This window comes from Hylobates moloch, unplaced genomic scaffold, assembly GCF_009828535.3.
Source record: "Hylobates moloch isolate HMO894 unplaced genomic scaffold, HMol_V3 SCAFFOLD_9, whole genome shotgun sequence".
NCBI classification, from domain to species: Eukaryota; Metazoa; Chordata; class Mammalia; order Primates; family Hylobatidae; genus Hylobates; species Hylobates moloch.
In genome coordinates this window covers 59,036,624-59,180,802 of record NW_026652284.1, presented here as the reverse complement: position 1 = coordinate 59,180,802, position 144,179 = coordinate 59,036,624, and the positions used below count along the sequence as shown (strand labels likewise).

Here is a 144,179-nt window from a genome sequence, read left to right as displayed (position 1 = left end):
TTACTTTACTTCAAATTATACTACAGAGATATAGTAATCAAAACAGCACAATATGGCATAAAAACAGACACATAGATCAATGGAACAGGATAGAGAACCCAGAAATAAAGCCGGCAACCACAGTGAACCCATTTTCAACAAAAGTGCCAAGAGCATACACTGGGGAAAAGATAGCCTCTTCAATAAATAGCGATAAGAAAACTGAATATCCATGTGCAGAACAATGAAAATAGACCCCGATCTCTCATCATCATTTTGATTTATACAAAAGTCAAATAAAAATGGATTAAAGACTTAAATCTGAGACATCAAACTATGAAGCCACTATAAGAAAACATTGGGGAAATTCTCCAGGACATGATCTGGGCAAAAATTTCTTGAGTAATACCCCACAAGCAAAGGCAGCCAAAGCAAAAATGGACAAATGGCATCACAACAAATTAAAAAGCTTCTGCATAGCAAAGGAAAGAGCCAAGAAAGTGAAAAGACAACCTACAGAATGGGAAAAAAAATGTTTGCAAACTACCCATCTGACAAGGGATTAATAACCACAATGTATAAAGGAGCTCAAACAACTCTATAGGAAAAAAATCTAATAATCCAACCAAAAAATGGGCAAAAGATTTGAATAGACATTTCTTGAAAGAAGACATATAAATGACAAACAGGCATATGAAAAGCTTCTCCACATCATTGACCATCAAAGAAATGAAAATCAAAACTACAATGAGATATCTTCTCACCCCAGTTAAAATGGCTTTTATCCAAAAGACAGGCAATTACAAATGCTGGCAAGGAAGTGGGGAAAAAGCAACCCTTGTATGTCGTTGGTGGGAAGGTAAATTAGTACAACCACTGTGGATAACAATTTGGAGGTGCCTCAAAAAACTAAAAATAGAGCTTTCAACAGCAATCCGACTGCTGAGTATAAACCCAAAAGAAAGGAAGTCAGTATATCAAGGTGATATCTGCACTCCCACGTTTGCTACAGCAGTATTCATAGTTGCCAATATTTGGAAGCAACCTAAGTGTCCATCAACAGAAGAATGGATAAAGAAAATGTGGTACATATACACAATGGAGTACTATTCATCCATAAAAAATAATGAGATCCAGTTTTTTTTTTTTTTGCAACAACATGAATGGAACTGGAGGTGATTATATTAAGTAAAAAAATCCAGGCATAGAAAGACAAACCTCGCATGTTCTCACTATTTGTGGGATCTAAAAATCAAAACAACTGTACTCATGGAGATACAGAGTAAAAGAATGGTTACCAGAGGCTGGGAAAGATAGTAGAGCGATGGGTGGGAAGAGGTAGAGATGGTTAAGGGGTACAAAAAAAATAGAAAGAGTGAATAAGACCTACTAATTGATAGCACAACAGTGGGGCTGTAGTCAATAATAATTTAATTGCCATTTTAAAATAACTAAAAAAGTATAATTGGATTGTTTATATGACAAAGAATAAATGATTGAGTTGATGGATATTCAAGTTTCCATGATACAATTATCACCTGTACCCAAACATCTCACATACTCCATAAACATATAAACCTATTATGTGCATATAAAAATTAAAAATTAAAAAAATACATTTAGGAGAAAATATTTATGTGATAATCATTTTACATAAGTTATAGCTTGTCTGTTTTCAACCTTTCTTTTAATGTTGCTCATTAATATTTTATAGATTGCTTTCTATTATTATTCACAAGTATTTTACATTTTTGCTGCAATTTATTATGAATAAAATTTAAATTTTCCGTCACATTTTCTAACAGGCCATTGCTTATGTCTTAGGCTCTTTCCCCCAAAGCAGATGCTGAGCAGGGATTTCTATGCAAGTAATTTATTAAGGAATCGTTCCCGGTTAAAACCAGTAAAGGAGTGGGGAAAAGGAAGAAAGGGGAAAAGGAAGAAAAGGGGAAAAGGAAGAAAGGGGAAAAGGAAGAAAGGGGAAAAGGAAGAAAAGGTCAAAGCCAAGAAAGGGTAGAATCTTAGGCCTGCAAAAGATAACTTCCACTTGATCCTGCAGGGAACTGTGGAGTGTTAGCTGAGAGTCATGGCAAGGAAGCTAGAACTGTCCTACTTCAATATGTGTCAATCAGTGATAAATGGATGCACCCACAAAGTACACATTCCCAGTCACTTCCAGATGTCCATTCAAGCAAAGTAGGCATCAGTAACCTGAAGGCTGTTACACAAAAATAAGTGCTATAAATGCTAGCTTGTAGAGGCAAAAGCATACTAAAGCCATGGCACATAAAAATAGTAAATAAAAAATATTAAGAGGGTCTTTGCAGAATACCCAAATTGTCCACTTCAGTCCAAGCCTTGAACTTCTTAGATCCACTCCCATCGTATATTAAGTCCACTCCATCCAAAACAGATTCTTCAAAATTGTGGCTGATCAGAATTTCTAAGGAAAAGCTTAGAAAAAAAATCTGCATTTGGAAAAGGAGTGCAATTGTGATTATCACCTGATGTGGTTTAAAATAATGCAGTCCTTTTCAAAGAACCATCACATTTTATATGGGCCAACAGGAAGATATCAATGAAGATGTGAACAGCATCACTGCCCTTCATCTTTGAGGTCTTTCATGGGCTACAATTATTTCTGCAATTTCCAAAAGAGTACAGTGTTGTTTTGGGTTCAATATTCTACCTGTGAGAGCTGGCAGGGACAGGAAGTTCTGGCAGCTTTCACTTATCTTTTCTGTACTAATAACCCTCACTCCCTGGCTTAGAGAGCCAGTCTGAGGATACTGCCAATGCCAGTGCCAAGTATGTCCATTTTAATTATACATTTAGGGTAGAGAGACCCACACAGAGAGGGTCCATGGACTTACTGGACACTGGGTGATTCATACTTGGTACACACCTCCATTTCTTAACTATTATAATTGCACATTGGTATTGTGAGTACCCCAAAACTTGTGTTGGTCCCCAGAAGTTTGGATATGCCATTTTCTCCAGTGCACAGTCACCCTAATAATTGTCCTCAGGTCACTTTTGATAAGGTCAGAGGAAGAGAAATGGCAGATTCCTATGGCAGTAGAGCAAAACTCTCCTTCAATCAAGAGGCTTGGTTCTGTAAACTGACTTAAGTCTAGAATTAGGGGAAAGGATGTGGTTCTTCATTGTGGTGACTCAAATCGTGGATTTGGCCTTTAACCTGAAAGTTTTCTTATTATGTATATCAAATAATGCTTTACTGGGTTGAACATTTACTTTGTTTTAGGCACATGTGATTGACCCCCGATAGAGGCCAATCCCACAGAGACCTCTATGGGTAAAAACTTCAACCCCAGTGCACATTATACTTAATGTGCCCACGTAGCCTCTGGCAGTGAAATGGTTCATTATCTTTATGGAAAGCCCAGCTCAATGATGGCATCTCCCAGCATTATACCTGGCCTATAGAGGGCATCCGCATATTTCAAGAAGATGGACATTTCCCTAACTAATGAAATTTCTCAATAACTTAATGAAGGGAACGCCCTTTGGGCCCCTTCAGGAAAAAGCAAACTGTGGGAAGAACTAGTTGCATTGTGATAAAGCCATTTCAGTTTGCCTATTTCTCTAAACCTTTGGATTCATTCCTCTATATTACATGAAGGAAGTTCTTGTGTCTCAACATCATTGAGTTACCACTGAGTCTAAGTCACTCAACTACTCAGGTAAAATGTTAGAGCCTCTTCCACCTGCCAAACTAGCACATGAAATTCAGACTCTCTGTTAGACATACCTGCGTCAATATATTTGGCCTTATCCATTTGTATGCATTTTGCAATTCATTTTGGAGTACAAGCTACTTCCTTCCAAGTCACTTTGTAAATATCCTCCTTGCGCATGCTGAAAATTGACACTAATCATAAGATGCTAAACACAGGAAGAAGGGCTGCTTCCACTAGCAAAGAAAATTCAGAATGATCCAATTCAATGCTCAATATCATCCAAGTCTTCCCAAATATCTTTATTCCAAGTCTCAGGGTTCCACTCATTCTCAATCAATGCCCTACTTCACGAGTCACTTAATGAAGGTGCAAACTCACCCTCTGCAATCCATACAATTAACTTTAGTTTTTTCAGAGATATTATCATAGTACGTGAAGAAACAAGAGATAAATTTAGATTTTCCATAGGAATTATCTGTTTCTACCTACGGGACCTGTCTGAGAGTCCCATCACCTGAAAGTTTAAGGATGTGAGATATTTTCTTTCTAAAAGTGCTTCCTTGCACTGAGGAGCAACCATCTCATGTCACAGTGTTTTTAGTAATTATTGCAGTCATAAGAGGTAAACAGAGCAGGCATCAAGTGCTCCACACACTTGCTTCACTGAGCACTTCACCACCATCAACCGTATATGATAAGTTTGCCAATAATATGTCCTGCATATCATGACTTATTTGAATACCATTTCCTTTCGGTAACAATCTGAGCACTGCATTCAAGCGTAGTTGAAAAGAAAACTGAACCAATCCACAAACACAATACAAATGTTTGAAAAGACAAACACATACTGGGAGAAAACATTTTCAATGCATTTAACTATAAATGGTTAATATCTAGAATAGAAAAATGAATTTCAACTATTTATAAAAGAAGCACAAACAACACAAGAGAAAATAAGCAAGGCATATTAACTGCCAGTTGTACACAGGGAACTGGCCAAAAATATATGGTAACTTGATTTATTCAGCATTTAATATTTAAGTAGTAGTTCTCTTTATTTCTGTTTTTTGACTTAAATGTAATTTATTGATATTAATATGTCAATATTAAGTTCTTTTGGTTAATCTCTTCTGGGTACTTTTTCCTTTTGTCATCTTTTTTGGAACCTGAAGTTATTGGGTTTAACTTGCATATAGTCGATAATTTTTAACATAATCTGTAAATCTTTTTTCAGTGGTGAGAATCATCCATTTATATTTATTGTGATTACTGATATATTTGGAATCTTTCTACCATTTTATTTTGTGTTTGCTGTTTGTCCTGCTTTTATAGCATATTTTATTTCCTTTTATACCTTTGTCTAAGGTTAATTTCTCTTATTTATTTTCTCTCTTCTTTCATAATGTATGCACCCTATTTCTATTTTTCTAATGGTTTTCCTGAAAATTTTAATACGAAAATGAAGTTAGTATTTTGTTTTTCTAGTCTTTCAAACAACAAGAGACCTTACAACACTTTAACTCTGATCAACTCCAACTCATCTTTCATGATACTGTTGTGTAGCATTTTATATCTGACTTATTTAACACAAAATTAGACATTATTGTTTTATATATTCAATATGTGTTCTATATGTTTATTTATACTTGTTATATTTTATATTCTTTGGCATGTGAGGTTCTTTCTTCTCCATTTGATATTGCATCTCATAGTCTTCCTAGGATAATATTCTTTCCTTTTGAAGTACATCCTTTTCAAGATGCTTTAGTGAGTGTCTATTAGAGATAAATTCAGTTTTTATTTGCTCTGTTTTTCACCATCATTCTTGAAAAAATACAAAAATGCCAGATGATTTCTCTCAACACTTTGAAAGATTCCTCTACTGTCTTCTGGCTTCTATTATTAAGAAATTTGCTGTCAATTTTATACATGTGTAGGCTCATTTTTCTGTGGCTTTTTAGAGATCTCTCTACCTTTGGTGATCTGTTAGAAAACACGATGAATTTCAGTATGGATTTCATCTTTGTTATATCTGCTTAAGACTTATTTAGGTTTTGTCTATGGATGGAACTAGGGGCCATTATCCTTAGCAAACTAACACAGGAACAGAAAATCAAATACTGCATGTTCTCACTTACAAGTGGGAACTAAATGATTAGAGCACATGTACACATAGCAGACAGCAACACACACTGGGGTTCTTCAGAGAGATGAGGGTAGGAGAAGGGAGAGTACCAGGAAAAATAGCTAATGGGTACTAGGCTTAATATCTGGGTCATGAAATAATCTGTACTAAAAAACCCCCATAACACAAGTTTACTTATGTAACAAACCTGTACTTGTACCTCTGAACTTAAAAGTTAAAAAAGAGTCATTTATGCTTCTTTAATACAAAGATTCATGCCTTTGATTGATTAGGAAATATCTTAGGCTTTACCTGTTTAAATAGATCCTCTCTCTCCTTGTCTCTATTTTTTTCTAAAAGTCCTGTTAGATATATGTTCAATTATATTTTTCATTACAAGTTCTTTTTGGTTTCTTTATAAAATATTTTTATTGCATATCCTTATTTTTCATATTTTCTGTTGCAGTTGTTCTCATTCAGTGTGGCTAATTTTGTATATGTGTTTTAATTTTGATTGTGAATTTATATCCAGTATAACTTTTTGGTGGAATGTCCACCAGGCCTGGATAAGGTTACATCCCTTTCCAGAAGATTTACACTTTCCTTCTAACATAACTCAACATCTTATTTCATGATGTTTATTTTGTTCTTTCTTTCTGTTTGTTTACTTGTCTTTTGCTATGCATGCTATAATTTTGTTTGCTTTTGAAGGAACTTAAGTTCATTTCTCAGCTTGCGTTTCCCTAATCCACGGAAATAGTGTAAATTTGAACACCAAACCAATGTGGTTACACACTCCCAGAAGCTTTTTATTGTTTGCACACTGAAAGTAGCAACCAAAACAAATAAGTATTTTTGTATTCTACCTTTCTTCCTAAGAAGTTTTTCTTTGGTTGTTTTTGTTTGTTTTGCTTGGCTTTTTTCCATCTACTCTTTTATTAATATTTTAGCCCTTTTAATTTTCAACTTTCTTCAAGTTTATTTTCAACCTCTCTCTCTTTGCCTAGGTCCAAGGCCTGGTCTTCTGGGAAAGCTTCCTGTTTTTCTGAAACTATTCTGCTGGGTAGTTAGAGATTTCAGTTCTATTTCCCAATCAGTTTGCCAACTCTCGTTTTTTTAACTCACAAGGATCCCCTTACATTATAGTCAACACATTTAAAAAAACAATGGTTTTACTTTATCCACATAGAAATGTGCATTGTGGGGAGGCTTTTCCAGACATGTATTCTGCATTATTGCCAGAAATAGCAACCCTGCAATTTTAATTTTAAATTAATCTTTGATTCAAGAGTTCCTTAGAGGATAACTTTTAATTTCTAAGAAGTTGTGAGTATTATTGTCTGATTTTGAGTTTTATTCAAGCGTTATTCTAAAATATGACCTGTACGTTTCCCAAATTGGGGAATTTATTGGGATTTCTTGTACGGCCTACTGACAGAGGAGTGCTGGGAAGGGAAGAGGGTGGTGCGTTTAAATGATACAGAAAGGGAGAAGGGAAGTGCTGGCTAGAGGAGGGCGTGGTCTCTAACTAGGGGTTCACCCTTGGACCTGTGCCCACAGACCTAGGTGAGGACAGGCGCTCCTGCCTTCACGCCCAATGTTGAATTTTCCAAGATCACCCTGGCCCGCCACACCCCATCCTGGGCCTATAAATATAACCCGAGACCCCGTTGGGCAGACACACAAGCGGCGGGGGTCGTGAGGAACACATCAGCAGAAGAAGACACAGGAGGCTAGACGTTGGAGGGGCGCACACCAGCATAAGAGCACACGACAGACACTGGCAGGCGGGCAGGGCATCAACAGGGGGAACTACGCAGAGTTTGGCTGGTGTAGTCAAAGGAGAGCCCAGCCCGCAGAGAGGCCTCCAGGGGAAAACCATCTCCCTCTGGCTCCCCCATCTGCTGAGAGCTACTTCCACTCACTAAAACCTTACACATATTCTCCAAGCCCAGGTGTGATCCGATTCTTCCAGCACACCAAGGCAAGAACCCAGCATATAGAAAGCCCTCTGTCCTTGCGACGAGGTAGAGGGTCTAATTGAGCTGGTTAACACAAGCCTATAGACGACAAAACTAAAAGAGCACCCTGTAACACACGCCCACTGGGGCTTGAGGAGCTGTAAACATTCACCCTTACACACTGCCATGAGGTCGGAGCCCCACAGCCTGTCCGTCTATACACTCCCTGCCCATCTGTACACTCCCCTAGAGTGTACAGTGGGGCATTGAAGAAGCGAGCCAGTCCCCCTGTCACACACCCTGAGAAGGGGACAAGGGAACTTTTTCCGTTTCATTACTGTATCATCAATTGGATAAACATTTTAAGAAAAAATGAAAAAGATGAAACATTTTTAAAGAGAGAAATGTCAATTGTCATTCTAATAATTAAATCTATTATATTATGTATGCCTATATTATATTATGTATGCTTACTTATTTTATGTCCAATCACCTGTCAAAAATTGAAAGTGGTGATAACATGTCCTGAAATGATTGCATTGTTTTACTTTTTTTCCTTCTTCTCTAGCAGTTTCTGTTCTGTATATGTCAAAACCATGTTATTTGCTCCTTGGAGTTTGATTCTGTGATATCTTCAGTGTGGATGGTAACTTTTATGTTTCTTCCCTTTGCTGGTTTTGTTTTGGAATTATGTTTTAATTAATATTAATAGTCTCACTCTTTTATTTAGTTCTTGTTTGCTGAATACACCTTTGTCCATCCTTTTATTGTTTACTTTTTTGTTATTTTTGTTTTGGAGTAACTCTTGTGCATAGTGCATATTTAGATACATTGGAGTTGCCACATTTTAATCTTTGTGATTTAATATTGAGTTTAATCTTTTTAAATTTATGGTTGTATCTGAAATATTTAATCATATGAACATCACTGTATTTCATGCACGGTTTATTTTGTGGTTTCTGTTTCCTTTGACTTGTTTTTCCCTATATAGATATTTTGTTTGCTTAATTTCTATAGCAGTCTAGAAGCTACCCTGTTTTATGTTTCTACTGATTACTTAAACATTTAATATTTACAATGTATACTGTAATATATACATTTAAAATTGTCTACATCAGTACAGAAGTGTTATCTATTGACTTCCTCCTATGATAGATGAGAAATGAAGCATGCTTTACTTCCTCTACCCAAGCCACCAACCCAAACCCACTTGTTAGTTTTAATAAACAATATTCTGGATTATTAGGTTCAATTTAATATTAATGTATACAATGTATCTTTTTGTTTATAATTGTTTTATATTTACATGAATTTTTATAGCTGTTGATTAAATACAACAACGTTCAAATAGTTCAATGCTTACCAGCTGTATACTATAACTTCCTCATTTTTGTGATATCTATTTTAATCTCGTTTGCTGAAATTTTTTTTCAAAAGTGAATGTGGACAGTGTATTTTCTGAGAATCATCATGTGATAAAAGAACTTTCTATTGCCAAAGCACAAGACCAATAATTTGGCTGGGTATAGGGATTTTCAGTGGTAACGTTTTCTCTCAAAAAACACTATTCTATTTTTTTCCGCCATGCATTTAGTAATGAAAGGACAATTCTGATGTCAGCATTTAAATAATTTTGTATTTTAATGTGATTTTAAAATTATCAGATCAGAGATCCAGTTGTTTTGAAGGAAACAGTGAGGGTATCAGAACCCTGCATAATAATTCAGGTACCAGCCTTTGCCTCTCTTCCATTTCTTCTGTGTTGTCTTCTCTTGCAAAACAAACAAGCCTTCGCAGGATGAGGCTTTCACTATACGCATAGCTGCCCACACCTGAGAGAAGGCGTGGTGCCACCAGGGTCCGCCTATGTCATCATTTATGCTGTCAACTCTGTGCTTAATTTGAACTGTCTATGCTAGAAAGAATTTCAGCAGCCTTCCAATTCTACTGGTGGCACCCAGAATAATACGTTCAACAAAGAGAAAAGCAATCCAAGTTGTCTGCCTCCTGAAGACTACAAGTCCACTTTGCCTCCATCATTCACTCTCTGGTTTAGGTAATGAAAACTATTTTATTCCCAATCCCCAGTCTTCCATATTCATGTATACTTATGAATCCAACTTTTACTCTTCATAAAAGGAGATGTGTGGCCCAGGCTCTAGTCTTGCACTACCAGCACAAAGCAAAAGCTCCTTAGCATAAAAGCAGATCACAGAGATCCATGGAATACCTTCTTAATGGGTCTATTTTGACTTTTACTGAACTACACTTTGGTTTTCTATACCACCTGCCTTTCCCAAGGACATTAAAGGAAACCATTCTATGAAACTCACACATTTAGTTGTGGTAAGATATTGGTGATGGTAGCTTTAATTATGCTGCACAGTAAGGCTGTCACCTTCAGGTCCAGCCTTAAGCTAGATTTTAAAACCTATCTTTTCCTTAAGCAGATAAATTTTAAATCCTGTTCTTGTGCTATGCCTTAACCTTCAATTTTACACTATTGTTTCGTAACTCAATTTTAGTAACTGAATCATGCTCTAGTAAGGCTATATCTTTCCCAGCAGGCCTTTGTTCTGTCTTGTCCTTACCAGTCTTCCTGGGTATTAGGGTGCTTTCCATAAACTCAAAATTATATGAGAGAATGGTTTCTATCTGGTGCTAGAGGGATTGCCCCGAGATTAGCCCTTCCTGGCCAGTACTTCTCAGCTTCCTGTTCTCCATGCATTTCTTGCTCATTGGCTGCAGCTTTCATCAGAGCCTGCTCATTTCCTACCAAGTGCCCACTTCAGGGGATTTCCCAGATACTTTGCCGTAACTCAGTGGTCTTAATGTGTTCCTAAGAACTTACATTCCTAAGTTCAACCTGTTTCGCCATCCACCAAGCTCTCAATTCTGATATCATACTTATTTTTTACCAGAACTAAGGCAATTTTCAATTATCTGCATTTGCCTATGGGTGTCTAAAGTTTTATGCAGCAGCAATAAGTATTTGCAAAGGCATTAACTGAATATGCTATAATGTACGAGGGGAGGTTTTTCAGGCTCATTTCCAGTCATCTGATACTAAAATCCAGTTTGTTAAAATTGAGATGGTGCCTACTCCATACTACATGATTTTACCTGCTATTAGCAATTGGACTGTGCTTAGACAAATGTTTTTCATTTTCCTTAATCATTCTTACAAAGGAAATGATAAGTGGCTATTCTTCACCACTGAGTAACACAAATAAGCAAGAAACACAAAAGTAACTCAATCTCTTGTTAACCTCTGAGTAAACCTTAACAATATTTCTACAAGGCTTTCCCAGTAAGTAGAAATTTATTGTTATTTTTATTGTATTTAAGTCAAGAAATGTCTATAAAACCCTGGAGGGATGAAATTTTTCAGAAATTCTCTCTGAATAGTCCCTTTAGAAAGTATGAATTGAATATATCTAATTTCAATCTGATAATAAAAGGATAAAACAATCTGACCCTTTCAATAAACAACTGTTTTGTTTCCATGTTAGTCATTTTACCTTCCTGAATCTTGAGCTTCTATGATGACTTTGCACATAGTTACTTCTATTTATCAGTGAGCATTTATTGAGTGCCTTCTACCAGTAAGATCCTTTGCTAAGCACTTCATTTATGCAACCTCACTGCATTTCACTTTAGACCTCCAAGACAAGATCATCATCACCATTTTGTAGATGAGAAAATTGACCCAGATAGCTTCCTAATGCCTCTCACTGTCAAATGGAACTCTAACACAAGTATTCTGGATAGGTAAGGAAAAGAGACCTGATCACTAACATGGAAATATTGACCTGGAGCATAGTGATGCTGTAAAAAATACATGTGTTTTATTTTATTTAAAAATAAAACCATCAGGCACTGTTCTATTTTTTTACTTAGTGGGCATAATTTATAAATAGTAACTCATTTGGTCTTCATAACAACAGAAGCAATATTATTATCTCCATTTTAGACATGAGAAAACTGAGGTACAGAAAAATTGAGTAACATGCTCAAGATAGGAAGCGGTGAAGCAAAATTTCAGATCCCAGCAGGTAGGCTTCATGGTTTATCCTTGTCTTCACCATGCTAAAAACAATGTTAGGATAACATAGGCAAGTCTGTGCAAATTGATAACCAGTAGCAATATTTCTTCATAATCTTTCCCACAGATTTGAGAATTTTGAATTTTGCATGTAGCTCCACTGATAAAGAATAACAATATTTTATGAACCTTTGTCAGGTCTTTTAAAATGTATAGTGAAGGATAAAAATCACTGACTGGTAAAGGAAGTTCAAATGAATGTTCATAGTGCTTTCTCCTTTGGAAAAGATACTTTCTAAGAAATGCATTATTCATTTGGGGTATTACAACAAAGCTGGGATATTTGAATGAAACATATTCATAGAATTATTGAATTTGAAATACAAAATGTACAAAAGAGAACACTACCCAGAAGTCGTTTTCTGCAGAAAAATTTTAAATCACTCTAGCTTTAAATCTTATATTCATACATCTTCAGCAATAATGAAGAGTTGTTTATTTGTAAATAAGGGAAATAAATTCCATCTCATGAAATGTACTATTAAAGGCGGCACTAGAATACATGTTTTAAAATTTATTTTATTCATTTATATTTTGCATTTTTGTATCTCCCTGCTTTCCCTTAGGAATTTATTTCTTGGACCTCTATTCAGTCAATGTCTGCCCCTCGTGGTAAGCTGAGGAGGCAGCAGTCAAATGCCTACGTTCGTGCAGGTTACAGTGTGTGTGAGGGCCCCTGCAGTTCAGCACAGAGCCAACCCTCTGGTTTTCTTAGAAGGTGTGGCAGGTTCAGTGGAGGACTAGGGGAAGGGAAAATAGCAGTTGAGATGCCCCCTGAAGGGAGCTACAGCCCGGCAGGGCCTGACACTGGCATCGTTTTGGGACATCTGTGATTGCAGCTGGGAAACACGCTTTCCCGGGAAACACGCTTGCCCAGGAAACAATCACGATGGAGTAGAGAGGCTTGCTGTTTCCTCTTTGTGTCTGGGAGACCACATTATTGCTTAGGCTTTTAAGGTTTGAAGGGAAGTGAGCTCATTTGACCCGGCAGAGACCATAATTGATCAATCTGTCAGATACATATTTGTTAGAGAGTGGTTGTGCTTTGTAGAAAAACATAAATCAAAATGGTGACTTCATATATTTAATATTTCACTTTATTTACAAATAGCATGTTAATTATCCACAGAGAGATATACACCTAGTTAAAATGCACAGTTATGCTAACACCAAATAGAAAGTATTTTTCTTTGTTCCCAATGCTGATATTCTGGCAATGTCTTTATTAAATTTTTTTGTTAACACATTGAATACATTTGTAAGCAGCCTGGAGAAAATGAGAGGTTAAAGGAAGTGAAGAAAGATGGAATGTATTCACACTGACTCTGAATGAATATATTTCACCTCTATTCATTGCTTATAATTCATTTTTTTCTGTAGTGACAAGATCCTAGTTATGGGAATACTGTTGACTTCAGCTTAGAAATGGAAATTTAAATACCTGACTTTAGTCAAGTGTGTTGGGAAGAAGCAGGACAGCTCGCAGCCTTGTGAAGCAATGGAAGGCAGTATATCAACTGAGCAGTTATGAATTCTGGATCCACTCCCAGGTCTCACTCATCTGCTCCATGGCCTTGGCTAATTTGCTTAACCTTTGCGCCTGACAATTTCCACAGCCACAAAATGGGGTTTATTACATTACTGTGTGAGAAAACTTTCAGACACTTTAAAGTGCGGTACAGAGACAACAGATAAACACAGTGATCCCAGGGACTGCTCCTCCCCAGATCGTCCTGCTAAGTGCTTTTACCACACAAAAAACTATGGGGTTGAGGAGACACAGGGAAACTTTTGGAGATGATGGATATGTTTATTATCTTAATTGTGGTGATAGTATTGCCAATGTATACACAGATCCAAACACATCAAACTGCACATATCAAACGTGCAGTTTTTTATTTATCAATTATATCTCAATAAAGCCATTTAGCAGAGAAAGAGAGACAGAACTCAGTAAGCTATGAATAAACATGATTGGGAAGGATACTTACAAGATGCTAGACATTTAAGAGGTGGGATGTTGGCCGGGCGCGGTGGCTCACGCTTGTAATCCCAGCACTTTGGGGGGCCGAGGCGGGCGGATCACGAGGTCAGGAGATTGAGACCATAGTGAAACCCCGTCTCTACTAAAAATACAAAAAATTAGCCGGGCGCGGTGGCGGGCGCCTGTAGTCCCAGCTACTCGGAGAGGCTGAGGCAGGAGAATGGCGTGAACCTGGGAGGCGGAGCTTGCAGTGAGCCGAGACTGCGCCGCTGCACTCCAGCCTGGGCGACCGAGTCGCACTCCTCCCCCAAAAAAAAAAAAAAAAAAAAAAAAAAGAGGTGGGATGTTCTGGGAGATCCAAAAATCATCATCCCTGAGGGCAGCCTGCCCTGTAAGGACTTGCTCTGCCTGCAGGAAACAGTTGGATAATTTCCTTCCTTCCCCTTCCACACCCACATAATATTAGTGAAAAAAAAAATGGAAGACTTGATCTTCCTAGGGGGAATATTAAATCATAGATGAGAGAAAGAAAATATGACCTCACAATATTATACCCACTCTATATGTCATATATGTGTAAAGCAACAAGCAGTCATTCTCAAACATGAAAGATATCAAGGATTCTAGAACCCAAAGACCCTTTCCAAATAAACTATTTGACAATAAAATTTAGCAAGTTAAGCAATACATCAAAACAAAGAAATATGAAAAGAAGATGTGTCAGCATTGAATTTATGGTTGCAAAATAGAATATAAGTTTCATAAATTGGACAATATAAAAACACAACTTAAGAAAAACTGGGACCTAAGAGAGGAGGTCTGGAAGTATAATTATATTTGCAAAGCATGGCATCAATCAATATTGTCCAAAATTAAAATATAAAGTTAAAACAACACAATTACTCAAACTTCAAAAAAACATAAAAACAAGATTATTATTTCATAGCTGTTAATTAAAATGATGTGGCATCTATAGTAAGATAAGATTTTAAGCACTTGATGTACGAAGACACAACTTGTGATCCCACAAAAACCATGACACACAGCTGATTAAATCTTTGATTTTCAACTATAAAACATACAAAGCTGCCTATTTAATTACTTTACTCCTTCCCTTTTAGAATCCATATATTTGGGAGCTCCCTCTGGTGGTTGAATAAAATATAATTTTCGTATTAGTAATGCTAAGAGTTTTTAAATAAAATATAAAGCTATGATCTACATTGAAATTACTTCCTGTAGGCTATGAAAGCCTTCTTATTTTTAAGATATGAGACACATCGTGGTATGGTGATGACAGTGATTGATGATGATAATGATGATGATAAAAAGAATTCTTTTTATTCAACTCTTTGACTCGTGTTTATTGCCACAATAGTAGATAATGTGGTTGGAAACAACCTGGCAAAAACAAGCATAGAAGGCAAATTCGTTAGCAACAAATTATATGTTTTTAAATCATGCAAAATTTTAAAATTAAATTCTAGAAAGTAAAATGGAAATTGAGAAAACATTCTGAGACTCACAAACAGTACAAAGTATAACATATATTCCAAAGTATAACAAACAACAAACAGGGCATCAAGAACAATGAAGATACTACATAATAACATTTTCATTATTACAACAAATGTGTCTTAACAACTTTTTGTTTTACCTAATTCTTCTGTCAATTCTTCTGCAGAGTAGCAAGCAGAATGAAGTATTTCAGTGATACACTTCTTCACCCAAAAATCTCCTGGGGGAATCCTAATGTGCAGCCTCTGCCCTTTAACTGGATCAGGACTTGTCATTGTCTGTAGCCCTCTACCATTACTACCTAGGACTGAGTACTCACACAATGATGCCAGGAAGTACTTTGCCATCGCCAAGCCCTGATGATTGACCCTCTAAGCACAGGACCTGATTTTCTCCTGAAATGCTGACTCCCACTCCATAGTCTGCCCTGTCCCTTTGCCTAACACTTTGTTTCCTGCTAGGATTTGAAGGCCTTTCTGAACTCTGGGTCATGTGCCTGAGTCCAGAGACCATATATAGGTCAGTCCTTTTCTTTTTGAGTCAGTACCATAGGATGAGGGTCCTGCTATCAAGGCTTAGCTCTCTAGGAAAGACTGACAGCCTGGCACCACCTTTCCAACCATGCTGTGAATCACACTTTTTGTGCCCCCACTTGTAGGATGGTATCACTTGGTGTGCACACCTCCAGAGTTAGGAACGAGAGGGATTCAGTATTCCAGTTACTCCGGTCACAACTCCTTCTGGTCATACCCTCCAATGGGGAAGTTTTGACAGTGAGGTCAGTGTTCTCAGCCCGACTCTGGTTGAATCCCCAGATTCCAACAAGACCTCAGCCAGCCTAATGCCAAAGATTCAGTTGGGATACCTGCATCCAAGCATATAACTCCAAATTATTTCTACCACAACAACACTGAGAGTTAGTATGAGAAAAACATTCTACAAACTGTAAATCTCATGTACATTACATATTAACAGCAATTAGCTTTGCATTTCCATTAATACAGTAGTCCTATCAGATATACTCTGTGTTAAATAGAATCTGTGGGTCTTCCTGAGATTCTGACTATCATGACTAAATGTTTTTCAAACAAAATATGCTAAATCCTGAAGCAGCCATTGGCAGGGCTCACTCCCAAATAGCTAGTCAAACTAACTATCAAAGCAATAGCACTTGGTAGATGTAGGTAAAAGGTGCTTTGTTGCAGCATGTTTTCCAAAGAGAAAGTGTGAAACAATAGGATTCTGTCATCATTTTGATATTTTTAGTGTATCTAAAAGAATATCTGCCAATCAAAATAAATAAGGGACAATGGAGAATTAGCATACAATGGAGAATTAGCATAAAAAGTTCTACTTGGCTTTGTATTTCTGATGTCAGCAAGAAAGTATGCCCTAATGAAATCTGTCCAAAGGGGTTGTGCCATGTCACAGTTTAATGTAATGGGCTGCTAATATGTAGGCACAATGCCCTTCTTTTTCTGGCTAGATGCACTTAGGTTAGTCAAAGTGTAGAGAAAGTCTGCCCTTAATCACAAAGTTTGCTAAAACACAGCTAAGTAGAAAAGTCAGTGTGCCTTTACGTCTTTAAATACTGAGATTGGCATCTCCGCAGTAGATGTGTGCATATGTGTGTTCACATCTATTTTTCAGTATTGTCTGATTTCATCCTCACAGGCCTTCGTTTCAGCTACCTTATAACTTTTCCCATATACAAAATTCTTTAGCCCCTAAAAAAAAAAAAAAAAAAAAAAAAATGTGTGGAAAATGTGGCCTAATGGTTTCTGTTAACATGAACTTATGCAAACAAAAATTGTCTTCTAAAAATTTTCACATTCTATTCACAGAAAAATATAGTAGCCAAATGAGCGCCTTCATCTGGACTACTAGTATAAGCTTCAGACTTTCTCCTAAATCATATTATCTGCCAAGAGCCAAGTGACACATCCTACTATGCAGCCTCACAACACATGTGACTCAAAGCCATGTGTCAGCAATATTACTAGTCACCACATTGGGCAATTAGGGGGTTGCTCTTGATTTATCAGAACTGTGAATGTTTGCTGCTTCAAGGTGGAGGGTTCTGCTGCTTTAATTCACAACCTTTATGGGCTACAGCTCATATGCTGTCTTAGTTCATTCTGTGCTTCTATAACAGAATATCTGAGACTGAATAATTTGTAATAAACAGAAATATATTTTCTTAAAGTTCTGGAGGTTGAGAAATCCAAGATGAAGAAGCTGGCACCTGGTGAGAGCCCTCTTGCTGCATCATCCCACAGCAGGAGAGCAAAAGAGCACTCAGGTGAGAGACAGGAAAGGAGGCCAACCACATCCTTTGATCAGGAATACACTCCTGCAATAATGGTATTAAGCCACACATGAAGGCAGATCCCTCATGGCCTAGTTTTATCTTAAAGGTCCCACCTCTCAAGACCATTGCATCGGGATTGTTTCTAACAAGTGAACTTTGGGGGACACATTCAAATCACAGCGTATGCTAAATAGCAACAACAGAGACATTTCATTCCCAGGTCAATTTCCAACAGAGTAGATAAAACTTTTTCCCTTTCCTCCCACTTGAGAGATGATGTCAGAAATCAGTGACAATGACATCATAATAAGCATAACCTAGAACACATTACATTTTGTATTTTTTAAAACCATATAATATCACAAACTTAGAAATATTAGTAACTTGCAACATATTCTCACAATGACTCACAATACATCCTATGTTACAAGAGCATGTTTTAAAAGTGTTGGTCTATAGGTTTCATTGCAAAGCAATGGGATTTTTATAGCACTTCACACGCATTTTTCATTCAATTCTCACAATATCCTTATAAAGTAGCAGGTGAACATATCATTTCCCTCGTATTAAAATTTCCTTTCACATATTTATGGGATCATGAATTAAGCATGGGCCAAATATTTGCTGCACGGATACATGAGAAGGGAGGGAGGGATTACTTTTATAATTAAATTTGCAAGGCTAACATTTAGAAGACTTTTTATTTCTTCTTAACTGCTTCACCTATAATTGGGAAATGATGCTGTTATACCAGTAGTTTTTGGTGTTTGTTATACTAATTTATTTTTCCTTTCTGATAATTTATAGAAAAAATAAAGGCACTAAATTAAATAAGTTCTAGGAAATACTGTATATTATGTCTGTCTTGTAAGTTCACAACGTTCTTTTGCATATTCATGGTGCTGAAAAGTCTTTCAGTAAGAAACAACAGACACTGGGGTCTATTTGAGGGTGGAGGGTGGGAAGAGGGAGAGGAGCAGAAAAGAAAACTACTGGGTCCTGGGCTTAATACCTGGATGACGAAATAATATGTCAAACAAACCCCCCTGACACCTGTTTACCTATGTAACAAATCTTCATATGTAACTCCAAACCTAAAATAAAGGTTAAAAAACAAACAAAAAAATTAACAACCAAGCTCCCCATCTGAAAAAAAAGTCCTTCAGTAAAGAATCATGTTTAATTTTGTTTCACTTCCGTTATTAACATTTTTATGGAAACTTTTGCTCCTATAAATGCTGTTAACATGATTTGGAACTGACTTCTGTAGAACATACTTTGAGAACTGCTACATGAAATGTTAACTGTCTCAGGGTTCAAATAATCAAGCGCCCTATAGATGTTTTTATATAAAAGAAAAAAAGGTTACTTCTTATGAGAATTTCTTATAAAGGATTCCTCTGAGAAACTGAGAGAGATAACCAAAAATAAATGCAAATGAGAAACAAAAAAATCAATTCTTAAACCAATAAATACTGCCAATGATACACAGGTTGAGCATCCCTAATCCAAAAATTCAAAATCCATAATGCTCCAAAATCTGAAAATTTTGAGCAGTGACATGACACCACGAGTGGAAAATTTCACACCTGACCTCATGTGATGGATCGCAAAGCACAGATGCACAGCACACAGTTTACCAAGCATCCCCAAGAGAAAAAAGACCCCCCCGCCACCCGCTTCTGCTGCAATGTATCTTTTCTGAGCACATCATGACAGTTATACCAAACAACCACAGATTGTCCACATGAGTGGCTGAGATAGTGACACCTTTGCTTGCTGATGATTTAATGTACACAAATTTGTTTCATGTACAAAATTATTAAGAATAATGTATAAAATTATCTTCAGACCAGGGTCATGGGGTGCATATGAAACATCAGTGAATTTGGTGTTTAGACTCAGGTCCCATACCCAATATATCTCATTATGTATATTCGAATATTTCAAAATCCAAAAGAAAACCTGAACTCTGAAACCCTGAGGTCCCAAGCATTTCAGATAAGGCACACTTACCATGTATGTGTATCACAACTTTCTGGCAGGAATCTCTGCTAGATACAGTAAATTTGAATCAGCGTGAAGAAAAACATCAAAGACTGATATGCAACTTCCCTTTCTGAAAATGTGCAGTTTTCAGGGAAGTAATTAGAGCAAATTCTGACACTTCTCACTAACAGTAAGTAATTGGAGAACTGGCTGGAAGCACAGACAGCTTTGGGGGAAATGGGTCTCTGCCATAGACTGTCGCTGCCCCAAGCTAATCAAACTCAGAAAAATGAACAACCACTCCTCAGTATATTGTTATTGTTTGTTTCTTCATTGATTCCACTCTTCTTAAAAGTAATTATTTTCTCCAACATGGCAATGGGAAAGGGATCCTCAGAATCTAGAGACTTCTGAAGCAAGATTGAGCAATTTTCACAGATGTAAAAGTTATTATTCAAGAAATGGGAGAAAAAATGTAGCTTCAGCACACTGAAAGCCCATAGGCCCCAGGGCTTTTAACCAACCTGATTTATAATCTATCTAGTTAACATACCTGAATAATCCAAAATCAAAGGCATACTCCCTAGTACCTTCAATGCAGGCCACACACAACCCACTCTCCTCTTCTCCTCCTAGCTCCCTCCACCAATCCACACACACTAGACCTCACACAACACACTAGAACTGAAATTTGGTGCATTCTTTCCCAGCAAATATATAGAGAAAAAATGCAGAAATAAAGCTTTGCATGGCCGTAGCTCTTTTCCCACCTGCCAAGGTGCAGCATGACTGAATTTATATTTAAATTTGAAGGATGAATTAAAATGGCAGCCAGGTAAACAGGAGAAACTATGAATGATCTATCCATGTTATTTTAGGAACAAAAGCTGTCTTGTACAGTCTTTATTCAAAGATGAGTACAAGCAAAAAAAAGTTTTAAAAATATGTCAGAAAGCACAGCATGTGAAACATAGATTAGGCATATTCTTTGCAAATAGATTTATTTTAGGAAAGAGGATAAAATTTTAAGGAGAAACTGTAGTGTCAAGGTAATTATAAAGCTATACAATAATATAAACTATCATATACAGATAATTCCCCATTTTTCAAGTTCCCAGGAAAGTTATTAACTCTGTGTAAAGTATTCAACCCCATGTATAAAAGTTTAAAAATCTGTTTGAAAGACATTTTTTGTGGAAAAATATAAGTGGACCAAAATAAATCAATAATAAAAGAAAGCTGACAAAGCTATTATAGAACAACAAAATGTTATAGAAGAATTCTTTCAGATTTCAAGGAAGAGTTTACTTCTATGAGTTCAGAGGAAGAAGGAAGGCTTCACATATTTTATACAAAATTCTTGTAACCCCGAAGCAAAACTCAACCAAAACAACCTACAAATAATAAAACCCCAGACCCATTTCAACATAAATTTAATAGCAAAAATGAGGAATAAGATGTTAATATTTGTAATCCATTGCTGTATTGAAATTCTATTAATGACCAACTGAGGTTCATTGCAGAATATAAAAATGGTTTAATGTTAGAAGATTTGTTAATATAATTTCTCCCACAAATAGAGTGAGGAAAAGAATCTGTAGTCACCATATGTTCTAAAAGTCATCAAATGCCTATTCAACTTTTTTTAAAACTTCTTAATAAAGACGTTTAGCATATTTTTTAAAGAAAAAAAAAAGCTTAAACTAACAGCCAGAAATTTTCTCTCTCACCATTACTATTAATATTCTTCTAGGAAAGCTAGCCAAAGGAATCACTGAAAAATGTTTTCTAAGAATATTAAGTATAAACAATCAAAAGGAGGCATTATATAATAAAGACTCAAAATTTGTTAAATTTTATTTGTAGACCAAATAGTTTGCTACATAAAGAAGACGAGAATATTGACTAAAAGTAACTTAAGATAGAGAGTTCAGCAAACACAATCAGTTGAGAAATTAGTATTTTTAAATGTAGCTTTTCTATAATAAGGAAACAACTAGTTAAAATAAAGATATTTCATTCACAATAGCAACTGTTATATGGTAGCCTTACAAACATCAAATGTTACTAAGGAGAGATAGGACTGGATGTGCTTTCTTCCTTCACTTTCTTATTGTTTAGATTTCTATATTTTTTTAAAGTGTTAATTTTATTAACAAAAACAAAATATTATCAAAAATTAAAGACCTATTTTCTTTAAAAACTAAAAAACTAAATACATTAAGATAAACTTCAAGATATTTTATCATTATATTTTAATAGATAAGACAATTTAGTAAAGATTAACTTCATAGAATTACTTTTTAGTGATGAAAGAGTCTTTAGAAGACATCTAACTCAAGCCTGCATTTTCAAATAAGAAGTTCAGGGCTTTACTGGTTACAGGATTTGTTTAAGGTTTCTAGTCAATGGCAAAACCATGTTTAAAACTCAGGACTTCTGACTTTGAGTCCACAGTTTCTTTATTTTTTCCTGACTTCTCTTACCCGTTCTACTCCTCATTATACTTACAAGAGTAATTCTTAGCTATTCATGATCTTTGTTCAATTTGACTTAGATTTTAGAGTATTCATGAAACACTCATTCAACTCACACTAATATGTTGAACTTGGAATCAAGATTGGTCAGTGGCTATTTACGGATTCGGTGGAGCTTGGCACTGCAAATTCTTGCATTTAGCTTTGCTCATCTGGTACTGACTATTCCGCTACAGTCATAAGGCATTTATTTTCTGCTAAGTTGATAAAAGTAAAAATGGGAAAATGCTCCACTTTCCAGGGGCTCCTCTAGCCCTCACTTTCTTTCCTGTTCACCAAAGTACAGAAATATGTAAAGGAGACATTTCCTACACATTCACAAAAGTACTTATCCTTCTTGCCCATTCATTACATATCCAGAATAAAAGGTCTTTATGGCCAGATGCTGTCTATTGCTTATTTTAAAATGGTTACATTAACTTATAATCATGTTTCCATAATTCCAATCCACAAACCTGATTCAGAGATAACAGTTCCTTCTTTTAAATCTAGTTATATATCCAAGCTTAGCCAATCATAACCTCCATGGACAACATTAATTTTTAATATAATAACAAATAACAGTAAGTTACAAAGTGTGAACAACTGGAGACAAGGATGGTATATAAATCACAGGAGTACAAGCAGCTCAGTTTAGGCAGGGAAAGAGACAGAGGTTCTGGCTGGACTCCTTGGGACACAGAAGCAGAAGAGGAGAGAGACTAAGAGTAGAACTCTACTAATTTTTGACCAGCCTAGAAGTACTGAACTACCCTGAGAAACAATGGTCAGAAGGACACCCCTCATGCAGCCCCACCTCTACATTACTTGTACATGCTGATTATCTAATCCATTCTCTGGATGACTATTTTCATAAATGTCTTTCTCCCTTCTCATGCTCAACACCTCTCCTATTGTCACTCTCACCCAATGGCTCTGCTTTCTACTTTGTTCAAAAAAACTATATACATAAACTGAAGCAATCAGAAGACACTCTAACAAGCTCTCATCATTATATTTGCACCAATAACTGCCTTCACTCTGTTTTCCTTTGTTGTAGATAAACTGCCTGCATTCTTACCCAAGGGCAACTCCTCAATTATTCACTATGTTGCCTTAGGTTACGGTTAACCTATTCAAGGAACCAGCTCCCCAAATCTCTCTTCTTTCTCCTGCAACATCAATTTCCCCACCTCTGTATTTTATCATTTCCATCAGCATACAAGTGTACTGTTACTTCTACCATACGAAACTCTTTTCTTTCTTTCTTTTTTTTTTTTTTTTTGAGGTGGAGTTTCACTCTTTTTGCCCAGGCTGTAGTGCAATGACACGAACTCGGCTCACTGCAACCTCCATCTCCCAGGTTCAAGTGATTCTCTTGCCTCAGGCTCCCGAGTAGCTGGGATTACAGGTGCACACCACCAGGCCCAGCTAATTTTGTATTTTTAGTAGAGATGGGGTTTCTTCCATGTTGGCCAGGCTCGTCTCAAACTCCTGACCTCTGGTGATCCGCCCTCCTTGGCCTCCCAAAGCGCTAGGATCACAGGCGTGAGTCACCTTGCCCAGCTGAAACTAATTTTTTAAATAAAACACATTCATTTCTCTGCTCCTTGTACCTTCATATCCTCTCTTTCTCCAACTCTTATCACTCTACTGAACCATGGCTAGATCAAAGTCTTCAGTGACCTCCATATTGCTAAACCACTGGCAAATTCTTAGCTTTCACCTTATTTGATTACCTAGAAACATTTAAAATGGCTCATTGCTTGGCTTTCAAGACAAGCTCCTTATTTTCTTCCTGTCCTACTGGTGACTCCTATTCAGTTTCCGGTGTAAGCCCTTCCTCTTCTCCTAGACCTTTTAATACCCAAGTGTGCCATAGCTCGGTCCTTTAGCTGCTCCTTTAATTACTTTCACTGCATTGGTCATTTTATCCTGACTCATAATTTTCAACATCACCCAGTCACAGACAAGCTTCAAATTTCTATCTGCAGCCCACAATTCTCCCCTGAATGCCACATCCATATACCTGAAGGTCTAAAATGACACCTACACATTGGATGAACATATCCAAACAAACATTTTCTTCTCTCCCAAATGCCGCTCCCCTTTCTCATCTCCGTTAATAAAATTACCATCACTCAGGTGCTCACATATAAAACCTTGGACTAATCCTTACTCCTCCTTGTTCTTCACACCCTACATCCAATCTAATAACAAATTCTGGTTACTCTACCTTCAAGTAATCATAGGATCTAGCCTCTTCCTAATATCCTCACTGTTACTACCCTGGAATAAGCACTAACTTCTACTACCTGGATTATCACACCATTTTCCAGACTGGTTTTCCTGCTTTCACCATTTACCCACTCCAGCCTGTTCTCAGCAACGCAACCAGAGTGATCAGTTTTAAGTGTAATATCGTGTCACTCTTCTGCTTAAACCAGTGCAATAAATACCTATCCCCTCAAATTCTTACAGTTGCCTACAAAGTCCTACATTTCTGGTCCCACCATTACCCCTCTAATCTCCTCTGCTAATTCTCTTCCCCTTGATCTTTCCTCTTCAGCCACAGTGGATTTCCTGGTGTCATTGAAATAAATGAGGAATTTTTTGTATCTCAGGGCCTTTGCACTTGCTGTTCTACATCCTACATCCAATCTGTTAACAAATCCTTATGACTCTACTTTCAGTTAACTCCAGAATCCTCACTGCAACCCTTAGCCCTCTGGTTATTCCCTAGCCACCTTACGTTGCTTTATTTTTCTTCATAGTACTTATAACCTTCTTAAATACCATGCAACTTAATCATTTATTAAGTTTCATTGTCTATCTCCCCATACCAGAATAGAAGCCCCATAAAGGCACAAATATTTGCTGATTTTTTCACTGATTTATCCCCACTGCTTAGGGCTATACCTGAAACATAGTAGATAATTAATAATCTTCAAAAAGATAAAATTGGAAAAATAAAACAAGATGTTTAAAAATGGTTTGTGCATTAAGTTTAGAAATATAACTGTCAATATTTGGAAAACTTGTATTTAATGCACAAAATATCATTTTTGCTGTGTGTTTTTGTCACCTTCCTCTAGATATTAAAACACAAGGAAATTCACAAAACCATAATGGATAGAGTTAATGCCCATCATTTTTACTTCTCTCTAATATTAAACCAACAGACCAATTCCACGTAGAGTTTCATTTGCAACTTCCTGGGAAATCAAAATAAAGATTAGTGCTTTGAGCTAGCATCATAGGACTTGTTTTTGCATTTGTTTTCTACAAATGCAAAAAAAAAAAAAAAAAAAAACTGGTAATGTGGTTGCTATTATCAGCTCTCTGTATTGGCGGTAATAAGAACATCCATCTTCCTTCTTTCCCAGAACTATCGCAGCCCAGCGCCATCAAAAATTCTTTGTAAGGTGAGTCAGGCTAAGGTAAGATGGTGGGATGGTCCATTTAATGAATGAGGAAGACCTGCTTTTAAAGCAGAAGACTACTGACTTGGTAAGTAAACCTGCCTCTGACCAGGCTGCATCTGGTTGGGCCCCTGTGTGTGTACCTGTGTCACTATCTCTCTCAATGTCTCTTTCTCTCTCTCTACTCTCTTTCTCTCTCTCTCTCTCTGCCCTGTCTGTTTCTTTCTCTGAATGTGTGTGTGTGTGTGTGTGTGTGTGTGTGTGTGTGTGTGTCTGACTTTCTCTTGCTGCCTATCTCTGTCTCTAGCTTTTTCTCTCAGTCTCTCTCTGATTCCCCCTCTATGTCCTCTCTGTTTCTGTCTCTCAGTCTCTCTCTGTCATCTCTATTTATATCTCTTTTCTTTTCACTCTACCTCCTCTCTCCTCTCTCTCTATCTCTCTCTCTCCCCCTTTCTGGTGAAAGCGTGCACACACAAACCCATACCTCACCACTATAACTCAGACATACTTCTAATTACACATTTCTGAGTGAGATTTGTAGAATCTCAGTTTTATAAGCTATTATAGATCTTGTGGTTCTCATTAGACCTTTGTGTTAAAGGAGGAACATCTACATGTACTTGGTGAGAGAACCAAGTATTATATCCTAATATAAATTTTAGAACACATGTCATGTAATGAAAAATATAGTGAGGTAAGTTTTTAATATCTATGTGTGTTTTTCTCTAAACATAGTGGAAGTCTCAATGACTGTAAATTACTTATTGTTTCACTTACACAACTGCAAAAAAAATCAAGGGTGTTTCTCATTCGCCTGGCAAAATGCTTCTCGATTTTCAGTTTATTTTACTACCACAGAAAAGTCTGAATGACTCAGTGAAGAAATAAATTGCTAACTGAAGAGGTACTGAGGAAGAGAACTGTTTCCTGTTCTACTCACAACCTGCTTGCATTGCTGAGTCAGGAATTTCCCCTTTTGACTTCCACAAAGGCCCCTGCTTCCTGCCTGTACACCTTTGGTGAGCTCTGCAACTCTGGAGTGGACAGACCTCCGGGGGGAGCCAAGTGGCCAAAGTGTCCTGAATCCTCTGAATGGATATTTAACATCATGAGAAGGTAGCTTAAGGAATAACTCAAAAGCAGATCATCAGAGTTGTCTTTTTAATTTAGGAGAAAGAGCCAAGTCAGTTTTAAGATGAATGTATTCATTACAAAGCTATATTCCGACCAGATAGCATGCAACAACATAAATCATAATGGAGTATAGAATTTCATGTTTTAAAAAATAGAAAACAGTATATCCAGAGAAAAACCAACCTATCAGATTTTAGAAGGCCTTTCTCATAAAATAAGAACAAAATTTTTAAATAATTATAGATTACTCAGTATATAATTTTTAAACCTTTGGACATAAAATACATCATAAAATAATAATAAAAGGCAGTTAATAAACTGGAAAACAGTACCAATGACATGAAAGTGTTACTGTAGCCTAATATATAAATATGTTTTATAAATCAACATAAACAGTCTAGTAGAAAAATAGGAAAAGGACATAAACAGCATTTTACCAAAGAACTAAGTATAATAAATATATAAATGACATATAAGTGTTCAATAATTATATGAAACTTCAAATTCACTAATAATGACAAAAATGAATATTAAAAGTAATTTGCAATAATATCTTTATAATAACCTAGGTTATAATGCAGCACACATTAATTTCCAAATCTCAGTATTTTAGCACAAGAAAATTGAGTTCTCCTTTGTAGTACAAGTTTATCACAGGTTGGAGAGGGGCTCCATTTCACAGTTACTTAGGGATCCAAATGGAGGAAGATCCCACTAACTTATAGCTGTTCCATCTGGGACCTATGCCCTTCTTAGCCAATGAGGATGAGAAGAGGTCTGAGAATCACATATAATCTTTTCTCTGCCTTGGCTCAGAAGGCATATCACTTCTGCTTACAATTCTTTTGGCTGGTATTAGTTATACGTGTTTCCAATTCCAGCATTACTCTCCTTGCCAATCTCTCAAATTGGCAAAGGAAATAAAGAAGAAAAAGGAAGGAAAAGCAAGCAAGCAAGCAAGAAAGAAAGGAGGGAGGGAGGGAGGGAAGGAAGGAAAGGCTGATGAAGATATTTCTTGTCAAGAAAGCAGGTGAGTAAAGAGAAAGAGACATGAAGGTGGATGATAATGTTTGGCCCTGTGTCCCCTCCCAAATCTCACCTAGAATTATAATAATCCCCATGTGTCAAGGACAGAGACAAGTGGAGATAATGGCATCATGGGGGTGGTTTCCCCCATGCTGTTCTCATGTTATTGAACATGTCTCCCAAGATCTGATGGTTTTATAAACAGGAGTTCCCCCTGCACAAGCTCTCTTGCCTGCCGCCATGTAAGACTTCCTTTTGCTCTTCCTTTGTCTTCTGCCATGATTGTGAAGCCTCCCTAGCCATGTGCAACTGTGAATCCATTAAACCTCTTTCCTTTATAAATTCCCCAGTCTCGGGTATGTCTTTGTTAGCAATGTGAGAACAGACTAATACAGTGGATGACGCACTTGGAATTCTCCAAGGTATTTAGCTGGGGGATAAAGAATGGTAAGAAATAGGCTGGGGAACTAAAGAGAGGACACCTGATAAAGGTCCTTAAAGAGTGACCTTTGTCAGTATGAAGATAATGGTGATTTACCGAAGGATGCTGTGATCAAATGTGCATTTTGATAGATTTCTCTGGCTACTGTAAACAAAATGGAAAAACTGGGGACTGGGAAATGAAAGAAGATGCTATTGCAGGGAGCAATACAACTATAAATTAAAACTTAAGAACGTTGACTTCACAACACATTAGGGAATACCTGTTATGTTAATTTAGGAGAGGGAAGTCATATTCCTATGTACACATCTTACAAAAATTTAGTCTTATAAAGCAACTTAATCAACCATATGACAAAATTCAAAGTTAATATCGCAGCTGGGACGAGAAGTTTCAAAACATTTTTTCCTGACTATTCACACCATCAAGAACTTATCCCAGCACGTGAGTTTTGTTGGTTTTGTTTTTGCACACTGTGTCCTCTTTCAGTTACTCTGATGAGATGGGTTCCTGCAAGCTGCAGGCTTCAGTAAGTTGGTGACCATCAACAGTATGCCTTCTCTCTTTCAAAGGCCCACAGGGTTCATGCAAACCTTTTCTGATTTCACAAAGGGAGTAGGATTCTTAGTGTTGAATTCCTGAAGTAAGATATGTTTTCCTTCTTTTACGTGGTCTTTTAATTATCTCTGTAGAGTTACTTCAAAGCCCATTTGTTGCCTTCTGCCTTTCCTCCTCTATCATTCCTTCAACTGACAGACAGCACCATGTATAAGTTAACAGCACAGAATGAAACCAGACTGACAGTATTTAAATACTAGTGCCATTGTTTCATTAGTCCATGACCTTGAGCAAGTTGCTTAACCCTTCTATATATTAGTTTCTTCTAAAATAAGGATTAATAATAATACCTTAATAAGTGGCATAACTAGTCCTGTTCTTTACCCCTTCCTGGATGCATACACTTGGCACTAGGTGTTTTCACTTGCTTTGTCCAATACCATATGTGGGAAGTAACAGTGTGCATTCCAAGCCTAGGCTTTAAGAAGCATTGCCTGCTTCCGCTCTCTTTCTCTCTGTTAGAACCCTCCTATGGCAATGGAAAAAAGTCCAGGCTAGCATTGTGAAAATGAGAGAACTTCTAGAGAATAGCCAAGCAGTCCTAACTGAGGCCATCCTATACTCCCAGCACCCATCTAACAAGGTAGCTGACTGTATACAGGTGAGTTGGCCAAGTCAATGTCTTTTGAACATGGCCCAGATCAGCAAAAACAGTGGCTTGTGAGAAAGGATAAAAAGGTCTATTATTGTAATTATGCTTTTACAGTTTTTTGTTTTGGGGTAGTTTGCTATACAGCATTATTGTGGCAATACATAACTGATACACTATTTCACAGAGTTGAAGCTTAAATGAGTTTACATATGTCAAGTTCTTAGAAGAATAGTTGGTATTTATCAGATTTTATTTAAATGTTTGTTTTTATTACTATTTTTGTAGTAGTAATAATAATAGAATAGAAATGGGATTTAGATTGGAAATACAGATCTGAGAACAAGCCTAAACGTGGCCACAGAAAACATGACAATGGATGGGAGCTAGGAGAAAACATTTAAAGAGCTAATTTCATCTGATTTTTTTTATGGTCAATAGGATTTCTTTATATATATACTTTAAGTTCTGGGATGCATGTGCAGAACATGCATATTTGTTACATAGGTATATAACAATACCTATAGTGCCATGGTGGTTTGCTGCACCCATCAACCCATCATATACATTAGATATTTCTCCTAACGCTATCCCTCCACTATCCCTCCACCCCCTGACAGGCCCTAGTGTGTGATGTTCCCTTCTCTGTGTCCATATGTTCTCACTGTTCAACTCCCACTTATGAGTGAGAACATGCGGTATTTGGTTATCAGTTCCTGTCTTAGTTTGCTGAGAATGATGGTTTCCGGCTTCATCCATGTCCCTTCAAAGGACATGAACTTATCCTTTTTTATGGCTGCATAGTTTTCAATGGTGTATATGTGCCACATTTTCTTCATCCAGCCTATCATTGATGAGCATTTGGGTTGGTTTCAAGTCATTGCTATTGTGAATAGTGCTGTAATAAACATACATATGCATCCATCTTTAAAGTAAAATGATTTATACTCCTTTGGGTATATACCCAGTAATGGTATTGCTGGGTCAAATGATATCTCTGGTTCTAGATCCTTGAGGAATCGTCACACTGTCTTCCACAATGGTTGAACTCACACTCCCACCAACAGTGTAAAAGTGTTCCTATTTCTGCATGTCCTCTCCAGCATCAGTTGTTTCCTGATTTTTTAATGATCGCCATTCTAACTGGTGTGAGATGGTATCTCTTTGTGATTTTGATTTGCATTTCTCTAATGACCAGTGATGACCTTTTTTTTATATTTGTTGGCCATATAAATGTCTTCTTTTGAGAAGTGTCTGTTCATATCCTTCACCCACTTTTTGATAGGGTTGTTTGCTTTTTTCTTGTAAATTTGTTTAAGTTCCTTGTAGATTCTGGATATTAGCCCTTTGTCAGGTGTATAGATTGCAAAAATTTTCTCCCATTCTCTAGGTTGCCTGTTCATGCTGATGATAGTTTCTTTTGCTATTCAGAAGCTCTTTACTTTAATTAGATCACATTTGTCAACTTTGGCTTTTGTTGCCATTGCTTTTGGTGTTTTAGTCATGAAGTCTTTGCCCATGCCTGTGTCCTGAATGGCATTGCCTAAGTTTTCTTCTAGGGATTTTATGGTTTTAGGTCTTACTTTAAGTCTTTAATCCATCTTGAGTTAATTTTCATATAAAGTATAAGGAAGGCATCCAGTGTCAGTTTTCTGCTTATGACTAGCCAGTTTTTCTAATACCATTTATTAAATAGGGAATCCTTTCCCCATTGGTTGTTTTTGTCAGCTTTGTCAAAGATCGGATGGTTGTACATGTGTGACATTATTTCTGAAACCTCTGTTCTGTTCCATTGGTCTATATATCTGTTTTGGTGCTGGTACCATGCTGTTTTGGTTAGTATAGTCTTGTAGTATAGTTTGAAGACAGGTAGTATGATGTCTCCAGCTTTGTTCTTTTTGCTTAGGATTGTCTTGGCTATATGGGCTCTTTTTTCATTCCATATGAAATTTAAAGTAGTTTTTTCCAATTCTGTGAAGAAAGTCAATGGTAACTTGATCAGGATAGCATTTAAACTATAAATTACTTTGGGCAGTATGGCCATTTTCACAATATTGATTCTTCCTATCCATGAGCATGGAATGTTTTTCCATTTATTTGTGTCCTCTCTTATTTCCTTGATCAGTGGTTTGTAGTTCTCCTTAAAGAGGTCCTTCACATCCCTTGATAGAAAATTGAAATATACCTTTATTTCTGCTATGTCTAGAAACCACCCCAAATTTAAAGAAAGAAAAATTATAAAATTCCACTGAGGCAATGAGAATAGAAGGGGAGAGAATAGATGTCAACAAATTTTTGAAAGATGAGAGTGGTAACTGACTTAGTAAAAGAAGTGATTTTTTTAAAAGTGCCTTCAGAGGTGATCTAATTAGAAGACAATGGGTTTCTCTTAGCAAAAAGCCCTTTTTCAGGTTGTATGGAAGGTGGGAGTGAGGATTGTGGCTAAAAATCAAGATTCTGAAGACAAGTATCTATGCAGCTTAGTTTTGATTCCATTCTCACAACTCTGCCATACAAAGATAAGCTATGACTGTTTCCATTCATCTTCCCAATTGCCTCATAGGAGTCTGAAATTTAGGGAAAAATAGAACCTGAGAGACTCAACTTTGGAATAGCAAGAAGAATACAAGAAGGACAATTGTGAAGAGAAGAAATCAAAGGGGTTAAGGAAAGTCTGCATGCTGAAGAGTAGGCCTTCAGACTCCTCTCTCCCACCATTGATAGCTAGGCTTATCCCAACTACCCCCTTCTAAGAGACAGGAAGAATCTTCTCTGCTTTTAAACACAGAAACAGAAAAAAATAAAGGAAGAGGAAAAAAAGGCAAATATATGGGATAATACAAGCACAAAATTGGCATTTAAATCTCTCTCTCTCTCTGTTTCTCTCTCTTTCTCTGTCTCTCTCTCTCTCTCTCCCTCTCTCTCAACAAAAAAGAAAATACCACAGCCATAAAACAAAAGCAGGTTGGCTGGGCATGGTGGTTCATACCTGTAATCCTAGCTCTTTGGAGGCCAAGGTGGTCAGATGGCTTGAGACCAGGAGTTCGAGACAAGCCTGGCCAACTGGCCAACATGCGAAACCCCATCTCTACCAAAAAAAAAAAAAAATAGTTGAGCATGGTGGCACATGCCTGTAGTCTCAGCTACACAGGTGGCTGAGGTGGGAGGATCAACTGAGCCCAGGAAGTCAAGGCTGTAGTGAGCCATGATTGTGCCACTGCATTCCAGCCTGGGCAACAGAATGTGACCTTCTTTCAAAACAAACAAACAAAGCAGATTGATATACAAAAATAGGAACAGAGAATAAGCGCTCTTGGAAATTAAAATATACATGAGAAATTTAAATCCAGTAGAAGAATTAGAAAATAAAATCAGAGAAACCTCTCACACATTAAAACAAAAAGAGAAGTGTGGGTAATAGAAGAGAAAGTATAAAAAAATAGAAAATCATCCTAGGAAGCCTCATTATCTGATTAATGGAAGATTCAGGGGAGGAGAGGAAGAAAATGGAGAATAAAAATTTATCAAAGAAAGCTTGCCACAATTGTAGGACGTAAATCTCCACACTTAGAGAGATTAAAGCACAATAAATGAAACCCATAGAATGGCCCATTATTGTGAAAGTTTACAAAATATTAAAGACAAAGGTATAATCCTAATAGCTTACACTAAGAAGAAATAAAGCCAAAGTATTGGAACTAAGACTAGAGTTAGACTTCTCAATACCAATACTGGAATCTAGAAAACTATGGAGAATGCCTTCAAAAACTCTAAGAAAAATTATTTTAGCACAGTAGTTTATAACCAATCAAACTATCCATTAAATGTAAGAGTGGAATAAGGATAAGAGTATTTTAAGACATACAAATTCTCAAAATATTAATCTCTGTTCAATTTAGAATGATGGAGAACTCAGAATTCAGAAAAGCCTTTTAAATGAGGAAAACAACAAATTAAGTGAAATAAAAATAAAATCTTAAAAGCAGCTATGAGTTAACAAGAAGGTGGAAAATTAACAGAACAGAGCCAGTGAGAAGATAAGAACTCCAAAATAAGTAAATTCTAACACTGCAGAGAAAAGACTCTGAAGTGGAGCTGAGCTTTCTGCAATGTCATGGGGCTATAGGGGAAAAGTCGAAGCCTGGGTTCCACTAAAAGTGGAGACTCTAATTAATCATTTATTTCATTAAACTGAGACATAAAAATGTTGTACTTCCATCATAAATAGTAACTGTAAATAAACCAATGTTTCCATAGACTTTTAGCCTGGTCGTTTGTCATCTGGATAATCCAGAAAATCTTAAAGCTTGAACTGAGATTAGGATGGTCCCAGACTATTATTTCCAGTTACAATGGAAAAAGTAAACAAAAGTCTTCTTTGAAGGAATATGCTTGTCATCATAGATTTCCAATTATTCTTACAAATAATGCTAAAAAACAATGTCCAGCACACTTAAACAGGCATACAGGAAATAAGAATCCAGGAATGAAACCAAGCTGATACAACAGGGAATAGAAACATACCAACAAATGCTTGATATATACTACTCTTGATATACTACGCTTATTATAAATGAAGTATAAGGCTATAAAAACATATATGCTTATATTATTTAGAAAAAAATAAAATATCAAGTATAAATATCTCAGTATGGTGCTATAAACTATAAAAGTTGACACAGCAAATTTGGAAAACAACCAAATAGAAAATAAATAACAGAAAAATGTAATAACTTTGCAAAAAAATTTCTATGGGATTTATAATTTGATTAGATATAGTTGAAGAAAGAATTAATAAACTAGAAGCAAGATTAGAAGAAACTAAATAGTAGACAAAGGGACAGAAAAATATAGAGGAAAGGGTAGGGACTTTGAGGGTACAATGAGAAAGTGTAACATCTCAGAAACAGAACAAAGTGAATGTGGCAGAGAAAATATTTAAAGAAATAATAACTGAGATTTTCTAGAACTGATAAAAGATACCAAACCACAAATTCAAGAAGCTCTAAGAATCTAAAGTAAATGAATAAAATATTATTAAAAATTAGAAATAAAAATAATTCCAAACCTGGACATACCATATTAAAACATTAGAAAAACCAATGACGATTAGAAAAATCATAAAAGCAGCCATAGGAAAAATGACACTATATTCAAAGGAGCAAAATATCTTATGTCCCAGCGATTCTACAAGCTTGAATAAGTTTTATGATGTATAGCAAGGGTCCCCAAACCCCAGGCCGCGGAAGGATATGGGTTCCTGGTCTGTTAGGAACCTGGCCGCACAGCAGGAGGCGAGCAGCGGGCAGGAGAGCACTACCGCCTGAGCTCCGCCTCCTGTCAGATCAGCGGAGGCATTAGATTATCATAGGAGCAGTACGCTATTGTGAACTGTGCATGTGAGGGACCTAGTTGCACGTTCCGTATGAGAATGTAACTAATGCCTGATGATCTGAGGTGGAAGAGTTTTATCCCAAACCCATCAGCTTCCCTCATGTGTAGAAAAATCGTTTTCCATGAAACTAGTCCCTGGTGCCAAAAAGATAGGGGATAGCTGATGTAAACTTTCAGTAAGTGAAAGTTTAATGCAGGACCAAATACTCACTGTGAGATAGGCCATTCTGAGATAGAATACTCACTGTGAGATAGGCTCTGAATGTTAGAAAGTGCTTCTTTTGACTAAGCCAATATATCATAACTCTTGTATCCAATAGTATGCTGGTAAATGAGACAATATTTGTATCATTTGCTGATTTCTGAGGTGGAATTAATCTCACTATGGCTTACTTCAACCAACCAATGGGACGTCACTGTATGCAGAGCTGAGAAGAGATGCACACCGTCACCTCTTGTAGGCCAGTATGAGCCAGCTCCAACATACCATCGGATGTATTCCTGATTGTGTATTTTCTTGTCAAAGTTAAATATCCATAATTCCCTGGTCACTTCTTCCATATAGTTGCCTAACTGTGTAATAGTCATTCGTTCATTCAATGAATATTTATTAAGTCTATTATTTGCCAATAAATATTCTAAGAACTAAGTATAAATCAGTCGACAACCACAACAAAAATCTTCATAGAGCTTAGGTTATAGTAGCGAAAAAGACGAATAAGTAAATGCACAATCTGTCAAATGCTGATAATGTGATGGCAAAAATATGTGAGGGTAAAGTAGAAGGAAAATGCTATTTTATATGGGGGAAGACCATATGATATCTTTCCATTCTGCCTCTCACTCTTTGTCATATACTATTGATAAATTAGTGGAAAAATAGTGTGAAGACGTTTATATTTATGAAAAGTTTAAGTTAAATCTGCATAGAATATAAGCACAATGAAAATGTACTATTGTAAAGCAGAGATTGCAAATCAAATGTTTAAAGAACTGAGCCAACATTTAAAACACTGAGATGGTCCAGACAATAGGTAATTTTTCAGCCTAGCCTGCAAGACTGGAAAACCAGCCTATGCTGATCCTGCATTCCAGCATCCTTTAGACATAGCCTGAACTCTCCAGCTACTATAGTGTCCAGCAGGCTGTCTACACTCACTTTACATTACCTACCCAGCACTTGCAGGCATTTGAATTTATAACTCTACCAAAATTAATTCATAATTTTTTCAGAATTCCATTATTTCCTTTTGTTTCTGAATTTTTTTCTCACTGCTTTCAAAAATCAAACTCATGATCCATGTGCAAGAATTTTAAAAATAACCTGCTGGAGGTTCTAAAACCTACTCTAAGAGAGGTTTCCAAGAAACATTTTGAGGGATGGTAGCATGAATACAAAAGTATAAATTAAAAAGTTAACCAGTGTGAACAGAAGACACTGTTAGCAAGTAAATTTTCCAGTGTGTTATAATACTCGTACTACCTTATAATGATAATTTGAGATACATGGTATGCAGATACTTATATTATTGTTTAATGTGTGTCTCTCCCGACATATATTGTTCATTGGTTCATTTTAGAGCATCTTGTGATCATTTCTACACTATCAGCATTATGGAAATATAATAAAATATGAATGATGTATATTTTGAAATTATTTAATATGTATTGGACAGTGAGGGGAAGTATGACTAGATTAATTATAAATCAATGCAAATATTTATTCATCAATGTGTAATGTGAAAATCATCAAATCGTCATTCATCCAATTCTGGTAGAATATTTATCTGTCAATAACACATACAATTGTACATGTTTGTAGGGCACAGTGTGATGTTTTGATACATGTATACATTGCACAATAATCAAATCAGGGTCATTAATATATACATCACTTCAAACAGTTATCAATTCTTTAGGGACATTCAAAATCTTCCCTTCTGGCTATTTTGAGATATATAATACCATATTGTTGACTGTAGTCCTTCATACTACTGTGCCATTGATCCAAGAACTTTTTCTTCCTTTCTAATTTTAACTTTGTACCCACTGGACAAACTCTCTCTATGCCCCCTTTCCTGTACCCTTGTTAATCTCTGGTAATCACTGTTCTATTCAATACCTCTATGAGGTCAACTTTTTAAGATTCTGCAGATGAGTAAAAACATGTGATATTTGTCTTTCTGTGTCTGGCTTATTTCACTTAATGTCATCCAGGTTCATCCATGTTGTCTCAAATAACGACTTCATTTTTTATGGCTGAATGGTATTCCATTGTATGTATATATTTCATTATCTTTTTTATTTACTCATTGTTGGACACATAGTTTGATTTTGTATCTTAGCTATTGTGAATAGTGTTGCAATGCACATGGAAGTACAGATATCCCTTTGACATACTGATTTCATTTCTTTTGGATATATACCCAGTAGTGAGATTGCTGGATTATAAAATTGTTCTATGTTTAATATTTTAAGGAAACTCCATACTGCTTTCCATTATGACTGTAGTAATTTATGTTTCCACCATCACTGTAAAAGGGTTTCCTTTTCTCCACATCCTTGCCAACACTCATTGTCATCTTTTTGATAATAGCCATTCTAATCAGAGTGAGGTGATATCTCATTGTGGTTGTAGATTTTCATTTTCCTGATGATCAGTGACGTTGATTATTTTCCAAATACCCTTTGGCCATCTTTATGTCTTCTTTTGAGAAATGTCTGTTAGGATCTTTCCCCCCATTTATATATCAGGTTTTTGTTTTGTTTTGCTGTTGAGTTGTTTGAGTTCCTCATATATTCTGGATATTAACCCTTGTCAGATGTATAGTTTGCAAATATTTTCTCCCAATGTATAGGTTGTCTCTTCACTCTATTTCTTTTGTTGCACAACAGATTTTTAGTTCAAGGTAATCCCATTTGTCTATTTTTTGCTTTTGTTACCTGTGCTTTTGAGGGCTTAGTCAAAAAAATATTTGCCCAGTGCAATATTGAGAAGCATTTTCCCTATATTTTCCTTAGTAGTTTTATAGTTCTTGGTCTTACATTTAAGTCTTTAATTCATTTTGAGTTGATTTTTGGATATGGTGAGAGATCCAATTTCCTCAACACTATTTACTGAGGAGACTGTCCTTATCCTATTGTATGTTCCTGGCAATTTGTTGAAAAAATTTGTTGTAGGTGTATGAATTTATTTCTGGGCTCTTTATTTTGTTCCATTGGTCTATATGTCTGCTTTTTTGTGTGTCAGTAACATGCTGTTTTGGTTACTATATCTTCATAATATATTTTGAAGTCAGATAGTGTGATTTGCTTCATTCTTTTTACTCAGGATTGCTTGGATATTTTGGGTCTTTTGTGGTTTCATATGAATTTTAGGATTTTTTTTCCTACTTTTGTGAAAAACGTTATCAGTATTTTGATAGGGGTTACATGGAATCTGTGGGTGGCTTTGGATAGTATGGGCACTTTAAAAATATTAACTCTTCCAATCCATAAACACAGGATATCTTTCCATTTATTTGTGTCTTCCTCAATTTATTTCATTTTTTTTTAGTTTGTATTATAGAAATCTTTCACCTCTTTAGTGAAATATATTCCTAGAGGGCTGGGCACAGTGGCTCACACCTGTAATTTCAGCACTTTGGGAGGTTGAGACAGGAGGATTGCTTGAGGTTAGGAGTTTGAGACCAGCCTGAACAGAATAGTGAGACCTCATTTCTATATATATATAAAAAAATTTTTTTTAAAATAACTGAGCATGCTGGTGGCTGCCTGTAGTCCCAGGTATTCAGGAGTCTGAGGTAGGAGGACCATTTGAGCCAGGGAGGTTGAGGCTTCAGTGAGCTGGAATTATACCACTGCAGTCCAGCCTGGGCAACAGGGTGAGACTGTCTCAAAAAACAAACAAAAATCTGGTATTTTATTTTATCTTATTTTTGTAGCTATTGTAAATGGGGTTGTTTTTTCTTCATTTCTTTTTCAGATAGTTCAGTACTAATGTATTAAAAACCTACTGATTTTTATGTGTTGATTTTTTAACCTGCAACTTTACTGAATTTCTGTATTAGTTCTAACAGACTCTATCGATCGATCGATCTATCTATCTATCTATCTATCTATCTATCTATCTATCTATCTAATCTATCTGGGTTTTCTCTATATATGATATGTTATATGCAAATAAAGACAAATGGACTTCATCTTTTCCAATTTGGGTGCCTTTTATTTCTTTATCTTGCCAAATTGCTCTGATGGGGAATTCTAACACATGTTGAATAGAAGCAGTAAAAGTGGGAATTCTTGTTTTTTTCCTGATCTTAGAGGAAAAGCTTTAAGCTTTTCTCCACTGAGTACAATGTTAGCTGTGGGTCTGTCATATATTGCCATTATTGTGTTGAGGTATGTCTACAAAATTCGTTGAGAGTTTTTATTATGAAGGGGTGTTGAATTTTGTTGAATGCTTCTTCTGCATCTGTTAGAATGATCATGTGGTTTTGTCCTTTTTTTCTGTTAATGTGGTGTATCACATATATTGATTTACTTCCATTCAATCATTCCTGCATCCTGGGATGAATTCCACTTGATTATGGTGGATGACATTTTCAATGTACTGTTGAACTTGGTTTGCTAGTATTTTGTTTAGGACATTTGCTTCTATGTTTGTCAGGTATATTGGCCTGCAGTATTTCTTGCAGTGTCTTTGTTTCTGGTATCAGAATAATGGTGGCCTTGTCAAATGAGTTTGGAAGTTTTCCCTCCACTTCAATTTTCTGGAATAGTTTGAGAAGAATTGGTATTAGTTCTTTTAATATTTGGTAGAATTCAGCAGTGATGCCATTAGGTTCTAGGTTTATCTCTGATGGAGACTTTTAATTACTGAATCAATTTTCTTACTCATTACAAGTCTATCCTACTTCATAATTTAACCTTGTTAAGTTATATATGTCCAGGGATTTATCTATTTCTCCCGGGTTATTAAATTTGTTGGAATATAATTGTTCATAATAGTATCTTACAATCCTTTGTATTGCTGTTGTTTCAGTTGCAATGTCTTTTTCTTTCATTTATCATTTTATTTATTTAAGTATGCTCTTTTTTAAAAAACTTAGTCTTACTAAGGGTTTATTGATCTTATCATTAGCCCTGAGTTATAAAAGCCAACTCTTTGTTTTGTTGATCTTTCGTATGTGTTTAGTCTCTACTTCATTTATTATTGCACTTATCTTTATTATTTCCTTCTTTTGATCAATTTTGGGTTGAATTTTTCTAGTTTCTTGAGGTGTACTGTTAGGTTGTTTTTTGGAATCTTTCTTATTTTTTGCTGTAGGCATTTATTACTATAAAATTTCCTCTTAGAACTGCTTTGCTGTATCCCATAGCTTTTGGTATGCTGTGTTTCCATTGTCATTTGTCTCAATAATTTTTTAAATATCTCTTTTAATTTCTTCATTTACTGTGTGGTTATTCAAAAGCATGTTGTTTAATTTCCATGTATTTATAAAATTTCTGAGTTTCCTCTTTTTATTAATTTCTAATTTTATACCATTGTGGTCAGAAAAGATTCTTGACAGGATCTCTATCTTCTTAAGTTTGTTAAAATTTATTTTGTGGCCTAACATATGATCTGCTGTGAAGAATGCTTCATGTACTACTGAGAAGATTGTGTATTTTGCAGCGGTTGGATGAAATGTTCTGTAAATGTCAGTTAGGTCAATTTGGTCTACGGTGCAGTTTAAGTCCAATGCTTCTTTATTGATTTTCAGTCTAGATGACCTATCCATTGTTGAAAGTGGGGTTATGAAGTCCCCTACTATTACTGTATTACAGTTAGAATATTTTAAATTCACAATTCTAAAATATAAATAAACTTCAAAACCAACACCTACACCAGTTTATAGAACATATTTTATGGAGTCGATTTATGCAACATAACCTTCCATCTGCCAAGACACAAAATTCTATTTATAATGCTGCCTAGAAACCACCATTAGTCATCATAAATATTGCTATAACAAATAATTCCCACAAACTGAACATGGCAGATAAAAACAAGTGATTCTGAAACTCTTTCTAGGGCCAGGATCCTGAATTTAAAATGATTTGTTTGTTTGTTTTTGAGAAGGAATAGGAAGAAAACAAAATACAAAGCTGATCTAATAATTAAAATCTTTTTCAATTTAATTATACTACTTAAAGGGAAATGTTTAAATAAATGTTTAACACAAGAAGCTAGTTCCTATTTAGCTAAATTTTGTTCCTCCTCACAGTCCTATTTTATTATATCTATTTCTCACTCTGGAACAAAACACACACACACACACACACACACACATATTTGGCTAACATTAAATCCATCTGGAGACCATTTTTAAAAATAAAGTCTTGTTTTACCTTGATAGTGTTGTCCTACCTAGATTGTATGATATTTCTGAGTATTAAATATCCCAAGATAGGAACTATTTCTTATGCTTAGAGCTGCCTTTTGAACATAGCCATATATGCTAGATACCACTGTTGATATCAGACATGCATGATGGAATCATAATAGTGGATTTGTTGTTTAAATTTATGACTAAATTGAATATGTCTAAAAGGGGGAGTCAGTCTACATCTAGAATTTCTTAGTAGTGAGTTACTCTAATCTATATCCCAGTTGCCAGCCAACAATAACAGAATGAATTAATACATTTAAATGTGATATTGATTATACCCTTACTGAGTAACCATGATATCCAAAGACTGTACTAAATTGAGAATAGAACCACAAATAAGATATGTATCTGCCCTCTGGAGACTGTGAAAGTATAACAATTTGACATGTAACAATAAAAGTAGCCACTCATTAATTCAACAAACTTACCTTAAACACTTAAGGCAAGACAGGTACTGTGCTAGACTCAAAAGATACCACAAACAAAAGGGAAGTCTGTGCTTTCAAAGATCCCACATTGTGAGGATACAATTGTCAAAACAACTAAACTATATCCAATGAGCACTTGAGAGAATAAAGACCTAATCCATGCAAGTAATACAACACAGAACATCCCTGAGGAAATAAAACCTGAGTTAACGTCAAGCATGGAGTGGGAAAGGCTAAAAGTACAGCATGTGCAGACATTGGGAAGCTTGATACTATGAAAAAATTGAGGTTCTGTCTGGTAGGACATGTAAGTGATTAGAGGATGGCAGAATAAATTATGAAGAACTTTGTATTCTAAGCAGAGTGTCCGTGTACAGTACCTCAGGAAACAGAAAGCCATTGAAAAACTTTAAACAGACAATTTTCTCAAAAACATCTGTTAAGGAGGTTTTGTAGTCAAGGAGAAATAGAGAAATAGCCCAATAAAGGCAGCAGAAATGGATGAAATGGGAGTTACTAGCAAGCAGTTGGTATCAATAGGATTTAGTGATTAATTTTATTATTCTCAGGTCTATAGCCTAGGTGATAAATATATAGTCAAAGTACATACTCAGGGAGGATATAGGGTGGGGAGAATGAGGTAGAAAACACGAGCACATTTTTGTGCATGTTGAGTTTAAGATATATTTAAGAAACTCAGGTAGAGTAGTCTGTTGGATTATAGGGTTGGAACATGAAATCATTTATGACTGGATTGAGAATACAACATGTACACAATAAGTGTGATGCTGTGGTTAAAACCATTGGTGTGGATAAAACGACACATGATAATACCAAGGGCAGAACTCTGGGGAATAGAAATAATATGGTCAACAAGCAGTGAAAGAAAATCCAAAGAATGAGAAGGGAAGATTAAGTCTGTAAAATTGGAATCAGGAGAGTGATCTCAGGGCAAACACAGGAGGGAAAATATCCAAGAAAGAGAGAGCAAGTGCCAAATGCATCAGAGATATCAAGTAAATTAAGTGTTAAAATGTACCCAAAGTGCTTTTGCAAGACCACTTCCAAACCAAGTAGTTAGACAAAGGGCTTTGTTTTAAAAGTTATGGGCCATTCATATATAATTCAGCCAGTATAAAACAACAGCAAATATATATATATATATTCTTCTATAGAAAATATTTACCTACTGGAAGAAGATAAAAAAGGGTCCAAGGTATAAAACAGGTAGAACTTGAACATACAAAACTTCTGTGATATCACTTTCTATACAACTAAAGTTTTCAAAAATACCGTAGAAAACAAACGTAAGCAAATAAATCTAATCATATATTAAACTGACAAAATAACCATGTATAGAATGCTGGATTATAAGCCACTTTAGAATACAGGATTTTGATGTCACATATGTCCTTAAAAGGATACATTCACGGAACACAAATAACTATGAAGACAATTTAAACTTCCCTTATGAGTTATACTATTTGGTGTAATATCAGTATGGATATTTTATAGCGACTTTATTTTTAAGTATTTGTTATTAATAAGTAATTAATATTTTCAATGAAAAAAGATAAAGTTATTAGTTTAAACTAAGTAAAAAAGCTAAACTATCAATTAAAATACAATTGGAAACATGAATGCAAACTCATAACTTTTCTAGCTATAACCACAGAAATGGCCCAGAAACAGATCTCCAAAGCAATTAACATTTTGGGAGCAATTTTGGAAATTTAACCATTTGAATATTAGATAAAGAACTTGTTGAAATATAAATTGGAGATCATTGACAGAAAACAAACCATGTTGCAGAACAGTATGTATAGTATGATCTCATTAGGGTTGAAAATATATATATACCATCATACATCACTAAATGACAGCTATTTGTTCTAACAAATGCATCATTAGACAATTTTGTAATTGTGCAATCACAGAGTGTCCTTACACAAACCTAGATTGTAGAACCTACTACACACCTAGGATATAAAGCACATCCTATTGTTCCTAGGCTACAAACTTGTTCAACATGATACTGTACTAAATACTGTAAGCAGTTGTAACACAATGGTAAGTATTTGTGTATCTAAATATAAAAAAGTACAGTCAAAATACAGTGTTATAATCTTATGGGATGACTGTCATATATGTGGTCTTTCACCAAAATACTGTTATGTGGTACCATACTGCACATAAACATTTATGTGTGCAGAGAGCAATTATGTAGTAGGGTATTAACAGCATGATTGTCACAAATTATATGAAGTTTTACTTTTTAAAATTTTAATTCCATTTATTAAACATTTATGTTTTGCATGTTTCTGTTTTATAATTTTTAAATGGCTATTTAAGTAGCAACATCAAAAACAGCTAGGCAACTAGTTCACTGATGATTTCAGACATAGTAGACAGAAGTCAGGGTGCAGTGGAGTGGAGAATAATAGGAGAAGAAACAGTAAGTGTAAAACTATGCAGAATGAGCCCAGTATGTAAGAACAGAAAGAGAAAGGAAAGTAACTGAGAGCAGACAGCTCGAAGTTTCCAGGCAGGCACTTGCCTTAGGGCTCTAGTGCTGGCTTTTCTCTCTCCCGAAGGCACTTCTTATTCGCATCCACCATCCACATGGCTCACTCACTCACGTTTTTCACATCTTTACTCAAAAGTTAGTTTTCCACTAAGGCCTATTTAAAATCTTAACACTCTTCCTCCACACCACACACACAAATTCCCTACCCTGATTCTACTTTTTTCCCCATAGAACTTAAATATCTAGCATTTTATACAATTGATATTCTTTATTATATATTGTGTAGCTCTTTCACTAATAGGTAAACTCAGTTTCAAAGAAATTATTTTTGTCTTTTGGACACTGATGTATCTTGAGTGCCTAGAACAGTGTATGGCACAAGATTACTTGATAACTGTGTGTTGAATTAAAAGAAAAGTTATTTCGGATTGGAGAGACTTGAGCACATTTATAAGCTGACTTTTACTATTTCCAGAAAGAAGGATGAGCCTGATCAATGAAGTTCAGGACAACAGAAGCAATCCTTACGAGATTTCCTCTGATTCTTCAGACAGTATATATAGTACATTTATAGTAGTAAATAGATAAAACCTGTTCAGGAAATCTTATAGGCCAGTAAAGAGTAAAACTGATTACCATTATGTGTCTTTGCCATTTGGCCTTTATTTCTTTTTCTTTTCTTTTCTTTTTTCAAGAAGGAGTCTTGCTTTGTTGCCCAGGCTAGAGTGCAGTGGTGCAATCTTGGCTCATTGCAACCTCCATCTCATGGGTTCAAGCAATTCTGCCTCAGCCTCCTGAGTAGCTGGGATTACAGGTGTGTGCCACCACATCAGCTAATTTTTTGTATTTTTAGTAGAGATGGAGTTTCACCATGTTGGTCAGGGTGGTCTCAAACTCCTGACCTTGTGATTCGCCCACCTCAGCCTCCCAAAGTGCTGGGATTACAGGCGTGATCCACTGCACCCAGCCTGTCCTTTATTTCCAGTAATGTAAGATGCACACTGCTAGAACAAATAGCTATGCAAAAATTTTGGTGGTGCTTTTTCAGAGAAAGAAACTCATTGTCTTGGCAACAATGTTTGGGAAACACAGTGTTTGAACCACTACTTATTATCATGATAATCAAAATTCCAGTTAATTCCATTTCCTGATATAGTATATTGAAATAGCTGCACCAAATTAGCCGGGCGTGGTGGCGGGTGCCTGTAGTCCCAGCTACTCAGGAGGCTGAGGCAGGAGAATGGCATGAACCCGGGAGGTGGAGCTAGCAGTGAGCCGAGATGGCGCCACTGCACTCCAGCCTGGGAGACAGAGCGAGACTCCATCTCAAAAAAAAAAAAAAAAAAAAAAAAAAATGCTGCACCAAAACAATGGGAAAGTACTGAAAGAGAACTTCCAAAGAAGTGTAGTTGCAAGAACAGTTTTGTGATAGAGTTGAATTATTTCCTTTTGCAGTTTAATATTCAATAAAGATGTTACAGGATAAAGAAAAGAAGTTGTATTAATTCAATTCAGGCCAAGAAAACAAATATTTATTGAGGGTATTAAGGGCCTAAAAAGGCTCATAAAAAATATAAAGTCATAAAGAAGACAGTAGTTTTAGTCAAGATTAAAACAACAACAAACAAGAAATTGCCCTGCTTGGTATCTCCTGATCTTTTCTAGATTTAACCCTTGGAGTTTTCCTTGGATTTTTTTCTTTTCTTTCTTTTTTTTTTTTTTTTTTTTTTTTTTGGCCTTTTAATACTGATCCATGTGGCTGTTGAAATCTTCCATTTTATTGTTTTATGTTTTGGGGATTTGTTTGGCTTTGGATTTTATTTTTAAATCACTTATTTACATCTGGTTATTATTGGAGAATGACTGCAAAAACCTCTAGTCTCAACCATTGGCTTATTCTTAGATGATTGATACACCTGAACATGAAATATTTTTGTTCTTGTTTTGTTTTTCAGTTAGACCTCATTGTAGGTTATAAGACCATTCAAATAAAGGGAAAACTACATGTATTGAAAAGCTTAAAAATAAAACTCAAATAGCTTAATATACACATATATTTATGTTTGGTAAATAGCCCTAATTTCAGCCAAGTGCAGTGGCTCACACCTGTAATCTCAACTCTTTGGGAGGTCGAGACAGGTAGATTACCTGTGGCCAGGAGTTTGAGACCAGCCTGGCCAACATGGTGAAACTCCATCTCTACTAAAAATACAAAAAAAAAAAAAAAAACCAAAAAAAAAAAACGCCCGGCATGGTAGCAGATGCCTGTAATCCCAGCTACTAGGGAGGCTGAGGCAGGAGAATCGCTTGAACCCAGGAGGCGGAGGCTGCAGTGAGCCTAGATCACGCCACCATACTCCAGCCTGGCCAACAAGAGTAAAACTCCGCCAAAAAGAAAAAAAAAAAAGCCCTAGTTTCACGAAATTTATTTTAGAATAGGAAAGTTATAAAAGTTTCTATTAGTTTAGAGATAGAATCAAAGTGATCTCATTTTTCTAATTTAGATAAAAATTTAAAGGTCTCAGAGAATGAAAATAATTCAGAATACCATTTTGAAATGAGGAAAATAACAAAGTATAAAATTTTACATTATGCTAATTAAAGCAATGTATTACCAAGGAAGATCATAAAAAAAATCTATTTGGTTACAAAAAATAGAGGGAAGACAAATTATCTCTTTCTCTCTTCTGTAACTGGGACAGACTTATTTTCTTGCCCTTGGAAAGGAGAACCCTAGGTTCATCAGACTTTGCACTCCGAGACTGAGAGTCCAGTACCAGTGGCCCCAAGGTTCTGAAGCTTTTGGCCTTGTACTGATAGGTACACACCACTAGTTTTCCTGGTTGTGAGGCTTTCATACTTGGACTAAGCCATACTACTGGCTTTCCTGGTTCTCCAGCTTGCAAACAGATGGTCTATCATGGAACTTCTCAAGCTTCCACAATCGCATTCTTCTGCTGATTTTCAATTTAAAGGATGGCTTTATAATTATTCATAATGTATCCAGATAGGGAACAAAATGGCAGAATAGAACTCTCCAGTGTTAATCCCTCTGCAGAAACATCAATTTGAATAACTCTTCACATAGGAACATACTTTCATAAGAGCCAGGGAAGCAAGGTGAGAGATCATAGTTCCTGATTGTGGAACAATAATAAGAAAAGATGCATTGAAGAGGGTAAGAAGAACAGTTTTGGATTGTTTGCATCACCTCTCCCCCAAACCCAGGCAGCACAGCATGTAGGGAGATATTGTAGACTTGGAGGAAACAGAGGGAAGTGAGCACAGGACTCTGCCTTCAACCCCAACACTGGGCCCACCACAGTAAATCCAGTACTTGGGAGAGCCCCATGGTCCCATATTCCAGACTTGTACCCCTGAAATTAACTTGTAGGCCTGCCTTCCCTCATAACCAGTGGGACCACACAGGCTAAGGCTTCAGTCTTACGTGGCAAATTCAATCTCTATCCCACACCACTGAGCTGATGTCAGGAGACCCAGGATCCAGACAGCCCTCTGTAACAGGCAGCCCTCAATGGCCCTAGACTTCCAGCTCATTCCAGCATTGTGCCTGTCATAGCAGGCTCCAGTTTTCTGGCAGTGCCATGTCAGCCACAGCTGCATTGGAATTCTGGTCTACTCCAGCACTGCAGTGGCCTCATCTGCCCCAGGCTTCTAGCCCACCCCAGTGCTGCACCAACTACAGTGGACCCCAAACTTCTGGAAACAGCAACCTAGTTGCAATTTCCCCAGCTTCTGGCATATATCAGTGCTATGCTTATCACAGGGCTTTCCAAGAAAAAAAAAGTCTATAAAGAATAAGATGAGTACCTACTTTAAATACACAGACTTCAATACACAACCACAAAGATCACAAACAATCAATGAAATATATCACTAAAGAAACAAAATAAGGTACCAGTAATAGATGCTAAATAAATGGACACGTATTAACTACCTGAAAAATAATTCAAAATAACTATTTTAAGGAAGCTTGGAGTACTTTAGGAAAATTCAGAAACACAATTCAATGAAATGAGGAAAACAATGTGACCAAAATGAAAAATTTGGTAGAAAAATGGAAGTAATAAAAAAACCAAACAGAAATTCTGGAGCTGAAAATACAATGAAAGAAATAAAAAAATGCACTTGAGAGCATGAACAGCAGAATGATCGGGTAGAGAAAAGAATCTTTGAACTCAAAATTAGGTTATTTGAAAATATACCATCAGAGAACAAATAAATAAATAAGTAAATAAATAAAGCTTACAGCATTTATGGAATAGTCTCAAAAGAACATTAAATGTTCAAGGCATTAGACTTCAAGAAGGAAAAGAGAAAAATAAAGAGGCAGAAATCTTACTTAAAGAAATAGTAGCAGGACATTTTCCAAACCTGAACATAGTTGTAAATATCTAGACACGGCAAGATCAAAGGTCTCCAATCATATTAAATGCGAGTAAGACTACCCCAACATATATGGCAAAACTATGAAAAATCAGTGACAAAGAGAGGATTTAGGAAGCAGCAAAAGAAAATAAACAAATAATATATAAGAAGTTTCAATAGAGCTAACAGCAGACTTCTCAGCTAAAACTTTACAAAAGCCAGTAGAGAGTGGGATGAGTTATACAAAGGAAAAAAAAAAAAGCCTGCTACACACTTGCCAACCAAAAATACTGCACCTAGCAAAGTTGTTCAGAAATACAGGTGTTATAAAGACCTTCCCAGAAGAACAAAAGCTGAAGGTGCTCATCACCACCAGAACTCTCTTATAAGAAATGCTAAAGAGAGTTTTTCAGTCTGAAAGAAAAGAATGCTGATACGTAACACAAAAACATCTGAAACTATAAAACTCATGAGAAAAAGTACACAAATTGAGAATAATTTAATATTGTAAAAATGGTGTGGAAATTATTTATTTCTTTAGGATAAAGGTTAAAAGATAACACTATTAAAAATAATAGCTAAAATACTTTGTTAAGGGATATGCAATATGAAAAGATGTAAATTGCAACACAGAAAGTTAAAATGTGGAGGGAGAAATGGAGTAAAATCATAGAGGTCTTTTGGTTTTCTTGGTCTTTTTTTATTTTAATCAGTTTAAAATAACCTGTTATAAATACAAGAAGTTTTTTGTAACTCTCATGGCAATCACAAAGCAAAAACCTGTAAGTAGAAACAGACACACACACACACACAAACACACACACACACACAAGCAAGGGGTCAAAACATGTTGCTAGAGAAAATCACTTAGCCACAAAAGAAGACAGCAAGGAAAGAAGAAAGAACAAAAGATCTACAAAACAACTAGAAAATGGCAATGTCTTTACCTATTAATAATTGTGTTGATTAAATTATACAATAAAAAGATACAGAGTGACTGAATGCATTAAAAAAGACTCAAATATTTTGTGTCTACAAGAAGATCACTTCACCTAAAAGCAAACAGATGTGAAAAGATATTGCATAGAAATGGAAGCCAAAAGAGAGCAGGAGTAGCTTTACCTCTATCAAATAAAAATAAACCTAAGTAAAATACTGTAAAAAAGAGACAAAGAAGGTCATTATATTAATGACTGTTCTTTACAGAGGTCATTATACAAATTACCTCTTTAGTAAAAAGAGACAAAAAAGCATCATTATATAACGGCATTTTCAGTAAGAAGATATAACAACTGTAAATACGTATGCACCCAATATCAGAGCACCTAAATATATAAAGCAAATATTAGTAGATCTTAAGGTAGATATAGACTGCAATACAATAATAATATGGACATCCCATTTTCAACAACAGAGAGATCATCCATATAGAAAATTAATTAGGAATAATCAGGCTTAACCTACTATACTGTAGATCAAATGGACCTATCAAACATATACATAACATTCCATCCAACAGCTGCAAAATACACATTCTTCTCAACTACACATAGAATATTCTTCAGGATATATGATGTGTCAGGCCAGAAAACAAGTCTTAACACATTTTAAAACATTAAAATTGTATCAAGTTTATTTTCTCACTACAATGGCATAAAACTGGAAATCAGTAACAAAAGGAGCTTTGGAAAATTCACAAATACGCGGAAATTAAACAACATGCTCCTGGACAACCAATGGGTCAATGAAAAAATTAAAAGAGATATTAAAAATGTCTTGGCACAAATGTAAATTAAAACACAACATACCAAAGCCTATGGAATAAAGAAAAAGTAGTTTTAAGAGAGAAGTTTGTAGCAATAAAACCTAAGATCTCCAATACATACCCTAATATTGTCTCTCAAGGAAATAGAAAGGAAGAACAAACTAAGCTCAAAGTTAGGAGAAGGAAGAAAACAACAAAGACTAGAACAGTCACAGGGAGTGAAAGAGATGGGGAGAAAGGAACCAAGTTGGAAAACACTCTGCAAGATATTATCCAGGAGAACTTCCCCAATTTAGCAAGGCAGGCCAACATTCAGATTCAGGAAATACAGAGAATGCCACAGAGATACTCCTCGAGAAGAGCAACTCCAAGACACATAATTGTCAGATTCAACAAAGTTGAAATGAAGGAAAAAATGTTAAGGGCAGCCAGAGAGAAAGGTCGGGTTACCCACAAAGAGAAGCCCATCAGACTAACAGCTGATCTCTCGGCAGAAACTCTACAAGCCAGAAGAGAGTGGGGGCCAATATTCAACATTCTTAAAGAAAAGAATTTTCAACCCAGAATTTCATATCCAGCCAAACTAAGCTTCATAAGTGAAGGAGAAATAAAATACTTTACAGACAAGCAAATGCTGAGAGATTTTGTCACCACCAGGCCTGCCCTAAAAGAGCTCCTGAAGGAAGCTCTAAACATGGAAAGGAACAACTTGTACAAGCCACTGCAAAAAAATGCCAAATTGTAAAGACCATTGAGGCTAGGAAGAAACTTCATCAACTAATGAGCAAAATAACCAGCTAACATCATAATGACAGGATCAAATTCACACATAACAATATTAACTTTAAATGTAAATGGGCTAAATGCTCCAATTAAAAGACACAGACTGGCAAATTGGATAAGGAGTCAAGACCCATCAGTGTGCTGTATTCAGGAAACCCATCTCACGTGCAGAGACACACATAGACTCAAAGGGATGGAGGAAGATCTACCAAGCAAATGGAAAACAAAAAAAGGCAGGGGTTGCAATCCTAGTCTCTGATAAAATAGACTTTAAACCAACAAAGATCAAAAGAGACAAAGAAGGCCATTACATAATGGTAAAGGGATCAATTCAACCAGAAGAGCTAACTATCCTAAATATAAATGCACCCAATACAGGAGCACTCAGATTCATAAAGCAAGTCCTGAGTGACCTACAAAGAGACTTAGACTCCCACACAATAATAATGGGAGATTTTAACACCCCATTGTCAACATTAGACAGATCAACGAGACAGAAAGTTAACAAGGATACCCAGGAATTGAACTCAGCTCTGCACAAAGCAGACCTAATAGATGTCTACAGAACTCTCCACCCCAAATCAACAGAATATACATTTTTTTCAGCACCACACCACACCTATTCCAAAACTGACCACATAGTTGGAAGTAAAGCTCTCCTCAGCAAATGTAAAGGAACAGAAATTATAACAAACTGTCTCTCAGACCACAGTGCAATCAAACTAGTACTCAGGATTAAGAAACTCATTCAAAACCACTCAACTACATGGAAACTGAACAACCTGCTCCTGAATGACTACTGGGTACATAAGAAAATGAAGGCAGAAATAAAGATGTTCTTTGAAACCAATGAGAACAAAGACACAACATACCAGAATCTCTGGGACACATTCAAAGCAGTGTGTAGAGGGAAATTTATAGCACTAAATGCCCACAAGAGAAAGCAGGAAAGATCCAAAATTGACACTCTAACATCACAATTAAAAGAACTAGAAAAGCAAGAGCAAACACATTCAAAAGCTAGCAGAAGGCAAGAAATAACTAAAATTAGAGCAGAACTGAAGGAAATAGAGACACAAAAAACCCTTCAAAAAATTAATGAATCCAGGAGCTGGTTTTTTGAAAAGATCAACAAAATTGATAGACCGCTAGCAAGACTAATAAAGAAGAAAAGAGAGAAGAATCAAATAGACGCAATAAAAAATGATAAAGGGGATATCACCACCGATCCCACAGAAATACAATCTACCATCAGAGAATACTACAAACACCTCTATGCAAATAAACTAGAAAATCTAGAAGAAATGGATAAATTCCTCGACACATACACCCTCCCAAGACTAAACCAAGAAGAAGTTGAATCTCTGAATAAAGCAATAACAGGCTCTGAAATTAAGGCAATAATCAATAGCTTACCAAACAAAAAGAGTCCAGGACCTGATGGATTCACAGCCGAATTCTACCAGAGGTACAAGGAGGAACTGGTACTATTCCTTCTGAAACTATTCCAATTGATAGAAAAAGAGGGAATCCTCCCTAACACATTTTATGAGATCAGCATCATCCTGATACCAAAGCCTGGCAGAGACACAACCAAAAAAGAGAATTATAGACCAATATCTTTGATGAACATTGATGCAAAAATCCTCAATAAAATACTGGCAAATCGAATCCAGCAGCACATCAAAAAGCTTATCCACCATGATCAAGCGGGCTTCATCCCTGCTATGCAAGCCTGGTTCAACATATGCAAATCAATAAATGTAATCCAGCATATAAACAGAACCAAAGACAAAAACCACATGATTATCTCAATAGATGCAGAAAAGGCCTTTGACAAAATTCAACAACCCTTCATGCTAAAAACTCTCAATAAATTAGGTATTGATGGGATGTATCTCAAAATCATAAGAGCTATCTATGACAAACCCACTGCCAATATCATACTGAATGGGCAAAAACTGGAAGCATTCCCTTTGAAAACTGGCACAAGACAGGGATGCCCTCTCTCACCACTCCTATTCAACACAGTGTTGGAAGTTCTCGCCAGGGCAATCAGGCAGGAGAAGGAAATAAAGGGTATTCAATTAGGAAAAGAGGAAGTCAAATTGTCCCTGTTTGCAGATGACATGATTGTATATCTAGAAAACCCCATTGTCTCAGCCCAAAATCTCCTTAAGCTGATTAGCAACTTCAGCAAAGTCTCAGGATACAAAATCAATGTACAAAAATCACAAGCATTCTTGTACACCAATCACAGACAAACAGAGAGCCAAATCATGAATGAACTCCCATTCACAATTGCTTCAAAGAGAATAAAATACCCAGGAATCCAACTTACAAAGGATGTGAAGGACCTCTTCAAGGAGAACTACAAACCACTGCTCAATGAAATAAAAGAGGATACAAACAAATGGAAGAACATTCCATGCTCATGGGTTGGAAGAATCAATATTGTGAAAATGGCCATACTTCCCAAGGTAATTTACAGATTCAATGCCATCCCCATCAAGCTACCAAGTCTTTCTTCACAGAATTGGAAAAAACTACTTTAAAGTTCATATGGAACCAAAAAAGAGCCCGCATTGCCAAGTCAATCCTAAGCCAAAAGAACAAAGCTGGAGGCATCATGCTACCTGACTTCAAACTATACTACAAGGCTACAGTAACCAAAACAGCATGGTACTGGTACCACAACAGAGACATAGATCAATGGAACAGAACAGAGCCCTCAGAAATAATGTCGCATATCTACAACTATCTGATCTTTGACAAACCTGACAAAAACAAGCAATGGGGAAAGGATTCCTTATTTAATAAATAGTGCTGGGAAAACTGGCTAGCTATTTGTAGAAAGCTGAAACTGGATCCCTTCCTTACATCTTGTACAAAAATTAATTCAAAATGGATTAAAGACTTACATGTTAGACCTAAAACCATAAAAACCCTAGAAGAAAACCTAGGCAATACCATTCAAGACATAGGCGTGGGCAAGGACTTCATGTCTAAAACACCAAAAGCAATGGCAACAAAAGCCAAAATTGACAAATGGGATCTAATTAAACTAAAGAGCTTCTGCACAGCAAAAGAAACTACCATCAGAGTGAATGGGCAACCTACAAAATGGGAGAAAATTTTTGCAACCTACTCATCTGACAAAGGGCTAATATCCAGAATCTACAATAAACTCAAACAAATTTACAAGAAAAAAACAAACAACCCCATCAAAAAGTGGGCAAAGGACATGAACAGACACTTCTCAAAAGAAGACATTTATGCAGCCAAAAAACACATGAAAAAATGCTCATCATCACTGGCCATCAGAGAAAGGCAAATCAAAACCACAATGAGATACCATCTCACACCAGTTAGAATGGCCATCATTAAAAAGTCAGGAAACAACAGGTGCTGGAGAGGATGTGGAGAAATAGGAACACTTTTACACTGTTGTTGGGACTGTAAACTAGTTCAACCATTGTGGAAGTCATTGTGGCGATTCCTCAGGGATCTAGAACTAGCAATACCATTTGACCCAGCCATCCCGTTACTGGGTATATACCCAAAGGACTATAAATCATGCTGTTATAAACACACATGCACATGTATGTTTATTGCAGCACTATTCACAATAGCAAAGACTTGGAACCAACCCAAATGTCCAACAACGATAGACTGGATTAAGAAAATGTGGCACATATACACCATGGAATACTATGCATCCATAAAAAATGATGAGTTCATGTCCTTTGTAGGGATGTGGATGAAACTGGAAACCATCATTCTCAGTAAACTATCACAAGGACAAAAAACCAAACACCGCATGTTCTCACTCATAGGTGGGAATTGAACAATGAGAACACATGGACACAGGAAGAGGAACACCACACTCAGGGGACTGTTGTGGGGTGGGGGGAGGGGGGAGGGACAGCATTAGGAGATATACCTAATGCTAAATGACGAGTTAATGGGTACAGCACACCAACATGGCACATGGATACATATGTAACAAACCTGCACATTGTGCACATGTACCCTAAAACTTAAAGTATAATAATAATAAAAAAGACTAGAACAAAAGTAAATGAAATATAGACTAGAAAAAATAAAGAAGTTTTTTTGAATAGGCAAACAAAATTGATACCTTTAAGAGAGTAAGAAAACAAAAGAAGACTCAAAATGCAAAATAAAAAAGAAGAGACATTGCAACGAATAAAACAAGAATACAAAGGATCATACAAGGCTATTACAAACAATTACACATTAACAAATTGGATAACCTAGAAGAAATGGATAAATTCCTTGATGCATACTTCCTTCCAAGATTATCGATTATCAAGAAGTAGAAAATCTTAACAGATCAAAAACAGGTAAGGAGATTGAATCGGCAATAAAGAAGCCTCCCATCAAATAAAAACCCAGGACTGGGTGGCATCATTGCTGAATTCTATCAAACATTCAAAGAAGAACTAATACCAATTCTTTTCAAACTGTTCCAGAAAACGAGGAGGATGGAATACTTCCAAATTCATTTTATGAGGCTAGCATTACACTGATACCAAAACCAGACGAAGACACTACAAAAAGAGAAAACTACAGGCAAATATCCCTGATGAACATAGATGCAAAAAATCCTCAACAAAATACTAGCAAACCAAATTCAATAGTACATTTAAAAAAGTCATTCACCAAGATCTCGTAGGATTCAGCCCACGGATGCAAGGATGGTACAATATTCATAAATCAATAATTGTGGTACATCACATTAATAGAATTAAAGGCAAGAACCATATGATCATTTCAATAGATGCAGAAAAAGTGACAAAATGCAACATCCATTAAAAACATAGGTATAAAATGAATGTACCTCAGTACATTAAAGCCATATATGGCAAAACCACAGCTAGCATTATACTCAATGGGGAAAACTTGAAAGGTTTTTCTCTAAATCTAGGACATAACAAGGAAGCTTATTCTTGTCACGTCCATTTAGTATAGGACTGGAGGTCCTAGCCAGAACAATTAGGGAAAAGAAAGAAATGAAAGGATCCAAACTGGAAAGAAAGGAGTCAAATTTTCCATTTGCAAATGACATGGTCTTATATACAGAAACTATACACATATAATATATTAGAACTAATAAAGAAATTCCGCAAATTTGCAGGATATGAAATCAACAAACAAAAATCATTATTATTTTTATACACTAACAGCAAACAATCTAAAAAAATCAAGAAAAGAATCCCATTTACAATAGCTACAAAAGGAATTAAATACTCAGGATTAAATTTAATCAAGGGGATGAAAGATAGTTACACTGAAAACTATAAAACATTGATGAAATAAATTGAGGAAGACACAAATAAGTGGGAATATATTGAATGCTTACGGGTTGGAAGAATTAACATTGTTAAAATATCAACACTACTAAAAACAATCTACACATACAACACAATCTCTGTCAAGTCACTAATGACACTCTTTACAGAAATACAAAAAGAAATCCTAAAATTTGTATGAAACTGCAAAGGACCCCAAAGAGCAAAAGCCATCTAGAGCAAAGAGAGCAAAGCAAGAGGCATCACACTCTCTGACTTCAAAATATGCTACAAAGCTATAGTAACCAAAACCTATCATGGTATTGGCATAAAAACAGAACGTATACCAATGGAACAAAATAGAAACCCCAGGCAAAAATCCACATATTTATAACCAACTAATTTTTGACAAAGGAGCCAAGAACACACAACAGGGAAAAGATGATCTCTTCAATAAATGATTTCTGGAAAATTATATATCCAAATGCAGAAGATTGAAATTAGATTCTTATCTCAGATCATATACCAAAATTAACTCAAAATGGATTAAAGATTTAAATGTAAGACCAGAAACTATGAAACTACTAGAAGAAAACATAGGAGAAAAACTCCATGACATGGACCTGGTCAATGACATTTTAGATATGACTCCAAAAACACAGGCTACAAAAGCAAAAATTGAAAAATAGGACTACATCAAACTAAAAACCTTCTGCACAGACAACAAAACAATCAACAGAGAGAGGAGACACCTACAGAATGGAAGAAAATATTTGTAAATGATAGATCTGTTAAGAGGTTAATATCCAAAATATATAAGGAATGCAAACAACGCAATAGCAAGTAAAAGAATAACTTGATTTAAAAATGGGCATAGGATCTGAACAGACATTCCTCAAAGAAGACATACAAATGATCAACAGATATATGAAAAAAACGTTCAACATCACTAATCATTGGGGCAATTCAAACTAAAACCACAATGAGGCATCACCTAACTCCTGTTAGAATGGTCATTATGAAAAAGTCATACAATAATAACTTTAGCTAGGATGTGAATTAAAGGCAACATTTGAACACTGTTGGTAGGAATGTAAATTAATACAGCCATTATGGAAAACGGTGTGAAAGTTTCTCAACAAAATAAAAATAGAACTACCATATGACCCAGTAATCCCACTACTTGGTATAAATCCAAAGGAAATGAAATCAGTATTTCAGATAGATATCTGCACTCTTGTGTTTATAGCATCATTATTCACAATGGCCAATATGTAGAATCAAAATGTCCATCAGTGGATGAATGAATAAAGAAAATATGTAGTATGTATACAGTGGAATACTATCCAGCCACAAAAAGAATGCAATTATGTGGTTTGCAATAAAATTGATGATCCTGGAGGACATTATGTTAAGTGACATAAGCCAGGCATAGAAGGACAAATACTGCCTGATCTTATTCATTCGTACGTAGAATCTAAAAAAGCTGATCTCTTAGAAATAAAGAGAAGAATCGTGGTTACCAGGGGCTGGAGTGGTTGTAGGGGAAGTTGAGGAGATGTTGGTCAAAGGATATAGAATTTCAGTTAGACAGAATAAATAAGTTCAAGAGATCTACTGTACAATATGGTGATACAGTTAATAACAATATATTATATTCTTGAAAAATGCCGAGAGTGAAGGTAAGTGTTCTTATCACAAAAACGATAGCTATGTGAGGTAATGCATATGGTAACTAGATTATTCATTTCACAATTTATATATACTTGAAAACAGACAATTTTATCGTCAATGTAAAAATTAAATTAAAAAACAATTAAATGAGAAAGACATAATTGCAAAACATTTTAGTAAAACAGAGTGGAGAATTGTTAGAAAAAGAAACAAGGAAATGAAAGCATACAGCCGACATTTAATAAAACGTTACTCAAGAAATAGATGACACACTGCTCCATGGTTTGAAGAAGAAATCATTGGCACATGAAACTCCATGGCTTAGTGTTTTTGTCTCTTAAAAATTTCAATTTTTGTGCTTTTCTCATTGAAATATATATGTCATTGCCAGATAACATATTAAATTATTTGGAGAAAACATTAATGGTAGTTCCAGGCTTGTAGGATGCCAGTTAATTGACACGTTATTGGCATAGAAAAATGACTGATACCCCAGAAACTCGGGGACATACACTATATTTCTAGATTATGATGTCATTACTGTTGCAATAAACCTAATCATTTTACATTGTATATGAGTTAATGGATGTACTAAGAGTCCAATAATAGTCTAAGGCAAAGACAAACCTGGCTTGTATCAAACCTGGCTTGCCTGAAGATTGGATTAATTTCTAATCTAACAATAAAAAGGATTTCAACAAGACATCCTTCCATATTAGGAAGGCTTCCATATTAGGAAAAGAAGTCTAAAATCTATATTAAATATTAGAAGGCTTCCATATTAGCCTTCCATATTAGGAAAAGAAGTCTAATATCTATATTAAATATTAGAAGGCTTCCATATTAGCCTTCCATATTAGGAAAAGAAGTCTAAATCTATATTAAATATTAGAATTTTAACAAGCTTATCAGAACTTTAGATATATCAATATCAATCAGTAGTTGGTTTTGTAACATTCTTGGATGTGAACACAAGTTCGCTCAGATATGGTTCTGTGTAATAACAGCGAGTCAAGACTTGTGCAGTCTGATGTCTCCCTTTTCCACAAGTCATACGTGGGTAGAATTTGTAAACTGAAAGGTATTCTGTTGACTACAGAGAATTCCGGGTTGAAAAAGATAGTAACTGCTCTCCAAGAGCTCATAAGAACAATTTGACATCTTCATATAGTAACTGGATCATATAAAGGGAATCTATCCAGTGATTTAAACAAAATATGTTTACATTTTTTTTCAGTTTGCATGAAGAAATTTGTTGTAGGTGTATTCTTTTCTAATTAATCTTCTATAAAGGCAGTGGTTAAAAGCATAGTCCCTCCAAAATCTAGTACAATCATGCACTGTATAACAAAGAACTGCCTACAGGACAGTGGTCTAAGATTACAATGGAGCTGAAAAATGCCTGTCACCTAGTGACATTGTAGCCATTGTAACAACTTAGCACAACCAACTACTCATGTGTTTGTGGTGATGCTGGCATAAACAAATCTACTGCACTGCCAGTCCTGTAAAAGTATACCACATGCCATACTGTACAGCACCCAATACCTGATAATAAACAATTATGTTATTGGTTTATGTTTTTACTATACTTTTATCATTATTTTAGGTTGTACTCCTTCTGCTTATTTAAAAAAAAAAGTTAATTGTAAAACAGCCTGGGGCAGCTCCTTCAAGAGGTATTCCAGGAGAAGGCATTGTTATCATAGGAAATGACAGCTCCATGCACGTTATTGTCCCTGAAGACCTTCCAGTGGGATAAGATGTGGAGATGGAAGACAGTGATGATGATCTTGACCCTGTGCAGGAGTAAGCTAATATGTGTGTTTGTGTCTTAGTTTCTAACAAAAAAGTTTAAAAAGTAAGAAAAAAGCATATAGAATAAGGATATAAAGAAAGAAAATATTTGAACAGCTGTACAATGTGTTTGTGTTTTAAGCTAAATGTTATGACAAGAGTCAAAACGTTGAAAAAAATTAAAAGTTTATAAAGTAAAAAAGTTACAGTAAGCAAAGGTTAATTTATCATTTCTCAGAATATATTGTTAAATGATGCAAGACTGTATATAAAAGAAAGCCCTGATTGCCAACAATGCAACATTAGCATATAAAGGGATTGGATAATGCAATCTATGTAAAAGCTACAGCTGCCCTCTCTGAAAGGCGATTTGGGAAATATTAGACTTCTTTCTTAGACAAGCCAATACTCAATCCAGAATTAGATGAGTGCCGATGGGAACATTTCAGTAAGGAACATAAATTTAGACCCCAGATAGAGAGTAGATTCTGATTGTTTAGAATTATAGAATTTTGGGACTGAAATTAAAGAGGAGGGAGAAATGGAGAGAAAATGAGAAAAAAAAAAATCAACAGAGTATCTTGGGTTTCTTGGTTCCATTCTTTCCCTGTTCTGCAGAACCTAATTTTATCAATTAATATATAAATATGCTCAAGTGTTTCTAATAATTGAAAATAAAAACTTCCATGCCTTTCAAATCATTACCCTATCCCTTTTATTATTACCATTTTGTAAAAGTTGTACCCTCTTACTTTATTTCTTTCTTCTCTCAACCCCTGCAAGCTAGTATATTGTTTGCATCTACACTGCCCTTCTCAAACTCTTACCGTGAGGATCATGGACAATCTCTGCTCTGCCAAATTTAATAGACCCACTTTTCAGTCTCTATCTTACTCAACTTCTTTGTGACATTTGGAAATACTGGCTACTTACTCTATCTTGAAATTCTATTTTCCATTGCCTTCTGAGACACTGACTTCTGACTTTACCACTTTCCTGCCTACTATGTATTTGTCTGTTTTGTTGATGGGCACCCCTTTCTCCAGCTACTTTTTAGGGTTGCTCATGCCTCAAGTTTCCTGCTAGCATTACTTCTGTCTTCTGTCTTCTAACATGCAGGTTGAGTAATTGCATTCATTTCCATGGCTCTGGCCATCACTGATATGCTAACATACCCATCTCCAGCAAAGTTCTGACAGTCTGACATGGCCAGTTCGATTCAGCCTTCAAAATAAACCCTTTTTCGTTTTCTCACTTGTAATGTTCAAAACTGACAGTCTCGTCCTATCCCTGTCCTTCATCCATGGAATCAAGTAAGTTTTATTGTTGAACTCTAGTAAGTCTGCCAGAAACAAATAGTTCACATGTTTAAATAGTTGACAGTTTTAGAAAACAATAGAATTCCCAATTTATTTTATGAAACTAGCATAACCGGACAAAACTAGCCCAATATCAGTTGAATATAAAATGAAAACTAAACATAACCCAATTATGACTATAACTGTAGAATTCTAGGTTAAATATTACCAATTTGAACTTTGCATTATGTTAAATTTATGGTTTATTTAGGAATTCAGCAAAAAAAACCATGACCATGTAAATAGACGCTCATTAGTCATTTGGTAAAATTTAAATTTTATCAAATTACAGGTCATCCTCTCATAGCTGCTTGTTTATTGGACAGGTAAATTAACCTTTATTGATCCTCATTTAACTATAAAAATGGGCCTATACTACTTTAAACTTCTGATTCAAATAATATATCATGTTTCTTTTTTAATAATATTTTTCATCTTTGAAATTAGATATTTAACATCTGTTTTTCCCACCAAACTGAAATCACCTCAAAGACATACACTGCTATCCACAATGTGTAACTTAACATGTGTGAGTGTGCACGACCGTTATAGAATTTTGAAACCCAGTGCAAAATGAAAATAAGAGTCTCTTTATCTAAAAATGAGGAATTTCAATACAGTGACAGCAGAGCATCAAATGAAGTACAAGGCCCTGTGCAATTACACAGATCATATATCCATAATGTTGGCTGTGTGGCTGTGTGTGTGTGTTTTAAATATGTTGAATATTATCACTGGAAAGTTAAATAAAAAGAACTTCATACTACCCATAGATAGAATGATAGATAGAATTCAGATCACAGACTACAAAAATTAGTCATATTAAGTTGAGTAAAAATAGTTCATATATTAATTAAAAAATATTTTCTGGTTTACAATAATTGACTATTCTGACTGGAGACTGTAGAACATTAAAAGATATTGGTTAATGTTCAATAATTTTCTCTTTAAATTGACATCATATAATTTTATTTGAACTTCTTCTATTACATTATATTGATCCTTCTGAGAATATTGTCTTCTCTTTTAACATTTATTTACCATAATTCATAAAATGTATTGACTATTTTGTTCCCTTAAAGGCTTTTCTGTCCAGTTAAGTGAGTCTATGAGCAAACGTAATAGTAACCATTCCATTTCTTTAATCATAAAACATTAGCATTTTAAAAATGTATAAAACATTTTATCCTTGTCCATCTACTTATAAAAAATAATATTCAGTTTATCAAAATATCAAAAGCTAATTTAAGACTTCATTTTGGATTTTTTCTAAATTATATTATCTCAAAAAAAAATCATTACTTGATGTTGTTAGAATGTGTCCATTTCATATAACCCTAACAATTCCCAAAGCTTTATGAATATTCTCTTCAGAAAGATTCTTTATACTTGAGGGCAGAATCCAGTGTAACATTTACATTGCCTCTCCTGCAGCTCTGAATAACTTCCTTTCATGCTTCCCAAAAGTTCAGGTATGTACAACCCTTGTTCTGCCTGGATTTATGGTGACTGTGATAAAAAGGAAGACGGATTTCCTTTTGTGCAAATTATTGATGGATGCTCTTTTACTTTGTTCCTGGAAAGTTAAAAAAAAAAAAAAAGGTGCAGGCTATGAACAGTTACATACTTCAACGCTGCTGTCAGGGATTTAAAAAAAATAAATCAACAAACAAACAAATAAATAAATAAATCCCCAAGCTAGGCGTGTTTCATTATAGAAATCATTTTTAAAACTCACTCCAGTGTCATGTCTGTCCTCCTCCCCACCTCCCACTCTTGGTTCCAGTCAAATGGAAATATGTGGCTTTTCTCACTCCATTCTGTCTCTCTTTTCCATTTGCTTACCCCCTTTGCTTCCTCTTTCATTCTATTTCCTTCTGCTTTCATGTACTTTCTCTTTCACACATATTCACTCATGCATTCCCACTCACCTGTTCTCTCTTACTCTGTCACCCCACAGTACTTACTGAACGCCAGCCATGGGCTAGAGACCATACTAAGTGGACGCTGGGCAGGAAGAGAAAGGCCAGTGTGGCTGGAGGATAGTGACGTGGTGCCACGAAACGTCAGAGAGGGCAGCAGGGCCCAGATCACCAGGGCACTGAGGGCCTGGTACCCAGTGGGAAGTGACCAGAGGGTGGGGCACAAAGTAGAATCAGATATCCTGCTGCTCTGAGAAGAATGAAGGGGTTGTGGGCAAAAGTGAAAGCTGGAAAATCCCTTAGACAGTCTCTATAGTCACCTTAGGGTTAATTTTGGAGGTGGAGCAGACAGGACTTGTCTATGGATTTGATGTGGGAAGTGAGACGAAAAAAGGAATCAGTCGAGAACCAAGTTTCAGGCTTGAGCAACTCTGTTCTCACTAGTTTATTGCCATCCTTTTTTTTCCTTTCTCCTTCCCTCCTCTTCCTTGTTCACGCTATAGCAGAATGTGACATACTCCTTACCAGCCCCAAGTTCATTCCTCTTCAAGTGTCAATTTAGAAGTCACAGACTCCAGGAACCTTTCCTGAAGTTCCCACACTGGGGCAAAGCCACACACGTGCTGTCGTCTCCCTCCCGGCATCAGTGTGCACATTATTACTTTATTCACAGAGTTCCAAGCAGGAGTTTCTACAGCCCAAATGCAGCAAGTCTGTGTCTAAGCTCAGTCAGCTAATTGAACTCTGGAAAGTTACTTAAGGAAGCCTCAGTCCCCACATCTGTAAAGTGCAGATAAGAAAATGGTCTACCTCACACAAAGTTTTGTATGAGATGATATACATAAAATGCTTAGCACAAAACTGGCAGAGAGCAAATGCTAGATAAATGATAGTCGTTATTATTATCGCTGTTGTTACTGGTTTACATTATCCACCTTCATCTAAGCAGGGTTTCTGCAGAATAGCAGAAACCAAACTAAGGTAGCAAATAAGCTACATAATTCAAGCCCAGGAAAAAGTTAACATTTCAGTGGCATGCATTCAAGATGGATAGTTTATTAGCCAATTCAGATAAATGTGCACGTGGAAGTCATAGTTAAATATCATCGTCAGTTTCCACGTCCTCCGTTTAATTTGGGGTTTGATTTTCCAAATATAACACTTACCAGATTAGGTGGACCCACAGTATTATTTTTCCTTGAGGTCTCACCTGAGCAGGTGCATGTACAGTAGACGGAGCAGAAAGAGACTGATTAGAGAGGTTGGAGTGGTAGAGGGCGTGACCCTCTTAATGATTCTTCACTTCCTTTTTTTACAAGACGACTTGGCATCGTCCACCACATCCGCGGCAACGCCTCCTTGGTGTCGTCCGCTTCCAATAACCCAGCTTGCGTCCTGCACACTTGTGGCTTCCGTGCACATATTAACAACTCATGGTTCTAGCTCCCAGTCGCCAAGCGTTGCCAAGGCGTTGAGAGCTCATCTGCAAAGTCTTTTACCCAGAATCGCTTTGATTCAGACCAGCTGGTTTTTCCTGCGGTGATTTGGAAATTCGCGCCCTCCTCTGGTCCTCGTCCAGGTGCGCGGGAAGCAGGTGCCCAGGAGAGAGGGGATAATGAAGATTCCATGCTGATGATCCCAAAGATTGAACCTGCAGACCAAGCGCAAAGTAGAAACTGAAAGTACACTGCTGGCGGATCCTACGGAAGTTATGGAAAAGGCAAAGCGCAGAGCCACGCCGTGGTGTGTGCCGCCCCCCCTGGGATGGATGAAACTGCAGTCGCGGCGTGGGTAAGAGGAACCAGCTGCAGATATCACCCTGCCCAACACAGACTCGGCAACTCCGCGGAAGACCAGGGTCCTGGGAGTGACTATGGGCGGTGAGAGCTTGCTCCTGCTCCAGTTGCGGTCATCATGACTACGCCCGCCTCCCGCAGACCATGTTCCATGGTAAGCGCTCTTCTCACTTGCGCACAAGTTCGCGCGCCAGACGCGCCGGGGCAATCCGGGACGCGCTGGGGGCCCCTGCGCCTAGGCAAGTCCGGGAATAGCCCGGCCTTGCACTTTGGACCTGCGGAGAGCACTGGCTCTCCCACGGGCAGCCGCCAGCCGCGCCTGAGTATCCTGGCACATAACCACTTGAACCTGGGGCGGCTGCTGCCGCTGGCAGGCTGCGAGTAGCAGTCTCCAACGCCTGCTTTCTGTCCGGAGACGGAACGCTGCAGCCTCCGCGCCGCTCAGCGGTGGCAGCCCACAGCCGGTCTCAGAAGCAGCGAAAGGCTGTTTGGCGTCCTTCCCGTGCTCCTGGCAGCCCCAAGTTACTCACGCAGAGGGCCCGGGTTCGGCGAGTAGCTGGGCTCTTGCAGCTCAGAACTCCCTAGAGAAGTGAAAGCGAAGCTCCCACGGGACGCGCTTTTAAACCCTAGGGGAACAGGTCTCCGGAAAACCCCATTTTTCCCCCTGAGTAATGCTGGGAGTTTCCGACAAGGGCTGTACCTTGCGCCTATTGCTGGGAAACCAGTCCTGGGGCTGGCGCTGAGAAAGGCCAGCTTCTGTTTTGTTTGTTTGTTTTTGCTGTTGTTGTTGTTGTTGTTATTTTTTCCTACGGGCGCTTCTTGATGGAGGCAGAATGAAATAGGCGTGACTCTAACTTCTAGACCAGTGTTGAGACCTAATATGTCTTATTTGTTCAGAATACGCATTTAGAATGGACAGGGACAGAATTCAGGAGGGTTGGATTCGGATGGCAGTCATGTATGACCAATGAAAGAGCCAACAAACTTACTGGAATTAAAAAAGAGGAAAAAGGATTGTGAGGGGAAAAGATCTGCTTAGGAAAAATGGAATGCTTTACAGTAAGTACTTCCTCAAGCAAGAAGACAGCTGGGGGGAGGGTGCGGGAATAGGAAACTGACTGCTCTTTCTTTTGATGGCTACTCCGTCAGATCAAGACTTCTTTCCACTCTCATGGGTAAAGAATCAAGAATTGGCACAACCAAGGAGTACCAGCTCAGTAACAAAACAAAGAGAGAGCGAAAAGAATAGCCAAAGTGGGCGGGGACAGCATTAGGAGATATACCTAATGCTAAATGACGAGCTAATGGGTGCAGGAAATCAACATGGCACATGGATACATATGTAACAAACCTGCACATTGTGCACATGTACCCTAAAACCTAAAGTATAATAAAATAAAATTAAAAAAAAAAAAGAATAGCCAAAGTAATTATGGAGGACTTCTAAGGAATATCCTCCCGGAGCTTAATACAAAACTAAAAATTGAGCACAACCCTATTTTTCTTGGAATGCCCATAGTTCTCTTGCAGTTTCTTCTTCTGGATCACCCTTGGTTCTAATCCTTGCAACACCTCTGCTCTAAAGTAGAAAGGTAAACCGAGAAAAGGAAGCTAGCGTGTGCATTTTTCAGAAAGAGCCTTTATTTCCTGAAGTACAGCTATATGAATCATGGGCTATAAGTTTTCATTAGCAGACAAAATATTAAAATTCTAATAATGATTATAATGCATGGCTTCCTGCAGTTTGTTTCAAAGAAGCTTGTTCCATCAAGAGTGCACATAATGTTACCCTTTACCCTTTGTCTTTGCCATTTCTTTTGAGAGTTGAAGTAGTTGAGGATCTACTATGTGGTCTCCAACTGTCTTATCTGTTTTGGGTAATTTCATCATATTTGAGGACCAAAAAGTTGAATAGCAATAAAAACAGACTCTACTCGTGAGGCTGAGGCAGGAGGATTGCTTGAGCCTGGAAGTCAAGGCTGCTGTGAGCCATGATCTTACCACTGTGCTCCAGCCTAGGCAACAGAGTGATGCCCTGTCTCAAAAAATAATAATACATAACTAATATGAGAAACCCTGAACAAGTATAAAGGAGAATTACAAACTGCATCACGTTAGTGTTTGAATATTTTTCTAAAAAATGGAAAAGGCCATTTCATAGAACGAACTTACATGTCATATTCACACTCATGTATGTGACTTTTTTTTTTCTGCTTTTAACCCTGACACATAACCTACTGTAATAAGAACAAATATTTAGTCTCTTTTTCTGAAATAAGAGCATGTGGGCCGGGCGCGGTGGCTCACGCTTGTAATCCCAGCACTTTGGGAGGCGGAGGCGGGCGGATCACGAGGTCAGGAGATCGAGACCCCGTCTCTACTAAAAATACAAAAAAAAAATTAGCCGGGCGTGGTGGCGGGCGCCTGTAGTCCCAGCTACTCGGAGAGGCTGAGGCAGGAGAATGGCATGAACCCAGGAGGTGGAGCTTGCAGTGAGCCGAGATCGCGCCACTGCACGCCAGCCCGGGCGACAGAGCCAGACTCCGTCTCAAAAAAAAAAAAAAAAAAAAAAAAAAAAAAAAAAAAAAAAAAAAAAAAGAGCATGTGATGCAGTTTCACAGTTTGGCCAGGAAGTACCTTAGTGAGGTTCATGCACAGGAAGATGGGTTTTTGTGCACTCCCCTTGACTACACATATATGGTTATTTTTAAAGGAAGCAATGTAGTTCAGTGCCTAAAAGCTGAGGTTCTAGACTCTTCAACATGACAGACTTGGATTTGAATTCCATATCTATATTATATACAGGAATTTTCTGGCTAGGCATGGTGGCTCAAGCCTGTAATCCCAACACTTGGGGAGGCTAAGGTGGGCAGATCACCTTAGGTCAGGAGTTCGAGACCAGCCTGGCCAACATGGCGAAACCTCGTCTCTACTAAAAATACAAAAAAATTAGCCAGGCATTGTGGCAGGCACCTATAATCCCAGCTACTCAGGAGGCTGAGGCAGGAGAATCACTTGAACCTGGGAGGCTGAGGTTGCAGTGAGCCGCAATCGCACCATTGCACTCCAGCCTAGGTGATAGAATGAGACTCCATCTCAAAAAAAAAAAAAGAAAGAAAAATACAAAAGGAATTTTCCTACATAACTATCTTTGTGCCCCAGATTCTCCATCTATAAATGTGAATAACTTGTAGTACTTACCTACTTCTTCATGAAGTGGTTATGGAATTAAATTATCAGTGAAAATAGGTCTATGCAATGGACATTCAGTAAACACTGGTTTTAAAGACTGATGAAGACTGGAGTTGATGGATTGTAGAAAACTATTTGTGTTAACTTTGACCCCCATAACTTAAGCAGCTGAGGACTGAATGTATTATTTGGCTTACATTAAAAACCAACAAGAATTTTTAGACAGACTTCCTTCTGGTTTAACCAAATTCCCTACTGAAAACAAATTCTCCAATTTCAGCCTCTTCAGGGGAAGTAAGGGCAATCTCACAAGCCTACACTTGCCTTGCATTATTCCTATGGTTTATCTTTTCGGTAACCTAATGAAAAGTTCAGGATGGTGGGGAGTGGGTGTGACAACAATGTCAAAAGCACTCTCAAACCAGCCAGTCTTAATATGTTACTCTCTATGTGATGTAGGAGAAAGGTCTTCAATTATGGACCAAACTACCAAGCTACATCATTAATGGGAGAGCTGGGAATCTATGAGATGTGGGTCCAAGGCCCTAGGTATGTTTGCAGCACTGTCCGTGAGGCAATTTCAGATCTAAAGAGTTTCTGCATTTGGAGGGCCAGGTAGATTCTTAGAATAAGGTGTCTGCAAGATGAAAAAGATCATTTAGTCTAAAGTTTTCATTTTAGAAATCAGGTAAGTGACCTTATGAGATGCTGTGTCATTTACACAGTCACACAAACCATTGTTTTGGCAAGTCAAAAGTCTCAAGTTTCGACTTGACTACTCAGCCTAGGCTGTAGTACAGTGGTAAGATCATGGCTCACGGCAGCCTTGACTTCCAGGCTCAAGCAATCCTCCTGCCTCAGCCTCCCGAGTAGAGTCTGTTTTTATTGCTATTCAACTTTTTGGTCCTCAAATATGATGAAACTACCCAAACCAGATAAGACAGTTGGAGACCACATAGTAGATCCTCAACTACTTCAACTCTCAAAAGAAATGGCAGAGACAAAGGGTAAAGAGTAACATTATGTGCACTCTTGATGGAACAAGTTTCTAGTGAAATCTTTTGAAACAAACTGCAGGAAGCCATGCATTATAATCATTATTATTAGAATTCTAATTCCAAAACCTCTGTGCTTTACATTGCCATAGTCTATCTGGGGCTAATTATTCAATGACAACAATGGCAACAGAAAACACTCTTAACAGGCAAGGCAAATTAGTTTTAAAATTGAGAAAGTGCATGTAATATATACAAAGACTGAATTTTACAGCAACCCTTATTGGAAAGAATGCACAAAATGCCATCCAGTGAATAAATAGGTTGATTTAAATTTGGGGAGCACTTAACTACTAAAAATTGAGGTGAAGAAGACAGCTAGTGCTCATAGAAAGTAAAACAACCTTAAGTATTAAAACAAAAGGTGGACCTTTGGAATAATATTTATGATAATGGTAAAAGTATCCCTTTCACTCTAGCATTTAATTATTATATTATATTCTCCTTTAAGCTCATTTCAAGTTATATGTTATATAATTTTTCCTCTATCATCTACTCCTCCCGAAGTATACCTTTGGGACAGCTGTAAGATGACAGAGAAAATAAAAAGTATGATTTCATATAATCTATACAAATCTGATTACAAGGTCAGAATCCAGTGAATAACTATCAATCATCCAAATGTCCATCAACAGAGGTTTGGATAAAGAAAATGTGGTATGGCCGGGCTTGTAATTACAGCTTGTGATTCTGACACTTAATGAGGCCAAGACAGGAAGATTTCTTGAGCCCAGGAGTTCAAGACCAGCCTGTGCAAAAGAGTAAGAGCCGTCTGCTAAAAACAAATTTTAAAAAATTAGCTGGGCATGGTGGGGCACCCTGTAGTCCTAGCTACTCAGAACGCTGAGGTAGGAGGATCGCTTGAACCTAGGAATTTGAGGCTTCAGTGAGCTATGATCATGCCACAGCACTCCAGCCTGGGCAGCAGAGTGAAACCCTGCCTCAAAAAGAGAGGGGGGAAAAAAAGAAAATGTGGTATATGTATACCATAGAATACTACTCAGCCATAAGAAAGAGTTAAATCATGTCTTTTGCAGCAAAATGGATGAAACTTGAGGCCATTATCTAAGTGAAATGACTCAGAAAGTCAAATACTGCATGTTCTTACTTATAACTGGGAGCTAAACAGTGGTACAGATGGACATACAGAGTGGAATAATAGGCATTGGAGACTCCGAAAGGTGGGAGAGTAGGAGGGGGATAAGGATTGAAAAATTACCTATTGGGTACCATGTTCACTATTCAGGTGACAGATACACTAAAGCCCAGACTTCACCACTGTACAGTATATTAAATATGTATTAGTAAGCAATCTGCTCTGGTCCCCCTTAAATCTATGAGTGTACATTTTTTAATTGCCAAAATATTTTTTTAATTAACAATTGATCACTGAGGATCTTTAGGATGAAGGAACAGGAGTAGAAGAGAGAGGCAAAACTTCATTCAGAAGACAAATGTGATTACATGTTATCAATAGATTATGGCCATTTCTAATCAAATCCTGGTAAAGCAACAAATTCAGGTTAGCATCCAAACCTGGCACCTACTATATATGTGTTACAGAAAGACTAACTTGCAGAACTTTTTGGATATTTATAAATCATATATCTATATATATGAGATTATATATATATATATATATATATATATGAGATTTTATATATAAAGTTCCTGACACATGGTAGGTACTCAATTAAAGGTAACTAGCATCATCATTATTATCTGTCTCCTAATTCATGCTCATCATGCATATAGGCACTTAGTGGCAGAGTTATGAATATATTTGTATAAATAAAATTATCAATTTTTGTTTCTCTTACTATGTAGTCACATATGCAGATGAGAAGTTAGATTTATGTTTGTTTTCATAACTACTACCCAGACAAATTTCTCTATTTGTAACAACATGGGTCACTTGATTTATTGAGAGGTGTTATTGATTGTTTTATATGACAGATCCTGATATAATAGATGACAATGTTACTGGAAACTTTATGATATCCCTAACAGTCTTCAGGCTGTCACAATATTAGTTCCTTGGGTTTGAAGGAGTGTTGCTTGTACTCTTAATCAGAGAGGGCACACAGGTGAAATATCTTGCATTCAAGTACAATTAAAGTTCATTTGGGAAATTCACAGGAAATACATTGTCAACATGCCTCAGAGTTTACAAAAAGATACAAATAAGACACTATGGCAGGTTTATGAAGAAATAGGTCCCTGTATGATCAGATTTTAATGTTTGTGGGAACCACTGGCTTTCCATCTTTCTGCCTGAAATAATACCATTATTTCAGTCCTTTTGATTAGACAATTTCTCCTAATTGGGAAGAGTTATCAAAAACAGATAGAAATCATTGCTTTCTGAGGATGTGAATTTATTTACGGAGTTTTTCTAACATGACAAGAAGCTGGACAGCACTGTGTTTGAAAAGAATCTGGGTCTCTGGCGACTCAGAGACAGAAGATAGGGAAAGGATAGGAGAGGAGTCCCAAAATACAAACTTTGTAAGACTTTTGGGAATGTAAACCCTTCAGGGTTCATTATTAAAAAGAAAGAGTGCACTTACAGTAGTTACAGTGCAATCCCAGGGAGACTAACCTCCCATAGTGTTGCCTCCAAAAAGTAAACAGACATATAGACTACCATCAAGGTTTACAAAAATATACAATTACGTGCAGTACATCATAAAATTCCAACAATATGTAACTCTTCGAACTGTAGTGCACCTCTTTATCTATAGATGCCTTTTCTTATGGGGATGTTCAACATAAATTCAAATTGAATAACACCCTGGAGTGTTTTTCAGAAGCAGTCTCTGATTTCATCACCCTTGTTTTACACTTTCCTAAAGAGTAATTGCAAAATAAAAAAGTGAAAGGACGCTACACTCCAAAATGCTGTTCCACTTTGGTTGTTACATAAGTTCAACTTTTGAGGTTCTTCCTGTAGTATCTCCAAACCAAGATGTATTTTTAAAATTATTAGAAATAAGTGGTCCAGTCCATTGAAACCCCACAATCAAATGCAATATGATATAACATTTAGCTTATTCTTATTTACTGTCGAATTTAGTTTCTTTTAGGTATATCTTTGGACTTCCTCCCCTGATCCTTGTTCTGTTGCCAGTAGCATCATCTGATTGTGATATTGAAGGTAAAGATGGCAAACAATATGAGAGTGTTCTAATGGTCAGCATCGATCAATTATTGGTATGTGATTATTTTGTTTTACTCACATTTTCATGCATTGGGAAAATTCAAACTTTTTTGGTATGCAGTTTTATAATCAAGTATTCATCTTTCTTGACAAGAAAGTGAAATAACTATAGAATAAAATTTAATGAGCTACTAACTGTATATTTTTATAGCTGACATAATTATGTAGCTTAAAAATAATTATTTCCTTGACTCTAAGATTCTCACAACTATTCATTTCAGTCCTATTTCCCTTTTAGTAAATTTCTTGTAAGCATAATTCAGTATCACTGCCTAAATTTCCTCACCTCCCATTTACCATGTTAGTCCCTGTAGAAGCATTACATTAAGAGAGGGAAAATAACAGAGTAACTAGTTAAGACTTATGGTGAATAGATGTGTATTTTATTTGGCTGTGTGTAGACAGATACATAGTTATTTATATATGTGTATTTTATATCTATGTGTAATCAATAATTTGTTGTAAGTTACATTTTCTATTTTTGATAGGTAAAGCTTTTCTAATTAATAGATTTTATACCTTAGAGCCAGCTTAGGTTTCTAGAAAATTTGAGCAGAAAGTAGAAAATTCCCATATGTTCTCTCTCCCTCTGCACTGTTTCCCTTATCATCTTACATCAGTATGGCACATTTACTACAACTGATGAGCCAGCATTGATATATTACATAAGTGCATAGTTAACATTAGGGTTCTTTCTTTATGTTTTATAGTTTTATGGGTTTTGATAAATGTATAACATCACGTATCCATGATTACATATCATACAAATCATATGGTAAAAATCTCCTATCCACTGACTCATCCTTCTCTTTCTTCCCCTGAACTCCTAGTAACCACTGATTTGTTTATGTCTCTGTAGTTTTGCCTTCTTTAGAATGTCATATAGTTAGAATAATGCGGTCTGTATGTGGCCTCTTTAGACTGGATTCTTTCACTTAGCAATGTGAATCAAAGCATCCCTCATGATTTTTTGTGGTTTGATATTTCATTTTTTCTTATTGCTGGATGACAGTCTATTGAATGGATATACCATAGCTTGTTTATTTTTTCACTGATTGAAAAACATGTCACAATTGCTTCCAATATTTGGAAATTATGAATAACACTTCTATAAACATATACATGCAGGGTTTTGTGTGGACATAAGTTTTCAACTCAGGTAAATACCTACAAGCATGACTGCTGGATCATATGGTAAGACTGTCTTTAGCTCTGTACAAAACTGCCAAACTTTCTTCCAAAGTAGCTGTACCATTTTGCATTCTTACCAGCAATGAATGAGATCCTAATGCCTTCCATCTTCGCCAGCCTTTGGTATTGTCAGTGTTTCAGATTTTAACCATTTTAATAGGCTTGTCATAGTATCTCAGTGTTGTTTCAATTTTCCATTCCATAATGACATACAATGTTGACCATCTTTTCAGATACTTTTTGCCATTTGTATATCTGCTTTGCTGAGGTGTCTGAACTCACGTCTTTACTGAAATCTTAACAATATTGAGTCTTCTTAGCCATTATCATGCACTATCTCTTTTTTAATTTTTTTTCATCATTTAATTGTATTATCTGGACAGAGAACAAATAAGTATTAGTGTGGCAACATTTGTAAATAATTATATGTGTGTAAAACGCTGCAAAAGAAGATGCAATTGAAAATGCAAACTTTCATCAGAGCTTTGTTCTTTTCAGCATATAAATCCTGTAAACATTTTATTAGACTTATACCTAAATATTTCATATTTTAGTGCTATTGTAAATGGTGTGTTTCTAATTTCAAATTTTAGTTGTTTATTGCTGGTACATAGGAAAGCAACTGATTTTTGTATATTAACCTATGTCCTGCAGCCTTACTATAATCACTTGTTTGTTCTAGAAGTCTGTTGTTGATTATTAGGAATTTTCTACATAGACAACCATGTCATCTGCAAGAGTTAATTTTTTCCAAGGTTTCAGAGCTGTATCAATACAATGTGATCGATTTATTGTTTTAACAGATAATTAGTCTCTTTTCAACCGGATTGAAACTCTGAATAGCAAAGGAAAACTCTCTCAAATGTTTATAAGATGGGAGAAATTGTCTAATCTGTCCCCCCTTTTACTCCACTGTCTCTTCCATATATTCTTACTGAAGTGGCATGATGCCTTGAGGAATTTAGTGTTATACCTCTTGTAGAAATATGGAAACTAAAAAGAGATACTGTGCTACACTGTACATTGTAATCCAGAGGTCCCTGATTTTGCCCATTGACAAGAAAAAAAAATAGTGCACAGTAAATGGTAATTGCTCCCCTTAGATTTCTTGCTAATTTGGACATTGCATTTGGTGATGCTACTAAATTAATCTTTTGAGTCAAGATAATATTTCTCATTTAATTTTATTATCTGGGCAGAGAACAAACTAGTGCTAGTTCAACATTTATAAATAACTATATGTGTATAAAACCTCAAAATAATATGCTATTAAAATTCAATAAAAGGAGAATTTCATCCAACAGACTCACGACACAGTTTTTTGGTGGGAGAATATAGAGGAGCTTATCTCATTAACACACAAAACAAGAACAAGTACATCAGCACCAATAATGATACTATTTTCAAAAAACAAAACATGGCTACTCTTCTTAAGGAGGCTAATACACAAGACATGGAAGAGAACACAGCTAATCAGTCCAACTGAGTAGTTCCATAGTAACTTTGAGAATGTTTTCTATACATAGAAGGTGATGAATTTGAGGGAAGGAGAAAGAAAGTCTCAATGAATTATTAATATCAACATGACTGGTAGAGCAGATTTAGTTACTCATTCACTCAGTGTGGACTAGATGCTTTGCAGACATTACTGTGTTTAAGTCTTGGGGAGACCATAATACTAATAGTTATGAGGTGCTTGTTATGTTCTTAGTGCTTTCCCTGTGTTAACTAATTTAATCCTTACAAAACCCCTTGAGAAAGACACTCTTACTACCTCCGTTTCACAACAGAAGAATCTGAGGCCCAGGGTTATCCAGTTTATAAGTGACCGAGCCAGAATCTTTGTCTATGCTCTCCACCCCACTCTCCTACCTCCCAAGGACAATCTCTGTGATAGTTTATTCAATCAGCAAACATGTATTTAGGGCCTGATATGTATAAGTTACCATGAAAAACCCATTTGTGTGGGTGATGTTGGGTTCAGGTGTGGATACAATGATGGACCAAGTACAGATCCTTCTTTTAAGAAGCTTACATTTTGGTGAGGGTTAAAGGTTGGTGGTGAATAATGCAAGTTACAGTTTTAAAAGTAGGAAGAGTGACTTCCTGTTTGTTAGATGTCTGCTTATCATCTAACAAATAGACTGGTTGTAAACCAAGCTCAGAAACAAAAAGATGTAAATGGTGTTCTGGAAGTAGTAAAGAAGCAATTTGGGCCTGTGTAGAAGTTTCAGCAAGTTATCCAGAAGGTCTAGCTAAGATAATTGGTAAAAGTGGCTACAATAAACAACAGATTTCAATGTAGATGAAACATCCTTCTACTGAAAACAGGCGACATCTAGAACTTTCATAGCTAAAGAAAAGTCAATGCCTGGCTTCAAAGCTTAAGAGGATAAACTGACTCTTGTTAGAGACAAATGCAGCTGGTGACTTTAAGTTTTAGCAAAATATTACTGCTCATTGACAATGCAAAACTAGTCACCCAAGAGTGCTGATGGATATTAATGTTTTCATAATTGCTAATATAACATCTGTTTTTCAGCCCATGAATCAAAGAGTAATTTCAACCTTCAAGTCTTATTTTTTAAGATATATATTTTTAAGGCTATGGCTGCCAGAGATAATGATTCACCTAATGGATCTGGGCAAAGAATTGAAACCTTGTGAACAGGATTCATTGTTCTGTAATAGATGCCCTTAAAAACACTTGTGATTCATGGGAGGAGGTCAAAATATCCACAGTAACAGGAGTTTGGAAGAAGTTGATTCAACTGTCATAGATGACTTTGAGGGGTTCAAGACTTCAATAGAGAAAGTAAATGCAGATATGGTGGACATAGCAAGAGAATTAGAATTAGAAGTGGAGCCTGAAGATGTGACTGAAATGCTGAAATCTCAGGATAAAACTGGAATGGATGAGGAGTTGCTTCTCAGGCATGAGCAAAGAAAGTGGTTTCTTGAAATGATTTTACTTTGAGTAAATATGCTGTGAACATTGCTGAAATGACAAGAAAAAATTTAGGATATTACACAAAATTAGTTGTTAAAGCAATGGAAGGATTTGAGAGGATTGCCTCTAATTTTAAAAGAAGTTCTACTGTGGATAAAATGCTTTCAAACAGTATCACATGCTACAGAGGAATCTTTTGTGAAAGAAAGAGTTAATCTATGTGGCAAACTTCATTGTTGCCTTATTTTAAAAATTACTACAGCCACCCAACCTTCAGCAACCACCACTCTGATCAGTCAGCATCCACTAACGTTGAAGCAAGACCCTCCACCAGCAAAAAAATTTATAACACCCTGAAGGCTCAGATGATTGTTAGCATTTTTCAGCAAAAAAATGCTTTTTGAATTAAAATGTATACACTGTTATTTTAGACATAAGACTATTGTACACATAATAGACTACAGTATAGTATAAACATAACTTTTATATGCTGGGAAACCAAACAACATTGTATGACTCACTTTATTGTGATATTTGCTTTACTGCAGTGGAACCAAACCCACAGTATCTCTGAGGTATGCCTGCAATAAATTATGCAATCATTATCACTATCTAATTCTAGAATATTTTCAACATTGCCAAAATAAATATTCTACCCATTAGCAATAACACTTTATTCCCCATCACCAGCCTCTGGCAGCCACCATTCTGCATTCTGCTTTCTGTCTCTAGGAATTTGCCTATTCTGGACATTTCATATATGGCTTATATATTAATTCATATGGATGATATGCAGCTTTTTGTATTGATCTTGTTTGCCTTAGTATAATGTTTTTAAGATTAATCCATATGATAACAGGAGTTAGTATTTCATTTCTCTTCATGGCTCAATAAAATTCTGTTGTGTGGATATGCCACATTTTGTTTATCCATTCATCAATTTCCGGACATTTCGGTTTTCCATTGTTTGGCTATGCAAATTTTTATACAATTCTCTTGATATGTTCCTAGTAGTCAAATTGTTGGATTATATGGTCACTCTGTTAAACTTTTTGAGGAACTGCAAACTGTTTCTAAAGAGGCTGCACCATTTGCATTTCTATCAGCAGTTAAGGCTCTGATTTCTCTACTTTCTCACCAAAGCTTGTTATCATCTAACTTTTTATTCTAGCTATCTCTGTGGATGTGAAGTAGTATCTTATAGTGATACTGATTTGCATTTCCTTGATGACTAATTATGTCAAGCATCTTTTCATTATTGGCTGTTATTATCAGCCATTTTGTATATCTTCTTTTGGAGAATTGTTTATTCAAATCTTTCACCCACTTTTAAACTGGATTATTTGTCTTTTCATTTTTATAGTTGTAAGAGTTCTTTATATGCTCTGGATCCTAGACCTTTATCAGATATTATATTTTCTCCTCCCATCATTTGTATTAATTTTATTTTCTTGATAGTGTCCTTTGAAGGACATTTTTAATTTTTATGAAGTCCAATTCATTTACTCTTGTTGCTCATGATTTTGTTTTCATATCAAAGAAACTATTGCTTAATCCAAGACAACAGAGATTTACATCTATGTTTTATTCTAAGATCTTTATAGTTGCAGTCTCACATGTTGGTCTTTGATTCATATTGAGTTAATTTAGGTACATGGTGTGAGGTAGGGGTCCAACTTCATTCTTTTTCATGTGGCTATCCAGTTGTTCCTGCATCTGATATTGAAAATTATATTTTCCCTCATTGAATGTCTGGACACCCTTGTTGAAAATAAATTGAACTCAAATGTATGGGTTTATTTCTGACCTCTCCATGGTAATCCATTGATATATAATCCCTATGCCAGGATCAGACAGTCTCAATTACTGTAGCTTGGTGTTTAGTTTTGAAATCAGTTTTGTCTTTCAATTATGTTTTTATTTTCTTAAAATCTTTTATACTGATGAAATTGCTGATATTTATTTTATGGTTGACTACCTTTTTTTAGGAATTAGTATATTAAATAGCTTTATAATTTAAATGCAATCTAAATCTCTCTGGTGATGTCATATCTCTGAGCAATTACTAAACCCTGTGACTCCATATACTAGTAAGTATGGTCTAGTGAGTGGCATGGACAGAAGCAATAACAGACTGTAGAGAAGTGGTGGGGAGCTTAAGAGTATTCTCTTCCTTACAGCTCTCAAGATCCGTTTTCATTCTCCCATTAGATTTTGATGATATTCTCATCATTTGGTAAGAGCACATTATAATATATTAAGTATAATTTTATTTATTCATTTAGAGACAGAGTCTCACTCCATCACCCAGGCTGGAGTGCAGTGGTGTGTTCTCAGCTCGTTGCAATCTCCACCTCCAAGGTTCAAGCAATTCTTGTGCTTCTGCCTACCAAGTAGCTAGGATTACAGGCATGTGCCACCACACCCAGCTAATTTTTGTATTTTTAGTAGAGATGGGTTTTTGCCATGTTGGCCAGGCTGTTCTCAAACTCCTAACCTCAAGTGATCTGCCTGCTTCAGCCTTTCGAAGTGCTGGGATTACAGGCATGAGTCACTGTGCTCGGCCTAAGTATAACTCTATAAATTGTCCTGTCTGTTTAAAACATCTTTCCATTCATAATTCCCTTATTTTCTTACTTTTGATATATAATTTTATTTTATGTAGTGACATCTATATAATAAAATTTCAGAGGGTTCAATTTGGGCACCAAGGTGGGAGGGATCAGGGGCTGGTGTGAAATTGATACAGAAATAGTTTTCCTATAAAGCCACAAATAAGTGATACTTGGAGAAGAAAGAACTTGTCTTTCCCCCTTGAATAATCTTGGCATCCTCATCAAACATCACTTTCACCAGAGATGTATGGGTTTATTTCTGGACTCTCCAATTCCATTTTGTTTATCTATAGATCTGTCCTGGGTCAGTACCAAACTGTCTTTATTACTTTTTCTTTGGATAAGCTTTGAAATCGGGAAATATGAATCATTTTACTTTTTTTTTGAGATTGTTTTGGTTATTTCATGTCCCTTGGAATTCCACGTGAATTTTAGAACCAGCTTGTCAGATTTCTACAAAGAAGTCAGCTGGGATTCTGATAGGGATTTTGTTTCATGCATAAATTAATTTGGGACCATCATCTTCGTAATAATGTTTAAAAATGCTTGTGGTCCATGAACATGGGATTTTTGTTCCATTTATTTGTACCTTTTAAATTTTCTTGTAACAATATTTTATAGTTTTAAGAATATAGGTTTTACCCTTCTTTTGTTAAATTTATTCCTAAGTATCTTATGTCTCTTTAATGCTATTGCAAATGGAATTTTTTCTTTATTTTATTTTAAAATTGTCTATGATTTCTTTTTTTTTGTTTTTTTTTTTTTTTTTTTTTTTTATTATACTTTAGGTTTTAGGGTACATGTGCACAATGTGCAGGTTTGTTACATATGTATCCATGTGCCATGTTGATTTCCTGCACCCATTAGCTCGTCATTTAGCATTAGGTATATCTCCTAATGCTGTCCCCGCCCCCCCCCACCCCCCACCCCACAACAGTACCCGGAATGTGATGTTCCCCTTCCTGTGTCCATGAGTTCTCATTGTTCAATTCCCACCTATGAGTGAGAACATGCGGTGTTTGGTTTTTTGTCCTTGCGATAGTTTACTGAGAATGATGTTTTCCAGTTTCATCCATGTCCCTACAAAGGACACGAACTCATCATTTTTTATGGCTGCATAGTGATGATTTCTAACTCTCCACTCCTTGTATACTTACCTAAGTATGTGTCTTATTTCCCCATACTAGCCCATATGTATATTAAGGACAGATTTTATGTTTGAGTCATCTTTGTATCTCACAGACTATTAGCCCAGCATCTTACACGTAGTAGTTGTGCAAATGTTTAATAAATAATTTATGGATTGTTAATCAACACCATAAAAATGAAAACCCAGAGCTAATTTTGAATAATCTAGGAAGCCTGTTTTTTTTAACATATGTTTCTTTGGAAATTTGTTATGAATTAAATATCAGGTACTTTTTGATATCAATATGAACTAGTTTTGGATGTTATACAATATTTTTATCCATAAAAAATTATTTTACCTAAATATAACTCACATGGTTGAACTACATAACTCTTAGTCACCAGAGCAAAGCCTGTTTCAAAATATAAAGGCTGCTAGAAATGGCCAAATGCTTTCTAGGAATAACTCAGTCTAATTGTAGGCAAATACAGGGCTATCCCTCTATTTTAAGTTATAAACTTATAAATCTAATGACTAATCGTTTATAACATACTTTCACAACTTCCAATATCTTTAACTGTGACTCTATTCCAGAGGCTTTCACAGATTCAACTTCTTTCTTTGCACTGACAGCCCTCATATAGCCTGAGGTCTACATTTCTCCCATGAACTCTAGGACCATTTAATTCAAATATCAAGTAGATATCCCTACCCAGATGTACTATGGCACCTCATGCATAATAGTCAACTAATTGCCATCACATTTAGCCTGTTCCTGCTTCTGTATTCTCTATCTTAGGTAATTTTAGCATTTTCCTAGTCTTTCAATTCTGAAAGCCTAGAATCATCTTTGATGGCCTTCATCTCATCCATCACCAAATTCTATAGTTTAGTATATCATATTAACACCTGTATTCTCCATTTATTCTATAGACTTCTACTACTAGTCTTAGTTCAAGTAGTTGTAGATCTCACCGTGACCACTTCTGCAGCCGTCAGTGGGCCCTGACTAACCTTCCTGCCTCCCCTGTGCATCTGGCCTTTTTAATGATGCTTGAGTTATCTGTCCCAATTCAAATCTGTTACCATTTTTCTTCTTTTTAAAAACTCTTTAATAAAGTATCTCTCCCCCAGCACCTGTCAGGATTTGGTCTTGCATTTTATTGGTTTGCTAACAGAAGTAGCCAAAGAAGGATCAAATTCTAGTCAAATATTGCTTCAAAAATATGTGTAAATAAATGGACAATGTTTAAATAATTGTAGTTAACAAATAAAGAAAATGCAAACTGATTACAATAAAAATTAGTTTTTTAATATCAAGTTATACTAGAGTAAAATATAAATTTCCTGTTTATATGACTCAGTAGCATGACTAATCAGTTGCAATTTAACAAGAGACATTGCTTTTTAAGAGGCAAGGCTTTTTGTTTTATGAATAACTTTTTTCTAGCTATAAAAATTAAAGAAAAATAGACTAATTAAAAGATAGAGACTGCCTGAGTAGATTTTTAAAACCCTACTTTACGTTGCCTGAAAGAAACCTACTTTAAATATAAAGATACACATAGATTGAAAGTAAAAGGATGGGGAATGATACACAATGTTAGCACTAATCAAAATAGGAGTAGCTATGTTCATTTCAGTCAAAGTCAACTTCAGAGCAAGGCGGACTATCATGGACATAGAGAGGGTGCATTACATAATAATAAAGGGCCAATTATCCAAGAAGACATAAGAATCCTGGCTCTGTACATACCTAACAACAGCATCAAACTCTGTGAAGCAAAAACTGATAAACTGCAAGAAATACATATATCTATTATTATAGTTGGAAACTTCACAGCCTTCTGTCAGTAATTGACAGATTCAGCAGGGAGGAAATCAGGTTACAGATGAATTTGAAAGCACCATAAATCAACTGGATCTAATTGACAGTTATAAAATACTTCATCAAACAACAGCATAATACACATTTTTCTCAAGCTCACATGGAATATTCCCCAAAATTGAACATGTACTGAGCCATAAAACACACCTTAACAAATTTTTATAAAGTACAAGTCATGCACAGCATGCTCTCAACCAAAATGTAATTGAAGTAGAAATCAATAAAATAAGAAAAATAGATGGAAAATTCCCAAATATTTGGAAATTAAAAACACAATTTTTGATAACATATGGGTCCAACAAAATGTCTCAAAAGAAATTTTAAAATATTTTGAATTAAATGAAAAGAAAATAGATATTTGTGTGATACAGTGAGAGCAGTGCTTAGGGTATTAAATGCATAGAAAGAAAAGAAAAAGATATAAAATCAATAGTCTAATCTTCCACCTTAGGAAAACAGAAATGAGAGAGAAAATTAAAACTAAATTAATCAGAAGAAAATAAATAATGAAATTAGAGATGAAATTGAGAACAAGAAATTAGTAGAGGAAAATCAATGAAACCAAAACTGGTTCTTTGAAAAGATCAATAAAATTAATAAGCCTCCAGCCAGGCTGACCATGAAAATAAGAAACAAGACGCAAATTACTACTATCAGAAGTGAAAAGAGAACCATCACTACTGATTCCATGGATATTAAAAAGATAATGAGGTAATAGTATTTTGATGGTTAATTTTATGCATTAACTTTGCTTGGCCAAGGAACACCAAGGATTGCCAGCAGCCACCAAAATCTAGGAGAAAGTCATGAAGTGGTTTCACGACAGAGCCTCCAAAAGGAACCAACCCTGCCAACACTTTGATGTCAGACTTATGGCTTCCAGAACTGTGAGAGAGTAAATTTCTGTTATTTTAAGCCACACTGTTCATGGACATTTGTTATAGAAGCCCTAGGAAACTCAAATAAATGGTGACAAAAGTGGACAACATCCTGAAAAAAAATCCACTAACACTCTACTTTGAAGAGAGGCTGTGGAAATGTCTACTGGGGAAAAGCAAGTGAATTGGTGAAATGACCCCTAAATATGGTAGTCTCTATGAAAAGCAAAACACCTCTTTCTCAGTTGGGAGGAAACTTGAAGACCAAATGAGCACTCTTTCCTCACGCAGGCCAGCTCACCATACACCATGATGCACTTTTTTTTTTTTTTTTTTTAATTATACTTTAGGTTTTAGGGTACATGTGCACAATGTGCAGGTTTGTTACATATGTATCCATGTGCCATGTTGATTTCCTTAGAAGGTATACTTTAATCTGTCCCCCCCCCCACCCCCACAAATACCGGAATGTGATGTTCCTTTCTGTATACTTCTCATTGTTCAATCCACCTATGATTGAAAATCGGTTTTGGGTTTTGTCCTTGCATATTTATGAAAGATGTTTTCATTCATCCAACTCATCATTTTTTATGGCTGCATAGTATTCCATGGTGTATATGTGCCACATTTTCTTAATCCAGTCTATTGTTGTTGGACATTTGGGTTGGTTCCAAGACTTTGCTATTGTGAATAGTGCCGCAATAAACATACGTGTGCATGTGTCTTTATAGCAGCATGATTTATACTCCTTTGGGTATATACCCAGTAATGGGATGGCTGGGTCAAATGGTATTTCTAGTTCTAGATCCCTGAGGAATCGCCACACTGACTTCCACAATGGTTGAACTAGTTGACAGTCCCACCAACAGTGTAAAAGTGTTCCTATTTCTCCACATCCTCTCCAGCACCTGTTGTTTCCTGATTTTTTAATGATGGCCATTCTAACTGGTGTGAGATGGTATCTCACTGTGGTTTTGATTTGCATTTCTCTGATGGCCAGTGATGATGAGCATTTCTTCATGTGTTTTCTGGCTGCATAAATGTCTAAAACACCAAAAGCAATGGCAACAAAAGCCAAAATTGACAAATGGGATCTCATTAAACTAAAGAGCTTCTGCACAGCAAAAGAAACTACCATCAGAGTGAACAGGCAACCTACAGAATGGGAGAAAATTTTTGCAACCTACTCATCTGACAAAGGGCTAATATCCAGAATCTACAATGAACTCAAACAAATTTACAAGAAAAAAACAAACAACCCCATCAAAAAGTGGGCAAAGGACATGAACAGACACCATGATGCACTTTAACAAAAGGTAAATTGTTAAAAAGAGAGCACAGTGCTGATAACAGGGAAGGCTATGCATGTGTGGGGACAGAGAGTATCTGTGGAAAAAAACCAGTTTTCTTATTCTCTCCCTCAACAACAATCAACACAGGAGACTTCTGTGACCAAATGTGTGGGAGTTTTTCTCCCATATTCTAAGCAAAGAATCAATTCTGCAAAAGACACAAGCTGGCTGTCAATTCAATTATGACACTATCTATCTGGAGACAGCATCATATAGTACAGGTTGAGGCTGTCTTCATGACTCCTCCTTCCCCCTCCACCCCCATTTCAGATGCCAATCACAAACCCTAGGTTGTCTAACCTGTGCTTCTGACCTACTGGCTGTACAATGGGGATCCCACAACCTGCTCCTTGGGTTTAACTAATTTGCTAGAGCAGCTCTCAGAACTTGGGGAAATACTAATATTTATTGTTTCTTATAAAGGATATTACAAAGGTACAGATGAAGACATTCATGGGAAAGATATGGGAGAAGAGGTCTGAAGTTTTCTTGCCCTCTGTGGGCATGCCACCCTCCAAATACCTCCACACGTTCAGCTATTTGTAAGCTCTCTGGAGAGTTAGGCATGACTGATTAAATCATTGGCCACTGGTGATCAACATAAACTTCAGCCCCTCTCCTCTCCTCAGAAGTTGGAGGATGGGGCTGAAAGTCCCAACCCTCTATTTATACCTTGTTATCCTAGGGGCTGGGACTGGGGCTGGAGCTGGGGGCTGCCTAGGGGCTGCCAGACACCAGTCATCTCATTAGCACAGAAAAAGACATTCCTTTGGAGGTTTCAAGGATTTTATGGGTTGTGTGTCAGGAATCTGGGACAAAGACCAAACATACAGTCATATGACATAATGTTTCAGTCAATGAGGGACTGCATATACCATGATGGCCCCATAAGATTATAATGGAGTTGCAATATTCATATTGCCTAGTGACATCATAGCTGTGGTAATGTCTTAGAATCATTACTCACATGTTTGTGATGATACTGATGTAAACAAACCCATTGCACTGCCAGTCATCTAAAGGTATAGCACAGTAGTGTACAGTAATGTCCTAGGCCTTCACATTCACTCATGACTCACTCACTGACTCATCCAGAGCAACTTGCAGTTCTGCAAGCTCCATTCATGGAAGGTGCCCTATACAAGTGTACTGTTTTTAATATTTTATACCATATTTTTACTGTACCTGTTCTATATTTAGATATGTTTAGACACACAAATACTTACCATTGTGTTATTATTGTCTATTTAGTGCATGCTATACAGGTTTGTAGCCTGAGAGCAATAGGCTATACCTTATAGCCTAGGTATGTAGTAGGCTATACCATTTAGGTTTGGGTTCTATGATGTTTGTGTGATGATGAAATCATCTAATGGCACCATTAGTTAATGACACATTTCTCATAATATATCCCCCATCATTAAGTGACATATAACTGTATTTCACAGTATCGCAATGTATATAAGGAATCTCTATACCTTCTTCTCATTTTTTGTGGACCTAAAACTGCTCTATAAAATAGTCTTTAATAAAAAGAGAGAAAGAGGACAGTCCCTGTCCACCAACAAAATTGACCACAGGTTTTCCCACTTCTCAGTGCACTACCATTGCCACATACCCCTTCCCATATAGCTGTGTTCCCAGGCTTTCTAAGAGCACACAGAGCAGACAATACTGTGGCTTCACTTAGAAATTCAACAGAGAAGTGACTGTGATAAGTGAGAAGAGGATCATGAGATATGGAGTCAAATAAATATCAGCACAGAGTGGTCCACTTTAAATTTAAGATGAAAATAACATGACAACTATACAGAAATGCCACAGCAAAATAAAAAGACTAAAAGAAACCTAGAATATAAGAGTCCATTCTGGAAGGGGGCAGACACCAAGAAACAGAATAAAAACTTTCATTTGTACTTCACGCCATAGTTTTAAAGTACACGTGAATTTTACAACAGAATATCAAAGAGTAGTTGATAAAAGAATAGAATGAGATGAAAAAGAATATTATACAACCAAGGAAATACATTGAAATCCAAAATTATGCACTCCCTCCATTTTAGATGTGACAAAAGTGTTAGCAATAACAAGAAGAATGAACAAAAAATATGAAATAGATTTGTTATAATCACCATAAATGCAAAGTAAAAATACAAATACCAAACAGTTGCTGAAACAATAAAAGATAAGGAGAGATGATAGTGAGCCATTTTATGAATAATTTTTCCTACCAAAGAAAATTCATCTAATGGAAGAATAAAACAACCTATGATAGAGGAAAATTTTTCCACAAGTTAAGGCAAAATGGAATGAACAGTGCTAGGTAGTATATCATGTACTATAAAAATTGATTCAACATGATTGTTACTAAGTTGGAAAAGTGACTGAATTTCAAGAGCAAGGAAGAATAATTCTAAAGGTGGAAATGGCAAGTCATTTGGAGGAGAATCAGAATGGCTTCAGATTTTTCACATCTAAATGCAAAAGATAATGGAATAATGTCTACAAAATTCTGAGAGATAAAAATGTGACTCAATTTGATACCTAGACAAGTTATTATTCAAATATAAAATGCACAGGCAGAAACTTATGTATGTCAGAATTTAGGCAATAGAACACTCATGAGCCTTTTCAAGGAGAAGGTGGAGCGGGAGGGGAGCTACTGGATATAAAATCCAACCAACCAAGAGAAAAGTGAAGACACTGTAGTAAAAGGTCAATTGATAGCACAAAATTCACTTCCTTGTAGAATTAGAGTAGTCTCTTCAAAATATATTATATTCTTTTATTTTCCTCATGGTTCTTGCTACTGTCTGAAATTATCATATTTTTAGGACAGAGACTCTCTGTCTTGATAATCCTTGTATCCCCAGCACCTAGAATGTTACCTGGTACAGACAAGACCCTTCATAAATATTTATTGACTGACAGAGTGAATGAACATAGTTTACATTAAAAAAACTTAAATGTTATTTTAAAGTTATAAAATTACAGTGTAGCATAAAATTATATGTTATATCGTGTATATAGTATAATCCAAAATTATGTTGTAAAGATGTTGATATACATAAGTGACTGTGTTAGACACTTCTGGCTGCCATATCAAAGAACCATGGACTTTGGTACTTTGGTGGCTTATAAACAACAGAAATTTATTCCTCACAGTTCTGGAGGCTGGAAGTCCAGGATTGGGGTGGCAGTATGGTTGGGTTCTGGTGAAGGACCTCTTCCAGGTTGTGGACTGCCAGCTTCTCATATCTTCATGTGGCAGAATGTGAAATTTTCAAATGGCTAGAGGGCTCTCTGGTGTTTCTTTATAAGACACTACTACCATTCATTAGAGGTTCACCTTCATGACTTAATTACCTCCCAAAGGCCTCACTTTCTAACGCCAACACAATGGGGGATAGGATTTCAACATATGAATTTCGAGGAGGCACAAATATTCAGTTCATAACAGTGACATTGTAAAATCATTATATGACTTATAGTCTTCACCATATTGGCTCTATCAGTGACTTCTCACTATTGGTTTATGTGCTACTCATATATTTACTTGCAGTTTACCTAATGGCTTGCTTATTTTTGCTTAACCAGGTGGTGTTTAGAGTTATGCTCTCAAAACAGAACACTCTCTTCTGACAGTTTGGTTTATCATACTTGGCTGCTTTGTTTTACATATTTCTTTAGTAAATCTTTATCTTTGATCTGCCTGTTACCACCCCACTTCAGCTCACCAGAATCTTCGAATGTATCCATCTCATACTTCGTCTCTCAAATTGTCTCATTAATTATAGGTTATATAGTTGAAATTGATATTTAAAGTTCAAGTAAATAGTAAGACAGTTATAAAGTACAGCATATAAGCACTTGTGATTATAAATTTACAGTTGCCACATATGTTAATTGGTAATTAGATTGCTGCTTTTAGGATGGTATATAACCATTACTGCATATTAACCTTAAGACTAATGAGTGAGAGCTGGACCATGATGGCTGACTAGACAAAGTTGCAGTTGGAGGCTCCCACTGAGAATAACAAAAACAGCAAGTGAATCCTGCACTGGCAACTAAGGTATCCAGGTTCTCTCATTTGGACTGACTAGGTGGTTGGTGCAAAGAAATCAGAGTGGAGTAATGGCCCACCTGGGAGCTGCAGGGGGTAAGTGGGACTCCCATCCCCAGCCAAGGGAGGCAGTGAGTGATTGTGCTATCCTGCCCAGGAAACCCCACTTTTTCCATGGATGGGTGCAACTTGCAAATCAGGGGATTCCCATCATAAGCCCACGCCAAAAGGGCCTTGGGTTCCAAGCACAGAGCGATGCATATTCTGTCAGTGGCCACTGGGTTGGGGTCTGCCTAAGACTACAGAGTTCCTAGAGGGAAGGGCAGCCACCATCGCTATGGCTACCTGCTGCCTAAGATGACTGAACCTAGAAGAGGGGCAGCAACCATCACTGCAGCTCCAGTCTGCCTTTTCCCCTGCTGGTGCCAGAGATATTGGGTGGTTCAGATCCAGGAGGAATTCTCCACAGTGCAACATAGCAGCTGTGGCAGATAATCACCAGACTGCCTCTTTAGACTGCACCTGGACCCATCCATCTTCACTGCATGTGGCCTCCCTCTGGGAATTTCATCATCTCCAGTCAGGGGTTTACAGACAAAGCTCTGATACCCCTGGGATGGAGGTTCTGGGGGGAGAAGCGGCTGTTGTCTCCATGTATCAGCAGACTTAGTCTTTTCCCCTGCTGGCTCTGAGGAATCCAGGCAGTTCAGACAAGTGGGATTCCAGCCAGAGTGCTTCATTAAGTGGGTCCTTGATCCTGTTCTCCTGACTGGGTGAGACCACCCCCAACAGGGGTCACCAGATACCTTATATAGAAACATTCCCACTAACATGAAGTCAATAACCCTCTTGGATGGATCTCCCAGACGAAGGAGCAGTCAGCCATCTTTGCTGTTCTGCAGCCTCCACTGGTGACACCCCCAGGGGTGGCAGAGACCCAGGAAAATAGGGTCTGGAGTGAACCCCCAGCAAATGACAGCAGCCTTATGGAAGAGGGGCCTGACTGTTAAAAGAAAAGCAAACAGAAAGCAACAACAAGAGCATCAACAAAAAGGTACCCACAAAAACCCCATCCAAAGGTCAGCAGCCTCAAAGATCAAAGGTAGATAACTTCAGCAAGATGAGAAAGAATCAATGAATAAACACTGACAACTCAAAAGCCAGAGTACCTCTTCTCGAAATGATCGCAACACCTTTCCAACAAGGGCACAGAACTGGGCTGAGGCTGAGATGGATAAACGGGCAGCTTCAGAAGGTGGGTAATAATGAACTTCACTAAGCCAAAGGAGCATGTTCTAACCCAATGCAAAGAAGTTAAGAACCATGATAAAACATTATAGAAGCTGTTAACCAGAATAATGTTTAGAGAGAAACATAAATGACCTGATGGAGCTGAAAAATACAACACAAGAACTTCCCAATGCAACCACAGGTATCAATAGCTGAATAGATCAAGTGGAGGAAAGCATTTCAGAACTTGAGGCCTATCTTGCTGAAATAAGACACAAAATTAGAAAAAAAAGGCATGAAAAGAAATGAACAGAACCTGTGAGAACTATGGGATTATGTAAACACACAGAACCTACGCCTGATTGGGGTACGTGAAAGAGATGGGGAGAATTGAACTAAGTTGGAAAACATGCTTTAGGATATCATCCAGGAGAACTTCCTCAACCTAGCAAGACAGGCCAATAGTCAAGCTCAGGAAGTACAGAGAGCCCCAGTAAGATACGCCATGAGAAGAACCACTCCAAGACACATGATCCTCAGATTCTCCAAGGTTGAAATGAAGGAAAAAAATGTTAAGGGCAGCCACAGAGAAAGGCCAGGTCACCTACAAAGGAAAGCCCATCAGAATAACAGCAAACCTCTCAGCAGAAACCCTACAAGCCAGAAGAGATTGGGGGCCAATATTCAACACTCTTAAAAGAAAAATGTTTCTAACCAGAATTTCATATCCAGTGAAACTAAGCTTCGTAAGCAAAGGAGAAATAAAATCCTTTCCAGACAGGCAAATGCTGAGGAAATTTGTCACCACCAGGCCTGCTATGCAAGAGTTCCTGAAGGAAGCACTAAATATGGAAAGGAAAAATCATTACCAGCCACTACAAAAACACACTGAAGTACACAGACCAATGATACTGTGAAGCAACTACATCAACAAGTCTGTAAAATAACCAGCTAGCATCATGGTGACAAGATCAACTTCACACATAGGAATATTAACGTTAAATGTAAATGGTCTAAATGCCCCAATTAAAAGGCACAGAGTGGCAAGCTGGATAAAGACCCAAGGTCCACTGGTGTGCTGTATTTAAGAGACACATCTCGGCCGGGTGCGGTGGCTCATGCCTGTAATCCCAGCACTTTGGGAGGCCGAGGCGGGCAGATCACGAGGTCAGGAGATCGAGACCATCCTGGCTAACACAGTGAAACCCTGTCTCTACTAAAAAAATACAAAAAATTAGCTGGGTGCGGTGGCGGGCGCCTGTAGTCCCAGCTACTCGGGAGGCTGAGGCAGGAAAATGGCGTGAACCTGGGAGGCAGAGCTTGCAGTGAGCCGAGATAGTGCCACTGCACTCCGGCCTGGGCAAAAGAGCGAGATTCTGTCTCAAAAAAAAAAAAAAAAAAGAGACACATCTCGTGTACAAAGACACCCATAGGCTCAAAATAGTAAAATCTACCAAGCAAATGGAAAACAGAAAAAATCAGGGGTTGCAATCCTAGTTTCTGACAAAACAGACTTTAAATCAATAAATACAGGAGCACCCAGATTCATAAAACATAGTCTTAGAGATATACAAAGAGACTTAGACTCCCACGGAATAATAGTGAGAGAATTTAACACTGCACTGTCAATATTAGACAGATCATTGAGGCAGAAAACTAACAAGGATATTCAGGACTTGAACTCAGCTCTGGATCAAGTGGACCTGACAGATACCTACAGAACTCTCCACCCCAAAATAACAGAATGTACATTCTTCTTGGTACCACATGGCACTTACTGTAAAATCAATCACATAATTGGAAGTAAAACACTCCTCAGCAAATGCCAAAGAACTGAAATCACAACAGTCTCTTAGACCACAGCGCAATCAAATTAGAACTCAATTTTAAGGAACTCACTCAAAACCATACAATTACATGGAAACTGAACAACCCGCTACTGAATGACTCCTCGGTAAATAATGAACTTAAGGCACAAATCAGGAAGTTCTTTGAAATCAATGAAAACAAAGAGGCAGTGTGCCAGAATCTCTGGAATGCAGCTACAGAAGTGTTAAGCGGGAAATTTATAAAACTAAACGTCCACATTAAAAAGCTAGAAAGATCTCTAATCGACATCCTAACATCACAACGAAAAGAACTAGAGAACCAAGGGCAAACAAACCCCAAAGCTAGCAGAAGACAAGAAATAACCAAGATCAGAGAAGAATTGAAGCAGATGTGGACATAAAAAAAAGCCCTTCAAAATATTAATGAATCCAGTAGCTGGTTTTTGAAAAAAAACAATAAAATAGACTGCTAGTTAGACTAATAAAGAAGAAAAGGGAGAAGAATCAAACATACACAATAAAATGATAAGATAAATATCATCACTGACCCCACAGAAATACAAACAACCATCAGAGAATACCATAAACACCTCTATGCAAATAAACTAGAAAATCTAGAAGAAATAGATAAATTCCTGGACACATATACACTCCCAAGACTGAACCAGGAAGAAGTTGAATCCTTGAATAGGCCAATAACAAGTTCTGAAATTGAGGCAGTAATAAATAGCCTACCAACCAAGAAAACCCGAGACCAGACAGATTTAGAGCTGAATTCTACCAGAGGTACAAAGAGGAGATGGTACCATTTCTTCTGAAACTATTCCAAACAATTGAAAAGGAGGGACTCCTCCCTCACTCATTTTATGAAGCCAGCATCATCCTCACACCAAAACCTGGCAGAGATACTACAAAAAAAGAAAACTTCATCTCTGATGAATGTCAATACAAAAATCCTCGGTAAAATACTGCCAAACCAAATCCAGGAGCACATCGAAAAGCTTATCCACCATGATCAAGTTGGCTTCATCTCTGGGATGTAAGGCTGGTGCAACATACAAAAATCAATAAATGTAATTCATCACATAAACTGAACTAAAGACAAAAACCACTTGATTATCTCAATAGATGTAGAAAAGGCCTTTGATAAAATTTAACATCCCCCCACGTTAAAACTCTCAATAAACTAGATATTGATGGAACATACCTCAAAATAACAAGAGCCATTTATGACAAACCCACAGCCAATATCATAATGAATGGACAAAAGCTGGAAGCATTCCCCTTGAAAACTAGCACAAGACAAGGATGCCCTCTCTCACCACTCCTATTCAACATAGTATTAGAAGTTCTGGCCAGGGCAATCAGGAAAAAGAAAGAAATAAAGGTATGCAAATAGGAAGACAGGAAGTCAAACTGTTTGCCGATGACATGATTTTATATCTGGAAAACCCCACTGTCTCAGCCCAAAAGCTTCTTAAGCTGATAAGCAACTTCAGCAAAATCTCAGAATACAAAATCAATGTGCAAAAATCACAAGCATTCCTATACACCAACAATACACAAGGAGAAAGCCAAGTCATGACTGAACTCCCATTCACAATTACTACAAAGAGGATAAAATACTTAGGAATACAGCTAACAAGGGGAAGTGAAGACCTCTTGAAGGAGAACTACAAACCACTGCTCAAGTATATCAGAGAGGACACAAACAAATGAAAAACATTTCATGCTCATGGATAGGAAGAATCAACATTGTGAAAATGGCCAGACTGCCCAAAGTAATTTATAGATCCAATGCTACTCCCATTAAATTACCATTAACATTCTTCACAGAATTAGAAAAAACTACCATAAAATTCATATGGACCCAAAAAAGAGTCAGTATTGTCAAGACAATCCTAAACAAAAAGAACAAAGCTGGAGGCACCATGCTACCCAACTTCAAACTACATTCTACAAGGCTACAGCAACCAAAATAGCATGGTACTCACACAAAAACAGACACGTAGACCAATGGAACAGAATAGAGACCTCACAAAGAAGACCACACATCTGATCTTTGACAAACCTGACAAAAGCAAGCAATGGGGAAAGGATTCCCTATTTAATAAATGTTTCCTTAATATTCCATTATTTTAAACATTTATTAAGCATCTGCTAATTGTAATCTGTCAACTCAAATCTGAATGATGTATTCCCCTCTTCAAGAACTCTAGTGACTCAGAGTGGAATAACAATTTTAATGGGACTTTGAAGAATGTATAGTTCTTAAGGAGGCAAAAATGAAAGGGAATGCCATTTCATCAGAGAGGACTATTTGAGTCAAAGCTTGGAATCCTGCCTTTCCATGCAATTTTGCATGCATTTATGAAATGCCTGTTAAAGATTGTGTGCAAGCTGTTAAATAATGAGCACAGGTATAACAAAGACCAGTTTACCAGACTGTGAAGTTTAGTTTTGAAAGAGAGCTAGACTCTTAAATAAAGAATTGCAATGCAATGGGATAATGCTGATAATTACAGTTGAAAATGTTTAGGGATACCAACTAATTTGACCTCGGCGCTTGGTAATTAGATGTAAGTCAATGGCCCCATGTAGCTCTAGTGGAGATTTGGATGTAGAAAAGTCGGAAGGTAGGGTATGGCTAGATTTTGCAAGACCTTACATACCAGGCTGAAGAATGTGAACTTGATCCTTAGGCTATATAATAAGGAGCCATCAGGCTTTTAAACTGCAGCATGGTAGAATTAAATCTGGGATTTAGAAAGATAATTCATATGGGCCATATAAAATAAATTGGAGATGAAAAGCATTCAGAAAGATAGGTTATTTCGGCATTCGTAGTTGGCACTGTCGAGTATGACATGTTTCTTTTTAAAAACCATAGTAAAATTTACAGATGGCAGCTGATGTCCTCTGAAAGTTTGGGAGTGTGTGATTGATGATATTGTCATTCAATCAGTAATTTTTATTACATGAGAATACAATGGAAAACTCAAAGATTGATAAAATATAGTTCTTGCATTAGGAATAAGCAAATAAAGGCAGTAGTGAATGCATAGAGTCCTTAAAGGTAGTTTCCCAAAAGGAAGAGTAAAACTGAATGGCCCCCAGCACCTGGAGAGAAAAAGGAGAAACTGCAAGTTGGAGCAATGAGATGAATGCTAATGCCACAACATAATTACAAAGTCCATCTTAGTGAAGAAGGAAGGCACTTTCAGAATTCCCTTTTTTATAGGTGCCTGTTGTTGTCAAGACCTATTCTCATACCTGGCCAGACTTCTATTAAGTCTGTGCATTCAACTTTGAGGACAACGATGTGTCTAATACTCCCAGGCCTGAATAGCTATTTTGTGAAAATTACTATATTGGTATTTTTTAATTTGTTTTGAACCTGCATCTATGCCTGCATTAGATATTATAAACGTTATTATCTAGCTTCTTTACCATGTGCAGATAGAGGTGAATCTCAACTAGACAACCAATCAAGACATTGTCGATCACGTAATGATAATATTTGTGCTTCAGTTGTTTTTCCCTTAATGGTGCTTATTATGCAGGTTATTAATTCAAAGACCATCATTGGTGTTGAGGAATGTGAGGGTAGGAATGTCATTTATAGACATGAAAAGTTTCTATTCACCATGAAGATCACAGATGTTTTCATCTGCCAGGGAGTAATTTATACTGCATCTACTTACGTTATGACCCCTGGACCCTGTGTCAATATTAAATCTGAATATGTCACTTGCTAGCTATGTGACATTGGATAAATTACTTAATCCTTCTGTGCCTTAGTTTCCTTACTTCTAAAGTGGGGATAAAATTAGGACCCATACTTCATGGGGTTATTTTAAATAAATTAAATGGGCTAACATATGTAAAGCTCATGGAACTGTGCCTGGAACTTAAGCGTTCAACAAGTGATAGTTCTTGTAATATTATTCATGTTAGAAATAATGTCTGCAACAATGCTCTCTAAATTTCCTATCTCACATCCTTAAGAACAGATGCAAATAAAAACCTGTAATATTTGAAAATGGCTAGAAATTTTGTGATTTATGAGAGCAAAATTCTATCAAAATTCAAACATACACAATATGATTTTGCATTCACTTTAGTTCCCTCTTATCCAACATTTCAGTTTCTGTGGTTTCAGTTTCCCAAAATCAATGAAGGTTCAAAAATATTCTATGGAAACTTCCAAAAATAATTCATAAATTTTAAATTGTGTGCAGTTCTGAGTAGCATGATGAAATCTTGCACTGTCTCACTCTATCCCATCCAAGGGGTGAATCATCCCTTTGTCTGGCAGAACCAGGCTGTGGATGCTACCTGCCCATTAGTCTCATAGTAGCCTTTTAGATTATCAGATTGGCTGCAGAGGTATCTCAGTGCTTATGTTCAAGTCGTTCTTACTTTACTTTATAATGGCCCCCAAAAACAAGAGTAGTGATGCTAGAATATTGTCATAATTGCTCTATTTCATTATTAGTTATTGTTAATCTCTTACTGTGCCTAATTCATAAATTAAACTTTTACCATTGGTATGTATGCATAGGAAGAAAAGTACCGCATATATAGGGTCCGGTACCATCTGTGGTCTCAGGCATCCACTGGTGGCCTTGGAAAGTATCCTCCAACGATAAGGGGTACAACTGTATAGAATGTAGAAGTGGCTCTTTAATAACTCTGGTTTTCAAGTTTTTATTTAGCATGAAAGTTTTTGAAGTAAATTCTTACACAGAGCTCCAGTGAAGCCCCAAGCCCTGACTACCCTGTATCATCCCTACGCTTACTTCTAAGTGGCCCCCAGTTACCTTATGAAATCCCAGGACTACATGGAATATGATCTATGAAAACCACTGCTCTAGTCCAATGTACTCATTTTGCTTACGAGAAAATTCAAGGAGAAGTTACAGTAAGTCAGTAAAATGCTACAGGAAGAACAAGGACTGGAAATGAAATGCTTTGGTCAGAGTCCCCACTTTGCGCCTTTGGCTATGAGATATTGGACAAGTCAGTTAACTGCTTGAAAGCCTGATTTTTCCAATTAGAATTTTGATTTGCATAATCTCAGAGATCCATTCCTGCTGTAAAACTATTTAATGTCAGAAACGCACACAGTTATCCACAAACTCTAGTTTGGTGTTCTTTTCATTGCACTGATGTAGAAGTATCGACTACTTAGGAGACCCAGAGAATGAATGCCCTGGGTGAATTCCATAACCTTTCTGCACATCCAGAGTAGGATATGTATAATTTTGTGATGTATGGCACTGTACCAAGTACAGGTGAATATGCCGTCAGGTTTTCAATAGTTATGCAGTGTCTGTATTTAACATGAACACTGATAGCTAGGCAAATCTGCCAATCGTTGAATCATATAGTTCCTGGAACACCATTTCTTATCCCCAAACTTATATAACCACACCTGGATTAAAATAAATTAATAAAATACCACGTTGTGTACCTAAGCCTACTTGGTAAAGCTGGAAAAGGCAACTCATGAATAAAAAATATATATTTCCTCCAGAAAAAGAAATGTAATGCATACACAACTTTACACAAGTTAAAGAAGGGGTTTCACAAGTAAGATTTGTTCATTACCCTTTCATGAGACACTCTTTCGTTCTGTACTCATTACACTATTAGATTTTCTAGGGAATTTCACCAATTGATTTTTTTAAGTTGTGCTTCATCAAAGAAATTCTGTAGAGGTATTTTCACAAATGAAAACTCACAATCACAAGTTTTCTAACTCTTCTGCATAAAAAAGCATTTACAGGACACTTTCATGATGATATTATTCTGAAACACCATATTTAAGAATATAGTCATTTTTATTCTTTGTTCTTTATGTCCTAATGTTCTCTACAGTGGATTCCATCAATATTAATTGTTAAAATATTAACTTTCTATTTCTGTCATTGTTTTATGTACTACAGAGATATGCATTAGAAAACACGCTATGTCATGGGTGTAAGTTAAATGAGAAGCACAGTGCCAATAAATTGCATGAGAATTGCTTTACTTGGGCTATTCTTGGTCATAGGAAGGACTGGGAAATTTAGTCACATTTTTATAGATGCAGAGCTTTTATTAATTAACACAGCTGTTAATTAGTATATGTTCACCTTTGTTATTAACATAAAATTTAGTACAAAACACTTTTGGGATATTAAATTGTTGTATTAAATATGTCCTATTTCATGCATGTTAGAATATAATTAATATATATTTATTGTCATAACAAAGAATCAATGCTAAAGTCAAAAAATTTCAGGTATTTTTCCTTCTTGTTAACCTAGCAATGTTGGGCAGTAGATGAAGAAGAGGCAAGGCTACAGGGTTAGATAAGGATCTGCAGTCTTAGTCTTTGCAAATGCTTGGTATCTCTTGCCTTCTCAAAACTTATGCATTGAAAATTATTATAACTAATGAAATCCAAAATGTTAGACAGGGTAAACACAGTTGAACTCACAAATATATGTTTTTTTTTTCTTTTGTCTGCTCTTTTGGTAGAAAATGTAGAACATGATTAATAAAGTTGGAGTTTTTTACTTTATAATTTTTTTTCACAGTGGCATTCCAAACTAAAGAATGCTTGTTTACCTAATATAGCCAAATTGGAGCCAGCACTTTCATTCAGCTGGATTTACCCCAGTTGCATATTTCCAGTGAGGCAGAATTCCTACAGACAGCCTTCCTTCTGATTCTTCTGCCTTTGTTCCTCCTCACACTGTGTTTCTCCCGTAATTCACATCTACCCTCCACCTAATTGGCTTCTCCAGTCAAAGTGGATAAGCATCTCAGTCAGAAATACATTATGAGAACTTCCCAAACATGTACTAATCGTCACAAACCAAGGCTCAGATCATGCCATATCGCTGCTCAACAACTTTCCTTAGGCTACCACTCACTGGCTATTGCAGGACTAATTCCTTATGTGGGCACTGGAGAAGGGAAATCTGTTCTTTACATTTCTAGCCTGCTTGCCACTCTGTATTGCCCCTTACACGCCCAACACCACAACCAAATTGGATTACTTACTGTTTCCAAAATATGCTCCACATTTTTGTACCTCAGTGCCTTTGCTTTCTGTTTTCTCATTGTGGAATTTTCTACTTCCCCTGTCTTGCTCCACAAATCTTCCCACACCCAAATTTAAAGACAGCAGGAATTGAATAACGTCCTTTGTTCAATACCGTTCGTTATGACATTGATGAGAAAAAAGTCCATTTCTGGCCCTGGACCACTGTCTGTGTAGAGTTAGCACATTCTCCCCATGTCTGTGTGGGTTTTCTCTGGGTACTTCGGTTTCCTCCCACATCCCAAAGACGTGCCCATTGGGTGAATGGGTATGTCTACATGGTCCTAGTCTGAGTGTAGGTGTGCATGAATGCACCCTGTGATGGAGGGTGTCCTATCCAGGGCTGCTCCATGCTTTGTAATCTGAGCTGCTGAGATAGGCTCCAGCCACCTGTGACCCTGAACTAGAATAAGCAGTTTGGAAAATGAACAAATCAATCAATGTAAATTATTGTCAAATAAAAATTTGTTAAGTAGAGGGTCATTATACAAATACACAACAATAAATGATGCAAGACGAAGGTGCTCATCCAGCTGTGAGCCAGCCTTATTTGTTTGTGATTTTTTTTTAACTGTGTGGTGGAAGGAAGTGCTCCTGACAGTTTAGCTTTGCAAACACTTATTTCTTGACTTAATCCACCACCACTATGACCATCGACACTCACTGATTTACAAAAACATAGGTAATTATCTTGTTTTTGTTCATCTCTCTTAAATGTATGTGTAGCTCATATTTAATTCAGTGTTTAATATTAGAAATTTTGGGGTCTTCATTTAGAAGCTTGGTGATGTTTTTGTGACCAGAAATATGCCACAGGATCTTAACTCTTTTTTATATCAATTAACCTATGGTAAAATTGGTTTCTTTGTACAACAGTTTTCTTAAAGTCGCGGTTTCCAAGAACCTATCCGTGATGTTAGATGAGGACTTACTGTGCCATTTAAGATCAAGTTCAGGTTCTAGTTTATTCATAAAGCAAGTCAAAAGTAGTCTTAATGTTGCACTTTATCTTGAACACGATTAAGGAAGGTATCATTCTATATTTTATGCATAAAATCTGAATATGCGTATACATTCAATAATTTTTTTAAAGTAGACACGTAAATGACTAAGCAAACAAAACGTATTATAGGCTATGTCATGTGGTCAGGGCTTAGGATTCAGAAAATAATATGTTGTCTTGAATTTTGCTAGCACTTATATTGTCAACTCTTCTATTAAATTCTGTTGATTGAAAATTTTGAATCAAGCTCACATTGCTTATATGACAAATTCGGGTAATAGAAAAAGCATGGGCTTGGTAACCAGGCAAACCAGTATTTGCATGCTAGCCCTGCCAATCATTAGTTTTTCCACTTAGTGTTTTTGTGAATCTGGTTTCCCTGGGATTGTGGAGTGTAATGGTAGTGATAGTTGTTGGATATTGCTTGCACTGTCCATTATTCTAGGAAGAAGGGTTCCTGGGATAGGAAATATGACTGATTGTTTTCCCACAGGAGAAGAAGGAACTTCCTCCCCTCTTTGGGGCTGGAAATGACTTACTTTAAAAATCTCCGTTAAGAGAGGACTATAGCTGTTCCAATGCTGTGATTGTATTCCCCTAACTATGTGAAGGTACAGCAGGAGCAAGCCTTTCATTTGTAGCAGTGGCTGCAATAGAAAGGGGGGCAGTTTTTAGAGCAGCCTGGCACAGGGTATTAGTTTTTGAATCCTCCAGGCTGAAGAAGGTGTGCTTCCTCAGCATGTGTAAGTATTTGTGTCAGTATGCTTTCATGTATAATTCATAGAAAACTGAACATAAATGGACTTAAACATTAAAGCGTTATTTAATGGCCTGTATAACTGAAAAGACCCCAGTTGAATGCTTTCAACTGTGGCTTAGAATTTCAACTTTATTTCTTTGCAATTTTTTGACTCTGCATTTCTCCATGTGGCATTAATCTTTATGTTGTGGCTTACCAGTAGTCACCAGGTTTTCTTTCTTCTTTCATATCCAGGAGATTTTTTTCACTATCTATGAAAAAAATCCTTATGTCAGCGGAAGACTGAGGTCTTAACTGCCTTAGACCTTGTTTAATTGAGCAAGTTGCTTTGGTCAGAGAGATGGGATAACCTTTATTAACTTAGTATCTAAGTCTTAGACCAATCAAAGCTCAAGCCAGAGCTGGAAGTGGTATTAACTTTCATTAAAAAAAATGACTGCTAAATAATGGAGAGAGAGAAACAGGAAAGATATGGAATGAAAACCACAATGTCTATTGCATTGGGAGGTTTTGGAGCTCCAACAGCCAGGAAACAGCTAGGAAAACACTTTCTGACATAATAAGATCTGTCCCCTCTCCACAACTGGAGTGGGAACATTAGTGATTCCCACTAGAGAAGTACCTTTACCTAGGAAAGTGGTGATTTCATGAAGTTCATCATTTCTATGACAGCAAGTTGTGGAGACCAAGGAGAAGAACCTGAAGAGTTTATTACAGAACACACATTAGATAATATTATGGGAATTTTCAGAAATTACATGGTGCTTTCAGAGGAATTTATCTCCATCAGATAGGAAGTTAAAGGCTTAAATTATAATAATGTGTGTATAAAAAAAGAAGAGTGATTTTATTATATAATCACTGGATAGATAAAAGTGTAAATATCTCCCATAAAGCAAAAGGAAATAATTTGTGTTATCCGTCTACATACTATCTTCCTACCTATCTCACTTGTGTGTGTGTGTGTGTGTGTGTGTGTGTGTGTGTGTCTTTGCATATTGGTCTGTGTATGCATATGTATATATAATTAAGAGAAGATGATTGATACCATAGACAGAGCAGAGAGCTAATCTATAAATAATAAGTGTTTCTGAAGAGAAAATAGCCCATCAAAATAGAAGCAAAAGTTCAGAATAAAAGAGAGATATATTTCTGTATTAAAATCTTAAACTTGTTGATTATGACTCAATGGTAAGAGACAAACACTAGGATATATCAAGGTGAATTTTTTCAAGGAAGCATCCTTCCTGCAAGAGAGGGGAAACATGTTGACAAAAGGATACAATTAGGTTAACCTCTAATTTTTTACCAATGTTTAGCTCCAATTGACCAAGCTCTACTGAATTTTGTGATGACTACTAAGTTTTGTGACTGTGGGTTCACAGTCTTAGACCCAGGCAAATTTTATTGAATGTATCAAGAATAATAAAGACACAGATAGGCCAGCAAGGGTACTGCTTCTTTATTCAATAAAAACCTGACTTTAAGATTACTCAATTTGAACAAGATATTAATAAATATCAATAATAGAGAAATGGTGATATAAAACAATCACTATTAAATGCTGCAGTATTTGGTGATTTCTAGATAGCTACTGTAAATATTGAAACACAAAAATAACATGTTTCACCTAAGCCCTAAGAATGTAAAAAGTGTGTGGTTATAGGAGGACTGAGAAAGCTAAAAAGATGATAAATCCCTCCCTTATACTAGAATGATTAGTGGATATGTATACTAATTAGATTGGTAGAGAATATAATTTTAATAATTATTGGAAAACAGTCAAAAGAATTATAGTATTTCAAATTACAAAGAAAAAGGAAAATACAATGTAGTCACTTAAATATCAAAATTATACCAAAATTATAAAATAAAGGAAAAGGAACAAAAAGAAATAGAATGACTATCTGACAATAAATATAAATTATCTTAAACTCCAAAATTAACCTGATTATTCACACTCACACACACTCACTTGTTCACACCGTATGCACTATATAAGAGATAAACACAGACACACACACATACACTCACTCACACTGTATGCACTATATAAGAGATAAACCTAAAGTAAAATATCAAAAATATTTTTAATTCCTTATATAAAATTATCAACTGATCATTAAAAGACAAAAAACTTATAAGAAAGTGGATAAGAACAGACTATTCATAGAAAAGAAGATGCAAATTGTTAATTAACATGAAATGATGTTCATTTTCAAGTAGTTACAAAAATGCAAATCTAAGCTATAATGAGGCATAATTTTTCACTTCTCAGGATTGGTAAAAATGGTAAAGACTGATGACAACTGATCCAAATAAGAATGTAACAGAATGGCCTCCTTTTTATGTAGAACACAAATTATTTTAAAAATACATATACCATTTTATTCAGCAAATCTCACTTTTGGGAACTAAGTCTACAGAAATGCAAGGATTAATATAAAATGAGATAACAAACACATACAGATATACATACAAAGATGTCTGTTACAGAATTGTTGGTAGGAGCAAATATTTGACTATTCACAAATAAGAGAAGTATTGAATAATTTGTGGAACACACTTAATGTGGAATATTATGCAGTTATAAAACAATTGTTCTAGTATGTTTAACCTAGAATGATAGTCATGATATAAAGTGAGAATGATACAAAAATCAAAGTGTAATGTATACACCGTGATCCTATTTTTTAACAAAATGAAAAAGGAAAATACCCTCATAAAACCCTATATATGCATGTATATGTGTGTATTTTCTATGCCTGCAGACCTAACACGCATAGGCATAGGATGCTAAGCTGAAAGTATAGAGGTCTCATATACTCTTTGTCCCCACAGACAAATTTCCCCACTATCAACAGCTGCTATCACAGTGGTACATTTATTATGATCAATGACTCTACACATCATTGTCACCCAAAGTCCATAGTTTAGATTAAGATTCACTCTTGTTGTTGTACATTCTATGGGTTTTGTCAAATGTCTTCAATCCAAATTATATTACAGAATAGTTTCACTCCCCTAACAAGTTCACTGTTCATTCTTTGTGCCTCTCCTATTCATGTACTTGCTCCCTCTTAAATCTTGACAAACCACAAATCTTTTTACTGTCTCTAGTTTTACCTTTTCCAGAATGTTACATAGTTGCACTCAAACTGTATATAGCCTTTTTCAGTTTGGCTTCTTTCACTTAGTAATATGCATTTAAGATCCTTCCATGTTTTCTTGTTGTTTGATAGCTCATTTTATTTTAGAACTGAAAAAATATTCCATTGTCTGGAAGCACCACAGTTTACTTATTCATTCACCTACTGAAGGACATATTAATTCCGTCCAAGTTTTGGTCATTATGAATAAAGCTGCTATAATTATTCACATGGGGGTTTTGTGTGGCCACAAATTTTCAAATCCTTTGGGTATATAGCAAGGATTGCTGCATTATGTGGTAAGACATTGTTTAGTTTTGTAGAAGACCACCAAAATGTCTTTCAAAGTGGCTGTACTATTTTACCTTCCCATTAGCAATGAATGAGAATTCTTTTTACTTTACATCCTTGCCAGCATTTAGTGTGGTCACTGTTTTGGGTTTTGACAATTCTAATAGGGTGTCATGGTATCTCATTGTTGTTTTAATTTGCATTTCCCTGATGGCATATGCTGTTGAATAATGTTTCATATGCCTATTTGCTATCTGTGTATTTTCTTTGCTGAGGTGCTTATTCAGGTTTTTTGCCAATTTTTTATTGGGTTGTAAATTTTCTTATTTTAGATTTTTAAGAGTTCTGTATAATATTTTAGATAATATTATTTTACCAGATATGTCTTTTGTAAATATTTTTTCCAGTCTGTAGCTTGTCTTCTCATTCTCCTGATGCTGCTTTTTGCAAAGCAGAAGTTCTGAATTTTAATGGAGCTCAGCTTATCAATCACCTTTTTCATGGATCATGCCTTTGGTATTTTATTTAAAATGTCATCTCAATGCCCAAGTTCATCAAGAATACATGGTTGCTATTATTATTTGAAGGTATTCACTTTTATATCAATTAAGAATAAGAAAAATAGGCTGGGGGCGTGAGTATTAGCCCACCCCATGTGCTATCACTGGCACCAACAAATGCTGTCCAGGGGGCTACATATTGGCCAATTCTACTCACCAATGACAGTGCTTGTGTGCAGCATCTGGTGGCATGAGGACAGGTGCACCTCACCATAATTTTCACTAACAACCAGAGCCTAAGCCAATGAAGAACTCTCAGACAATGCTGACACTGATTGCATCCAAATAGAACATACAGAGACGACACTACTGTGCTAGCCCAGAATAAAAGCCAAAACATCCTCCCCAAACAATACTATAATTACAGCTACAGGAAGTCTTTCTCTATGAAAGAAGCCAATCCATGAAATTAAAAGAGAAACTGTTAAAATAGATGCACAGATAAGGTAAGGACATGAGAAATATGAAAATTCAAGAAAAAAATGACACCTGTGAAGGAAAACAATACTTCTTCAGTAAAATATCTCAAAGAAATGTAAATATGTTAAAAAGCCTGAAAAAGAATTCAAAATAATGTTCTTAAGAAAATGCAGTGAGATACAAGAGGACACAGATACAAATACAAGAGGGCACAATAAAAAAAAGCCATTGGGAAGGCAATTCACATCTTCAATGAGAATTTCAAGAAAGAGAGACAGATGTAAAAAAAGAACCCAACAGAAATCCTGGAAATAAATAATTCAATGAATGAAATTAAAAAATATATATACAATCAAGAGTTCAACAATAGACTAAATCAAGCAGAATTTTTGAACTTGGTTTTCTAAAATAACAAAGCCAGATTAAAAAAAAAAGGTGGGGGGGAATAAAAGAATAAAAGAGAATGAAGAAAGCCTAATGACATATAGGACACCATAAAGCAAACAAATATTTGAATTTTATAAGTTCCATAAGAATAAGAAAATGGAAATGCCATAGACAACCCATTTATTGAAATAATATCTGAAAACTTCTTCCTTCTTGTGAAAGATATAGACGTCTAGATATGGAAAGCTAAAATATCTACTAGTAGATTCCATAAAAATATAAATGTTCTCCAAGGCACATTAAAGTTACACTGTCAAAGGTTGAAGACAGAAGGAGAATTTTAAATATAGCAAGAGAAAAACATCAAGTCACATGTGGGGGAAAATCCCATCAGACTAGCAGCCTATTACTCAGTAAAAATCTTGCAGGCCAGGAGAGCATGAGATACTATATTCAAAGTGCTGAAAGAAAAATGCCAGTGAAGAATACTACGCCCAGGAAACCTATCCTTTAAAAAGGATGGAGAAATAACATCTTTTTCAGACAAGTAAAAACTGAAGGAAATTCATCACTACTAGATCAACCATATAATAAATACTTCAGGGAATACAACATCTATAAGTAAAAGGATGATGTCTACTATTTAGAAAGCACAAGAAATAATTAAACTCATGGGTAGAGCAGATACATTAATGAAAGCAAGAAAGAAATCAAAGCTTGTCACTACAGAAAATGACCAAACTGTAACGATAAATATTAAAAGAGGAAAGAGAAACAAAGGATATACAGAACATTCAGAAAACAGCTATCAAAATGACAGTAATAAGTTCTCACCTATTATTAACAACATTGAATGTAAATGGCTTAAATTCTACAATTATAAGTTATAGACTGGCTGAATTGGTAGAAAAGAAAACACAAAAGACCCAATTATATGCTGCCAACAAGAAATTCACATCATGTGAAAGACACTGTATTAGTCTGTCCTCATGCTGCTAATAAAGACATACTTGAGACTGGGTAATTTATAAAGGAAAGAGGTTAAATGGACTCACAGTTCCACATGTCTGGGAAGGTCTCACAGTCATGGTGGAAAACGAAGGAAGAACAAAGGGATATCTTACATGAGGGCTGGCAATAGAGCTTGTATAAGGAAATTCTCATTTATAAAACCATGAGATCTCATGAGACTTATTCACTGTCACAAGAATAGCATGGGAAAGACCCACAATCATGAGTCAATTACCTCCTACTGGGTCCCTCCCACAACACATGGGAATTATGTGAGCTACAATTCAAGATGAGATTTGGGTGAGGACACAGCCAAACCACATCAGACACAAACAGACTGAAAGTGAAGTGACGGAAACAATATCCCATGCATATGAAAGCCAAAACTTTGCAGGAGTAGCTACACTTATATCGGACAAAGTAGACTTTAAGTCAAAGAACATAATAAGAGATAAAGAGGGCTAGTATGTAATGATGAAGGGATCAATTCATTAACAGGATATAACAATTGTAAATATATATGGACTCAACACTGGAGCACTAAGATATGTAAAGCAAATATTATTAGAGCTAAAGAGAGAGATAGACTCTAATACAGTAAGAGCTGGAAATTTCACCACCCCACTTTCAGCATTGGGTAGATCATCTAGAGAGAAAATCAACAAAGAAATATTGGATTTAATCTGTGCTATAGACCAAGTGGACCTAGCAGGTATTTACGTAATATTTTATCCAACAGCTACAGAATACACATTCTTTTCATCAGCACATGGAACATTCTTCAGGATAAACCATATGCTAGTCCACAAAACAAGTCTCGCAAAATTTTTAAAAATCAAAATCATATTGAGTACCTTCCCAGAGTACAATGAATGAAACTATAGATCAATAATAAGAGAAATTTTGGAAACTGTATTGAAATAAAGCAACAAGCTTCAAAGTGATCATTAGCTTAATGAAAAAATGAAGATCAAAATGAAAAAAAATCTGAAACAAATGAAAATGTAAACACAACATACCCAAACCTATGGAATATGGTAAAAGTAGTGCTAAGAGGGAATTTTATAGCAATAGCCATCTACATCAAAAAAGTGGAAAGATTTCAAATAAACATCCTAACAGTGCACCACAGGGAACTAGAAAAGCAAGAGGGATCCAAGCCCAAAATTAATACAAAGAAGAAAAAAATAAAGAGCAGAAAAAAAGGAAATAGAAACTAAAAGCTAAACTAAACTAAATAATAAAACGATTAACAAAACAAAATTTTATTTTTTGAAAAGATAAACATAAACCACTTGGAAAATAAAATAAAAATAAAGTCCTAGAAATAAATTTAACCAAGGAGGTGAAAAGATAAAAAATAAACTGCTAGCTGGACTAACTAATAAAAAAAGAGAGAAGACCCAAATAAGTACATCAGAAACGAATAAAGCATACATTACAACTGATACCACAGAAATATAAAGGATTATCAGAGATTATTTTGAGCAACTATACACTAACAAATTGGAAAACCTAGAGGAAATGAATCAATTCCTAAATACATCTACCCTGTCAAGACAGATCCAGGAATAAATAGGAAACATGAACAGACCAATAACGAGTAACAAGATTGAATCAATAATAAAATTCTCCCAAAAAAGAAAAGCCCAGGACCAGATGGCTTTATTTCTGAGTTCTACCAAACTTTTAAAGCAAGACAAATGCCAATTCTTCTCAAGCTATTCTTAAAAAAAAAAAAAATGAAAAGGAGAGAATTCTTAATTCATTCTACAAAGCCAGCATTACCCTGATAGCAATACCAGACAAAGAGACAACCAAAAAGAAAACTACAAGCCAATATGCAAAGTTTCTCAACAAAATACTAACAAACTGAATCTAACAACACATCTAAAAAATAATAGAACATAATAAAGTGGGATTTATCCCAAGGATGCAAAGAAGGTTCAACATACACAAATCAATAAATGTGATACATCACTTCAAAAGAGTGAAGAACAAAAACCATATGATTATCTCAACTGGCACAGAAAAAAAGCATTTGATATAATTCAAGAACTCTTTATGATGAAAACTCTTAACAAATTGGCATAGAAACAAAGTATTTCAACTCAATAAAGGCCATATATGATTAACCCACAGCTGTCATCTTACAGAATGAGGAAAAACTGAAAGTCTTTCTTATAAGAACTGGAATAAGACAAGGATGCCCACTTTTACCACTCCTATTCAACATCTCACTGGAAGCCCTACCCAGAGCAATTAGGCAAGAGAAAGAAATAAAAGGCATCCAGGTTGGAAAAGAAGAAGTCAATGTCCCTCTTTGCAGATGACATGATTATACATAGAAAAATCTAAATACTCCACCAGAAAACTCTTAGAACTGATAAATGAATTCAGTAAAGTTGCCAGATGCAAAATTAATATACGAGAATCAGTAGTATTTCTTTATATCATAATGAACTAGCTGAAAGAGAAATCAAGAAAGCAATCTGATTTACAATTTTTACCAGGAAAATAAAATAAAAATAAAAACCTAGAAATAAATTTAACCAAGGAGGTGAAGACCTCTACAATGAAATCTACAAAACACCAATGAAAGACTGAAGAGAATACAAACAACTGTAAAGACATAATATGCCTATGGATTGGAAAAATTAATATTGTTAAAATGACCATACTACACAAAGCAATCTACAAATTTAATGCAATCCCTATCATAATACCAATGACATTTTTCACAGAAAGAGAAAAAACAGTCATAAAATTTGTATGGAAATACAAAAGACTTGAATAGCAAAAGCAATACTGAGCAAAAAGAACAAAGCTGGAGGTCTCATACTACAGAATTTCAAAATATACTACAAAGCTATAACCAAAACAACATAGCACTGGTATAAAAACAAACACATAGACCAAGGGAATGGAATAGAGAAGCCAGAAATAAATCAATGTATTTACAGCCAACTTATTTTTGGCAAATATGCAAGAACATACATGGGAAAATGGTGGTCTCTTTAATAAATAGTGCTAGGAAAACTGGATGTTCACAGGCAGAAGAATGAAACTAGACCCCTATCTCTCACCATATATAAGAATCAACTCAAAATGGATAAAAGACTTAAACATAAAACCCAGAAATATAAAACCACTAGAAGAGAATATAGGAGAAATGCTTCAGAACATTTTTAGGGAAAGATATTGTGGCTGAGATTTCAAAAGCACAAGTAGCAAAAACAAAAAGAAACAAATGTGACTGTATTAAACTAAAAACTTCTACACAGCAATGGAAATAATTAACAGCGTGGAGAGACAACCTGTAGAATGGGACAAAATATGTGCAAATTATTCATCCAACAAGTGATTAATTTTCAGAATACATAAGGAGTTCATACAGCTCAACAGCAAAACAAAACAACAACAAAAACCTGACTAAAAAGTGAGCAAAGCCTTGTAGCACAGTTTGAAGTCAGGTAGCCTGACGCTTCCAGCTTTGTTCTGTTTGCTTAGGATTGTCTTGGCTATACGGGCTCCTTTTTGGTTCCATGTGAAATTTAAAGTAGCTTTTTCTAACTCTGTGAAGAATTTCAATCATAGCTTGATGGGAATAGCATTGAATCTATAAATTACTTTGGGCAGTATGGCCATTTTCACGACGTTGATTCTTCCTTTCCATGAGCATGGAATGTTTTTCCATTTGCTTGTGTCCTCTCTTATTTCCTTGAGCAGTGGTTTGTAGTTATCCTTCAAGAGGTCCTTCACATCCCTTGTAAGTTGTATTCCTAGTTATTTTATTCTCCTTGTAGCAATTGTGGATTGGAGTTTTCTCATGATTTGGCTCTCTATTATTGGTGTATAGGAATGCTTGTGATTTTTGCACATTGATTTTGTATCCTGAGACTTTGCTGAAGTTGCTTATCAGCTTAAGGAGTTTTGGGGCTGAGACGATGAGGTTTTCTAAATATACAATCATGTCATCTGCAAACAGAGATAATTTCACATCTTCTCTTCCTATTTGAATATCCTTTATTTCTTTCTCTTGCCTGATTGCCCTGGCCAGAACTTCCAACAATATGTTGAATAGGAGTGGTGAGAGAGGGCATCCTTGTTTTGTACCGGTTTTCAAAGGAAATGTAACCGAACAGCATGGTAATGGAAACAAAATAAATATATAGACCAATTGAACAGAATCGAGGCCTCAGAAATAACATTACACATCTACAACCATCTTTGACAAACCTGACAAAAACAGGAAATGGGGAAAGGTTTCCCTATTTAATAAATGGTGCTGGGAAAACTGGCTAGCCATATGCAGAAAACTGACAGTGGACCCCTTCCTTAAACCTTATACAAAAATTAACTCAAGATGGATTAAAGACTTAAACATAAGACCTAAAACCATAAAAACCCTAGAAGAAAACCTAGGCAATACCATTCAGGACATAGGCATGGGCAAAGACTTCATGACTAAAACACCAAAAGCAATGGTAACAAAGGCCCAAACTGACAAATGGTATCTATTTAAACTAAAGAGCTTCTGCAAAGCAAAAGAAACTATAATCAGAGTGAACAGGCTACCTACAGAATGGGAGAAAATGTTTACAATTTATCCACCTGACAAAGACCTAATATCCAGAATCTACAAAGAACTCCAACAAATTTAGAAGAAAAAAACAAACAACCCTATCAAAAAGTGGGCAAAGGATATGAACAGCACTCTTTAAAAGAAGACATTTATGCAGCCAACAAACATATCAAAAAAAGTTCATCATCACTGGTCATTAGAGAAATGCAAATCAAAACCACAAAGAGATATAATCTCATACCAGTTAGAATGGCAATCATTAAAAAGTCAGGAAACAACAGATGCTGGAGAGGATGTGGAGAAATAGGAATGTTTTTGCACTGTTTGTAGGAGTGTAAATTAGTTCAACCATTGTGAAAGACAGTGTGGTGATTCCTCAAGGATCTAGAACTATAAATACCATTTGACCCACCAATCCCATATACCCAGAGGATTTTAAATCATTCTACTATAAAGACACATTCACATATATGTTTATTGCAACACTTTTCACAATAGCAAAGACTTGGAACCAACCCAAATGCCCATCAATGTTAGACTGGATAAAGACAACGTGGCACATATACACCATGGAATACTATGCACCCATAAAAAAGAATGAGTTCATGTCTTTTGCAAGGACATAGATGAAGCTGGAAACCATCATTCTCAGCAAACTAACACAGGAACAGAAGACCAAAGACCGCATGTTCTCACTCCTAAGTGAGAGTTGAACAATGAGAACATATGGGCACAGGGAGGGGAACATCACACATTGGGGCCTGTCGCAGGGTGGGGGACAAGGGGAGAGATAGCATTAAGAGAGATACCTAATGTAGATGATGGGTTGATGGGTGCAACAAACCACCATGGCACATCTATACCTATGTTGCAAGCCTGCACGTTCTGTATCCCAGAACTTCAAGTATAATAATAAAAAAAAAAAAGTGAGCAAAGGATGTGAGTAGACATTTATGAAGCTAAAACATACAAATGGCCAATAAGTATGTGAAAAAATGCTCAAGATCACTAATCACCGGAAAAAAATGCAAATCAATACCACAATGAGCTATCACGCCTGTCAGAATGGCTATTATCAAAAAGACAAAAGATAAGTGTTGATGAGGATATGGAGAAAAGGAAACCATTAGAACTGTTGGTGGGAATGTGAATTCCGTACAGCCATTATTGAAAACAGTATGAAGTTTCTTCACAAAATTAAAAAATGGAACTAGCATGTGCTCCTGCAATCTCACTACCAAGCAGTTATCCAAAGGAAAGGAAATCAGTCTATTAAAGGGATACCTGTACCTTAATGTTTATTGCAGCAGTATTCACAATGGCTAAGACATGGAATTAAGTGTCCATCAACAAACAAATGGATGAAGAAAATGTAGTATATATACTCAATGAAATAACCTTCAGGTATAAAAAAAGTATGAAATCCTGTCACTCACAGCAACACAGATGAGCCTGGAGGACATTATATTAAGCCAAATCAGTCAGTCACAGAAAAATAAACACCAAATGCTGTCATTTATATGTGGGAGCTAAAACATAATTGAGTTCATGGAAGTAGAGAATAAAATCATGGGTATTAAAGGCACAAAAGTGTAGGAGGGAGGGGACAATAAGGAGAGGTTGGTTAACAGATGTAAAATTATAACTATATAGGAGGAATGAGCCCTGGCATTCTGCAGCACTGTAGGGTGAACATAGTTTACCATAATTTATTGTATATGCTCAGAAAGCTAGAATAGAGGATTTTGAATGTTCATAACAGAAAGAAATGATGAATGTTTGAGGGGATGGATATGCTAATTTCCCCGATTTGATCATTACACATTGTATATCACATATGGAAATATCACTGTGTCATCCATAAATATGGTACGATTATTGTGTCAACTAAAAATAAAAGGAAAAAAAGTAAAAATAAGGGAAAGTATTTATTTTACCTTCACTTATTCTCTGATGCTGTTCCTTCCTTTATTTAGATACATGTTTCTAACTTACGTAATTTTCCTTCTTCCTGAATAGCTTCTGCTAAGATTTCTTGCAAGGCAGGTTTACTTGTAACAAATTCTCTCAATTTTTGTTTGTCTGAGAAAGGCTTTATTCCTCTTTCACTTTTGAAGGCTAAATTCACAGAGTACAAAATTTAAACAGTGGTTTTTTACTCTTAACATTTTGAATATTTCATTCCTCTCTCTTTTTGCTTGCATGATTTCTGTGGTGAATTTGGATGTAATTCTTGTCTTTGCTCTTCTATAGATAAGTTGTCTCTTTTCTCCACTTTGCATTCTTTTCTAGATATTTTCTTCATCCCTTGATTTTTCTTTTTCTGTCTCTTCTCCTTTTTTATATTCCCATTACATGTATGCTACTCCTTTTGTAGTTGTCCTACAGTTCTTAGATATTCTGTTCTTTTTTATCAGTTTTTTTTTAAATTTTTGCTTCTCAGTTTTGGAAGTTTCTGTTGTCCTATCATTAGACTCCGAGATTCTTTCCTCAGCTATGTGAAGTCTACTAATGAGCCCATCAAAGGCATATTTTCTGTTTTTGATCTTTATCATTTTAAAATTATTTCCTAGAATTTTAATCTCTCTGCTTACATTTTTTATCTGTTCTTGTCTGTTGTCTAATTTTTTTCATTACAGCTCTGACAGCTCTGAGCATATTAATCATAGACTTTATTTATTTATTTTTTGAGATGGAGTCTCGCGCTGTTGCCCAGGCTGGAATGCAGTGGCGTGATCTCGGCTCACTGAAACCTCCACCTCTCGGGTTCACGCCATTCTCCTGCCTCAGCCTCCTGAGTAGCTGGGACTACAGGCGCCCACCACCATGTCCAGCTAATTTTTTTGTATTTTTAGTAGAGAAGGGGTTTCACCATGTTAACCAGGATGGTCTCGATCTCCTGACCTCATGATCTGCCTGCCTTAGCCTCTCAAAGTGCTGGGATTACAGGCATGAGCCACCACGCCTGGCCTCAATCATAGACTTTTAAAAAGATTTCTGTTCTGATAATTCCAACCTCATGGCCACATATACGTCTGGTCCTTATGCTTGCTCTGGCTCTTCAAACTGTGTTTTTTGCCTTCTAGTATGCCCTGTAATTTTTTTTTCATAGCTGATTATAATGTTCTGAGTAAAAGAAACTGTGATAAATAGGCCTTTAGTGATGTCATAATACGGTGTGGAAAAAGGGGATGTGTTCTATAAGCCTGTGATTAGGTCTTAGTCTTTTGGTGAGCCTGTGACCTGGACCGTGAACTTTACCAGTGCTGCTCTTTTTTTTCTCCTCCTTAGGTGGTACAGGGCAGCCTTCCAACATGTGAAAAACTAGAGGACCCTGGAGTTGGGTATTTTTTTCCCCAGACAGATCAGACTTTGATAAAACCTCAGAAGGTTAGGCTCTGGTAAAATAGTCTCCCTTGATGTTAGGCCCTTTAAAGGAGAACAGACTATTTGGCTTTTTAGAAATTATTATTATTTTTTGAGACAGGGTGTTACTGTCACCCAGGCTAGAGTGCAGTGATATAAATCACGGCTCACTGCAGCCTTGACCTCCTGGGTTCAAGTGATGCTCCTATTTCAACCTGAGTAGCTGGGACCACCAGCATGTGCCACAATGCGTGGCTAATTTTTTTGTAATTATTTGTAAAGATAGAATCTCACTATGTTACCCAGGCTGGTCTCAAACTTCTGGGCTCAAGTGATCCTCCCACCTCTGGCTTATTTTATAATAGTTTTTCCCCTCCTCCTACCAGAAGCACAAGAGGACTTTCTCATCTGATATTTACCATGAGGACCTAGTAGATAGAGCTCCTAAAGGTCAAACTCATAAAAGTATGTAGCACCCCCCCACTATGACTGGGTACCCTTGGAGTTTTTAATTCTCAAAGTTGTTTCACACTGAGCCTTCAGCAATTTGCCAATTACAGTTTAATTTTTTCTACCCCCACAATGGTTGCTATGGAGGTTTCTGCTCATGGATCTCTGCTTCAGTAAGTTGTGGTTCTATCTGTTTCTCTAATTTGGGGATCCTCTCTGTCTCTCCAACTTTAGGGCAGTGGTTTGCCCTGTGACCTCACTTCTCTGATCTAAGAAGAGTTGTTGATTTTTTTTAATGGGTTTAGCTTTTTACTTTTAAGTATGGATTGGCAACTTCTAAGCTTCTTATATGCCAAACGGGAGAGCAGAAGTTCTCAAAACAACTATTTTTATACTTATATTTTATTGATTTATATAGTATTAAGTATTATAATTAAATGCTAAGCATAACTTAGTGTTAAGGAATTGACTTAGTCAATAAGCAACGGAAATGGTGGGAGAAAATATACACGAGCACATAAGAAACTAAACTACTAGTTTGGAGTCTTCATTGTTCTCTGGGCATTAGTGAATATGTTTTGACAGAAGGAATAGAAACTGTTGATCATCCAGAAAGTCAGTTAAATGATAGTTAAAAAGCTTCTGGTAGATAAGTGTGTTCAAGTGTCTACATATGCATTCACATTTAAATATAGGCTTCTACATAGTACCTTTTTCTCTTAATGTTTTATTATAGATTTACCACTTGTTTATAAACATTACCTGAAAACAAATATATCTGCTTAATATTTTATTTTATTTTCCATCATTTATTTTACCATTCCATTATTAGCTTTCCATTCTATTTTAGCTGTTTTCTTTATGTAGATAAATTTTGAACAAGACTCAAGTTACTTGACCTTTTAATTGGCATTTACTATGGACTACCACTTCCTCAAAATGATACATTCTTTTGGCTTTCCTTCTAACTCTCTGGCTTTATTATTTGTCTATTTGACATCTGTTCCTGAATCTTTGAAAGTCAGCTCAAACATCATCTGTTTAAAACCTAACACATAATTTATACACTCCACCTCTTCTTCTATTTCCTATCTCAATGGCAACACAATACTGATGGTAACCAGCTTAGCATAGTTAGGCTTATAATTTTTGAATTTACAATGGGCTTATTGGAATGTAAACCCATTGTAAGTCAAGGAGCATCTGACTCTTTTGTTGTACTCACCAGACAACTCAAGAATGATCCTTGATATGTCCATCTTGCTTAATTTTTATTTTCAAATCACATTAAATTTGCTTCCTATTTCTCAAATCTATTCATGTATTTCTAGATTCTCTCTTACCATCAAGTGCAATAAACAATTATCTTAAGCACTGACTATGTAATAGCCTCATAAAGATTCACCCATATACTTTCTTGAATCTCTCCAAACCATCCGGCATGTGGCTGTTAATATGATCGTTGAAAAAAGTAAACTAGAAAAACTATTCCCATGTTTGTAAGTAGAAATACATTAATTATTGCTTTTAGGATTGATACAAAACTTCTTAAAATATCCTTAAGGCCACACATAATTTGGTCTCTTCCAGCCCTGGCTTTATGTCAAACCAATTCTGTCTCTTCCTCTCTCAGCCATATTCCTACTTTCCCTTGCTCTCTTCTTTCTAGCCACATACAGGCCATGTTCCCTCTTTCTTCAAAGTAGTCACCTACACTGTTTGCTACTGAATCCCCCTTTTTCCTAGGGGATTCCTCAACTTATGATTGAGATCTCTTGTGAAGTATCCTTCTCCGGGAAGTATTCATTGAGGTTTTTAAGTAAAATCTTCTTGTATAGGCTTCATGGCAGCATATATCTTGTATTCATAACAGTTATCAAGTTGGGAATTGATTGCTGTTATTGGATTAATGTTTTTGCCACCAAATAATAAACTTCTTGAGGGAAGGAGCCATGTATGATTTTGATCCCTGTTGTATTCTTAATACTAAATGGCACATGGTAAATGCTCAAATATTTGACCAAAGAATAAGTGACTTTAATTTAAACTAAGAATTAACTATTAAGTCATACTATAATCTGCTAAGCTACTTGACAAATGGTAAAAATTGTAGCAATTGAGATAGAATTCCAGGAACAATATACGCCTTTTTCAAATTTCATACAGAGTAGATTTTCTAAAAAATAAGCAGCGCATTTTAAAAGGCCCCCTAAATAAGGCTTCAGATGGCACAAGGCCATCAATAGGTTGTCATAGTGATGATCAGAAATGAAAAATATTTCTACTTTACTTAGGGTCAGGAGTTTGAGGACAGCCTGGCCAACATGGTGAAACCCAGTGTCTACTAAAAATACAAACATTAGCTGGCTTTGGTGGTGCATGCCTGGAAGCCAGTTATTTAGGAAGCTGAGGCAGGAGAATCACTTGAACCCGGGAAGCAGAGGTTGCAGTGAGCTGAGACCATGCCACTGCACTCCAGCCTGGGCAACAGACCCCATCTCAAAAAAAAAAAAAAACCAGCAATGAAGTAATGAAGTATATTTCTGTAGGGACCAACTTTACTTATAGCAAGAGACATGAGACTGAATATATTCTATGCCAAAACTTTCCAATCCTTAGAACCAGCCCTACAAAAAGAAAGAAAAAAGAACAGAAAGGAAGCAGCAATCAGCTATGAGCAATAATTAGACATTCGTTTGCTAGCTCTAGCACATGTGACCATGAAGAGTAACTGTAAACCATATTGACTTTCTCTCCTGAAAAGAAAAATATGAAAAAAATTCAGAAGAAAACTGTCCTATGACAAAGAATACAGAAATTGGGTAAGAATGAACAGCTGTTTCATTTCATTACCTTTGCCCTTTTCCACCACTATTTTTGGACAATTAGTTGATCTAAAAAGCAATAGTTCTCTATCAGTCAGTTTTTGCTACAAACACATACACACACAGAAAGAGAAAGAGGCATACAGTAATATGCACTTACCTTAGGTTCACAGGTATGCAGTTTGGCTGAGTTCGATTACCTCCATGTGTTTCATTCTAAGTCATAAGACGGAAGGAGCAGCTGTGTGGGAGTTTTAACATATGCCCACAAAGATACTCCACCTTACAGGAGGTACAGCTTAAATTCCCTCCTCTTGAGTATGGATAAGAATTAGTGACTCACTGCAAGGCAACTGAATAATGTGGAAATGGCAGTGTGTGACTTCCATGTAATAAAAGACATGGCTTCCTCCTTGCTTTCTCTTACATTGATACTTGGGGGACAGTCAGCAACTATCTTGGAAGGATATTGAAGAAAGCCTGTGGAGAAGCTCATGTGGTGAGAAATTGAGGCATTCTGCCAATACCTGCATGAATAGGTAATAGGGAATAGATCCTCTAGTCCTGATGAAGTCCAGGTGACTACAGACATGACCAACATCTTGACTGCCTCTTGATGAAAGATGAACCAGAAGCTCCCAGTTAGGCAGCTTCCAAATTCTTGACCCACAGAAACTATACAGAAAGCATCAATTTCTTACCACATGTCTTTTGGACAAACTCAACATTAGTGGACAGAGGAGCATAATTCTCTATGGTAGGCTAAATAATGGCCACCCAGATAAAAAATTCTAATCTCTGAAAATGTATAAGGTAAAGAAATCTACAGATGTGATTGAATTAAGAATGTTGGTGTGATAAGTTTATTTTGGATTATCTTGGTGGGCCCTAAATGCTATCACAAGTTCCTTCTAAGAGAAAAGCAGGAGAAGACTTGACACCCACACAAAGAAGGTGATGTGAAGATGGAGGCAGAGACTGAAGCCACAATGCCACAAGCCAAGGAACACTAAGGAATGCTGGCAGACACCAGAAGATAGAAGAGGCAAACAATGCATGCTCTCCCAGAACCTCTAGAAATGTGAGATAATAAGTTTTTATTGTTTTGAGCCTCCAAATTTTTGGTAATTTGTTACATCAGCCATATGGAATGAAAACATCCTCTCATTTGGTGAGTTTAGATGTTAAATATTGGCTGAACAATAATCTACTCTACTTTAGCATCCCTTCAGAAATAATCAGAAAATTTAAAAGGAAAATTATGCACTGATACTAGCAAAATAAATGAACAAATGAATTAACACAAAATAGGCAAAAGGAAAATGAAGTATCTAGACCAAAGTTTAATTATCCATGAAAGCAATGGAAAATGTGAAGTCTCTAAGAAACCAATGTAAAAAGCTAAAAACAATATAGTATGAAAGAAACCAGAAAGAAACAAATGTTCTTTGGATTTAGGGGAAATACAGAGACTAAAATAAAAACCAGAAATGAGTACGCCATTAAAACAGGCATATGAAAGACAGGATGGGTAAAAACCATACAAAATGAAATTGTGTGTTTGTGTATATATATGTGTGTACACACATACACGAAAAGAAAAGTTCAATAGACGATTCATTTTTTATGTAATTAGTGTTTCTAAAGAAGAGACTTAAAATGTAATTTAAAAATTCAAAGATAGAAGAAAACCATGCTGAAATTAAAGAAGATACAAGTCTACAAATGTAAAGAACATCATGTATTTTAAGAACTCGAAAGCAAAGGAGTGGGGAAGTGGCCAAGATGGCCAACTAGAAGCAGCTAATGTGAGTGGCTCTCACAAAGAGGAACAAAAGCTTGAGTAAATACAGCACCATCAGCTGAAACATCCAAGTACTCACATTGGGACTAATCAAGGAAACAACTTGACCCATGAGAACATAGAAAACAAAGGCAGGACGACAGCCCACCTGGGCGCAACACCCAGCCAGGTGAACCTCCCCTGCCCAGAGAAGCAGTGAGTGAATGTGTGACCCCGGAAACCACACTCTTCCCACGAATCTTTGCAACCTCGAGTTGGGAGATCCCCTCTTGAACCCACTCCACCAGGGTTTTCAGTCTAACACACACAGATATGGGAGTCTTGGCAGAGCAGCTGCTCAGGCACATGTTGGTGAACCAGGAACTGTAGATATTCCAGCTTCAGGCTTCCCGGCAAAAGTAACTGCAACTCCAGAAAAGCAGATTATATTCTTGTGCATACCCTTAGGAAAGAGGCTGAATCCAGGGGGCCAAGCAGCGATGGTCTGTGGGCCCTACTTCCATGGTGCCTCAAAGGATAAGACACATTGGCTTGGAATTCCAGCCAGCCACCAGCAGCAGTGTGGTGCCTACCTAGGACAGAGTTCCCAGGGAGAGGGGAAGGCCACTATCTTCACTATTTGGGCGAGTCACCTTTTTCAGCCTGCAGGCTTTGAAGAGTCCAAACCAATCAGGGGCAGAAGGGATCCCCCAACACGGCACAATTGCTCTACCAACACATGGTCAGACTGCTTCTTTAAGCAGGTCCCTGAGCCATCCCTCCTTATTGGGCAAGACCTCCCAACCAGGGCCTCCAGCCATCCCCGCTGGTGTTCTCTGGCCTACAGAGATTTGAAAACTCCCTGGAACAGAAGTCCCAGAGGGAGGGGTGGGCTGCCATCTCTGCTATTTGGGTACTGAGCCTGTCCAGCCTGTGGGCTTTGGAAAGCCCAAGCCAACAGGCGGTGAAGCATTACCCCAGCACTGCGCAGCTGCTCTACAAAAGCATGGCCAGACTGCTTCTATAAGTGGGTCCCCAATCCTCTTACTCCTGACTGGGCAAGACCTCCCAACCAGAATCTCCAGCCACCTCCTGCAGGTGCGTTCCACCTGGCAACAGGTTCAAAGCTCCCTGGGCCAGAGCTCCTAGAAGAAGTGGCAGGCTGCCATCTTTGCTGTTTTGCAGCCTTGACTGGTGATACTTTCAGCTACCAGAAAATCCAAGGCAACTAGGGACTGGAGTAGACCCCCAGCAAACCACAGCAGCCCTATGGAAAAGTGGCCAAATTGTGCCGGGGAAAAAAAAAAAAAAAGGTAGGCAACATCGAACATTGAAGGTAGATTAGATAAGCTCACAGAAATGAGAAAGAATCAGAGCAAGAATGCTGAAACCTCTAAAAGCCTGAGTGCCCTCTTTCCTCCAACTGACCTCATTACCTCTCCAGCAAGGGTTCAAAATAGCCAGTATAGAGAAGAACTTAATCCTCCTGATAGGACTGAAAAACACACTACAAGAATTCCGTAATGCAATCAGAAGTATTAATAGTAGAATAGACCAAACAGAGGAAAGAATTTCAGAGCTTTATGAAATACGGCAGGCAGACAAGCGTAGAGAAAAAAGAATGAAAAGGAATGAACAAAACCTCCAAGAAATATGGAATATCATATCACACCAGTCAGAATGGCTATAATTAAAAAGTCAAAAAATAACATGCTGGCAAGGTTGTGAAGAAAAAGGAATGCTTATACACTGTTGGTGGGCATGTAAATCAGTTCAGCCATTGTGGAAGATGGTATGGCAATTTCTCAAAGACCTAAAGAGAGATATACTATTCGACTCAGCAGTCCCATTACTGGGCATATACCCAAGGGAATATAAATCATCCTATTATAAAGACACATGCACATGTATGTTCACTGAGGCACTATTCACAATGGCAAAGACATGGAATCAACCTAAATGACCATCAATAATAGACTGGATAAAGAAAATGTGGTACATATACACCATGGAACACTTTGCAGCCACAAAAAAGAATGAGATCAATGAGATCGTGTCCTTTGCAGGGACATGGATGGAGCTGAAGGCCATTATCCTTAGCAAACTAATACAGGAACAGAAAACCAAATACCACATGTTCTCACTTATAAGTGGCAGCTAAATGATGAGAACACATGGACACATACAGGGGAACAATACACACCAGGGCTTTTTGGAGGATGGAGGGTAGGAAGAGGGAGAGGATCAAAAAACAATTAATGGATACTAGGCTTAATACCTGGGTGATGAAATAATCTATACAAAAAAAACCCATAACACAAGTTTACCTATGTAACAAACCTGCACTTGTACCCCTGGACTTAAAATAAATGTTTAAAAAATAGAGAAAGAAAAAGACACTAAAAACATGAAAAGATATGAAAGCATAAAACTCACTGTAAAGATAAAGCATGAAATTCACTGTAAAGATAAAACATAGTCAAATTCAGAGGGCTGTAATGAATTTGTATGTAATTATAGTGTATACTGTAATTATAGTTTATCAATTACTTTTCCTCTAGTATAAGAGCTAAAAGACAAAACTATTAAAAAATAACTTCACCTAAAAAAAAAGAACTTAGCCAATGTCATGTTTTATACTAGAAAATACTGCAGTTCAGTCTTATAATCCTGGCTTTTCTCTTTTGATTTTCCATATTCATAAAATATTTGAAGAAATTTGTTTCTTATGTACATCTTGACATATGTGATATATGATTTGTTTGTTTTTTTCTGAGACAGAGTCTTGCTCTGTTGCCCAGGCTGGAGTGCAGTGGCATGATCTCGGCTCACTGCAAGCTCCGCCTCCGGGTTCAAGCGATTCTCCTGCCTCAGCCTCCCAAGTAACTGAGATTACAGGCATGTGCCACCACACCTGGCTAATTTTTTTTTTTTGTATTTTTAGTAGAGATGGGGTTTCACCATGTTGGCCAGGCTGGTCTTGAACTACTGACCTCATGATCTACCCACCTTGGCCTCCCAAAGGGCTGGGATTACAGGCATAAGGCACCGTGCCTAGCTGTGATTTGTTTCTTATTTGCATCTGGACATATGTGACATGTGAATAAGAAACAATTATTGTGACTTTGGTCAAGTAATTATATTCTTTGTTAAATCAAAAGATGGCCATCTAAGTTTCTTTCCAACACTATGTATCTATAATTCTTACTCTGAGCCATTCTTCTGATAGGGCATGAATGAAAAGAATTTTAGAAAGCAACAGTAATTGGCAGTCATATAGATCTACACTAGATGCATTAATAAAATGTACTAAGGTCAATGAATTAATAACTGTGACCTCTATAGGAGTCAACCTTTTAAGGGTATAGTAACACATTTACATTCTGTATGAAGCATTAGGTAAAAAAAAAAAAATCAACTGGTATAACATTATCTTTCTGTGGATCTGCAAAAAATAAGTGTTATTAATAACCTAGAACAGCCACCTAACCAATATGGCTTTTTAAATATTCATGTGTCATGCAATTTGCTAACATGTTGCAAGAAATTGGCATTCATTATGTGACATATTGTCTCATACGAAATTTTTGGTGAATTGGAAGATAACATACAGAGTAGCGGCACATTTTTCACCTTCTTCTTTGAAGGATGACATGGTAACAATTAAATACTCTATGTTTTATCAAAGAAAAAATTATGTATGAGTTATTGTCCTTGGGGTAAGGGGAAGTCAACATGAAAATGACTTAATAGGCAAATATTAATTATCCACTAAATTTTCAGGAATATGTACAAAGGCAATGTGAAGATAGTTATTGAAAATGCATCTTTTACACTTGAGATGTATGTATTCAGACACTTCTTGCAGATAAAACTGATGGTATATACATTTTAAAATCAGGGTAAACCCAGAAATCATCATGCTTTTCACAAGTGATAAGAGTAATGAATACTTTTCTGAGAGGCAGATGAGGATTCAAAGCCCATGACTAAATCCTGCCATTGCTCCATTTCTTATCCTGTTTCTCTGGAGACATTACGTAGGCTAAGACTGCTTTTAGTCCTAGAAGCTTTCATAGCATGGAGTTGCTAGTTTGCTGGACAGAGCTAGTCCAACCCGGTGCATAAGAAAATCTGAAACCTTAGGAGGTTTCTCCTAATATCAACTAAATGATTGATTTAGATAATCTCTACCTTCTTCTACTACATTCCTTATAAATGAAAAAAAAATAGAGCACATACCAGTCTGCTTTCCCACTCTTATGTTTATAATACACACATATACAATTACACTGTGTCTCAGGAAAATTCTACCTCAACCATCCCAGAAAATTGGATTGCTAAAAATGTTGTGAATAAATTTCAACCTTAATTCTCACTGTCAATTTCAAAGTACTGTCTAATGCAGATGGTTTTATATTCCTTGCACATCCAATTAATTAGTTGTGACTGTTGAAAATACTATGTTGATTATAAGCCTGTAGTCTCAGCTCAACTGAAAAGAGTATAAAACAGACAACTGATATGAAGGGGTAAAGGGCTTAGGTATGTCATATATTTGTGATTCTTTCTCTTATGTGTTGAGCTTTGTATGGATCCCTTCATTCTAATATAAATTCCTTTTCTTGTTATTTGTTGATGGCAGGAAATTTGACTGAATAATCTCTTAAATTCATCTCAACTTAATGACTTCACATTTTATAATACTTTGTCTATATAGCATAACTTCTAAAATAGGTACTTTTATTTCCCTAGATGAGCCAGATTCTCTTAGAGAATTCTGGGATTCAATTATGGGATCTGGGAGGGGCTCTAAATATGGGAGGATTTGTGTATACACTTATTTATCCTTCAACTATAGAAAACTATTCCTCATGCTTAGTCAGCTGAGCCAGGCAAAACTTATTTTCCTTAAAATGCACACATAAATACCAGATATTTTAAGATTATTACTTTTATAATTACAAGATATTAGAAAAGTACTCAGTTTTAACCATATTATTTTATGTTATTTATTACAGGACAGCATGAAAGAAATTGGTAGCAATTGCCTGAATAATGAATTTAACTTTTTTAAAAGACATATCTGTGATGCTAATAAGGTAATGATAATTATTTGGAGTTTGTCATTCAACCTTGATCTTATAGAAGCTTCTATTTTTTGTGCCTCTGTTAGACAATTATATGAATACTATTAATATTTGCAGCCTGACCACATAATTCCCATTGATTAAATCATACTATGGCCCAATTTTATATTTTTGTTTTACAAATAGTCCTGTACTTGTTAAATAAGAAGTTTTTTTCTGTTTCACCATTCCATTTTTTACCTTGAAAATACTAGAATTGTTGAATTCAAAGACACACACCTATCTCTTATTTCTAATTTTCTTTTTTTTTTGGAGGCGGAGTCTTGCTCTGTCGCCAGGCTGGAGTGTAGTGGCGCAATCTCAGCTCACTGCAACCTCTGCCTCCTGGGTTCAAGCGGTTCTCCTGCCTCAGTCTCCCAAGTAACTGGGTCTAGAGGCATGCACCACCACACCCAGATAATTTTTGTATTTTTAGTGGAGACGGGGTTTCACCATGGTGGCCAGGATGATCTCGATCTCCTGACCTCATGATCTGCCTGCCTCTGCCTCCCAAAGTGCTGGGATTACAGGCGTGAGCCACTGTGCCTGGCTTCTAAATTTCTTATACAGAAAAATACTTGTTAATGTGAATGCTTGCACACATACAAATATAAGTCATTGGTATAATTTAGTTGGAAGCATCTTGAAAATTTTTCTTTCAATATTTGCTTATTTCTAAATGATTACCACATCTAGTTGGTATAATATTACACTTTACAAAACCTAGAGAGTTTACGTCATTTCTCCCTACAGAAACGGGTGTGCTATTTCATAGTCTTTTAAAAACTCACAGTAGCTAAGTTAGCTTCATGGCATCTCACAACCATAAATTCTTTTTTAAAAATTTCTTAATTTAAATATCTGCAAAACTTATGTTTTAGGTGACTACAGTCCTTTATTTTCTTATTATCAGCTATTCTTCCATAGCTCAAAAGATGCAAGAAATACTAAGAAAAAACCACACATACCTCTTATAATACATTGTTGCTTCCAGAAGCCTTCTCCTTCGGTTATCATGTTTAAAATTGAATAATCTTGTAATATGTTCACACATAAGTGATAAGATCCCATAAGCATAATAGAGAAAACAAACTTTAAAAGTCAAGATAATTATTAAACCAAGTTCTAGGAATTTCATGCTGTCACCTAGGAGCCAAACAGTTTTAGTTCTGTTACTTGTCAGTCACATGATTAACTGGAATAGAAAGCTGGGGTGGTGGGCCATTACCTAGCAATATAGCTCAAGCTCTAGGCTCCTTAAGAAAGCTTATAATTTCTTAATATTTTATTTGAACCATAGCCCTTCTGACTTTTTCCTATAATAGGAAGGTATGTTTTTATTCCGTGCTGCTCGCAAGTTGAGGCAATTTCTTAAAATGAATAGCACTGGTGATTTTGATCTCCACTTATTAAAAGTTTCAGAAGGCACAACAATACTGTTGAACTGCACTGGCCAGGTAAGCTAAGGACTATTTACTTTGAATAAAAATATTAACTACTCTTGTGCCAAGATACCACTATTCTCTGATGATCACATCCATTATCATAGAATCCTAAGTGTTTATTATCATCTAAAGTTGAAGTATATTTACTCAATCCTAGAAGAGGAAAGGCTCAGTTTGGAAATACCTATTTGTCTCTTGGCTAGAGTGAATTGTTTGTGAAAGGGGAGTAAAAAATAAATAAATAAATGCTGCATTGCCATAATAACTTCCAAGGATACTAGGGTGATATATTGGGTGGGGAATGGTAAATTTCTATATCTAAAGCTTATTAATAGCTTTAATCCATATATGTACACATTTACAAGAACTCCTAGTCAATAAAACAGGAAATCAAATGTATTTAACAAATATCTTTATAGGCTTAAACTAGACATATACATGTCCAACAATTTTCCCTTCTTTAAATAACTTTGATACAAATAGGGCTAATATTTTCCTACTTTTCTACTAGTGGTTATGAACTAAAACAACAAAACCAAATATGGAAGACATCTAGAGACTAGACAGCAGTTTCCTTATCTATGAAATGCAGAAAAACATAATATCTACATTGTAGGATTTAAAAGGATTAAATGGCATAACACATGTAAAGTGCTTAGTACTAAAAAGTTTTCAATATTTAATACAATGCTTTATTTGTATTATTTATCTCTTTTTGGATTTTACCAGCTGCCACACAAAATCAAAAGGTTATTTTATGGTTTTAAATGTTTTCTTAAATAACATTTTTATGACTTAAAAAAGAATTTTGTTTTGTTTGAGCACTAGTAGTTTCCCATAGAAGGTAAAATGGTAAGATTATATTTGAACCCTATTGACAGTGATAAAAATGTAGATTATCTATTATATAACTTGGATAGCCTCATTTATCATTGCTTTATGTACTTGATGGAAGCCAGTCTCCTCTTAGTGTGCTGGATTTGCCAAGCTTATTTCCAAACTTGCGTCCTTACGTTTGTCCCTAGAGAGCATTTCTACTTTTTTTTTTTCTATAAATTGGATCTATTTTGCTCTATGCCTTCAAGGCTCAGTTCAAGATTCATGAAGACTTCCTACTCTAGTCTACCATTTCTTCATTCCTACTTAATAGTGATTTCAAAGTACTGTCTAATGCAGATAGGTTTTATGTTGCTTGCACATCCAATTAATTAGTTGTGACTGTTGAAAATACTGTGTTGATTATAAGCCTCCACTCTTGGTTCAACTGAAAAGAGTGTAAAACAGAAAACTGATAAAACCTCTTGGTCTAGGAAGAGGTAAAGGTCTTAGGTATGTTATATATCTGTGATTCTTTCTCTTATGTATTGAGCTTTGTATGGATCATCATGTTCCAAAATTAACTAACTGTAGAGAAAGAAAATATGCAAATAATTTAAATCTTTGAAATTAAATTATATTACAACATTGATTAACTTGATACAAGTCACCTTTTTCTTGAAATAACAAGGCAAGATGTTAAAGCAGTCAGCTACGCTGAATTTTCTTCATGAGCCAGGCATGCTACAAGCTTTTTACTATTGTTTTATTTCATTTTGTTTCTGATAAGTGAAGCTTAATAAAATGCATGGCCAGGATTTAACAATTTCTTGTTAACTTTTTTTTTTTTTTTTTTTGAGACGGAGTCTCGCTCTGTCGCCCAGGCTGGAGTGCAGTGGCGCAATCTCGGCTCACTGCAAGCTCCGCCTCCCGGGTTCACGCCATTCTCCTGCCTCAGCCTCTCCGAGTAGCTGGGACTACAGGCGCCCGCCACCACGCCCGGCTAATTTTTTTGTATTTTTAGTAGAGACGGGGTTTCACCGTGGTCTTGATCTCCTGACCTCGTGATCCACCCGCCTCGGCCTCCCAAAGTGCTGGGATTATAAGCGTGAGCCACCGCGCCCGGCCAACTTTATTTTTATACTGATTAAAATTCAAGTTTTATCTCTGCTAGTATACCCTACTATGTTAATTTTTCATACCTCACAGGCATACCTACAAAATTATGGATTCTGGGTATTCAGAAGACTGAACTATCTTGCTTCTTCCTTTACCCTGATATTCCATTTCTAAATCATATTAATATTTTACTTTCTTAACAATAAGAAATTTAAAGTAGAATCTCAAATAGATTAGATGAGCCGAAGGCAATATGAAAATTAGCAATTACAATTGGAGGAGCAATGAAGAAATATTCAATATTACAAATGTGACTTTGTTTTTAAGGTTAAAGGAAGAAAACCAGCTGCCCTGGGTGAAGCCCAACCAACAAAGAGTTTGGTGAGAATAATTGTATAATTTTCCTTATGGTTCATCAGCTTTTTACTCAACTTCTTAATTTTTCATTTTGAATTATTTCCTTCTTATAGCTGGTTTTGAAATAATTTATTATAACATTGATAAAAGGAGAAATGAGGTGCCCCTCAAAAATTTGATTCCTTTAAACTGCATTTTTAAACCCACTATTTTAAAATAGAAGCTGTTAGGGCAAATACCAAAGCATGATTTTTTTATTTTTAGAGGAAACAGCATTAAAATATTGCAGCTAGTAGTTAAAAGAAATGAACAAATAATTTATATAGGAGAAAATAAACTAGATGACAACTACATGAAGAAAAAAGCCATCCCTGTTAGGTACTAATTAGGTTGAGGCATGGAAAAATGAACACACCTGGTTCATAAAAGTGGTGGATTCTTCTTTTACATTTCCATTATTTGACCAATAGCTACATGGCAACATGGAAATTCCTTACTCTTTTCAGAAAAGCAAAGTGAGCCTGTACACTCTGAAATTTAGGAAACTCTAGGGATTCCATGCAAAGTGGAACATCTGAAGTGAATACAGGAGCTAAAAGCAATATAATCACCCTGAAGGCTTTTCACTAAGATAATTTGGAAAGAAAGTTTGGAAAAGAAAGTTTGGGTGCGGTGGCACATGCCTATAATCCCAGCACTTTGGGAGTCCGAGGTAGGCGGATCACGAGGTGGAAAGATCAAGACCATCCTGGCCAACATGGTGAAACCCCGTCTCTACTAAAAATACAAAAATTAGCTGGGCATGGTGCGCGCCTGTAGTCCCAGCTACTCAGGAGGCTGAGGCAGGAGAATCACTTGAACCCAGAAGGTGGAGGTTGCAGTGAGCCGAGATCACGCCACTGCACTCTAGCCTGGGCAACAGAGTGGGACTCCGTCTCAAAACAAAAAACAAAAAACAAAGCAAAAAAAAAAAAGAAAAGAAAAGATAACAACTATTTTCCCAGGATGCAGGAGTAAAACCAAGATTCCCTGTTTTTTACTTTTTAGTGAATGCTTATTCTCGGTGTCCAAGGAAAACTATGAAATTTTCACATCTATATATCTCAAATCTGCTTAGGCAAATCAACTTCAACTTGTACTTAAAAAAATTGTCCAGGACCCCTTATTGAAAACAATATGAAAAGTTTGCCTTTATATTTCCCTTTGAGATCTGTTGTTTAATCTTTGAAATGTATTCTTTAAAAAGTATGTGCTAATGTTACTAAATACATGACAAAAAGAGATCTGAATTTGTGGCCAAATTAAAAATAGGACAGAGGAGCTCAAGATTCAGTCATTGTATTTACTTGACATATATTTACTTGACCTTAGCAGCTTATTTATCTTCTTTGCAGATCAGTTTCTTCATCTGTGAAATGAGTTCAAATCATCAAGTTCATACGATGATTAAGCAAATAAAATGAAGTAAATTATGTAAAACACTGAGCACAATATATGACTGAGAGAATACCCAATAACTTGTTATCTAAATTATCTAGTTACCCAATAACTAGTTATAATAGTTTTTATATTGCTTGCACATCCATTTACTTGGTAGTGATTGTTGAAAACACTATGTTGATTTTAACCCTGAAGTCTGGGCTCAACTGTAAAGAGTGTAAAACAAACAACTGATATCATCTCCTGGTCTAGGAAGGGGTAAAAGTCACTGATATGCTTTATATTTGTGATTAACTAGTTGTTATCTAAGTGAAGAATTACTCTACCCTGCGCTATTCCCATTCTCACAGGTCAGGGGACTCAGAGAAATATAACTGAGTCTATATAGAGTTACTCCTTTATATGTCTGTTCATGCGAAGTATCTCTTTCTTCCTATAGGTTGTACAGGTAGCCCTTTTTAAGATTCTTGTCAGGTGCTAAAACCTAGCTTATGAGGCAGGCATCTGACATACTCTGGTGAAGGTTAATTGTTGGAGTAGACCTTAGGGTACAAGCTCCATCAGCTATATCCTTATTAATTATCTTTGGCAAAATAATCTGAGTATTTTCAATGTTGATTATTCTTCCCACTAAAAATAAATTTTTCTACATTAAAGAAACTCAACTGAGTAATCTACAATTACCTTTCTCATGAAATTCCAAACAGTGTTATTATGTCCACTGTTAAACTGTGAAAATGGTGGTCAGCTGATATAGCTCTTTGGAGAATCCTAAATCTTTAATCAAACCAACCTTGAATTTTCTACATGTCAGTTATGACAAGGATAGTTAGAAATCATCGTCTTTAAAATGTCACACAAGATTCTACCTTTTCATTGCACCAGTTTTTCAGTATAAAATAATATGATGAAAAATTGAGTATTTTAAAATATATATTTTTGTAAAAATGTGAAGTTTAAACTTTTAAAACTCTATTCTCTAGGAAGAAAATAAATCTTTAAAGGAACAGAAAAAACTGAATGATTTGTGTTTCCTAAAAAGACTACTACAAGAGATAAAAACTTGTTGGAATAAAATTTTGATGGGCACTAAAGAACACTGAAAAATATGGAGTGGCAATATAGAAACACGAACTTTAGTTGCATCCTCCAAGAATCTATCTGCTTATGCAGTTTTTCAGAGTGGAATGCTTCCTAGAAGTTACTGAATGCACCATGGTCAAAACGGATTAGAGCAATTGAGAAATGCAAATTGTATTACTAGAAGATGAATACAAACAATGGAAACTGAATGCTCCAGTGAACAAACTGTTTCTTATATATGTGAACATTTATCAATCAGTATAATTCTGTACTGATTTTTGTAAGACAATCCATGTAAGGTATCAGTTGCAATAATACTTTTCAAACCTGTTTAAATATTTGAAGACATTAAATCTACGAAGTATATAATGGTTTCAAAGATTCAAAATTGACATTGCTTTACTGTCAAAATAATTTTATGGTTCACTATGAATCTGTTATACTGTATTAAGAGTGAAAATTGTCCTCTTCCGTGCTGGAGATGTTTTAGGGTTAACAATGATATATGGATAATGCCCATGAGAATAAGAGAGTCATAAACCTTAAGTAAGCAACAGCATAGTAAGGTCCAAGATACCTAAAAGAGATTTCAAGAGATTTAATTAATCATGAATGTGTAACACAGTGCCTTCAATAAATGGTATAGCAAATGTTTTGACATGAAAAAGGACAATTTCGAAAAAATAAAATAAAAATAAATTCATGTAGTCTAAGGATGCTAAACCTTAGTACTGAGTTACTTTGTCATTTATATAGATTATAACTTGTCTAAATAAGTTTGCAATTTGGGAGGTATATTTTTAAGATAATAATATATGTTTACCGTTTCATTAATGAAATATTTGTATTTAATTTTGACACTATATCTGTATATAAAATATTTTCATACAGCATTACAAATTGCTTACTTTGGATAACATTTCTCCTTTGATAAAATAAATGAGCTATGTATTAACACTGCCAGATTCAGTTAATAAATCTCAACAGAATTTTTAAGATGAGATTTTTAATACTTCACTGCTCTTTTTCTTTCATTGAATATATGACCTTTAATAGCCTATTACCAACAATTAACATGAGACATTACCTTCTATGTTAAATTTTAGTCTTTTAAAAGAAACTTGTTTAGAAATGTCTGCAGTCTTCATTCACTGATAAAGGGAAATGGAAACACTATTCTAAGCAGGCCAGAATCTACAAATAAATAGCTGTCAGTTTTCATTGCACTGAACTCACATCCTTCATGTTCTTTCTCAGCCTCATCACCATCTAGTTACGTGCTGATAGGCTTTACTTGATCTACAGAAGATGCTCTGGAGACACCCTCAGTGTGTGTTGGTAGCACTTTCCTGCCTTCTCTCATTTTCCCTGACCCATATGACATTTCACCTTCACTGGTGCGATAGCTGTATAGAATTGGATACACTTCCATACAATTTACTGAACTGCCCCATTAACAAGACTTTGAGTCAAGTATTTTTTTCTGTTTGGTTATCACTGTTAACTCCAGAAAGATGAGTTGACTAACATTTTTTAGAAGCAAATGACCCTTCACCAAGCTTGCTTTCTTCAGATGGACTTTTCTAAGTAGGCTATGCTCCCTCCATCATAAAACATGGTCAACCATGTGGTACACCTCTACCTTGATTACTGGAGATATTGGTAAACCATTAGTTAGAGAAATGAGGAAATTTACATTTCTAAAGGTAAACTCTTGAAACTGTCCTTGAAAATGTTTCCTTCATGGCTATCTATAATGTTCCCTAACAGTGTTAAAAAAATATATTCTCTCTGGGGTTGTGGTAAAATAAGGGTCAATGTTTTTTAAATGCTTGTTTAAAAACACTATTAAAATTTTCTTCCTTGGTTTCTGTCATTTGTTATAGTAGATTTGAATTTTTGAGAAAATTGGACTCAAACAGTGTATTCAGCTTGTACTGTGTGTCAAACGTTTGGAAAAATTACCCACACACTTATGGTTGCATTTCCCTTCTTTGTTTCCTAGCCACTAGCAAGATAGGTTGGCTAATAATGATTTGGGAGAGTATATCTACTCCACAATTAGAGACTTATCTCAATAAACATTTTCTTTTAAATATATATGTAGATGCTTTAAGTCAGCATTTTCTAAAGTTTGTCCCAAGAAATGCTAATCTTTGCCAATGCTACAAAAAGAAAAAAAAATGAGGGAAGATACTTATTTTTGATGTGAGTTAAATATTCTCTTGGAGGTTCACGATTCATATAAGTATATTAAAGTCTCTGAAAACTCATTCATGTAGCTGTGAAAAAAATTGAATAGTAATATATCATTTCTAAAACTTATTTAATTATATAACATATTTTTACATTAATAAACCCTAACTTAACACAAGGTTAATATAATTCATAGAATTAAAACTAATATAACAGCAAGGAGAATCCTGCTTTATACAGAGGGTTTTGGTTAAAAGTATTTTAAAACAGGTTTTCAGGGAATATGCTGAAGGAAATACTCTTTTCAGGAATAAGATAATTTTCTTAAAATTGATCCATGAGAAACCTGAACTAGAAAAGTTTCTTTGCTTTAGGCCACACTTTCATTGACAGCCAACTTAAGAATGACATTTTGTCAACCCTACCACGCCATATAAATATTTCTCCAGAAACACGTATCTTGTACTGTAGGTCAGATAATCTTTATGGTGTTCTGTACGGGCAATCTTCATTCATCACGTTCTTACTGCATAGAATGTTGTTGCAAATTCTATGCCAATCCTGCTTAAGGTTCAAGGGGCATCTCAATTCCTTTTCCTCAATTGCTATGACTTCCATGATAATTCTAGATAATATTAATATATGTTCCCTTAGTTGTTCATAGCACTTAAGCCTGCATCATTCATTATTATTTGACCAGATTCATCTTAGTACTTTATCTTAAATACAATTTAAATAATCTGTTCATTTGAAATGTTTTATCTACCCTAAAAGAATTATGATCTTTGTCTTCCCTTCAGCTTCTAAGGGGAAAAGCTAGACATATGGTAGTTAGCAAGTCTACAGGAACTGCATTGTGCCATTCTGTTATTAATATCCATTTAAATCATCTAGAAAACACATTTCTACAATAATTTACTTAAAGATGGGTATGATAGCATCAGAAAACATAACTAATTTAGGACAATATGGCCCAACTTTGTGTACTCAAAATCATCATGCATTCTGGGTGCGTTCAGGATGATATGGCAGAATTTTCTTTGATTTCTAAATATCATTTGTTGTGAAACATCTTTTGGCTTTGATTCTGACCAAATAATAGAATCTATGGAAATATCGTAGGACAAGACAATGAAATAAGTAGGTGTATTGATAATTACAGATTCTAACAGTTTTTAATGTCTAAATATAAAAATACATGCAGTCATAGACCCATAAAGTTAATATTTGAGAAAGGTGCTAAATTGTCGTTTTGTCTTGGGAATAATCTGGGGTTTGATTTGCATCCTTCACATAAAAAGTGGTAAGAATGAAGTACATTTTTCTAGATAAGGCAACAATTTTCTAAATGGGGGAGAGGTCATTGTTACTTAAGATACTGTTCTAAAAGTGAACTAATTTCATATTCATATTTTACATGAAGAAAGTTAAGGCAAGTGGTAACATTAAAATTTAGTTGTTTAAATTATTGTTGATTAGTGATTTACTCTTTTTCTTCAATCTAAGTGTTTCATTCTTTCTGAAGCTTTCCCATGCTTTCCCAGGTGGAACTGATCATTCCTTCATGTATGCCTCCACTGCTCAGCTCAGCAAGTAACTCTTAATAACCTACCACCTGTTACCTCTGGGAGGGGGACATATGTTTGCCAATTTCTATCTTCAATGCTTATCACAAATTTTCTTATATTTGAAATAATCTGATTCAAATGAGAACTTTAACCTAAAAATTTAATTGGAAAGAAAACCTTATAACATATTCGAGAAATGGTCCAAATACTATCACAAATGGAAGTTCAGCTTGAAGAGTATTCAATCATGTGAGGTAAAAGTCTTCTAGCAGAACCAGCATGATCTTCCAGAAAATTACAAAGTAACCATTATCTACCCCGCCATCTCCTTCTTGCCTGGCATCCCCAGAGCTGAAGAAAGGGAAGAAAAAAATGGATTTGTTTTTTTGCCATGAAAAATCTTAATGTAAAGACTATTGCATCTTGCTGCTTAAGAGAAAGGTGTTACTTTCACTCGGGGTAAATTAAATACTAGGATTGAGACTAATCTGTTCACAGCCATTGGGATTTACTGAAGCTCCAACGTTTGAATAAAGACCACTTATTGGGAAGACGCAACACAAATACATATAATTACTACTCAACAAATATTTATTAAGCATCCATCTCTAGTATGCCAGTTCTGGCCCTGGAGGTACAACAAAGTCCCTGCCTTCATGGAGCATATACCCTAGAAAAGGGAAAACAGTCAGAAAAAAGTTCCATGGGGAGAACATCACAAAGATTGGTGGAGAAAGGTGGTATTTTAGGTAAGATGAAACAGGAAAGCTCCTTCAAAGAGGAGACATTTGAAAATATTTTATTGGTCTCAAATTTTTAACGTATAATACATGACTGGCAATATTTACACATTTAATAAATTTAATTGAAGAATCAAAGTGATTCTGCAAGGCATCAAAGCAGAATACATCTGCTATAGTACATGATGTCTTCACAGAAATAGATTAGTTAATTATTAAATGTTAGACTTTGAAGTATAGTCTATTGCCCTGAAGAGTTGCAAAGGGAGTAAAAAGCATTCCCATACACTCTTTACCAAGTTTCTGTTCCTCTAAGAAGAGATACTTACATAACCATGGTATATTTATTCAGACAAGAAAATGGCATTTTTGTGTGTGTGACGGTGACTGTGCTGTGCATTGTGAGATATTTAGTGGCATCCCTGGTCTGCACCCACTAGATGCCAGTGATCTCCTCCCCCCAAATACTGACAGTCAAAAATGCCTCTATACTTTGTTTCTGGGAGACAAAAGTTACTCCCACTTGAAACCATTGCTCTAGAAGTTGTATAGTTTTATGTTTTACATTTAGGTTCATGACTTATTTGTGTACGAGACATAAAATGTGTATCAAGTTTCATTTTATGCATATGGACATCCAATTGTTTCATCACCATTTGTTGAAAAGACTGTACTTTCTCAAATGAATTTGCACTATTGTAAATTTTGGTAGGCTATATTTATGTGTGCATATTTATGGATGCTCTACTCTGCTCTGTTCTGATAATCTATGTATCCTTTCTTCAATACCACAGTTTTAATTACTATGGCTTTATAACATTTCTAGAAATTGGGTCATTTGAGTCCTCCAGTTTTTATTTTTCAAAGTTGTTTTGGCTATTCTAGTTGCTTTGCCTTTCTATGTACATTTTAGAATCAGTCTATCAAATCAGTAAAAAAAGCTTGTTGGAATATCAACAGAGATTGCATGGAGACTATAGATTAAATTGGGGGAGAAATGGCATCTGTACTCTGTTCTTCCTTGGGATTAAGGAACATGATATATTTCTCTATTTAGTTTTTCTTTGAATTCTTCCCTTAGTGTTTTATAGTTTTCAGCATACATATTCTACAACTATTTAGTTAGATATATGCATGACTCTTTATTTGGGTTTGTACGCACATGTGTGCTTTTACAAATGGTATTGTAATATTCAAATTCAGAATTCATAGCTGATATATAAGAATGACTCACTTTTGTATATTGTTCTTATATCCTATGGACATAGGATTATCAAACTCACTTATTAGTTCTAGCTGTTTATGGAGTGAGATTTTCTACAAAGACAGTAATGACATCTGCAAAATAGAAATCATGCCTTCTGTGAACACAGAACCTTTTGAAATCTCACTTTTAAAATTCTTAATTTATCGTCTGCATAGCCCCTCCCCCAGCCAAGATTTTCTCAACTTACTTTCTGATGTTTGTATTATAAAAATAATAGATATATTGAATTTGCATTTTAAAATTACCCATTGCCCCCTCATCAAAAGGTTTGGATACGTATTTCTCAGGAGTTTGTCACTCTACTGCTATTAAGAAACTCAGCACTAAATTAATAGTCATAAAGAGTTATGATACATTTCTACATTTCCACTTCAAGCAAATTTCAAATTTTCTAGTTTGACTCTTAAAATGTAAACAAATACTTGTTATTGAAATATGTCAATCATTCCTTGGAATATCAACATGACCTGAAAAGGATTCTGCACTATTAATTCTTCTAAGTGGCCATGTTCTTTAATCATGTGAACTCATTCCTCTGTCCCAACTAAAGGGTAGAGAGAATAGGGCAACTCCCCTAAGTGCAACTAATTAACAGGCTGGCTAATGATCTATTATATATGTCATGCAGCTTGAAAAGATGTGGTGATTTAGGTGCTCTATGCCAGGAATTACAACCACAATCTCACATGAATTTGCTCCAAATCACAATGAAAAGGAGAGGAAGTTGCAAGGTTTAATTAAGTTGGGCACTGGCAAGCTGAATGAAAAGGGAAGCAAAAAAGATACACCACAGTGAAGAAGACAACAGAGAATGGACAGATGAACTAAGAGAGGCATAGAGGCCCACAGATGTACCAGTCCTTAGAGTTTTCTCAGGACCTAATGATCTCAGGACCAGTTCTAATCCACATGCACCTTCTGTCAAACACTTTTTCTCAAGGTAACTAAAAGGATCTCTGTCCCTTATATATGAAAGTTCTATTGAGATTATTTTACATTGAAGGAGGAAATGAGAATGAAAAGCAAATTTATGAACATTAGGGTACTATATTAAGAAACTAGAATTAATGACTAATCTTTGCATCCTAAGCAAGACAAAGTAGTTGAGTCGATAACAAACACGGCTTTATTTCTAATGAGTGGGACTAAGGATGAGAGATTAGGGGAATGGAGTGCGCTATTAAGGAAATTGATCATTTTGTTTTACACTCAGGTGGGGGAGGAAAGTCTCAGTTTGCTTCTACTCTACATTATACCATGTAATACTTTAAAACTGAGTGCTAAGAATACTTAATTTGATCAATACCTGTGACCACTTTAGGGAGGAATGGGAGACAATGATTTTCTCTTGCTTTTATGTCTCACTAATTTAGGGGCTAAAAAGTATATTCAGGTTATATGTTTAAGCCAGATCAGGTCACTCTCCTATTCCCATCTTACTCTGAGTAAGCCAAAGTCATATGAATGGCCTCTAAAGCATACATAATCTGGCTGGCTGGTTACATGACTAATTTTCTACTCTTTTCCACGCACACACCATTCCAGAGGCACTGGGTACTCACCATAGAGCCTGTGTGCTTATTTAACCCTTTTCATGAAATACTCTTTCCTGTACATTTGCACATATCAATCATATTGAATACTCTAACAGAAAGCACTAAATGTTAAAGGAAAATAATCCAAGAAACAAGTATAGTAAACAAAAAAGATGTACAATAATGGCTCACCCCTCTTTCAGGTCTGTGCTCAAATATCACTTTTTCAATGAAATCATCCCTGAACACCCTATCTAAAACTGTTACCCTCTTCCACCCTCCCTCACATTTCCCTTCTAACCACCCCCATGCTTTTTCTCCATAGCATTGTCAGAATTTAATATGAAGCATATTTACTTGCTTGACATATTTATTTTCAATCTTCATCTATTAGAATGTGAACTTAAAAAAAAAACAGATTTTTGACTGCTTTGTTCACTGCACTTAAAATAGTGCCTGGTGGGAATTAAATAAAATAAATATTTGATCAACATCTAACATGCACATATATCTAACATTATGTAATAAATAATTCATAACATTTACTGAGGCCTATTAAATGTCACAGATTGTGGCAAAGATTTTATACATGTTACTGATAATCCTCAAATTCATCCTACAAGATACATATAATTATACTTAAAGCATACTTCTTAAATTCAGTTTGTGGTTATCTAACACTATGATTGGGTTAAGGAAGATGTCTTGTTTCAGTATATTGAATATTCTTTCCTGTAAAATATGATTTTAACACATCCCCCATTACTACAGCCACTGTAAAAGGAAAGCACAAGTTATACCAAATTTGGTTGTTGAAGAGTTTTTGAGTGCAAACAGCAGATCCGAGTCTAATCAGTTTAAGCAAATAATAATAATAATAACTAAAAGCTATTGGGAAATGCATAGAATCTCTGGAAGAGCCAGATAGTCAACTTTGGAGGTTGTTCAGCCAGAAACAATGCCCAAGTTATAATCACCAACTTGGCACTCTTTCTAGCTGAACAGCCTCCAAACTTGGAGGGGAGGACAGTCAGTTAAGGTGCTACCATGGGGAACAGGCCACACATTGCAATAAGAGTGCCACTTCTTGATGCTCTGCCACAGCTACCTTAGAAGCTCAGTGTCTCTCCACTAAACTCCATCATCCTCAATAGGAAATGGAGGCTGCAGTGTCCATTTCATATTACTTGTTTCAGAATCCAAGTCTGTTCAGTAGTTCCCAAGTCACATGAATACTCCCTCGCTGTAAGAAAGTATAGAAAACTATACATTCTAGCTACAATTTTGATGCAGTGAGATTTTCACCATGGAAAATTTGCCAAACATAGGATTTTCGAAAGGTGCTAGCCATAATGATGACAAATGCCCATTACAGATAATAACAAAATTTAGATTTGAAATATATCACAAATCAAAATAATTTTTCACTAGTAGACATGAGTTGGGCAGTGTTTTATATTGTCCAATGTTTTCTACTTAAATTATGGTATCTGAGCCAATAAATGATAAGACCTCTTCCTCCTCGAAAATAGCTTTCTGGTAATGACATCAGTGAGAAACAATCTTTCTACTGATATGAGAGGGAGAAACATGACAGTGTTTACTAAAAGGGAACAGCATGAGAATAGACTGCCTCAGAGAGGGTATAAAGCTACTCTAGTATACAAGTTGCTTATTCAAATGGCGTTTTGATTTCATTGATAGTAAGACATATGGAAAAACCTATTTTTGAATTTTCAAATTCAAAACAGCATGTTTCCATGAATAGCATGTTTCCAAAGTGAATCACAGTTAAGGAATTAATGTTTAAAATAAAATTTTAAGTTCCTGATGTTTCTTGAAGAGTTTATATTAGTTTTCCCTATAAGAAATATAAGTTTGAGAAGATAAGTAAAAATATATATTTTTAAAACTTTCTAGTTCTTAAAATGTTCCCCTTAACAATAATTAGAGGAAAAATAATAAAACTTTTTTTAAAAAAATTAAGCTTTAAATAGGCAAATATATGAAAACAGATCTAAATATTTCATATACATGTAGATATACAGAAATGTAAATATATATTCACCCCAGCTCAACAATAGCATGGCAAAATACCTCTTAAATATTTAGATCAACTGTTTTTATTTTGTGCTCTATGGAGTAAAACTTTGCTTGTATTACCTGGACTCTTGAAATCATAGGTGATAAAAAGAGAAAGAAAAAAGAACCTGTTTTAAAATGTCCTCTTGCTGGTCAGATTCTGAGCTCCTAGCTCTTCCCCATGGCTGACCTTGAGGAGTTGTGGGTTTCTTCACCAGCCCCAGAACCCCCCTTTTCTCCCTCATCTTCATACAGCTTTTGGCATCTTCCCCACGCAACCAGTGAGTTCGGGCTGGCCAGTTCTGAACAGGAACAACGGCCAAATGGTAGACCTGCTGGAGAAAGTGGAGATGCAGATCAGTCATGCAGCATTTTCATTAACCAAATTTCTTAAGGTCACATCTGCAGTATCAGCTCAAGTGGAACAGCTTGTCTTCAAATGTACAGAAAATGCATGTTTCCTTAAAACCTGGCAGGACCTCTTGAAAGAAGGCTATGATTCTTTGAAACCTGATGACTGATTTGGTATGCTTAGTTATTGATGATTTTGTAATAACTCATACTTCCTCACATATGATATTTGCATATGTACTACATGTATAGAATGATCTCTTTCCAGCAGTTCTGTATATACTCAGAACGAAATTTTTCTGGGTTTTCTTGGCTTTTGTGAAAGCAGAAGGCTGATGCTATTTTTATTGCTAGTACTTGTTTATCCATTAATATTTTCTGCCCTCTAAACTTTTGTATAATCCTTTATGAAAGTTAATTTCATCAGTATATAGTTAATATTAATAGTGCCAAAGTGCTACCAGTGGCAAACTAGGTAGATCATTATTTGTTTTCAACAAGATGCCAAGCATGTCAGAGTTTGAAGTTGAGCTTCAGCTTAAGTACAAAGGGAGGTAATTTTAAGGTTGCCAGTGATCGATCCAGTTCCATTAGGTTTAGTTCTCTAGAGCTAATGATTGTTTCTGATTTATTTCTATATCCCTAGCACCTAAAACAGTGTCACACAATAGTCACTAAATGTTTATTGAATAAAAGAGTCGACAAACATAATTAAAAGCTATTTTTCTTCCTATATATAGCATGAAGATTGTAATTGCTTCTCTAGAAAATGTATGAATCCATACTTTACTACCCTGAGGAAAAACATTCTCTTTACAGAGATTTGAACTTTGATGACAGCTTTTAAATATATATAATATAAATATATATTATAAATATATATTTTATTAAATTATATATAATTTATATATTTTATATATTTATAAAATATATAAATTAAATATCTATATATTTGTACTATATTTTTATAGAAAGCTTTCCTTTGGAAAATGAAAGACTATCTAGAAAGAATGCATATATTCCCCATTTTTTATGGTTATTACTTTTACAGTTCTTTTTTTTTGTAGTTGACATTTTTATGTTTGATTGCTATCTTTAAAGTGCCTTATCAAATTTATGGCTCTGTCCTGTTACCTTTTGAGCTTTGCAAACTGTTTACGTAATAATTACAAAGAAGTTACTTTGTTTCCAGTGCATCAAACTTAAATTATGTGATTTTTTTTCTATTATTTGACCTTAGTGACAATGTTCTATTTTGCTTGTCCTGTATATATATTGCTTTTGGTGTTTTGTATTATGTGTCAAGGATAAGCCAATTAATTCTCTACCATATATAACTTCTGAACATCTTTGATATGGCACCTTAATTCTTTGTAGATATGGAGATACGTATAGAACTATATTCTAAAGCCCCACAATGCGGCTATGAAAGGGGACAGATGGATGGGCAAAGAAGAGTTTTGCTTATCATATTAGATCATAGTTCTTGATTAGTTTTCTTAGTTAAAGATCACACATAGAGTGTGATTTCTATACCAAAGACATGTTTATTTCAGTATTAGAAAAAGTTTTCTTACACATCCTGAAAATTGCGATTTTTAAAATGTGCAAAATCTTATCGAAAGCAAAAAATAAAAATTTAAAAATTAAAAAAATAGAATGTCCTCTTGAATGAAATTTAGGAAAAATAATTTCGTTAAAATTACACCTATAGTTGACAGGCCACTTTCAGCAATACAGCTATTATAAAAACAAACTAGCTTAACTAGATCACATGACATTTGTGGACATTAGAACACAATGTAAAAGGTGGCAGTTTCAGATTAAATATTGGCAGATGAACATGAGTAACTTTGAAAAACAGAAACCTATTTGTTTTTTAAGAATTATAATGGTAATGTGCATTTATTTTAAAAATTGACAATATACAAAATATAAAAGATAACTTACCAAATATCCTTTGGTAGAAATAAACACATTATATTGAGAAATATATTTCTAGTCTTTTGTCTGTGCACTTTTTTATGTAATTGGAATATTTTATATACAAGCATTATTTGAAAATTTTTATCTTAGCAATAAAGCAACCTTGTTATGCCATTAAAATTATTTAAAATTGCTTTAATGGCCAATTTCTTCAATTTTATCACTATATAGTACTATTAATCATGTTTTGCATAAATATTTTCCTATACTTCAGATTATTTCCCTAATTGTGTCTTAGAAATAAAATTACTAGGTTATGAAGCACAAATGTTTTAAAGGCTTTTAACGTAAATTCAGTCGACCTTTTCAAAAAATACGATCAATTTATATTTCCACCATCAGTACATAAGGGCATTCATCTCAACGCCCCATGACAGGTTTTCAGTTTTATAATAATTTAAGATTGCTGATTTGATGAGTGAAAATCCGCATTTCACTGTTAACTGTACTTGACACTACTCAGCACTACTGGCTGTCTCCTATCCCCAGCCTCACTGTTGCAAATTCAAAGTAGGCGGAGAAGTAGAGGTATTTGGGCAGAGAAAAAAGACAGGAAAAAGTAGATACGATTGAACAGCTGGAATTATCAGTAACTTTTACTCAACATCTCTTTTCCTCAGTCCTCAGGACTACAGAAGCAGTTCACATTTTACAGATCAAATGGACCACACACACATTCTTTCCACTGCAAATTGTCCTTTCTCCACTAGCAGGTAAAAGAGTTCTTGTTCATACTCTGGTTTCCTCCCAAGCATTGGCACAAGGAAGAAAAGAAAAAATGGGAAATGCTCAGCTGTATAATTTATGGTTATAAGAAGCTCCCTCTTTAATATTTCTGCCGCACTTTTTGGTACCTTCATGATAAACAAAAGTTCCATTAAAATAAATCACTTATTTTTGTCCCACGTTGTAATTGTCTGTTTAGGTACCAGTTTCTCCAAATAAATTGTATCAACTTGAGGGCAGACACTTAATCACATCTTATTCCCTTGATCCCCATCAGTGCATAACCAGAAAGAACACATAAAGTGTTTTTCAATGATGGTAAATACAAAGCTTTAGCTTTGCGCACCTTACAATAATTGGTCTAACAACTTATTAGCTCCTATTTAAATAGATGACACTCTTTTGTGTTAGATAATGTTAAATTAGACTAGAGGATTGGGGAAAAAAAGATCCTTATCTTAAATGAGACTATAACCTACTAAACTGTGGTAGAGCTAAAATGAAATATTAAAGTAATATTTCAAGGATTATTTACTAATCCATGTAATGTCCATAAGTGATATGCTTGAGATGCATAATTTTGCTAACAAAATATCATGAAGTGTAATTATTAAATATCTCTATCAATTACTGCAATCCTGGTGCCCCAGGTGAGCTGGGCAAAATTTCTAAAATATAAACACATTATTAAAACCACAACAAAACAAAGAAAACTACCCTTATAAATCCCTGTAATTTCGTGTTGTCAAAAAATCATATGTATATTGCTGAGAGGCCTTTAAAAAGAATAGGCCAGTAATATCATGAAATAATTATCCAAATGCACCCTCTAGTGGCTAAAAAGCAATTCACATACAAGATAAGCAAAACTGTTTAAAATAAGGAGCATTGAGTAACATTTAACTGAAATTTTTCTAAATGAAAACAAAAATTATTGTGGCTTTAATTTCTCCACAGCTCTATTTAATAATATAGTCATTTGAAAAAAATCAACGTATCTCAATACTAAAAAATACTTACCATGTAAAATACATACACATTCAATGAAAATAAATA

General features: G+C 35.9%; 1 protein-coding gene and 1 pseudogene across 1 annotated transcript; both read left to right on the top strand.

Annotated features, from left to right (window-relative positions):
* Nucleotides 1-64,832: 64,832 nt before the first annotated feature.
* On the top strand, nucleotides 64,833-130,857 carry IL7 (interleukin 7). The gene is made up of 6 exons (XM_032759890.2): nucleotides 64,833-65,156; nucleotides 72,326-72,462; nucleotides 124,305-124,385; nucleotides 125,738-125,869; nucleotides 128,120-128,173; nucleotides 130,573-130,857. Exons 1-6 carry the CDS (start codon nucleotides 65,147-65,149, stop codon nucleotides 130,690-130,692), a joined length of 534 nt encoding a protein of 177 aa, XP_032615781.1. The 5' UTR covers nucleotides 64,833-65,146; the 3' UTR covers nucleotides 130,693-130,857.
* Nucleotides 130,858-140,241: 9,384 nt separating this feature from the next.
* LOC116813339 (renal cancer differentiation gene 1 protein-like) lies at nucleotides 140,242-140,581 on the top strand (annotated as a pseudogene).
* Nucleotides 140,582-144,179: the final 3,598 nt, after the last annotated feature.

Excerpts from the sequence above, each read along its gene's own strand:
- IL7 (XM_032759890.2), top strand. Across the intron at positions 124,386-125,737 it reads ATATCTGTGATGCTAATAAG|GAAGGTATGTTTTTATTCCG; the intron begins GTAATGATAATT and ends TTCCTATAATAG. Across the intron at positions 125,870-128,119 it reads TGTTGAACTGCACTGGCCAG|GTTAAAGGAAGAAAACCAGC; the intron begins GTAAGCTAAGGA and ends TTTGTTTTTAAG.